General features: G+C 45.6%; 1 protein-coding gene across 1 annotated transcript; it reads right to left on the reverse strand.

The window, feature by feature from the left end:
* Nucleotides 1-41,427: 41,427 nt before the first annotated feature.
* Nucleotides 41,428-118,643, reverse strand: gpc5a (glypican 5a; the record flags this gene model as incomplete). Its single annotated transcript, XM_055913316.1, has 5 exons — nt 118,035-118,643; nt 89,987-90,522; nt 89,687-89,845; nt 43,458-43,591; nt 41,428-41,553 (listed from the first exon to the last, which is right to left on the reverse strand). Coding segments are annotated over exons 1-5 (1,229 nt in total), but the record flags the coding sequence as incomplete, so codon positions are not given.
* Nucleotides 118,644-143,933: the final 25,290 nt, after the last annotated feature.

A 143,933-nucleotide genomic window follows, 5' to 3' on the forward strand; every position in this document is an offset into this window, starting at 1 on the left:
CACTGGGTACGACACTGGGTACAACACTGGGTACGACACTGGGTACAACACTGGGTACAGCACTGAGTACAACACTGGGAACAACACTGAGTACAACACTGAGTACAACACTGGGTACAACACTGGGTACAACACTGGGTACGACACTGGGTACAACACTGGGTACAACACTGGGTACAACACTGAGTACAACACTGGGTACAACACTGGGTACAACACTGGGTACGACACTGGGTACAACACTGGGTACAACACTGAGTACACTGGGAACAACACTGGGTACAACACTGGGTACAACACTGGGTACAACACTGAGTACACTGGGTACAACACTGAGTACAACACTGGGTACAACACTGGGTACACTGGGTACAACACTGGGTACAACACTGGGTACAACACTGGGTACAACACTGGGTACACTGGGTACAACACTGGGTACAACACTGGGTACAACACTGGGTACGACACTGGGTACAACACTGGGTACGACACTGGGTACAACACTGGGTACAACACTGGGTACGACACTGGGTACAACACTGGGAACAACACTGGGTACAACACTGGGAACAACACTGGGTACAACACTGTGTACAACACTGGGTACACTTGGTACAACACTGGGTACAACACTGGGTACACTGGGTACAACACTGGGTACACTGGGTACAACACTGGGTACACTGGGTACAACACTGGGTACGACACTGGGTACAGCACTGGGTACAACACTGGGTACAACACTGGGTACAACACTGGGTACAGCACTGGGTACAACACTGGGTACAACACTGAGTACGACACTGGGTACGACACTGGGTACAACACTGGGTACAACACTGGGTACAACACTGGGTACAACACTGGGTACAACACTGGGTACAACACTGGGTACAGCACTGGGTACAACACTGGGTACAACACTGGGTACACTGGGTACAACACTGGGTACACTGGGTACAACACTGGGTACAACACTGGGTACAACACTGGGTACAACACTGGGTACACTGGGTACAACACTGGGTACAACACTGGGTACGACACTGGGTACACTGGGTACAACACTAGGTACAACACTGGATACAACACTGGGTACAACACTGGGTACAACACTGGGTACAACACTGGGTACAACACTGAGTACAACACTGGGTACAACACTGGGTACAACACTGGGTACAACACTGAGTACAACACTGGGTACAACACTGGGTACAACACTGGGTACAACACTGGGTACAACACTGGGTACAACACTGGGTACAACACTGGGTACAACACTGGGTACAACACTGGGTACAACACTGGGTACAACACTGGGTACAACACTGGGAACAACACTGGGTACAACACTGAGTACAACACTGGGTACAACACTGGGTACAACACTGGGTACAACACTGGGTACAACACTGGGTACAACACTGGGTACAACACTAGGTACAACACTGGATACAACACTGGGTACAACACTGGGTACAACACTGGGTACAACACTGAGTACAACACTGGGTACAACACTGGGTACAACACTGAGTACAACACTGAGTACAACACTGGGTACAACACTGGGTACAACACTGGGTACAACACTGGGTACAACACTGGGTACAACACTGGGTACAACACTGAGTACAACACTGGGTACAACACTGGGTACAACACTGGGTACAACACTGGGTACACTGGGTACAACACTGGGTACAACACTGGGTACAACACTGGGTACAGCACTGGGTACAACACTGGGTAGAACACTGGGTACAACACTGGGTACAACACTGGGTACAGCACTGGGTACAACACTGGGTACAACACTGGGTACAGCACTGGGTACAACACTGGGTACAACACTGGGTACAACACTGGGTACAACACTGGGTACAACACTGGGTAATACACTGGGTACAACACTGGGAACAACACTGGGTAATACACTGGGTAGAACACTGGGAACAACACTGGGTAATACACTGGGTACAACGCTGGGTACAACACTGGGAACAACACTGGGTAATACACTGGGTACAACACTGGGAACAGCACTGGGTACAACACTGGGTACGACACTGGGTACAACACTGGGTACAACACTGGGTACGACACTGGGTACGACACTGGGTACGACACTGGGTACAACACTGGGTACAGCACTGAGTACAACACTGGGAACAACACTGAGTACAACACTGAGTACAACACTGGGTACAACACTGGGTACAACACTGGGTACAACACTGGGTACGACACTGGGTACAACACTGGGTACAACACTGAGTACACTGGGTACAACACTGAGTACAACACTGGGTACAACACTGGGTACAACACTGGGTACGACACTGGGTACAACACTGGGTACAACACTGAGTACACTGGGAACAACACTGGGTACAACACTGGGTACAACACTGGGTACAACACTGAGTACACTGGGTACAACACTGAGTACAACACTGGGTACAACACTGGGTACACTGGGTACAACACTGGGTACAACACTGGGTACAACACTGGGTACAACACTGGGTACACTGGGTACAACACTGGGTACAACACTGGGTACAACACTGGGTACGACACTGGGTACAACACTGGGTACAACACTGGGTACAACACTGGGTACAGCACTGGGTACAACACTGGGTACAACACTGAGTACGACACTGGGTACGACACTGGGTACAGCACTGGGTACAACACTGGGTACAACACTGGGTACAACACTGGGTACAACACTGGGTACAACACTGGGTACAACACTGGGTACAACACTGGGTACAGCACTGGGTACAACACTGGGTACAACACTGGGTACAACACTGGGTACAACACTGGGTACAACACTGGGTACAACACTGGGTACAACACTGGGTACAACACTGGGTACAACACTGGGTACAACACTGGGTACAACACTGGGTACGACACTGGGTACAACACTGGGTACGACACTGGGTACGACACTGGGTACAACACTGGGTACAACACTGGGTACAACACTGGGTACAACACTGGGTACAACACTGGGTACGACACTGGGTACAACACTGGGTACACTGGGAACAACACTGGGTACAACACTGGGTACACTGGGTACAACACTGGGTACAACACTGAGTACAACACTGGGTACAACACTGGGTACAACACTGGGTACGACACTGGGTACAACACTGAGTACAACACTGGGTACAACACTGGGTACAACACTGGGTACAACACTGGGTACAACACTGGGTACGACACTGGGTACGACACTGGGTACAACACTGGGTACAACACTGGGTACAACACTGGGTACGACACTGGGTACAACACTGGGTACACTGGGAACAACACTGGGTACAACACTGGGTACACTGGGTACAACACTGGGTACAACACTGGGTACAACACTGAGTACAACACTGGGTACAACACTGGGTACAACACTGGGTACGACACTGGGTACAACACTGAGTACAACACTGGGTACACAGGGTACAACACTGGGTACAACACTGAGTACACTGGGTACAGCACTGGGTACAACACTGAGTACAACACTGGGTACACTGGGTACAACACTGAGTACAACACTGGTAACAACACTTGGTACAACACTGGGTACACTGGGTACAGCACTGGGTACAACACTGGGTACAACACTGGGTACAACACTGGGTACAACACTGGGTACAACACTGGGTACAACACTGGGTACGACTCTGGGTACAACACTGAGTACAACACTGGGTACACTGGGTACAACACTGGGTACAACACTGGGTACAACACTGGGTACAACACTGAGTACAACACTGGGTACACTGGGTACAACACTGGGTACAACACTGGGTACAACACTGGGTACAACACTGGGTACAACACTGGGTACAACACTGGGTACACTGAGTACAGCACTGGGTACAACACTGAGTACAGCACTGGGTACAACACTGGGAACAACACTGGGAACAACACTGGGTACAACACTGGGAACAACACTGGGAACAACACTGGGTAGAACACTGGGAACAACACTGGGAACAACACTGGGTACAACACTGGGTACAACACTGGGTACAACACTGGGTACAACACTGGGTAGAACACTGGGTACAACACTGGGTACAACACTGGGTACAACACTGAGTACACTGGGTACAACACTGGGTACAAGACTGGGTACAACACTGAGTACACTGGGTACAACACTGGGTACAACACTGGGTACAACACTGGGAACAACACTGGGTACAACACTGGGTACAACACTGGGTACACTGGGTACAACACTGGGTACAACACTGGGTACAACACTGGGAACAACACTGGGTACAACACTGGGTACAACACTGGGTACAGCACTGGGTACAACACTGGGTACAACACTGGGTACAACACTGGGTACACTGGGTACAACACTGGGTACACTGGGTACAACACTGGGTACAACACTGGGTACAACACTGGGAACAACACTGGGTACAACACTGGGTACAACACTGAGTACAACACTGGGTACAACACTGGGTACAACACTGGGTACAACACTGGGTACAACACTGGGTACAACACTGGGAACAACACTGGGTACAACACTGAGTACAACACTGGGTACAACACTGGGAACAACACTGGGTACAACACTGGGTACAACACTGGGTACACTGGGTACAACACTGGGTACAGCACTGGGTAATACACTGGGTACAACACTGAGTACAACACTGAGTACAACACTGGGTACAACACTGGGTACAACACTGGGTACACTGGGTACAACACTGGGTACAGCACTGGGTAATACACTGGGTACAACACTGAGTACAACACTGGGTACAACACTGGGTACAACACTGGGTACAACACTGGGTACAACACTGAGTACAACACTGGGTACAACACTGGGTACAACACTGGGTACGACACTGGGTACGACACTGGGTACGACACTGGGTACGACACTGGGTACAACACTGAGTACAACACTGGGTACAACACTGGGTACAACACTGGGTACAACACTGGGTACGACACTGGGTACGACACTGAGTACAACACTGGGTACAACACTGGGTACGACACTGGGTACGACACTGAGTACAACACTGGGTACAACACTGGGTACAACACTGGGTACAACACTGAGTACGACACTGGGTACGACACTGGGTACGACACTGGGTACGACACTGGGTACAACACTGGGTACAACACTGGGTACGACACTGGGTACAACACTGGGTACAGCACTGGGTACAACACTGGGTAGAACACTGGGTACAACACTGGGTACAACACTGGGTACAGCACTGGGTACAACACTGGGTACAACACTGGGTACAGCACTGGGTACAACACTGGGTACAACACTGGGTACAACACTGGGTACAACACTGGGTACAACACTGGGTAATACACTGGGTACAACACTGGGAACAACACTGGGTAATACACTGGGTAGAACACTGGGAACAACACTGGGTAATACACTGGGTACAACGCTGGGTACAACACTGGGAACAACACTGGGTAATACACTGGGTACAACACTGGGAACAGCACTGGGTACAACACTGGGTACGACACTGGGTACAACACTGGGTACAACACTGGGTACGACACTGGGTACGACACTGGGTACGACACTGGGTACAACACTGGGTACAGCACTGAGTACAACACTGGGAACAACACTGAGTACAACACTGAGTACAACACTGGGTACAACACTGGGTACAACACTGGGTACAACACTGGGTACGACACTGGGTACAACACTGGGTACAACACTGAGTACACTGGGTACAACACTGAGTACAACACTGGGTACAACACTGGGTACAACACTGGGTACGACACTGGGTACAACACTGGGTACAACACTGAGTACACTGGGAACAACACTGGGTACAACACTGGGTACAACACTGGGTACAACACTGAGTACACTGGGTACAACACTGAGTACAACACTGGGTACAACACTGGGTACACTGGGTACAACACTGGGTACAACACTGGGTACAACACTGGGTACAACACTGGGTACAACACTGGGTACACTGGGTACAACACTGGGTACAACACTGGGTACAACACTGGGTACGACACTGGGTACAACACTGGGTACGACACTGGGTACAACACTGGGTACAACACTGGGTACGACACTGGGTACAACACTGGGTACAACACTGGGTACACTGGGTACAACACTGGGTACACTGGGTACAACACTGGGTACACTGGGTACAACACTGGGTACGACACTGGGTACAGCACTGGGTACAACACTGGGTACAACACTGGGTACAACACTGGGTACAACACTGGGTACAGCACTGGGTACAACACTGGGTACAACACTGAGTACGACACTGGGTACGACACTGGGTACAGCACTGGGTACAACACTGGGTACAACACTGGGTACAACACTGGGTACAACACTGGGTACAACACTGGGTACAACACTGGGTACAACACTGGGTACAGCACTGGGTACAACACTGGGTACAACACTGGGTACAACACTGGGTACAACACTGGGTACAACACTGGGTACAACACTGGGTACAACACTGGGTACAACACTGGGTACAACACTGGGTACAACACTGGGTACAACACTGGGTACGACACTGGGTACAACACTGGGTACGACACTGGGTACGACACTGGGTACAACACTGGGTACAACACTGGGTACAACACTGGGTACAACACTGGGTACAACACTGGGTACGACACTGGGTACAACACTGGGTACACTGGGAACAACACTGGGTACAACACTGGGTACACTGGGTACAACACTGGGTACAACACTGAGTACAACACTGGGTACAACACTGGGTACAACACTGGGTACGACACTGGGTACAACACTGAGTACAACACTGGGTACAACACTGGGTACAACACTGGGTACAACACTGGGTACAACACTGGGTACGACACTGGGTACGACACTGGGTACAACACTGGGTACAACACTGGGTACAACACTGGGTACGACACTGGGTACAACACTGGGTACACTGGGAACAACACTGGGTACAACACTGGGTACACTGGGTACAACACTGGGTACAACACTGGGTACAACACTGAGTACAACACTGGGTACAACACTGGGTACAACACTGGGTACGACACTGGGTACAACACTGAGTACAACACTGGGTACACAGGGTACAACACTGGGTACAACACTGAGTACACTGGGTACAGCACTGGGTACAACACTGAGTACAACACTGGGTACACTGGGTACAACACTGAGTACAACACTGGTAACAACACTTGGTACAACACTGGGTACACTGGGTACAGCACTGGGTACAACACTGGGTACAACACTGGGTACAACACTGGGTACAACACTGGGTACAACACTGGGTACAACACTGGGTACGACTCTGGGTACAACACTGAGTACAACACTGGGTACACTGGGTACAACACTGGGTACAACACTGGGTACAACACTGGGTACAACACTGAGTACAACACTGGGTACACTGGGTACAACACTGGGTACAACACTGGGTACAACACTGGGTACAACACTGGGTACAACACTGGGTACAACACTGGGTACACTGAGTACAGCACTGGGTACAACACTGAGTACAGCACTGGGTACAACACTGGGAACAACACTGGGAACAACACTGGGTACAACACTGGGAACAACACTGGGAACAACACTGGGTAGAACACTGGGAACAACACTGGGAACAACACTGGGTACAACACTGGGTACAACACTGGGTACAACACTGGGTACAACACTGGGTAGAACACTGGGTACAACACTGGGTACAACACTGGGTACAACACTGAGTACACTGGGTACAACACTGGGTACAAGACTGGGTACAACACTGAGTACACTGGGTACAACACTGGGTACAACACTGGGTACAACACTGGGAACAACACTGGGTACAACACTGGGTACAACACTGGGTACACTGGGTACAACACTGGGTACAACACTGGGTACAACACTGGGAACAACACTGGGTACAACACTGGGTACAACACTGGGTACAGCACTGGGTACAACACTGGGTACAACACTGGGTACAACACTGGGTACACTGGGTACAACACTGGGTACACTGGGTACAACACTGGGTACAACACTGGGTACAACACTGGGAACAACACTGGGTACAACACTGGGTACAACACTGAGTACAACACTGGGTACAACACTGGGTACAACACTGGGTACAACACTGGGTACAACACTGGGTACAACACTGGGAACAACACTGGGTACAACACTGAGTACAACACTGGGTACAACACTGGGAACAACACTGGGTACAACACTGGGTACAACACTGGGTACACTGGGTACAACACTGGGTACAGCACTGGGTAATACACTGGGTACAACACTGAGTACAACACTGAGTACAACACTGGGTACAACACTGGGTACAACACTGGGTACACTGGGTACAACACTGGGTACAGCACTGGGTAATACACTGGGTACAACACTGAGTACAACACTGGGTACAACACTGGGTACAACACTGGGTACAACACTGGGTACAACACTGAGTACAACACTGGGTACAACACTGGGTACAACACTGGGTACGACACTGGGTACGACACTGGGTACGACACTGGGTACGACACTGGGTACAACACTGAGTACAACACTGGGTACAACACTGGGTACAACACTGGGTACAACACTGGGTACGACACTGGGTACGACACTGAGTACAACACTGGGTACAACACTGGGTACGACACTGGGTACGACACTGAGTACAACACTGGGTACAACACTGGGTACAACACTGGGTACAACACTGAGTACAACACTGGGTACGACACTGGGTACGACACTGGGTACGACACTGGGTACAACACTGGGTACAACACTGGGTACGACACTGGGTACGACACTGGGTACGACACTGGGTACGACACTGGGTACGACACTGAGTACGACACTGGGTACGACACTGAGTACAACACTGGGTACAACACTGGGTACAACACTGGGTACAACACTGGGAACAACACTGGGTACAACACTGGGTACAACACTGGGTACAACACTGGGTACAACACTGGGTATGACACTGGGTACAACACTGGGTACAGCACTGGGTACAACACTGGAAACAACACTGGGTACAACACTGGGTACAACACTGGGTACACTGGGTACACTGGGTACAACACTGGGTACACTGGGTACAACACTGGGTACAACACTGGGTACAACACTGGGAACAACACTGAGTACAACACTGGGTACAACACTGGGTACGACCCTGGGTACGACACTGGGTACGACACTGGGTACGACACTGGGTACAACACTGGGTACAGCACTGGGTACAACACTGGGTACAGCACTGGGTACAACACTGGGTACAGCACTGGGTACAACACTGGGTACAACACTGGGTACAACACTGGGAACAACACTGAGTACAACACTGGGTACAACACTGGGTACAACACTGGGTACGACCCTGGGTACGACACTGGGTACGACACTGGGTACGACACTGGGTACAACACTGGGTACAGCACTGGGTACAACACTGAGTACAACACTGGGTAGAACACTGGGTACAACACTGGGTACAACACTGGGTACAACACTGGGTACAACACTGGGTACAACACTGGGTACAACACTGGGTACAGCACTGGGTACAACACTGGGTACGACACTGGGTACGACACTGGGTACGACACTGGGTACGACACTGGGTACGACACTGGGTACGACACTGGGTACAACACTGGGTACAACACTGAGTACAGCACTGGGTACAACACTGGGTACAGCACTGGGTACAACACTGGGTACAACACTGAGTACAACACTGGGTACAACACTGGGTACAACACTGGGTACAGCACTGGGTACAGCACTGGGTACAACACTGGGTACAACACTGGGTACAGCACTGGGTACAACACTGGGTACGACACTGGGTACGACACTGGGTACGACACTGGGTACGACACTGGGTACGACACTGGGTACAACACTGGGTACGACACTGGGTACGACACTGGGTACAACATTGGGTACAACACTGAGTACAGCACTGGGTACAACACTGGGTACAACACTGGGTACAACACTGGGTACAACACTGGGTACAGCACTGGGTACAACACTGGGTACAACACTGGGTACAACACTGGGTACAACACTGGGTACAACACTGGGTACAACACTGAGTACATTACTGGGTACAACACTGGGTACAACACTGGGTACAACTCATATAAATAAATAAATCTCTGAACTACAGAAGTATGTCCCTGTGAACTATAGAACTACGTCTCCGTGAACTACTGACGTACATCTCTGTGAAGTATAGAAATATATCTCTGTGAAGTATTGAAGTATATCTCTGTGAAGTATTGAAGTATATCTCTGTGAAGTAAAGAAGTACATCTCTGTGAAGTATTGAGTACATCTCTGTGAAGTATTGAGTACATCTCTTTGAAGTATTGAGTACGACTCTGTGAAGTATATCTCTGTGAAGTAGTGAAGTACATCTCTGTGAAGTATTGAGTACATCTCTGTGAAGTATTGAGTACATCTCTGTGATGTATTGACGTATATCTCTGTGAAGTATAGGAGTACATCTCTGTGAAGTATAGAAGTACATCTCTGTGAAGTATTGAGTACATCTCTGTGAAGTAGTGAAGTATATCTCTGTGAAGTAGTGAAGTACATCGCTGTGAAGTATTGAGTACATCTCTTTGAAGTATTGAAGTATATCTCTGTGAAGTATAGAAGTACATCTCTGTGAAGTATAGAAGTAAATCTCTATGAAGTATTGAATACATCTCTGTGAAGTAGTGAAGTACATCGCTGTGAAGTATTGAGTACATCTCTATGAAGTATTGAATACATCTCTGTGAAGTAGTGAAGTACATCGCTGTGAAGTATTGTGTACATCTCTTTGAAGTATTGAAGTACATCTCTGTGAAGTATTGAAGTACATCTCTGTGAAGTATAGAAGTATATCTCTGTGAAGTAAAGAAGTACATATCTTTGAAGTATTGAGTACATCTCTGTGAAGTATTGAGTACGACTCTGTGAAGTATTGAGTACGACTCTGTGAAGTATTGAGTACGACTCTGTGAAGTATTGAGTACGACTCTGTGAAGTATTGAGTACATCTCTGTGAAGTATTGAAGTACATCTTTGAAGTATTGAAGTACGACTCTGTGAAGTATTGAAGTACATCTCTGTGAAGTATTGAGTACATCTCTGTGAAGTAGTGAAGTACATCTCTGTGAAGTATTGAAGTACATCTCTTTGATGTATTGAAGTACATCTCTGTAAAATATTGAACTATATCTCTGCAAAATATTGAAGTACATCTCTGTGAAGTATTGGAGTACATCTCTGTGAAGTATTGAATACATCTCTGTGAAGTATTGAGTACATCTCTGTGAAGTATTGAAGTATATCTCTGTAAAATATTGAAGTACAACTCTCAGAAGTATTGAGTACATCTCTTTGATGTATTGAAGTACATCTCAGGTAGAAGGACTCTCTCTCCTCCCCTCCGACCATCCCTTCTGATAGATATGAGGTCAGGTAGAAGGACTCTCCTCCCCTCCGACCATCCCTTCTGATAGATATGAGGTCAGGTAGAAGGACTCTCCTCTCCTCCGACCATCCCTTCTGATAGATATGAGGTCAGGTAGAAGGACTCTCTCTCCTCCGACCATCCCTTCTGATAGATATGAGGTCAGGTAGAAGGACTCTCCTCCGACCATCCCTTCTGATAGATATGAGGTCAGGTAGAAGGACTCTCCTCCCCTCCGACCATCCCTCCTGATAGACATGAGGTCAGGTAGAAGGACTCTCTCTCCTCCCCTCCGACCATCCCTTCTGATAGATATGAGGTCAGGTAGAAGGACTCTCTCTCCTCCCCTCCGACCATCCCTTCTGATAGATATGAGGTCAGGTAGAAGGACTCTCCTCCCCTCCGACCATCCCTTCTGATAGATATGAGGTCAGGTAGAAGGACTCTCCTCTCCTCCGACCATCCCTTCTGATAGATATGAGGTCAGGTAGAAGGACTCTCTCTCCTCCGACCATCCCTTCTGATAGATATGAGGTCAGGTAGAAGGACTCTCCTCCGACCATCCCTTCTGATAGATATGAGGTCAGGTAGAAGGACTCTCCTCCCCTCCGACCATCCCTCCTGATAGACATGAGGTCAGGTAGAAGGACTCTCTCTCCTCCCCTCCGACCATCCCTTCTGATAGATATGAGGTCAGGTAGAAGGACTCTCTCTCCTCCCCTCCGACCATCCCTTCTGATAGATATGAGGTCAGGTAGAAGGACTCTCCTCCGACCATCCCTTCTGATAGATATGAGGTCAGGTAGAAGGACTCTCCTCCCCTCCGACCATCCCTTCTGATAGATATGAGGTCAGGTAGAAGGACTCTCCTCCCCTCCGACCATCCCTTCTGATAGACATGAGGTCAGGTAGAAGGACTCTCCTCTCCTCCGACCATCCCTTCTAATAGATATGAGGTCAGGTAGAAGGACTCTCATCCCCTCCGACCATCCCTTCTGATAGATATGAGGTCAGGTAGAAGGACTCTCCTCTCCTCCGACCATCCCTTCTGATAGATATGAGGTCAGGTAGAAGGACTCTCCTCTCCTCCGACCATCCCTTCTGATAGATATGAGGTCAGGTAGAAGGACTCTCTCTCCTCCCCTCCGACCATCCCTTCTGATAGATATGAGGTCAGGTAGAAGGACTCTCCTCCCCTCCGACCATCCCTTCTGATAGATATGAGGTCAGGTAGAAGGACTCTCTCTCCTCTCCTCCGACCATCCCTTCTGATAGATATGAGGTCAGGTAGAAGGACTCTCCTCCCCTCCGACCATCCCTTCTGATAGATATGAGGTCAGGTAGAAGGACTCTCCTCCCCTCCGACCATCCCTTCTGATAGATATGAGGTCAGGTAGAAGGACTCTCCTCCCCTCCGACCATCCCTTCTGATAGATATGAGGTCAGGTAGAAGGTCTCTCATCCCCTCCGACCATCCCTTCTGATAGATATGAGGTCAGGTAGAAGGTCTCTCATCCCCTCCGACCATCCCTTCTGATAGATATGAGGTCAGGTAGAAGGACTCTCCTCCCCTCCGACCATCCCTTCTGATAGATATGAGGTCAGGTAGAAGGACTCTCCTCTCCTCCGACCATCCCTTCTGATAGATATGAGGTCAGGTAGAAGGACTCTCCTCCCCTCCGACCATCCCTTCTGATAGATATGAGGTCGGGTAGACAGGACTCTCTCTCCTCCCCATACTGCTCTGCTGCTGACCAGGTCAGTACAGGTGCATCAAAGCTGGTACCGAGAGACTGCAAAACAGCTTCTATCTCAAGGCCATCAGACTGTTAAACAGCCATCACTAACTCAGAGAGGCTGCTGCCTACATACAGACTTGAAATCATTGGCCATTTTAATAAATGGATCACTAGTCACTTTAATAGTGTTTACATATCTTGTATTACTCATCTCATATGTATATACTGTATTCTATACCATCTATTGCATCTTGCCTATCCCACTCTGACATCGATCATCGATATATTTATATGTATATATTCTCATTCCATTCCTTTACTTAGATGTGTGTATTAGGTAGATGTTGTGGAATTGTTTTATTACTTGTTAGATATTACTGTCGAAACTAGAAGCACAAGCATTTCTCTACACTAGCAATATCATCTGCATGTGACCAATAAAACATGATTTGATTTTGACATGGCTGGAGCACACTCTAGAGGACAGTAACAGATATTACAACATGGTACAAACCATCCTGATTCACCATATGGCTGGAGAACACTCTAGAGGACAGTAACAGATATTACAACATGGTAAAAAACCATCCTGATTCACCATATGGCTGGAGAACACTCTAGAGGACAGTAACAGATATTACAACATGGTACAAACCATCCTGATTCACCATATGGCTGGAGAACACTCTAGAGGACAGTAACAGATATTACAACATGGTACAAACCATCCTGATTCACCATATGGCTGGAGAACACTCTAGAGGACAGTAGCAGATATTACAACATGGTACAAACCATCCTGATTCACCATATGGCTGGAGAACACTCTAGAGGACAGTAGCAGATATTACAACATGGTACAAACCATCCTTATTCACCATATGGCTGGAAAACACTCTAGAGGACAGTAGCAGATATTACAACATGGTACAAACCATCCTGATTCACCATATGGCTGGAGAACACTCTAGAGGACAGTAACAGATATTACAACATGGTACAAACCATCCTGATTCACCATATGGCTGGAGAACACTCTAGAGGACAGTAGCAGATATTACAACATGGTACAAACCATCCTGATTCACCATATGGCTGGAGAACACTCTAGAGGACAGTAACAGATATTACATGGTACAAACCATCCTGATTCACCATATGGCTGGAGAACACTCTAGAGGTCAGTAGCAGATATTACAACATGGTACAAACCATCCTGATTCACCATATGGCTGGAAAACACTCTAGAGGCCATTAGCAGATATTACAACATGGTACAAACCATCCTGATTCACCACATGGCTGGAGAACACTCTAGAGGGCAGTAACATATATTACAACATGGTACAAACCCTCCTGATTCACCACATGGCTGGAGAACACTCTAGAGGACAGTAACAGATATTACAACATGGTACAAACCATCCTGATTCACCATATGGCTGGAGAACACTCTAGAGGACAGTAACAGATATTACAACATGGTACAAACCATCCTGATTCACCATATGGCTGGAGAACACTCTAGAGGACAGTAACAGAAATTACAACATGGTACAAACCATCCTGATTCACCATATGGCTGGAGAACACTCTAGAGGACAGTAACAGATATTACAACATGGTACAAACCATCCTGATTCACCATATGGCTGGAGAACACTCTAGAGGACAGTAGCAGATATTACAACATGGTACAAACCATCCTGATTCACCATATGGCTGGAGAACACTCTAGAGGACAGTAGCAGATATTACAACATGGTACAAACCATCCTGATTCACCATATGGCTGGAGAACACTCTAGAGGACAGTAACAGACATTACAACATGGTACAAACCATCCTGATTCACCATATGGCTGGAGAACACTCTAGAGGACAGTAGCAGATATTACAACATGGTACAAACCATCCTGATTCACCATATGGCTGGAAAACACTCTAGAGGCCATTAGCAGATATTACAACATGGTACAAACCATCCTGATTCACCACATGGCTGGAGAACACTCTAGAGGGCAGTAACATATATTACAACATGGTACAAACCCTCCTGATTCACCACATGGCTGGAGAACACCCTAGAGGACAGTAACAGATATTACAACATGGTACAAACCATCCTGATTCACCATATGGCTGGAGAACACTCTAGAGGACAGTAACAGATATTACAACATGGTACAAACCATCCTGATTCACCATATGGCTGGAGAACACTCTAGAGGACAGTAACAGATATTACAACATGGTACAAACCATCCTGATTCACCATATGGCTGGAGAACACTCTAGAGGACAGTAACAGATATTACAACATGGTACAAACCATCCTGATTCACCATATGGCTGGAGAACACTCTAGAGGACAGTAGCAGATATTACAACATGGTACAAACCATCCTGATTCACCATATGGCTGGAGAACACTCTAGAGGACAGTAGCAGATATTACAACATGGTACAAACCATCCTGATTCACCATATGGCTGGAGAACACTCTAGAGGACAGTAGCAGATATTACAACATGGTACAAACCATCCTGATTCGCCATATGGCTGGAGAACACTCTAGAGGACAGTAGCAGATATTACAACATGGTACAAACCATCCTGATTCGCCATATGGCTGGAGAACACTCTAGAGGACAGTAACAGATATTACAACATGGTACAAACCATCCTGATTCACCATATGGCTGGAGAACACTCTAGAGGACAGTAACAGATATTACAACATGGTACAAACCATCCTGATTCACCATATGGCTGGAGAACACTCTAGAGGACAGTAGCAGATATTACAACATGGTACAAACCATCCTGATTCACCATATGGCTGGAGAACACTCTAGAGGACAGTAACATATATTACAACATGGTACAAACCATCCTGATTCACCATATGGCTGGAGAACACTCTAGAGGACAGTAGCAGATATTACAACATGGTACAAACCATCCTGATTCACCATATGGCTGGAGAACACTCTAGAGGCCAGTAGCAGATATTACAACATGGTACAAACCATCCTGATTCACCATATGGCTGGAGAACACTCTAGAGGACAGTAACAGATATTACAACATGGTACAAACCATCCTGATTCACCACATGGCTGGAGAACACTCTAGAGGATAGTAACAGATATTACAACATGGTACAAACCATCCTGATTCACCATATGTCTGGAGAACACTCTAGAGGCCATTAGCAGATATTACAACATGGTACAAACCATCCTGATTCACCACATGGCTGGAGAACACTCTAGAGGGCAGTAACATATATTACAACATGGTACAAACCCTCCTGATTCACCACATGGCTGGAGAACACTCTAGAGGACAGTAACAGATATTACAACATGGTACAAACCATCCTGATTCACCATATGGCTGGAGAACACTCTAGAGGACAGTAACAGATATTACAACATGGTACAAACCATCCTGATTCACCATATGGCTGGAGAACACTCTAGAGGACAGTAACAGATATTACAACATGGTACAAACCATCCTGATTCACCATATGGCTGGAGAACACTCTAGAGGACAGTAACAGATATTACAACATGGTACAAACCATCCTGATTCACCATATGGCTGGAGAACACTCTAGAGGACAGTAGCAGATATTACAACATGGTACAAACCATCCTGATTCACCATATGGCTGGAGAACACTCTAGAGGACAGTAGCAGATATTACAACATGGTACAAACCATCCTGATTCACCATATGGCTGGAGAACACTCTAGAGGACAGTAGCAGATATTACAACATGGTACAAACCATCCTGATTCGCCATATGGCTGGAGAACACTCTAGAGGACAGTAGCAGATATTACAACATGGTACAAACCATCCTGATTCACCATATGGCTGGAGAACACTCTAGAGGACAGTAGCAGATATTACAACATGGTACAAACCATCCTGATTCACCATAAAGCTGGAGAACACTCTAGAGGACAGTAACAGATATTACAACATGGTACAAACCATCCTGATTCACCATATGGCTGGAGAACACTCTAGAGGACAGTAACAGATATTACAACATGGTACAAACCATCCTGATTCACCATATGGCTGGAGAACACTCTAGGGGACAGTAGCAGATATTACAACATGGTACAAACCATCCTGATTCACCATATGGCTGGAGAACACTCTAGAGGACAGTAGCAGATATTACAACATGGTACAAACCATCCTGATTCACCATATGGCTGGAGAACACTCTAGAGGCCAGTAGCAGATATTACAACATGGTACAAACCATCCTGATTCACCATATGGCTGGAGAACACTCTAGAGGACAGTAACAGATATTACAACATGGTACAAACCATCCTGATTCACCACATGGCTGGAGAACACTCTAGAGGATAGTAGCAGATATTACAACATGGTACAAACCATCCTGATTCACCATATGGCTGGAAAACACTCTAGAGGCCATTAGCAGATATTACAACATGGTACAAACCATCCTGATTCACCACATGGCTGGAGAACACTCTAGAGGGCAGTAACATATATTACAACATGGTACAAACCCTCCTGATTCACCACATGGCTGGAGAACACTCTAGAGGACAGTAACAGATATTACAACATGGTACAAACCATCCTGATTCACCATATGGCTGGAGAACACTCTAGAGGACAGTAACAGATATTACAACATGGTACAAACCATCCTGATTCACCATATGGCTGGAGAACACTCTAGAGGACAGTAACAGATATTACAACATGGTACAAACCATCCTGATTCACCATATGGCTGGAAAACACTCTAGAGGACAGTAGCAGATATTACAACATGGTACAAACCATCCTGATTCACCACATGGCTGGAGAACACTCTAGAGGGCAGTAACATATATTACAACATGGTACAAACCCTCCTGATTCACCACATGGCTGGAGAACACTCTAGAGGACAGTAACAGATATTACAACATGGTACAAACCATCCTGATTCACCATATGGCTGGAGAACACTCTAGAGGACAGTAACAGATATTACAACATGGTACAAACCATCCTGATTCACCATATGGCTGGAGAACACTCTAGAGGACAGTAACAGATATTACAACATGGTACAAACCATCCTGATTCACCATATGGCTGGAGAACACTCTAGAGGACAGTAACAGAAATTACAACATGGTACAAACCATCCTGATTCACCATATGGCTGGAGAACACTCTAGAGGACAGTAACAGATATTACAACATGGTACAAACCATCCTGATTCACCATATGGCTGGAGAACACTCTAGAGGACAGTAGCAGATATTACAACATGGTACAAACCATCCTGATTCACCATATGGCTGGAGAACACTCTAGAGGACAGTAGCAGATATTACAACATGGTACAAACCATCCTGATTCACCATATGGCTGGAGAACACTCTAGAGGACAGTAACAGACATTACAACATGGTACAAACCATCCTGATTCACCATATGGCTGGAGAACACTCTAGAGGACAGTAGCAGATATTACAACATGGTACAAACCATCCTGATTCACCATATGGCTGGAAAACACTCTAGAGGCCATTAGCAGATATTACAACATGGTACAAACCATCCTGATTCACCACATGGCTGGAGAACACTCTAGAGGGCAGTAACATATATTACAACATGGTACAAACCCTCCTGATTCACCACATGGCTGGAGAACACCCTAGAGGACAGTAACAGATATTACAACATGGTACAAACCATCCTGATTCACCATATGGCTGGAGAACACTCTAGAGGACAGTAACAGATATTACAACATGGTACAAACCATCCTGATTCACCATATGGCTGGAGAACACTCTAGAGGACAGTAACAGATATTACAACATGGTACAAACCATCCTGATTCACCATATGGCTGGAGAACACTCTAGAGGACAGTAACAGATATTACAACATGGTACAAACCATCCTGATTCACCATATGGCTGGAGAACACTCTAGAGGACAGTAGCAGATATTACAACATGGTACAAACCATCCTGATTCACCATATGGCTGGAGAACACTCTAGAGGACAGTAGCAGATATTACAACATGGTACAAACCATCCTGATTCACCATATGGCTGGAGAACACTCTAGAGGACAGTAGCAGATATTACAACATGGTACAAACCATCCTGATTCGCCATATGGCTGGAGAACACTCTAGAGGACAGTAGCAGATATTACAACATGGTACAAACCATCCTGATTCGCCATATGGCTGGAGAACACTCTAGAGGACAGTAACAGATATTACAACATGGTACAAACCATCCTGATTCACCATATGGCTGGAGAACACTCTAGAGGACAGTAACAGATATTACAACATGGTACAAACCATCCTGATTCACCATATGGCTGGAGAACACTCTAGAGGACAGTAGCAGATATTACAACATGGTACAAACCATCCTGATTCACCATATGGCTGGAGAACACTCTAGAGGACAGTAACAGATATTACAACATGGTACAAACCATCCTGATTCACCATATGGCTGGAGAACACTCTAGAGGACAGTAGCAGATATTACAACATGGTACAAACCATCCTGATTCACCATATGGCTGGAGAACACTCTAGAGGCCAGTAGCAGATATTACAACATGGTACAAACCATCCTGATTCACCATATGGCTGGAGAACACTCTAGAGGACAGTAACAGATATTACAACATGGTACAAACCATCCTGATTCACCACATGGCTGGAGAACACTCTAGAGGATAGTAACAGATATTACAACATGGTACAAACCATCCTGATTCACCATATGTCTGGAGAACACTCTAGAGGCCATTAGCAGATATTACAACATGGTACAAACCATCCTGATTCACCACATGGCTGGAGAACACTCTAGAGGGCAGTAACATATATTACAACATGGTACAAACCCTCCTGATTCACCACATGGCTGGAGAACACTCTAGAGGACAGTAACAGATATTACAACATGGTACAAACCATCCTGATTCACCATATGGCTGGAGAACACTCTAGAGGACAGTAACAGATATTACAACATGGTACAAACCATCCTGATTCACCATATGGCTGGAGAACACTCTAGAGGACAGTAACAGATATTACAACATGGTACAAACCATCCTGATTCACCATATGGCTGGAGAACACTCTAGAGGACAGTAACAGATATTACAACATGGTACAAACCATCCTGATTCACCATATGGCTGGAGAACACTCTAGAGGACAGTAGCAGATATTACAACATGGTACAAACCATCCTGATTCACCATATGGCTGGAGAACACTCTAGAGGACAGTAGCAGATATTACAACATGGTACAAACCATCCTGATTCACCATATGGCTGGAGAACACTCTAGAGGACAGTAGCAGATATTACAACATGGTACAAACCATCCTGATTCGCCATATGGCTGGAGAACACTCTAGAGGACAGTAGCAGATATTACAACATGGTACAAACCATCCTGATTCGCCATATGGCTGGAGAACACTCTAGAGGACAGTAACAGATATTACAACATGGTACAAACCATCCTGATTCACCATATGGCTGGAGAACACTCTAGAGGACAGTAACAGATATTACAACATGGTACAAACCATCCTGATTCACCATATGGCTGGAGAACACTCTAGAGGACAGTAGCAGATATTACAACATGGTACAAACCATCCTGATTCACCATATGGCTGGAGAACACTCTAGAGGACAGTAGCAGATATTACAACATGGTACAAACCATCCTGATTCACCATATGGCTGGAGAACACTCTAGAGGCCAGTAGCAGATATTACAACATGGTACAAACCATCCTGATTCACCATATGGCTGGAGAACACTCTAGAGGACAGTAACAGATATTACAACATGGTACAAACCATCCTGATTCACCACATGGCTGGAGAACACTCTAGAGGATAGTAACAGATATTACAACATGGTACAAACCATCCTGATTCACCATATGGCTGGAGAACACTCTAGAGGACAGTAACAGATATTACAACATGGTACAAACCATCCTGATTCACCATATGGCTGGAGAACACTCTAGAGGACAGTAGCAGATATTACAACATGGTACAAACCATCCTGATTCACCATATGGCTGGAGAACACTCTAGAGGACAGTAGCAGATATTACAACATGGTACAAACCATCCTGATTCACCATATGGCTGGAGAACACTCTAGAGGACAGTAGCAGATATTACAACATGGTACAAACCATCCTGATTCGCCATATGGCTGGAGAACACTCTAGAGGACAGTAGCAGATATTACAACATGGTACAAACCATCCTGATTCGCCATATGGCTGGAGAACACTCTAGAGGACAGTAACAGATATTACAACATGGTACAAACCATCCTGATTCACCATATGGCTGGAGAACACTCTAGAGGACAGTAACAGATATTACAACATGGTACAAACCATCCTGATTCACCATATGGCTGGAGAACACTCTAGAGGACAGTAGCAGATATTACAACATGGTACAAACCATCCTGATTCACCATATGGCTGGAGAACACTCTAGAGGACAGTAACATATATTACAACATGGTACAAACCATCCTGATTCACCATATGGCTGGAGAACACTCTAGAGGACAGTAGCAGATATTACAACATGGTACAAACCATCCTGATTCACCATATGGCTGGAGAACACTCTAGAGGCCAGTAGCAGATATTACAACATGGTACAAACCATCCTGATTCACCATATGGCTGGAGAACACTCTAGAGGACAGTAACAGATATTACAACATGGTACAAACCATCCTGATTCACCACATGGCTGGAGAACACTCTAGAGGATAGTAACAGATATTACAACATGGTACAAACCATCCTGATTCACCATATGGCTGGAGAACACTCTAGAGGACAGTAACAGATATTACAACATGGTACAAACCATCCTGATTCACCATATGGCTGGAGAACACTCTAGAGGACAGTAGCAGATATTACAACATGGTACAAACCATCCTGATTCACCATATGGCTGGAGAACACTCTAGAGGACAGTAGCAGATATTACAACATGGTACAAACCATCCTGATTCACCATATGGCTGGAGAACACTCTAGAGGACAGTAGCAGATATTACAACATGGTACAAACCATCCTGATTCACCATATGGCTGGAGAACACTCTAGAGGCCAGTAGCAGATATTACAACATGGTACAAACCATCCTGATTCACCATATGGCTGGAGAACACTCTAGAGGACAGTAACAGATATTACAACATGGTACAAACCATCCTGATTCACCACATGGCTGGAGAACACTCTAGAGGATAGTAACAGATATTACAACATGGTACAAACCATCCTGATTCACCATATGGCTGGAGAACACTCTAGAGGCCAGTAGCAGATATTACATTATCCTGCTTCCTGGTTAGGGTTAGTCCAGACACTACCAGTCTAATGGCTGGGTTAGTCCAGACACTACCAGTCTAATGGCTGGGTTAGTCCAGACACTACCAGTCTAATGGCTGGGTTAGTCCAGACACTACCAGTCTAATGGCTGGGTTAGTCCAGACACTACCAGTCTAATGGCTGGGTTAAGGTTAGTCCAGACACTACCAGTCTAATGGCTGGGTTAGTCCAGACACTACCAGTCTAATGGCTGGGTTAGTCCAGACACTACCAGTCTAATGGCTGGGTTAGGGTTAGTCCAGACACTACCAGTCTAATGGCTGGGTAAGTCCAGACACTACCAGTCTAATGGCTGGGTTAGTCCAGACACTACCAGTCTAATGGCTGGGTTAGGGTTAGTCCAGACACTACCAGTCTAATGGCTGGGTTAGTCCAGACACTACCAGTCTAATGGCTGGGTTAGTCCAGACACTACCAGTCTAATGGCTGGGTTAAGGTTAGTCCAGACACTACCAGTCTAATGGCTGGGTTAGTCCAGACACTACCAGTCTAATGGCTGGGTTAGTCCAGACACTACCAGTCTAACGGCTGTGAGGTTGTAAGGGCTGTCTGGAAGTCCTGTAACAACGACACCCTCTGTGTCTCCCCCTCTCCCTCTCTCCCTCCCTCTTTCTCTCCCCCTCCATCTCCCTCCCCTACTCTCCCTCCCTCCCTCTTTCTCTCTCCCTCTTTCTCTCTCCCTCCCTCCCTCCCCCCTCCATCTCCCCCCCCTACTCTCCCTCCCACCCTCTTTCTCTCTCCCTCTTTCTCTCTCCCTCCCTGTCCCTCTCCCTCCCTGTCCCTCTCCCTCCCTGTCCCTCTCCCTCCCTGTCCCTCTCCCCCTCTCCCTCTCCCTCCCTCCCTCTCCCTCCCTCTCTCCCCCTCTCCCTCTCCCTCCCCTACTCTCCCTCCCCCTCTCCCCCTCCATCTCCCTCCCCTACTCTTCCTCCCTCCCCCTCTCCCTCTCCCTCCCCCCTCTCCCTCTCTCTCCCTCTCCCTCCCTCCCCCTCTCTCTCCCTCCCCCACGTTCTCTCTCTCTCCCTTCCTCTCCCTCCCTCCCCCTCTCTCCCTCTCCCTCTGTCCCTCCCTCCCCCTCTCTCTCTCTCCCTCTCCCTCCCTCCCCCTCTCTCTCTCTCCCTCTTCCTCTCTCTCTCTCCCCCACGTCCTCTCTCTCCCCCTCCCTCCGACCCCCAGGTTCTTGCATTACATCGTTGTCTCCGTAACAGCTCACAGCTAACGTAAAGCTCGGTTCAAGGAGCTTCCAGCTACGCCCCAGGCTCTCATTACCACCCCATTAAATGTGGATTCAACTAGCCAATCAGGGTCTCTGACTGAGCTGTCTGACCAATCAGGGCCTCTGATCCCCAGGGCACAGTAGCAGGGACCCCGGCCCTGAGGCAACCAGACCCAACCCACCTGTCCCAAACGGCACCCTATTCCCTATGAAGTGCACTACTACAGACCAGGTCCCTATTCCCTATGTAGTGCACTACTACAGATCAGGTCCCTATTCCCTATGTAGTGCACTACTACAGATCAGGTCCCTATTCCCTATGTAGTGCACTACTACAGACCAGGTCCCTATTCCCTATATGGTGCACTACTACAGACCAGGTCACTGTGCACTACTATAGACCAGGGCCCTATTCCCTATCTAGTGCACTACTACAGACCAGAGCCCTATTCCCTATGTAGTGCACTACTACAGACCAGAGCCCTGTGCACTACTACAGACCAGAGCCCTATGCACTACTACAGACCAGAGCCCTATGCACTACTACAGACCAGAGCCCTATTCCCTATGTAGTGCACTACTACAGACCAGAGCCCTATGCACTACTACAGACCAGGGCCCTATTCCCTATCTAGTGCACTACTACAGACCAGAGCCCTATTCCCTATGTAGTGCACTACTACAGACCAGAGCCCTGTGCATTACTACAGACCAGAGCCCTGTGCACTACTACAGACCAGGGCCCTATTCCCTATCTAGTGCACTACTACAGACCAGAGCCCTATTCCCTATGTAGTGCACTACTACAGACCAGAGCCCTGTGCACTACTACAGACCAGAGCCCTATGCACTACTACAGACCAGAGCCCTATGCACTACTACAGACCAGAGCCCTATGCACTACTACAGACCAGAGCCCTGTGCACTACTACAGACCAGAGCCCTATGCACTACTACAGACCAGAGCCCTATGCACTACTACAGACCAGAGCCCTATGCACTACTACAGACCAGAGCCCTGTGCACTACTACAGACCAGAGCCCTGTGCACTACTACAGACCAGAGCCCTATGCACTACTACAGACCAGAGCCCTGTGCACTACTACAGACCAGAGCCCTATGCACTACTACAGACCAGAGCCCTGTGCACTACTACAGACCAGAGCCCTGTGCACTACTACAGACCAGAGCCCTATGCACTACTACAGACCAGAGCCCTGTGCACTACTACAGACCAGAGCCCTATGCACTACTACAGACCAGAGCCCTATGCACTACTACAGACCAGAGCCCTATGCACTACTACAGACCAGAGCCCTATTCCCTATGTAGTGCACTACTACAGACCAGAGCCCTATGCACTACTACAGACCAGAGCCCTGTGCACTACTACAGACCAGAGCCCTATGCACTACTAAAGACCAGAGCCCTATGCACTACTACAGACCAGAGCCCTGTGCACTACTACAGACCAGAGCCCTAATCCCTATGTAGTGCACTACTACAGACCAGAGCCCTATTCCCTATGTAGTGCACTACTACAGACCAGAGCCATATGCACTACTACAGACCAGAGCCCTATTCCCTATGTAGTGCACTACTACAGACCAGAGCCCTATGCACTACTACAGACCAGAGCCCTATGCACTACTACAGACCAGAGCCCTATGCACTACTACAGACCAGAGCCCTATGCACTACTACAGACCAGAGCCCTATACACTACTACAGACCAGAGCCCTGTGCACTACTACAGACCAGAGCCCTGTGCACTACTACAGACCAGAGCCCTGTGCACTACTACAGACCAGAGCCCTGTGCACTACTACAGACCAGAGCCCTGTGCACTACTACAGACCAGAGCCCTGTGCACTACTACAGACCAGAGCCCTGTGCACTACTACAGACCAGAGCCCTATTCCCTATGTAGTGCACTACTACAGACCAGAGCCCTATGCACTACTACAGACCAGAGCCCTATGTACTACTACAGACCAGAGCCCTGTGCACTACTACAGACCAGAGCCCTATGCACTACTACAGACCAGAGCCCTATTCTCTATGTAGTGCACTACTACAGACCAGAGCCCTATGCACTACTACAGACCAGAGCCCTATTCTCTATGTAGTGCACTACTACAGACCAGAGCCCTATGCACTACTACAGACCAGAGCCCTATGCACTACTACAGACCAGAGCCCTATTCCCTATGTAGTGCACTACTACAGACCAGAGCCCTATTCTCTATGTAGTGCACTACTACAGACCAGAGCCCTATGCACTACTACAGACCAGAGCCCTATGCACTACTACAGACCAGAGCCCTATTCCCTATCTAGTGCACTACTACAGACCAGAGCCCTATTCCCTATGTAGTGCACTACTACAGACCAGGTCCCTATTCCCTATCTAGTGCACTACTACAGACCAGAGCCCTATTTCCTATGTAGTGCACTACTACAGACCAGAGCCCTATGCACTACTACAGACCAGAGCCCTATGCACTACTACAGACCAGAGCCCTATGCACTACTACAGACCAGAGCCCTATTCCCTATGTAGTGCACTACTACAGACCAGAGCCCTATGCACTACTACAGACCAGAGCCCTATTCTCTATGTAGTGCACTACTACAGACCAGAGCCCTATTTCCTATGTAGTGCACTACTACAGACCAGAGCCCTATGCACTACTACAGACCAGAGCCCTGAGCACTACTACAGACCAGAGCCCTATTCCCTATGTAGTGCACTACTACAGACCAGAGCCCTATTCCCTATGTAGTGCACTACTACTACAGACCAGAGCCCTATTCCCTATGTAGTGCACAACTACAGACCAGAGCCCTGTGCACTACTACAGACCAGAGCCCTATTCCCTATGTAGTGCACAACTACAGACCAGAGCCCTGTGCACTACTACAGACCAGAGCCCTATTCCCTATGTAGTGCACTACTACAGACCATAGCCCTATGCACTACTACAGACCAGAGCCCTATTCCCTATGTAGTGCACTACTACAGACCATAGCCCTATGCACTACTACAGACCAGAGCCCTATTCCCTATGTAGTGCACTACTACAGACCATAGCCCTATGCACTACTACAGACCAGAGCCCTGTGCACTACTACAGACCAGGTCCCTATTCCCTATCTAGTGCACTACTACAGACCAGAGCCCTATTCCCTATGTAGTGCACTACCACAGACCAGAGCCCTATTCCCTATGTAGTGCACTACTACAGACCAGGTCCCCTAAGGTTCAGGTCTGTAGTAGTTCACTATACAGGGGAAAGGGTTGTTGGTAATGAGTTGCCTGCGTTGACAGATTGGGGTTTATTTGAGGTTTAATCCTGGATACGTATTCCAACAGAAGGCCACTGTACCAGGTTTCCCTGGCGACACGCCTGGCGACGGAACACATTTATATTAGAAGAGTTTGGCAACAGATTGGTGATTATTCAACAGAAACAGCTCAGGTCACGAAGCCTATTACCTGGACATAGGAGAGAAGCTGTTCTATACATTTACAACAACCCAGCTTCACACACACACACACACACACACACACACACACACACACACACACACACACACACACACACAGTCCAACCACCCACATTATAACACACACACACACACACAGACACCACACACACACACACACACACACACACACACACACACAGACACACACACACACACACACACACACACACACACACACACACAGTCCAACCACCCACATTATAACACACACACACACACAAACACACCACACACACACACACACACACACACACACACACACACACACACACACACACACACACACACACACACACACACACACACACAGTCCAACCACCCACATTATAACACACACACACACACACACACACCACACACACACACACACACACACACACACACACACACACACACACACACACACACACACACACACACACACACACACACACACACACACACAGCCTGTTTTCTACTACAGTCCCATACAGACAGATTGCTGAGGATAATGTAGTAGAGGGAAATGTGCAAACTGGGGATTAGAATATAACACTGTTGACTCTGCTGGGGATTAGAATATAACACTGTTGACTCTGCTGGGGATTAGATTATAACACTGGGGATTAGAATATAACACTGGGGATTAGAATATAACACTGGGGATTAGAATATAACACTGTTGACTCTGCTGGGGATTAGAATATAACACTGTTGACTCTGCTGGGGATTAGAATATAACACTGGGGATTAGAATATAACACTGGGGATTAGAATATAACACTGGGGATTAGAATATAACACTGGGGATTAGAATATAACACTGTTGACTCTGCTGGGGATTAGATTATAACACTGTTGACTCTGCTGGGGATTAGAATATAACACTGGGGATTAGAATATAACACTGGGGATTAGAATATAACAGTGTTGACTCTGCTGGGGATTAGAATATAACTGTTGACTCTGCTGGGGATTAGAATATAACACTGTTGACTCTGCTGAGGATTAGAATATAACTGTTGACTCTGCTGGGGATTAGAATATAACACTGTTGACTCTGCTGGGGATTAGAATATAACACTGTTGACTCTGCTGGGGATTAGATTATAACACTGTTGACTCTGCTGGGGATTAGATTATAACACTGTTGACTCTGCTGGGGATTAGATTATAACACTGTTGGGGATTAGAATATAACACTGTTGACTCTGCTGGGGATTAGAATATAACACTGTTGACTCTGCTGGGGATTAGAATATAACACTGTTGACTCTGCTGGGGATTAGAATATAACACTGTTGACTCTGCTGGGGATTAGATTATAACACTGTTGACTCTGCTGGGGATTAGATTATAACACTGTTGGGGATTAGAATATAACACTGTTGACTCTGCTGGGGATTAGAATATAACACTGTTGACTCTGCTGGGGATTAGAATATAACACTGTTGACTCTGCTGGGGATTAGAATATAACACTGTTGACTCTGCTGGGGATTAGAATATAACACTGATGACTCTGCTGGGGATTAGAATATAACACTGTTGACTCTGCTGGGGATTAGAATATAACACTGTTGACTCTGCTGGGGATTAGAATATAACACTGTTGACTCTGCTGGGGATTAGAATATAACACTGTTGACTCTGCTGGGGATTAGAATATAACACTGGGGATTAGAATATAACACTGGGGATTAGAATATAACACTGTTGACTCTGCTGGGGATTTGAATATAACACTGTTGACTCTGCTGGAGATTAGAATATAACACTGTTGACTCTGCTGAGGATTAGAATATAACTGTTGACTCTGCTGGGGATTAGAATATAACACTGTTGACTCTGCTGGGGATTAGAATATAACACTGGGGATTAGAATATAACACTGGGGATTAGAATATAACACTGTTGACTCTGCTGAGGATTAGAATATAACTGTTGACTCTGCTGGGGATTAGAATATAACACTGTTGACTCTGCTGGAGATTAGAATATAACACTGTTGACTCTGCTGGGGATTAGAATATAACACTGCTGGAGATTAGAATATAACACTGTTGACTCTGCTGGGGATTAGATTATAACACTGTTGACTGCTGGGGATTAGATTATAACACTGTTGACTCTGCTGGGGATTAGAATATAACACTGGGGATTAGAATATAACACTGTTGACTCTGCTGGGGATTAGAATATAACACTGTTGACTCTGCTGGGGATTAGAATATAACACTGTTGACTCTGCTGAGGATTAGAATATAACACTGTTGACTCTGCTGGGGATTAGAATATAACACTGTTGACTCTGCTGGGGATTAGAATATAACACTGTTGACTCTGCTGGGGATTAGAATATAACACTGTTGACTCTGCTGGGGATTAGAATATAACACTGTTGACTCTGCTGAGGATTAGAATATAACACTGTTGACTCTGCTGGGGATTAGAATATAACACTGTTGACTCTGCTGGGGATTAGAATATAACACTGTTGACTCTGCTGGGGATTGGAATATAACACTGTTGACTCTGCTGGGGATTAGATTATAACACTGTTGACTCTGCTGGGGATTAGAATATAACACTGTTGACTCTGCTGGGGATTAGAATATAACACTGTTGACTCTGCTGGGGATTAGAATATAACACTGTTGACTCTGCTGGGGATTAGAATATAACACTGTTGACTCTGCTGGGGATTAGAATATAACACTGTTGACTCTGCTGGGGATTAGAATATAACACTGTTGACTCTGATGGGGATTAGAATATAACACTGTTGACTCTGCTGGGGATTAGAATATAACACTGTTGACTCTGCTGGGGATTAGAATATAACACTGTTGACTCTGCTGGGGATTAGATTATAACACTGTTGACTCTGCTGGGGATTAGAATATAACAGTGTTGACTCTGCTGGGGATTAGAATATAACTGTTGACTCTGCTGAGGATTAGAATATAACACTGTTGACTCTGCTGGGGATTAGAATATAACACTGTTGACTCTGCTGAGGATTAGAATATAACACTGTTGACTCTGCTGGGGATTAGAATATAACACTGTTGACTCTGCTGGGGATTAGAATATAACACTGTTGACTCTGCTGAGGATTAGAATATAACACTGGGGATTAGAATATAACACTGATGACTCTGCTGGGGATTAGAATATAACTGTTGACTCTGCTGAGGATTAGAATATAACACTGTTGACTCTGCTGGGGATTAGAATATAACACTGTTGACTCTGCTGGGGATTAGAATATAACACTGGGGATTAGAATATAACACTGTTGACTCTGCTGGGGATTAGAATATAACACTGATGACTCTGCTGGGGATTAGAATATAACACTGTTGACTCTGCTGAGGATTAGAATATAACACTGATGACTCTGCTGGGGATTAGAATATAACACTGGGGATTAGAATATAACACTGTTGACTCTGCTGGGGATTAGAATATAACACTGTTGACTCTGCTGAGGATTAGAATATAACACTGGGGATTAGAATATAACACTGTTGGGGATTAGAATATAACACTGTTGGGGATTAGAATATAACACTGTTGACTCTGCTGGGGATTAGAATATAACACTGTTGACTCTGCTGGGGATTAGAATATAACACTGTTGACTCTGCTGGGGATTAGAATATAACACTGTTGACTCTGCTGAGGATTAGAAAATAACACTGGGGATTAGAATATAACACTGGGGATTAGAATATAACACTGTTGACTCTGCTGGGGATTAGAATATAACACTGGGGATTAGAATATAACACTGTTGACTCTGCTGGGGATTAGAATATAACACTGGGGATTAGAATATAACACTGTTGACTCTGCTGGGGATTAGAATATAACACTGATGACTCTGCTGGGGATTAGAATATAACACTGTTGACTCTGCTGGGGATTAGAATATAACACTGTTGACTCTGCTGGGGATTAGAATATAACACTGTTGACTCTGCTGGGGATTAGAATATAACACTGTTGACTCTGCTGGGGATTAGAATATAACACTGTTGACTCTGCTGGGGATTAGAATATAACACTGTTGACTCTGCTGAGGATTAGAATATAACACTGGGGATTAGAATATAACACTGGGGATTAGAATATAACACTGTTGACTCTGCTGGGGATTAGAATATAACACTGTTGACTCTGCTGGGGATTAGAATATAACACTGTTGACTCTGCTGAGGATTAGAATATAACACTGGGGATTAGAATATAACACTGGGGATTAGAATATAACACTGTTGACTCTGCTGGGGATTAGAATATAACACTGGGGATTAGAATATAACACTGTTGACTCTGCTGGGGATTAGAATATAACACTGGGGATTAGAATATAACACTGTTGACTCTGCTGGGGATTAGAATATAACACTGATGACTCTGCTGGGGATTAGAATATAACACTGTTGACTCTGCTGGGGATTAGAATATAACACTGTTGACTCTGCTGAGGATTAGAATATAACACTGTTGACTCTGCTGGGGATTAGAATATAACACTGTTGACTCTGCTGGGGATTAGAATATAACACTGGGGATTAGAATATAACACTGATGACTCTGCTGGGGATTAGAATATAACAGTGTTGACTCTGCTGGGGATTAGAATATAACTGTTGACTCTGCTGAGGATTAGATTATAACACTGTTGACTCTGCTGGGGATTAGAATATAACACTGTTGACTCTGCTGGGGATTAGAATATAACACTGTTGACTCTGCTGGGGATTAGAATATAACACTGTTGACTCTGCTGGGGATTAGAATATAACACTGTTGACTCTGCTGGGGATTAGAATATAACACTGGGGATTAGAATATAACACTGGGGATTAGAATATAACACTGTTGACTCTGCTGGGGATTTGAATATAACACTGTTGACTCTGCTGGAGATTAGAATATAACACTGTTGACTCTGCTGAGGATTAGAATATAACTGTTGACTCTGCTGGGGATTAGAATATAACACTGTTGACTCTGCTGGGGATTAGAATATAACACTGGGGATTAGAATATAACACTGGGGATTAGAATATAACACTGTTGACTCTGCTGAGGATTAGAATATAACTGTTGACTCTGCTGGGGATTAGAATATAACACTGTTGACTCTGCTGGAGATTAGAATATAACACTGTTGACTCTGCTGGGGATTAGAATATAACACTGCTGGAGATTAGAATATAACACTGTTGACTCTGCTGGGGATTAGATTATAACACTGTTGACTGCTGGGGATTAGATTATAACACTGTTGACTCTGCTGGGGATTAGAATATAACACTGGGGATTAGAATATAACACTGTTGACTCTGCTGGGGATTAGAATATAACACTGTTGACTCTGCTGGGGATTAGAATATAACACTGTTGACTCTGCTGAGGATTAGAATATAACACTGTTGACTCTGCTGGGGATTAGAATATAACACTGTTGACTCTGCTGGGGATTAGAATATAACACTGTTGACTCTGCTGGGGATTAGAATATAACACTGTTGACTCTGCTGGGGATTAGAATATAACACTGTTGACTCTGCTGAGGATTAGAATATAACACTGTTGACTCTGCTGGGGATTAGAATATAACACTGTTGACTCTGCTGGGGATTAGAATATAACACTGTTGACTCTGCTGGGGATTGGAATATAACACTGTTGACTCTGCTGGGGATTAGATTATAACACTGTTGACTCTGCTGGGGATTAGAATATAACACTGTTGACTCTGCTGGGGATTAGAATATAACACTGTTGACTCTGCTGGGGATTAGAATATAACACTGTTGACTCTGCTGGGGATTAGAATATAACACTGTTGACTCTGCTGGGGATTAGAATATAACACTGTTGACTCTGCTGGGGATTAGAATATAACACTGTTGACTCTGATGGGGATTAGAATATAACACTGTTGACTCTGCTGGGGATTAGAATATAACACTGTTGACTCTGCTGGGGATTAGAATATAACACTGTTGACTCTGCTGGGGATTAGATTATAACACTGTTGACTCTGCTGGGGATTATAATATAACAGTGTTGACTCTGCTGGGGATTAGAATATAACTGTTGACTCTGCTGAGGATTAGAATATAACACTGTTGACTCTGCTGGGGATTAGAATATAACACTGTTGACTCTGCTGAGGATGAGAATATAACACTGTTGACTCTGCTGGGGATTAGAATATAACACTGTTGACTCTGCTGGGGATTAGAATATAACACTGTTGACTCTGCTGAGGATTAGAATATAACACTGGGGATTAGAATATAACACTGATGACTCTGCTGGGGATTAGAATATAACTGTTGACTCTGCTGAGGATTAGAATATAACACTGTTGACTCTGCTGGGGATTAGAATATAACACTGTTGACTCTGCTGGGGATTAGAATATAACACTGGGGATTAGAATATAACACTGTTGACTCTGCTGGGGATTAGAATATAACACTGATGACTCTGCTGGGGATTAGAATATAACACTGTTGACTCTGCTGAGGATTAGAATATAACACTGATGACTCTGCTGGGGATTAGAATATAACACTGGGGATTAGAATATAACACTGTTGACTCTGCTGGGGATTAGAATATAACACTGTTGACTCTGCTGAGGATTAGAATATAACACTGGGGATTAGAATATAACACTGTTGGGGATTAGAATATAACACTGTTGGGGATTAGAATATAACACTGTTGACTCTGCTGGGGATTAGAATATAACACTGTTGACTCTGCTGGGGATTAGAATATAACACTGTTGACTCTGCTGGGGATTAGAATATAACACTGTTGACTCTGCTGAGGATTAGAAAATAACACTGGGGATTAGAATATAACACTGGGGATTAGAATATAACACTGTTGACTCTGCTGGGGATTAGAATATAACACTGGGGATTAGAATATAACACTGTTGACTCTGCTGGGGATTAGAATATAACACTGGGGATTAGAATATAACACTGTTGACTCTGCTGGGGATTAGAATATAACACTGATGACTCTGCTGGGGATTAGAATATAACACTGTTGACTCTGCTGGGGATTAGAATATAACACTGTTGACTCTGCTGGGGATTAGAATATAACACTGTTGACTCTGCTGGGGATTAGAATATAACACTGTTGACTCTGCTGGGGATTAGAATATAACACTGTTGACTCTGCTGGGGATTAGAATATAACACTGTTGACTCTGCTGAGGATTAGAATATAACACTGGGGATTAGAATATAACACTGGGGATTAGAATATAACACTGTTGACTCTGCTGGGGATTAGAATATAACACTGTTGACTCTGCTGGGGATTAGAATATAACACTGTTGACTCTGCTGAGGATTAGAATATAACACTGGGGATTAGAATATAACACTGGGGATTAGAATATAACACTGTTGACTCTGCTGGGGATTAGAATATAACACTGGGGATTAGAATATAACACTGTTGACTCTGCTGGGGATTAGAATATAACACTGGGGATTAGAATATAACACTGTTGACTCTGCTGGGGATTAGAATATAACACTGATGACTCTGCTGGGGATTAGAATATAACACTGTTGACTCTGCTGGGGATTAGAATATAACACTGTTGACTCTGCTGAGGATTAGAATATAACACTGTTGACTCTGCTGGGGATTAGAATATAACACTGTTGACTCTGCTGGGGATTAGAATATAACACTGGGGATTAGAATATAACACTGATGACTCTGCTGGGGATTAGAATATAACAGTGTTGACTCTGCTGGGGATTAGAATATAACTGTTGACTCTGCTGAGGATTAGATTATAACACTGTTGACTCTGCTGGGGATTAGAATATAACACTGTTGACTCTGCTGGGGATTAGAATATAACACTGTTGACTCTGCTGAGGATTAGAATATAACACTGTTGACTCTGCTGGGGATTAGAATATAACACTGTTGACTCTGCTGGGGATTAGAATATAACACTGTTGACTCTGCTGAGGATTAGAATATAACACTGGGGATTAGAATATAACACTGATGACTCTGCTGGGGATTAGAATATAACTGTTGACTCTGCTGAGGATTAGAATATAACACTGTTGACTCTGCTGGGGATTAGATTATAACACTGTTGACTCTGCTGGGGATTAGAATATAACACTGTTGACTCTGCTGGGGATTAGAATATAACACTGTTGACTCTGCTGGGGATTAGAATATAACACTGTTGACTCTGCTGGGGATTAGAATATAACACTGTTGACTCTGCTGGGGATTAGAATATAACACTGTTGACTCTGCTGGGGATTAGAATATAACACTGTTGACTCTGCTGGGGATTAGAATATAACAGTGTTGACTCTGCTGGGGATTAGAATATAACTGTTGACTCTGCTGAGGATTAGAATATAACACTGTTGACTCTGCTGGGGATTAGAATATAACACTGTTGACTCTGCTGAGGATTAGAATATAACACTGTTGACTCTGCTGGGGATTAGAATATAACAATGTTGACTCTGCTGGGGATTAGAATATAACACTGTTGACTCTGCTGAGGATTAGAATATAACACTGGGGATTAGAATATAACACTGATGACTCTGCTGGGGATTAGAATATAACTGTTGACTCTGCTGAGGATTAGAATATAACACTGTTGACTCTGCTGGGGATTAGAATATAACACTGTTGACTCTGCTGGGGATTAGAATATAACACTGGGGATTAGAATATAACACTGTTGACTCTGCTGGGGATTAGAATATAACACTGATGACTCTGCTGGGGATTAGAATATAACACTGTTGACTCTGCTGAGGATTAGAATATAACACTGATGACTCTGCTGGGGATTAGAATATAACACTGTTGACTCTGCTGGGGATTAGAATATAACACTGTTGACTCTGCTGGGGATTAGAATATAACACTGGGGATTAGAATATAACACTGGGGATTAGAATATAACACTGGGGATTAGAATATAACACTGGGGATTAGAATATAACACTGTTGACTCTGCTGGGGATTAGAATATAACACTGTTGACTCTGCTGAGGATTAGAATATAACACTGGGGATTAGAATATAACACTGTTGGGGATTAGAATATAACACTGTTGGGGATTAGAATATAACACTGTTGACTCTGCTGGGGATTAGAATATAACACTGTTGACTCTGCTGGGGATTAGAATATAACACTGTTGACTCTGCTGGGGATTAGAATATAACACTGTTGACTCTGCTGAGGATTAGAAAATAACACTGGGGATTAGAATATAACACTGGGGATTAGAATATAACACTGTTGACTCTGCTGGGGATTAGAATATAACACTGGGGATTAGAATATAACACTGTTGACTCTGCTGGGGATTAGAATATAACACTGGGGATTAGAATATAACACTGTTGACTCTGCTGGGGATTAGAATATAACACTGATGACTCTGCTGGGGATTAGAATATAACACTGTTGACTCTGCTGGGGATTAGAATATAACACTGTTGACTCTGCTGGGGATTAGAATATAACACTGTTGACTCTGCTGGGGATTAGAATATAACACTGTTGACTCTGCTGGGGATTAGAATATAACACTGTTGACTCTGCTGGGGATTAGAATATAACACTGTTGACTCTGCTGAGGATTAGAATATAACACTGGGGATTAGAATATAACACTGGGGATTAGAATATAACACTGTTGACTCTGCTGGGGATTAGAATATAACACTGTTGACTCTGCTGGGGATTAGAATATAACACTGTTGACTCTGCTGAGGATTAGAATATAACACTGGGGATTAGAATATAACACTGGGGATAAGAATATAACACTGTTGACTCTGCTGGGGATTAGAATATAACACTGGGGATTAGAATATAACACTGTTGACTCTGCTGGGGATTAGAATATAACACTGGGGATTAGAATATAACACTGTTGACTCTGCTGGGGATTAGAATATAACACTGATGACTCTGCTGGGGATTAGAATATAACACTGTTGACTCTGCTGGGGATTAGAATATAACACTGTTGACTGCTGGGGATTAGAATATAACACTGTTGACTCTGCTGGGGATTAGAATATAACACTGTTGACTCTGCTGGGGATTAGAATATAACACTGTTGACTGCTGGGGATTAGAATATAACACTGTTGACTCTGCTGGGGATTAGAATATAACACTGATGACTCTGCTGGGGATTAGAATATAACACTGTTGACTCTGCTGGGGATTAGAATATAACACTGTTGACTCTGCTGGGGATTAGAATATAACACTGTTGACTCTGCTGGGGATTAGAATATAACACTGTTGACTCTGCTGGGGATTAGAATATAACACTGTTGACTCTGCTGGGGATTAGAATATAACACTGTTGACTCTGCTGGGGATTAGAATATAACACTGTTGACTCTGCTGAGGATTAGAATATAACACTGGGGATTAGAATATAACACTGGGGATTAGAATATAACACTGTTGACTCTGCTGGGGATTAGAATATAACACTGTTGACTCTGCTGGGGATTAGAATATAACACTGTTGACTCTGCTGAGGATTAGAATATAACACTGGGGATTAGAATATAACACTGGGGATTAGAATATAACACTGTTGACTCTGCTGGGGATTAGAATATAACACTGGGGATTAGAATATAACACTGTTGACTCTGCTGGGGATTAGAATATAACACTGGGGATTAGAATATAACACTGTTGACTCTGCTGGGGATTAGAATATAACACTGATGACTCTGCTGGGGATTAGAATATAACACTGTTGACTCTGCTGGGGATTAGAATATAACACTGTTGACTCTGCTGAGGATTAGAATATAACACTGTTGACTCTGCTGGGGATTGGAATATAACACTGTTGACTCTGCTGGGGATTAGAATATAACACTGATGACTCTGCTGGGGATTAGAATATAACACTACTGGAGATTAGAATATAACACTGTTGACTCTGCTGGGGATTAGAATATAACACTGATGACTCTGCTGGGGATTAGAATATAACACTGCTGGAGATTAGAATATAACACTGTTGACTCTGCTGGGGATTAGAATATAACACTGTTGACTCTGCTGGGGATTAGAATATAACACTGTTGACTCTGCTGGGGATTAGAATATAACACTGTTGACTCTGCCATTTGGGACATATCCAGAGTCTCTCTGTTGATATCATCACTGCTGCCTCCAATGAGATCGTCCGTCATTGGTCGAAGAGGCAGGAAGTGGAAAGTAAAAGCGGGCCACCATCAAGATAAAAAGAACAGGACACACATGACGCAGCCCGTCACCGTGGAAACGAGGGTGACCATGTCTCCACGGGCCCAAGCTTTACTCTCAGAGAGAAGACTCTGACACATAACCGTGAGGGGACTGTGTTGTCAGAGACAAACAGAAAGAGATGCCTGATGGGTACATTGAAGGGCTCATCGTTTCTCATTTTAAAACTTCAGAAATCCTCCATGGTGCTGCATTACAGTGGGACAGGTCCCCAGGGGACGGAGAGAGAGGAGAGGACAGATTACCAGTCATTCAGGGGGCACCGTGTGTGTGTGTGTGTGTGTGTGTGTGTGTGTGTGTGTGTGTGTGTGTGTGTGTGTGTGTGTGTGTGTGTGTGTGTGTGTGTGTGTGTGTGTGTGTGTGTGTGTGTGTGTGTGTGTGTGTGTGTGTGTGTGTGTGTGTGTGTGTGTGTGTGTGTGTGTATGAAGGGTAAACAATGTGGGAATCCTCTAACTTTACTACTACTGGGTAGATATCTGATCTGTGGTGGTCTTCCAGGAGGAAACTTTACTACTACTGGGTAGATATCTGGTCTGTGGTGGTCTTCCCAGAGGAAACTTTACTACTACTGGGTAGATATCTGGTCTGTGGTGGTCTTCCCAGAGGAAACTTTACTACTACTGGGTAGATATCTGATCTGTGGTGGTCTTCCAGGAGGAAACTTTACTACTACTGGGTAGATATCTGGTCTGTGGTGGTCTTCCAGAGGAAACTTTACTACTACTGGGTAGATATCTGGTCTGTGGTGGTCTTCCAGAGGAAACTTTACTACTACTGGGTAGATATCTGGTCTGTGGTGGTCTTCCAGAGGAAACTTTACTACTACTGGGTAGATATCTGGTCTGTGGTGGTCTTCCCAGAGGAAACTTTACTACTACTGGGTAGATATCTGGTCTGTGGTGGTCTTCCCAGAGGAAACTTTACTACTACTGGGTAGATATCTGGTCTGTGGTGGTCTTCCAGGAGGAAACTTTACTACTACTGGGTAGATATCTGGTCTGTGGTGGTCTTCCAGGGGAAACTTTACTACTACTGGGTAGATATCTGGTCTGTGGTGGTCTTCCCAGAGGAAACTTTACTACTACTGGGTAGATATCTGGTCTGTGGTGGTCTTCCAGAGGAAACTTTACTACTACTGGGTAGATATCTGGTCTGTGGTGGTCTTCCCAGAGGAAACTTTACTACTACTGGGTAGATATCTGGTCTGTGGTGGTCTTCCCAGAGGAAACTTTACTACTACTGGGTAGATATCTGGTCTGTGGTGGTCTTCCAGGAGGAAACTTTACTACTACTGGGTAGATATCTGGTCTGTGGTGGTCTTCCAGGGGAAACTTTACTACTACTGGGTAGATATCTGGTCTGTGGTGGTCTTCCCAGAGGAAACTTTACTACTACTGGGTAGATATCTGGTCTGTGGTGGTCTTCCAGAGGAAACTTTACTACTACTGGGTAGATATCTGGTCTGTGGTGGTCTTCCCAGAGGAAACTTTACTACTACTGGGTAGATATCTGGTCTGTGGTGGTCTTCCCAGAGGAAACTTTACTACTACTGGGTAGATATCTGGTCTGTGGTGGTCTTCCCAGAGGAAACTTTACTACTACTGGGTAGATATCTGGTCTGTGGTGGTCTTCCCAGAGGAAACTTTACTACTACTGGGTAGATATCTGGTCTGTGGTGGTCTTCCAGGAGGAAACTTTACTACTACTGGGTAGATATCTGGTCTGTGGTGTTCTTCCCAGAGGAAACTTTACTACTACTGGGTAGATATCTGGTCTGTGGTGGTCTTCCCAGAGGAAACTTTACTACTACTGGGTAGATATCTGGTCTGTGGTGGTCTTCCCAGAGGAAACTTTACTACTACTGGGTAGATATCTGGTCTGTGGTGGTCTTCCAGAGGAAACTTTACTACTACTGGGTAGATATCTGGTCTGTGGTGGTCTTCCAGAGGAAACTTTACTACTACTGGGTAGATATCTGGTCTGTGGTGGTCTTCCCAGAGGAAACTTTACTACTACTGGGTAGATATCTGGTCTGTGGTGGTCTTCCAGAGGAAACTTTACTACTACTGGGTAGATATCTGGTCTGTGGTGGTCTTCCCAAAGGAAACTTTACTACTACTGGGTAGATATCTGGTCTGTGGTGGTCTTCCAGAGGAAACTTATCTACTACTGGGTAGATATCTGGTCTGTGGTGGTCTTCCAGAGGAAACTTTACTACTACTGGGTAGATATCTGGTCTGTGGTGGTCTTCCAGAGGAAACTTTACTACTACTGGGTAGATATCTGGTCTGTGGTGGTCTTCCCAGAGGAAACTTTACTACTACTGGGTAGATATCTGGTCTGTGGTGGTCTTCCCAGAAGGAAGGGGGCAGTGAAGAGAGAGAAGTAGCCAGGTCAGTGATAGGTCTGTGTGTGGAGGGGGGTGGGCAGTGGGGGGGGGGGTCATATACCTCTTGACGACGTCAGCGCCGTTCCAGCAGGCCAGTCCATCGGCGGAGGCGAGCTGGCTCACACACAGCTGATCCGCCAGGCCACCGTAGAAGGTACGGTACAAACGTAGACTGTTCAGGAACTCTCTGTTGAGAGAGACACACAGGTGACCAACACTGGCATACATCCCCACCCCCAGTCCTCTCGAGAGCCTCATAACGCTAAAACGATCATCTAAGCAAACCGAAATCAACAACAAAATATGCCCTGAGACATCTCAACCTGTCTGAACGTGTTGAAGACGTGCTGAGTAGAAAATGAGGACTATAAAGTGACTGGTTAGAGGACTATAGAGTGACTGGTTAGAGGACTATAAAGTGACTGGTTAGAGGACTATAGAGTGACTGGTTAGAGGACTATAAAGTGACTGGTTAGAAGACTATAAAGTGACTGGTTAGAGGACTATAAAGTGACTGGTTAGAGGACTATAAAGTGACTGGTTAGAGGACTATAGAGTGACTGGTTAGAGGACTATAAAGTGACTGGTTAGAGGACTATAAAGTGACTGGTTAGAAGACTATAAAGTGACTGGTTAGAGGACTATAAAGTGACTGGTTAGAGGACTATAGAGTGACTGGTTAGAGGACTATAGAGTGACTGGTTAGAGGACTATAAAGTGACTGGTTAGAGGACTATAAAGTGACTGGTTAGAGGACTATAAAGTGACTGGTTAGAGGACTATAAAGTGACTGGTTAGAGGACTATAAAGTGAGTGGTTAGAGGACTATAGAGTGACTGGTTAGAGGACTATAGAGTGACTGGTTAGAGGACTATAAAGTGACTGGTTAGAGGACTATAAAGTGACTGGTTAGAGGAATATAAAGTGACTGGTTAGAGGACTATAAAGTGACTGGTTAGAGGACTATAAAGTGACTGGTTAGAGGAATATAAAGTGACTGGTTAGAGGACTATAAAGTGACTGGTTAGAGGAATATAAAGTGACTGGTTAGAGGACTATAGAGTGACTGGTTAGAGGACTATAAAGTGACTGGTTAGAGGACTATAGAGTGACTGGTTAGAGGACTATAGAGTGACTGGTTAGAGGACTATAAAGTGACTGGTTAGAGGAATATAAAGTGACTGGTTAGAGGACTATAGAGTGACTGGTTAGAGGACTATAAAGTGACTGGTTAGAGGAATATAAAGTGACTGGTTAGAGGACTATAAAGTGACTGGTTAGAGGACTATAAAGTGACTGGTTAGAGGACTATAGAGTGACTGGTTAGAGGACTATAAAGTGACTGGTTAGAGGACTATAAAGTGACTGGTTAGAGGAATATAAAGTGACTGGTTAGAGGACTATAAAGTGACTGGTTAGAGGACTATAAAGTGACTGGTTAGAGGACTATAGAGTGACTGGTTAGAGGACTATAAAGTGACTGGTTAGAGGACTATAAAGTGACTGGTTAGAGGACTATAAAGTGAGTGGTTAGAGGACTATAAAGTGACTGGTTAGAGGACTATAAAGTGACTGGTTAGAGGACTATAAAGTGACTGGTTAGAAGACTATAAAGTGACTGGTTAGAGGACTATAAAGTGACTGGTTAGAGGACTATAAAGTGACTGGTTAGAGGACTATAGAGTGACTGGTTAGAGGACTATAAAGTGACTGGTTAGAGGACTATAAAGTGACTGGTTAGAGGACTATAGAGTGACTGGTTAGAGGACTATAATGTGACTGGTTAGAGGACTATAAAGTGACTGGTTAGAGGACTATAAAGTGACTGGTTAGAGGACTATAAAGTGACTGGTTAGAGGACTATAAAGTGACTGGTTAGAGGACTATAAAGTGACTGGTTAGAGGACTATAAAGTGACTGGTTAGAGGACTATAAAGTGAGTGGTTAGAGGAATATAAAGTGACTGGTTAGAGGACTATAAAGTGACTGGTTAGAGGACTATAAAATGACTGGTTAGAGGAATATAAAGTGAGTGGTTAGAGGAATATAAAGTGAGTGGTTAGCGGTGGTGAACTGAGACAATGTACTCACTTCCTCCTGGTAACCAGGGTGTTTCCTGTTTCTCTGATGGAGGCTTTGAGAGGGATGGACTCTCTAGCACCGTCCTGCTGGCCACTGACTGACTGGGCAGGCTGTCTACTGGGGTGACCACATACTTTATACACCTGGAGCACAACAAACACACAGAACAATCAGCTGATGTACAGCTCCTAGTGATAGAGAGCTCCTAACAGGGTGCAGTGGCATGATGTCTCCACTAGATGGACCCAGAGGACTCTGGACACTAACAGGGTGCAGTGGCAGGATGTCTCCACTAGATGGACCCAGAGGACTCTGGACACTAACAGGGTGCAGTGGCAGGATGTCTCCACTAGATGAACCCAGAGGACTCTGGACTCTAACAGGGTGCAGTGGCAGGATGTCTCCACTAGATGGACCCAGAGGACTCTGGACACTAACAGGGTGCAGTGGCAGGATGTCTCCACTAGATGGACCCAGAGGACTCTGGACTCTAACAGGGTGCAGTGGCATGATGTCTCCACTAGATGGACCCAGAGGACTCTGGACACTAACAGGGTGCAGTGGCAGGATGTCTCCACTAGATGGACCCAGAGGACTCTGGACACTCTCCTAACAGGGTGCAGTGGCAGGATGTCTCCACTAGATGGACCCAGAGGACTCTGGACTCTAACAGGGTGCAGTGGCAGGATGTCTCCACTAGATGGACCCAGAGGACTCTGGACACTAACAGGGTGCAGTGGCAGGATGTCTCCACTAGATGGACCCAGAGGACTCTGGACACTAACAGGGTGCAGTGGCAGGATGTCTCCACTAGATGGACCCAGAGGACTCTGGACACTAACAGGGTGCAGTGGCAGGATGTCTCCACTAGATGGACCCAGAGGACTCTGGACACTAACAGGGTGCAGTGGCAGGATGTCTCCACTAGATGGACCCAGAGGACTGGTCTCTAACAGGGTGCAGTGGTAGGATGTCTCCACTAGATGGACCCAGAGGACTCTGGACACCCTCCTAACAGGGTGCAGTGGCAGGATGTCTCCACTAGATGGACCCAGAGGACTCTGGACACCCTCCTAACAGGGTGCAGTGGTAGGATGTCTCCACTAGATGGACCCAGAGGACTCTGGACACTCTCCTAACAGGGTGCAGTGGCAGGATGTCTCCACTAGATGGACCCAGAGGACTCTGGACACTAACAGGGTGCAGTGGCATGATGTCTCCACTAGATGGACCGAGAGGACTCTGGACTCTAACAGGGTGCAGTGGTAGGATGTCTCCACTAGATGGACCCAGAGGACTCTGGACACTCTCCTAACAGGGTGCAGTGGCAGGATGTCTCCACTAGATGGACCCAGAGGACTCTGGACTCTAACAGGGTGCAGTGGCAGGATGTCTCCACTAGATGGACCCAGAGGACTCTGGACTCTAACAGGGTGCAGTGGCAGGATGACTCCACTAGATGGACCCAGAGGACTCTGGACTCTAACAGGGTGCAGTGGCAGGATGTCTCCACTAGATGGACCCAGAGGACTCTGGACACTAACAGGGTGCAGTGGCAGGATGTCTCCACTAGATGGACCCAGAGGACTCTGGACTCTAACAGGGTGCAGTGGCATGATGTCTCCACTAGATGGACCCAGAGGACTCTGGACACTAACAGGGTGCAGTGGCAGGATGTCTCCACTAGATGGACCCAGAGGACTCTGGACACTCTCCTAACAGGGTGCAGTGGCAGGATGTCTCCACTAGATGGACCCAGAGGACTCTGGACTCTAACAGGGTGCAGTGGCAGGATGTCTCCACTAGATGGACCCAGAGGACTCTGGACACTAACAGGGTGCAGTGGCAGGATGTCTCCACTAGATGGACCCAGAGGACTCTGGACACTAACAGGGTGCAGTGGCAGGATGTCTCCACTAGATGGACCCAGAGGACTCTGGACACTAACAGGGTGCAGTGGCAGGATGTCTCCACTAGATGGACCCAGAGGACTCTGGACACTAACAGGGTGCAGTGGCAGGATGTCTCCACTAGATGGACCCAGAGGACTGGTCTCTAACAGGGTGCAGTGGTAGGATGTCTCCACTAGATGGACCCAGAGGACTCTGGACACCCTCCTAACAGGGTGCAGTGGCAGGATGTCTCCACTAGATGGACCCAGAGGACTCTGGACACCCTCCTAACAGGGTGCAGTGGTAGGATGTCTCCACTAGATGGACCCAGAGGACTCTGGACACTCTCCTAACAGGGTGCAGTGGCAGGATGTCTCCACTAGATGGACCCAGAGGACTCTGGACACTAACAGGGTGCAGTGGCATGATGTCTCCACTAGATGGACCGAGAGGACTCTGGACTCTAACAGGGTGCAGTGGTAGGATGTCTCCACTAGATGGACCCAGAGGACTCTGGACACTCTCCTAACAGGGTGCAGTGGCAGGATGTCTCCACTAGATGGACCCAGAGGACTCTGGACTCTAACAGGGTGCAGTGGCAGGATGTCTCCACTAGATGGACCCAGAGGACTCTGGACTCTAACAGGGTGCAGTGGCAGGATGACTCCACTAGATGGACCCAGAGGACTCTGGACTCTAACAGGGTGCAGTGGCAGGATGTCTCCACTAGATGGACCCAGAGGACTCTGGACACTAACAGGGTGCAGTGGCAGGATGTCTCCACTAGATGGACCCAGAGGACTCTGGACTCTAACAGGGTGCAGTGGCATGATGTCTCCACTAGATGGACCCAGAGGACTCTGGACACTAACAGGGTGCAGTGGCAGGATGTCTCCACTAGATGGACCCAGAGGACTCTGGACACTCTCCTAACAGGGTGCAGTGGCAGGATGTCTCCACTAGATGGACCCAGAGGACTCTGGACTCTAACAGGGTGCAGTGGCAGGATGTCTCCACTAGATGGACCCAGAGGACTCTGGACACTAACAGGGTGCAGTGGCAGGATGTCTCCACTAGATGGACCCAGAGGACTCTGGACACTAACAGGGTGCAGTGGCAGGATGTCTCCACTAGATGGACCCAGAGGACTCTGGACACTAACAGGGTGCAGTGGCAGGATGTCTCCACTAGATGGACCCAGAGGACTCTGGACACTAACAGGGTGCAGTGGCAGGATGTCTCCACTAGATGGACCCAGAGGACTGGTCTCTAACAGGGTGCAGTGGTAGGATGTCTCCACTAGATGGACCCAGAGGACTCTGGACACCCTCCTAACAGGGTGCAGTGGCAGGATGTCTCCACTAGATGGACCCAGAGGACTCTGGACACCCTCCTAACAGGGTGCAGTGGTAGGATGTCTCCACTAGATGGACCCAGAGGACTCTGGACACTCTCCTAACAGGGTGCAGTGGCAGGATGTCTCCACTAGATGGACCCAGAGGACTCTGGACACTAACAGGGTGCAGTGGCATGATGTCTCCACTAGATGGACCCAGAGGACTCTGGACTCTAACAGGGTGCAGTGGTAGGATGTCTCCACTAGATGGACCCAGAGGACTCTGGTCACTAACAGGGTGCAGTGGCAGGATGTCTCCACTAGATGGACCCAGAGGACTCTGGACACTCTCCTAACAGGGTGCAGTGGCAGGATGTCTCCACTAGATGGACCCAGAGGACTCTGGACTCTAACAGGGTGCAGTGGCAGGATGTCTCCACTAGATGGACCCAGAGGACTCTGGTCACTAACAGGGTGCAGTGGTAGGATGTCTCCACTAGATGGACCCAGAGGACTCTGGACACTAACAGGGTGCAGTGGCAGGATGTCTCCACTAGATGGACCCAGAGGACTCTGGACTCTAACAGGGTGCAGTGGCAGGATGTCTCCACTAGATGGACCCAGAGGACTCTGGTCTCTAACAGGGTGCAGTGGCAGGATGTCTCCACTAGATGGACCCAGAGGACTCTGGAAACTAACAGGGTGCAGTGGCAGGATGTCTCCACTAGATGGACCCAGAGGACTCTGGACTCTAACAGGGTGCAGTGGCAGGATGTCTCCACTAGATGGACCCAGAGGACTCTGGACTCTAACAGGGTGCAGTGGCAGGATGTCTCCACTAGATGGACCCAGAGGACTCTGGACTCTAACAGGGTGCAGTGGCAGGATGTCTCCACTAGATGGACCCAGAGGACTCTGGACACTAACAGGGTGCAGTGGCAGGATGTCTCCACTAGATGGACCCAGAGGACTCTGGTCTCTAACAGGGTGCAGTGGTAGGATGTCTCCACTAGATGGACCCAGAGGACTCTGGTCTCTAACAGGGTGCAGTGGTAGGATGTCTCCACTAGATGGACCCAGAGGACTCTGGTCTCTAACAGGGTGCAGTGGTAGGATGTCTCCACTAGATGGACCCAGAGGACTCTGGTCTCTAACAGGGTGCAGTGGTAGGATGTCTCCACTAGATGGACCCAGAGGACTCTGGTCACTAACAGGGTGCAGTGGCAGGATGTCTCCACTATTCGGACCCAGAGGACTCTGGACACTTTCCTAACATGGTGCAGTGGTAGGATGTCTCCACTAGATGGACCCAGAGGACTCTGGCCACCCTCCTAACAGGGTGCAGTGGCAGGATGTCTCCACTAGATGGACCCAGAGGACTCTGGACACTAACAGGGTGCAGTGGCAGGATGTCTCCACTAGATGGACCCAGAGGACTCTGGACACTAACAGGGTGCAGTGGCAGGATGTCTCCACTAGATGGACCCAGAGGACTCTGGACACTAACAGGGTGCAGTGGTAGGATGTCTCCACTAGATGGACCCAGAGGACTCTGGTCTCTAACAGGGTGCCGTGACAGGATGTCTCCACTAGATGGACCCAGAGGACTCTGGTCACTAACAGGGTGCAGTGGCAGGATGTCTCCACTAGATGGACCCAGAGGACTCTGGACACTTTCCTAACATGGTGCAGTGGCAGGATGTCTCCACTAGATGGACCCAGAGGACTCTGGACACCCTCCTAACAGGGTGCAGTGGCAGGATGTCTCCACTAGATGGACCCAGAGGACTCTGGACACTAACAGGGTGCAGTTGCAGGATGTCTCCACTAGATGGACCCAGAGGACTCTGGACACTAACAGGGTGCAGTGGCATGATGTCTCCACTAGATGGACCCAGAGGACTCTGGACTCTAACAGGGTGCAGTGGCAGGATGTCTCCACTAGATGGACCCAGAGGACTCTGGTCACTAACAGGGTGCAGTGGCAGGATGTCTCCACTAGATGGACCCAGAGGACTCTGGACACTCTCCTAACAGGGTGCAGTGGCAGGATGTCTCCACTAGATGGACCCAGAGGACTCTGGACTCTAACAGGGTGCAGTGGCAGGATGACTCCACTAGATGGACCCAGAGGACTCTGGTCTCTAACAGGGTGCAGTGGCATGATGTCTCCACTAGATGGACCCAGAGGACTATGGACACTAACAGGGTGCAGTGGCAGGATGTCTCCACTAGATGGACCCAGAGGACTCTGGACACTCTCCTAACAGGGTGCAGTGGCAGGATGTCTCCACTAGATGGACCCAGAGGACTCTGGACTCTAACAGGGTGCAGTGGCAGGATGACTCCACTAGATGGACCCAGAGGACTCTGGTCTCTAACAGGGTGCAGTGGCATGATGTCTCCACTAGATGGACCCAGAGGACTATGGACACTAACAGGGTGCAGTGGCAGGATGTCTCCACTAGATGGACCCAGAGGACTCTGGACACTAACAGGGTGCAGTGGCAGGATGTCTCCACTAGATGGACCCAGAGGACTCATCTAAAGTAATGTCAGGATCATCAAATAGATTCAGTTATGGGATAGTTTTGTTTTCAGCTGATGGTCTATGTTGAAGTGAGCCAGTCTAGTGTACACTACACTACTCACTGTAGTCTATGTTGAAGTGAGCCAGTCTAGTGTACACTACTCACTGTAGTCTATGTTGAAGTGAGCCAGTCTAGTGTACACTACTCACTGTAGTCTATGTTGAAGTGACCCAGTCTAGTGTACACTACTCACTGTAGTCTATGTTGAAGTGAGCCAGTCTAGTGTACACTACTCACTGTAGTCTATGTTGAAGTCAGCCAGTATAGTGTACACTACTCACTGTAGTCTATGTTGAAGTCAGCCAGTATAGTGTACACTACTCACTGTAGTCTATGTTGAAGTCAGCCAGTATAGTGTACACTACTCACTGTAGTCTATGTTGAAGTCAGCCAGTATAGTGTACACTACTCACTGTAGTCTATGTTGAAGTCAGCCAGTATAGTGTACACTACTCACTGTAGTCTATGTTGAAGTCAGCCAGTATAGTGTACACTACTCACTGTAGTCTACGTTGAAGTGACCCAGTATAGTGTACACTACTCACTGTAGTCTATGTTGAAGTCAGCCAGTATAGTGTACACCACTCACTGTAGTCTATGTTGAAGTGAGCCAGTCTAGTGTACACTACTCACTGTAGTCTATGTTGAAGTCAGCCAGTATAGTGTACACTACTCACTGTAGTCTACGTTGAAGTCAGCCAGTATAGTGTACACTACTCACTGTAGTCTATGTTGAAGTCAGCCAGTATAGTGTACACTACTCACTGTAGTCTATGTTGAAGTGAGCCAGTATAGTGTACACTACTCACTGTAGTCTATGTTGAAGTGAGCCAGTCTAGTGTACACTACTCACTGTAGTCTACGTTGAAGTCAGCCAGTATAGTGTACACTACTCACTGTAGTCTATGTTGAAGTGAGCCAGTATAGTGTACACTACTCACTGTAGTCTACGTTGAAGTGAGCCAGTATAGTGTACACTACTCACTGTAGTCTATGTTGAAGTCAGCCAGTATAGTGTACACTACTCACTGTAGTCTATGTTGAAGTGAGCCAGTATAGTGTACACTACTCACTGTAGTCTATGTTGAAGTCAGCCAGTATAGTGTACACTACTCACTGTAGTCTATGTTGAAGTCAGCCAGTATAGTGTACACTACTCACTGTAGTCTATGTTGAAGTGACCCAGTCTAGTGTACACTACTCACTGTAGTCTATGTTGAAGTGACCCAGTCTAGTGTACACTACTCACTGTAGTCTATGTTGAAGTCAGCCAGTATAGTGTACACTACTCACTGTAGTCTACGTTGAAGTGAGCCAGTCTAGTGTACACTACTCACTGTAGTCTACGTTGAAGTCAGCCAGTATAGTGTACACTACTCACTGTAGTCTATGTTGAAGTGACCCAGTCTAGTGTACACTACTCACTGTAGTCTATGTTGAAGTGACCCTGTCTAGTGTACACTACTCACTGTAGTCTATGTTGAAGTCAGCCAGTATAGTGTACACTACTCACTGTAGTCTATGTTGAAGTGAGCCAGTCTAGTGTACACTACTCACTGTAGTCTATGTTGAAGTGAGCCAGTCTAGTGTACACTACTCACTGTAGTCTATGTTGAAGTCAGCCAGTCTAGTGTACACTACTCACTGTAGTCTATGTTGAAGTCAGCCAGTATAGTGTACACTACTCACTGTAGTCTATGTTGAAGTCAGCCAGTATAGTGTACACTACTCACTGTAGTCTACGTTGAAGTGAGCCAGTATAGTGTACACTACTCACTGTAGTCTATGTTGAAGTCAGCCAGTATAGTGTACACTACTCACTGTAGTCTATGTTGAAGTGAGCCAGTATAGTGTACACTACTCACTGTAGTCTATGTTGAAGTCAGCCAGTATAGTGTGCACTACTCACTGTAGTCTATGTTGAAGTGAGCCAGTATAGTGTACACTACTCACTGTAGTCTATGTTGAAGTCAGCCAGTATAGTGTACACTACTCACTGTAGTCTATGTTGAAGTCAGCCAGTATAGTGTACACTACTCACTGTAGTCTATGTTGAAGTCAGCCAGTCTAGTGTACACTACTCACTGTAGTCTATGTTGAAGTGAGCCAGTATAGTGTACACTACTCACTGTAGTCTACGTTGAAGTGAGCCAGTATAGTGTACACTACTCACTGTAGTCTATGTTGAAGTCAGCCAGTATAGTGTACACTACTCACTGTAGTCTACGTTGAAGTGAGCCAGTATAGTGTACACTACTCACTGTAGTCTACGTTGAAGTCAGCCAGTATAGTGTACACTACTCACTGTAGTCTATGTTGAAGTGAGCTAGTATAGTGTACACTACTCACTGTAGTCTATGTTGAAGTCAGCCAGTATAGTGTACACTACTCACTGTAGTCTATGTTGAAGTCAGCCAGTATAGTGTACACTACTCACTGTAGTCTATGTTGAAGTCAGCCAGTATAGTGTACACTACTCACTGTAGTCTATGTTGAAGTCAGCCAGTATAGTGTACACTACTCACTGTAGTCTATGTTGAAGTCAGCCAGTATAGTGTACACTACTCACTGTAGTCTATGTTGAAGTCAGCCAGTCTAGTGTACACTACTCACTGTAGTCTATGTTGAAGTGAGCCAGTCTAGTGTCCACTACTCACTGTAGTCTATGTTGAAGTCAGCCAGTATAGTGTACACTACTCACTGTAGTCTATGTTGAAGTCAGCCAGTATAGTGTACACTACTCACTGTAGTCTATGTTGAAGTCAGCCAGTATAGTGTACACTACTCACTGTAGTCTATGTTGAAGTGACCCAGTCTAGTGTACACTACTCACTGTAGTCTATGTTGAAGTCAGCCAGTATAGTGTACACTACTCACTGTAGTCTATGTTGAAGTGACCCAGTCTAGTGTACACTACTCACTGTAGTCTATGTTGAAGTCAGCCAGTATAGTGTACACTACTCACTGTAGTCTACGTTGAAGTGAGCCAGTCTAGTGTACACTACTCACTGTAGTCTACGTTGAAGTCAGCCAGTATAGTGTACACTACTCACTGTAGTCTATGTTGAAGTGACCCAGTCTAGTGTACACTACTCACTGTAGTCTATGTTGAAGTGACCCAGTCTAGTGTACACTACTCACTGTAGTCTATGTTGAAGTGACCCAGTATAGTGTACACTACTCACTGTAGTCTATGTTGAAGTGAGCCAGTCTAGTGTACACTACTCACTGTAGTCTATGTTGAAGTCAGCCAGTATAGTGTACACTACTCACTGTAGTCTATGTTGAAGTGAGCCAGTCTAGTGTACACTACTCACTGTAGTCTATGTTGAAGTCAGCCAGTATAGTGTACACTACTCACTGTAGTCTATGTTGAAGTGAGCCAGTATAGTGTACACTACTCACTGTAGTCTATGTTGAAGTCAGCCAGTATAGTGTACACTACTCACTGTAGTCTATGTTGAAGTGAGCCAGTCTAGTGTACACTACTCACTGTAGTCTATGTTGAATTCAGCCAGTATAGTGTACACTACTCACTGTAGTCTATGTTGAATTCAGCCAGTATAGTGTACACTACTCACTGTAGTCTATGTTGAAGTCAGCCAGTATAGTGTACACTACTCACTGTAGTCTATGTTGAAGTGAGCCAGTATAGTGTACACTACTCACTGTAGTCTATGTTGAAGTGAGCCAGTATAGTGTACACTACTCACTGTAGTCTATGTTGAAGTGAGCCAGTATAGTGTACACTACTCACTGTAGTCTATTTTGAAGTCAGCCTGTATAGTGTACACTACTCACTGTAGTCTATGTTGACGTGAGCCAGTATAGTGTACACTACTCACTGTAGTCTATGTTGAAGTCAGCCAGTATAGTGTACACTACTCACTGTAGTCTATGTTGAAGTGAGCCAGTCTAGTGTCCACTACTTACTGTAGTCTATGTTGAAGTGAGCCAGTATAGTGTACACTACTCACTGTAGTCTATGTTGAAGTGAGCCAGTCTAGTGTACACTACTCACTGTAGTCTATTTTGAAGTCAGCCTGTATAGTGTACACTACTCACTGTAGTCTATGTTGACGTGAGCCAGTATAGTGTACACTACTCACTGTAGTCTATGTTGAAGTCAGCCAGTATAGTGTACACTACTCACTGTAGTCTATGTTGAAGTGAGCCAGTCTAGTGTCCACTACTTACTGTAGTCTATGTTGAAGTGAGCCAGTATAGTGTACACTACTCACTGTAGTCTATGTTGAAGTGAGCCAGGATAGTGTACACTACTCACTGTAGTCTATGTTGAAGTCAGCCAGTATAGTGTACACTACTCACTGTAGTCTATGTTGAAGTGACCCAGTATAGTGTACACTACTCACTGTAGTCTATGTTGAAGTCAGCCAGTATAGTGTACACTACTCACTGTAGTCTATGTTGAAGTCAGCCAGTATAGTGTACACTACTCACTGTAGTCTATGTTGAAGTGACCCAGTATAGTGTACACTACTCACTGTAGTCTATGTTGAAGTCAGCCAGTATAGTGTACACTACTCACTGTAGTCTATGTTGAAGTCAGCCAGTATAGTGTACACTACTCACTGTAGTCTATGTTGAAGTCAGCCAGTATAGTGTACACTACTCACTGTAGTCTATGTTGAAGTCAGCCAGTATAGTGTACACTACTCACTGTAGTCTATGTTGAAGTCAGCCAGTATAGTGTACACTACTCACTGTAGTCTATGTTGAAGTCAGCCAGTATAGTGTACACTACTCACTGTAGTCTATGTTGAAGTCAGCCAGTATAGTGTACACTACTCACTGTAGTCTATGTTGAAGTCAGCCAGTATAGTGTACACTACTCACTGTAGTCTATGTTGAAGTCAGCCAGTATAGTGTACACTACTCACTGTAGTCTATGTTGAAGTCAGCCAGTATAGTGTACACTACTCACTGTAGTCTATGTTGAAGTCAGCCAGTATAGTGTACAATACTCACTGTAGTCTATGTTGAAGTCAGCCAGTATAGTGTAAACTACTCACTGTAGTCTATGTTGAAGTCAGCCAGTATAGTGTACACTACTCACTGTAGTCTATGTTGAAGTCAGCCAGTATAGTGTACACTACTCACTGTAGTCTATGTTGAAGTCAGCCAGTATAGTGTACACTACTCACTGTAGTCTATGTTGAAGTCAGCCAGTATAGTGTACACTACTCACTGTAGTCTATGTTGAAGTCAGCCAGTATAGTGTACACTACTCACTGTAGTCTATGTTGAAGTGACCCAGTATAGTGTACACTACTCACTGTAGTCTATGTTGAAGTGACCCAGTATAGTGTACACTACTCACTGTAGTCTATGTTGAAGTGAGCCAGTATAGTGTACACTACTCACTGTAGTCTATGTTGAAGTCAGCCAGTATAGTGTACACTACTCACTGTAGTCTATGTTGAAGTCAGCCAGTATAGTGTACACTACTCACTGTAGTCTATGTTGAAGTCAGCCAGTATAGTGTACACTACTCACTGTAGTCTATGTTGAAGTCAGCCAGTATAGTGTACACTACTCACTGTAGTCTATGTTGAAGTCAGCCAGTATAGTGTACACTACTCACTGTAGTCTATGTTGAAGTCAGCCAGTATAGTGTACACTACTCACTGTAGTCTATGTTGAAGTCAGCCAGTATAGTGTACACTACTCACTGTAGTCTATGTTGAAGTCAGCCAGTATAGTGTACACTACTCACTGTAGTCTATGTTGAAGTCAGCCAGTATAGTGTACACTACTCACTGTAGTCTATGTTGAAGTCAGCCAGTATAGTGTACACTACTCACTGTAGTCTATGTTGAAGTGAGCCAGTATAGTGTACACTACTCACTGTAGTCTATGTTGAAGTGAGCCAGTCTAGTGTACACTACTCTCTGTAGTCTATGTTGAAGTGAGCCAGTATAGTGTACACTACTCACTGTAGTCTATGTTGAAGTCAGCCAGTATAGTGTACACTACTTACTGTAGTCTATGTTGAAGTCAGCCAGTATAGTGTACACTACTTACTGTAGTCTATGTTGAAGTGAGCCAGTATAGTGTACACTACTCACTGTAGTCTATGTTGAAGTCAGCCAGTATAGTGTACACTACTCACTGTAGTCTATGTTGAAGTCAGCCAGTATAGTGTACACTACTCACTGTAGTCTATGTTGAAGTCAGCCAGTATAGTGTACACTACTCACTGTAGTCTATGTTGAAGTCAGCCAGTATAGTGTACACTACTCACTGTAGTCTATGTTGAAGTCAGCCAGTATAGTGTACACTACTCACTGTAGTCTATGTTGAAGTGAGCCAGTATAGTGTACACTACTCACTGTAGTCTATGTTGAAGTCAGCCAGTATAGTGTACACTACTCACTGTAGTCTATGTTGAAGTCAGCCAGTATAGTGTACACTACTCACTGTAGTCTATGTTGAAGTCAGCCAGTATAGTGTACACTACTCACTGTAGTCTATGTTGAAGTCAGCCAGTATAGTGTACACTACTCACTGTAGTCTATGTTGAAGTCAGCCAGTATAGTGTACACTACTCACTGTAGTCTATGTTGAAGTGAGCCAGTCTAGTGTACACTACTCACTGTAGTCTATGTTGAAGTGAGCCAGTATAGTGTACACTACTCACTGTAGTCTATGTTGAAGTCAGCCAGTATAGTGTACACTACTTACTGTAGTCTATGTTGAAGTCAGCCAGTATAGTGTACACTACTCACTGTAGTCTATGTTGAAGTGAGCCAGTATAGTGTACACTACTCACTGTAGTCTATGTTGAAGTCAGACAGTATAGTGTACACTACTCACTGTAGTCTATGTTGAAGTCAGCCAGTATAGTGTACACTACTCACTGTAGTCTATGTTGAAGTCAGCCAGTATAGTGTACACTACTCACTGTAGTCTATGTTGAAGTGAGCCAGTATAGTGTACACTACTCACTGTAGTCTATGTTGAAGTCAGCCAGTATAGTGTACACTACTCACTGTAGTCTATGTTGAAGTGAGCCAGTCTAGTGTACACTACTCACTGTAGTCTATGTTGAATTCAGCCAGTATAGTGTACACTACTCACTGTAGTCTATGTTGAATTCAGCCAGTATAGTGTACACTACTCACTGTAGTCTATGTTGAAGTCAGCCAGTATAGTGTACACTACTCACTGTAGTCTATGTTGAAGTGAGCCAGTATAGTGTACACTACTCACTGTAGTCTATGTTGAAGTGAGCCAGTATAGTGTACACTACTCACTGTAGTCTATGTTGAAGTGAGCCAGTATAGTGTACACTACTCACTGTAGTCTATGTTGAAGTCAGCCAGTATAGTGTACACTACTCACTGTAGTCTATGTTGAAGTGAGCCAGTATAGTGTACACTACTCACTGTAGTCTATGTTGAAGTCAGCCAGTATAGTGTACACTACTCACTGTAGTCTATGTTGAAGTGAGCCAGTATAGTGTACACTACTCACTGTAGTCTATGTTGAAGTGAGCCAGTATAGTGTACACTACTCACTGTAGTCTATGTTGAAGTGAGCCAGTATAGTGTACACTACTCACTGTAGTCTATGTTGAAGTCAGCCAGTATAGTGTACACTACTCACTGTAGTCTATGTTGAAGTGACCCAGTATAGTGTACACTACTCACTGTAGTCTATGTTGAAGTCAGCCAGTATAGTGTACACTACTCACTGTAGTCTATGTTGAAGTCAGCCAGTATAGTGTACACTACTCACTGTAGTCTATGTTGAAGTGACCCAGTATAGTGTACACTACTCACTGTAGTCTATGTTGAAGTCAGCCAGTATAGTGTACACTACTCACTGTAGTCTATGTTGAAGTGACCCAGTATAGTGTACACTACTCACTGTAGTCTATGTTGAAGTCAGCCAGTATAGTGTACACTACTCACTGTAGTCTATGTTGAAGTCAGCCAGTATAGTGTACACTACTCACTGTAGTCTATGTTGAAGTCAGCCAGTATAGTGTACACTACTCACTGTAGTCTATGTTGAAGTCAGCCAGTATAGTGTACACTACTCACTGTAGTCTACGTTGAAGTGAGCCAGTATAGTGTACACTACTCACTGTAGTCTATGTTGAAGTCAGCCAGTATAGTGTACACTACTCACTGTAGTCTATGTTGAAGTGAGCCAGTATAGTGTACACTACTCACTGTAGTCTATGTTGAAGTCAGCCAGTATAGTGTACACTACTCACTGTAGTCTATGTTGAAGTGAGCCAGTATAGTGTACACTACTCACTGTAGTCTATGTTGAAGTCAGCCAGTATAGTGTACACTACTCACTGTAGTCTATGTTGAAGTGAGCCAGTATAGTGTACACTACTCACTGTAGTCTATGTTGAAGTCAGCCAGTATAGTGTACACTACTCACTGTAGTCTATGTTGAAGTCAGCCAGTATAGTGTACACTACTCACTGTAGTCTATGTTGAAGTCAGCCAGTATAGTGTACACTACTCACTGTAGTCTATGTTGAAGTGAGCCAGTATAGTGTACACTACTCACTGTAGTCTATGTTGAAGTGAGCCAGTATAGTGTACACTACTCACTGTAGTCTATGTTGAAGTGAGCCAGTATAGTGTACACTACTCACTGTAGTCTATGTTGAAGTCAGCCAGTATAGTGTACACTACTCACTGTAGTCTATGTTGAAGTGAGCCAGTATAGTGTACACTACTCACTGTAGTCTATGTTGAAGTCAGCCAGTATAGTGTACACTACTCACTGTAGTCTATGTTGAAGTGAGCCAGTATAGTGTACACTACTCACTGTAGTCTATGTTGAAGTGAGCCAGTATAGTGTACACTACTCACTGTAGTCTATGTTGAAGTGAGCCAGTATAGTGTACACTACTCACTGTAGTCTATGTTGAAGTCAGCCAGTATAGTGTACACTACTCACTGTAGTCTATGTTGAAGTGAGCCAGTATAGTGTACACTACTCACTGTAGTCTATGTTGAAGTCAGCCAGTATAGTGTACACTACTCACTGTAGTCTATGTTGAAGTCAGCCAGTATAGTGTACACTACTCACTGTAGTCTATGTTGAAGTGAGCCAGTATAGTGTACACTACTCACTGTAGTCTATGTTGAAGTCAGCCAGTATAGTGTACACTACTCACTGTAGTCTATGTTGAAGTGACCCAGTATAGTGTACACTACTCACTGTAGTCTATGTTGAAGTCAGCCAGTATAGTGTACACTACTCACTGTAGTCTATGTTGAAGTCAGCCAGTATAGTGTACACTACTCACTGTAGTCTATGTTGAAGTCAGCCAGTATAGTGTACACTACTCACTGTAGTCTATGTTGAAGTCAGCCAGTATAGTGTACACTACTCACTGTAGTCTATGTTGAAGTCAGCCAGTATAGTGTACACTACTCACTGTAGTCTATGTTGAAGTCAGCCAGTATAGTGTACACTACTCACTGTAGTCTATGTTGAAGTCAGCCAGTATAGTGTACACTACTCACTGTAGTCTATGTTGAAGTCAGCCAGTATAGTGTACACTACTCACTGTAGTCTATGTTGAAGTCAGCCAGTATAGTGTACACTACTCACTGTAGTCTATGTTGAAGTCAGCCAGTATAGTGTACACTACTCACTGTAGTCTATGTTGAAGTCAGCCAGTATAGTGTACACTACTCACTGTAGTCTATGTTGAAGTCAGCCAGTATAGTGTACACTACTCACTGTAGTCTATGTTGAAGTCAGCCAGTATAGTGTACACTACTCACTGTAGTCTATGTTGAAGTCAGCCAGTATAGTGTACACTACTCACTGTAGTCTATGTTGAAGTCAGCCAGTATAGTGTACACTACTCACTGTAGTCTATGTTGAAGTCAGCCAGTATAGTGTACACTACTCACTGTAGTCTATGTTGAAGTCAGCCAGTATAGTGTACACTACTCACTGTAGTCTATGTTGAAGTCAGCCAGTATAGTGTACACTACTCACTGTAGTCTATGTTGAAGTCAGCCAGTATAGTGTACACTACTCACTGTAGTCTATGTTGAAGTGAGCCAGTCTAGTGTACACTACTCACTGTAGTCTATGTTGAAGTGAGCCAGTATAGTGTACACTACTCACTGTAGTCTATGTTGAAGTCAGCCAGTATAGTGTACACTACTCACTGTAGTCTATGTTGAAGTCAGCCAGTATAGTGTACACTACTCACTGTAGTCTATGTTGAAGTGAGCCAGTATAGTGTACACTACTCACTGTAGTCTATGTTGAAGTCAGCCAGTATAGTGTACACTACTCACTGTAGTCTATGTTGAAGTCAGCCAGTATAGTGTACACTACTCACTGTAGTCTATGTTGAAGTCAGCCAGTATAGTGTACACTACTCACTGTAGTCTATGTTGAAGTCAGCCAGTATAGTGTACACTACTCACTGTAGTCTATGTTGAAGTGAGCCAGTATAGTGTACACTACTCACTGTAGTCTATGTTGAAGTCAGCCAGTATAGTGTACACTACTCACTGTAGTCTATGTTGAAGTCAGCCAGTATAGTGTACACTACTCACTGTAGTCTATGTTGAAGTCAGCCAGTATAGTGTACACTACTCACTGTAGTCTATGTTGAAGTCAGCCAGTATAGTGTACACTACTCACTGTAGTCTATGTTGAAGTCAGCCAGTATAGTGTACACTACTCACTGTAGTCTATGTTGAAGTGAGCCAGTATAGTGTACACTACTCACTGTAGTCTATGTTGAAGTGAGCCAGTATAGTGTACACTACTCACTGTAGTCTATGTTGAAGTCAGCCAGTATAGTGTACACTACTCACTGTAGTCTATGTTGAAGTCAGCCAGTATAGTGTACACTACTCACTGTAGTCTATGTTGAAGTGAGCCAGTATAGTGTACACTACTCACTGTAGTCTATGTTGAAGTCAGCCAGTATAGTGTACACTACTCACTGTAGTCTATGTTGAAGTCAGCCAGTATAGTGTACACTACTCACTGTAGTCTATGTTGAAGTCAGCCAGTATAGTGTACACTACTCACTGTAGTCTATGTTGAAGTGAGCCAGTATAGTGTACACTACTCACTGTAGTCTATGTTGAAGTCAGCCAGTATAGTGTACACTACTCACTGTAGTCTATGTTGAAGTGAGCCAGTATAGTGTACACTACTCACTGTAGTCTATGTTGAAGTCAGCCAGTATAGTGTACACTACTCACTGTAGTCTATGTTGAAGTCAGCCAGTATAGTGTACACTACTCACTGTAGTCTATGTTGAAGTCAGCCAGTATAGTGTACACTACTCACTGTAGTCTATGTTGAAGTGAGCCAGTATAGTGTACACTACTCACTGTAGTCTATGTTGAAGTGAGCCAGTATAGTGTACACTACTCACTGTAGTCTATGTTGAAGTGAGCCAGTATAGTGTACACTACTCACTGTAGTCTATGTTGAAGTCAGCCAGTATAGTGTACACTACTCACTGTAGTCTATGTTGAAGTGAGCCAGTATAGTGTACACTACTCACTGTAGTCTATGTTGAAGTCAGCCAGTATAGTGTACACTACTCACTGTAGTCTATGTTGAAGTGAGCCAGTATAGTGTACACTACTCACTGTAGTCTATGTTGAAGTGAGCCAGTATAGTGTACACTACTCACTGTAGTCTATGTTGAAGTGAGCCAGTATAGTGTACACTACTCACTGTAGTCTATGTTGAAGTCAGCCAGTATAGTGTACACTACTCACTGTAGTCTATGTTGAAGTGAGCCAGTATAGTGTACACTACTCACTGTAGTCTATGTTGAAGTCAGCCAGTATAGTGTACACTACTCACTGTAGTCTATGTTGAAGTCAGCCAGTATAGTGTACACTACTCACTGTAGTCTATGTTGAAGTGAGCCAGTATAGTGTACACTACTCACTGTAGTCTATGTTGAAGTCAGCCAGTATAGTGTACACTACTCACTGTAGTCTATGTTGAAGTGAGCCAGTATAGTGTACACTACTCACTGTAGTCTATGTTGAAGTCAGCCAGTATAGTGTACACTACTCACTGTAGTCTATGTTGAAGTCAGCCAGTATAGTGTACACTACTCACTGTAGTCTATGTTGAAGTCAGCCAGTATAGTGTACACTACTCACTGTAGTCTATGTTGAAGTCAGCCAGTATAGTGTACACTACTCACTGTAGTCTATGTTGAAGTGAGCCAGTATAGTGTACACTACTCACTGTAGTCTATGTTGAAGTCAGCCAGTATAGTGTACACTACTCACTGTAGTCTATGTTGAAGTGAGCCAGTATAGTGTACACTACTCACTGTAGTCTATGTTGAAGTCAGCCAGTATAGTGTACACTACTCACTGTAGTCTATGTTGAAGTGAGCCAGTATAGTGTACACTACTCACTGTAGTCTATGTTGAAGTCAGCCAGTATAGTGTACACTACTCACTGTAGTCTATGTTGAAGTGAGCCAGTATAGTGTACACTACTCACTGTAGTCTATGTTGAAGTCAGCCAGTATAGTGTACACTACTCACTGTAGTCTATGTTGAAGTCAGCCAGTATAGTGTACACTACTCACTGTAGTCTATGTTGAAGTCAGCCAGTATAGTGTACACTACTCACTGTAGTCTATGTTGAAGTGAGCCAGTATAGTGTACACTACTCACTGTAGTCTATGTTGAAGTGAGCCAGTATAGTGTACACTACTCACTGTAGTCTATGTTGAAGTGAGCCAGTATAGTGTACACTACTCACTGTAGTCTATGTTGAAGTCAGCCAGTATAGTGTACACTACTCACTGTAGTCTATGTTGAAGTGAGCCAGTATAGTGTACACTACTCACTGTAGTCTATGTTGAAGTCAGCCAGTATAGTGTACACTACTCACTGTAGTCTATGTTGAAGTGAGCCAGTCTAGTGTACACTACTCACTGTAGTCTATGTTGAAGTGAGCCAGTATAGTGTACACTACTCACTGTAGTCTATGTTGAAGTGAGCCAGTATAGTGTACACTACTCACTGTAGTCTATGTTGAAGTCAGCCAGTATAGTGTACACTACTCACTGTAGTCTATGTTGAAGTGAGCCAGTATAGTGTACACTACTCACTGTAGTCTATGTTGAAGTCAGCCAGTATAGTGTACACTACTCACTGTAGTCTATGTTGAAGTCAGCCAGTATAGTGTACACTACTCACTGTAGTCTATGTTGAAGTGAGCCAGTATAGTGTACACTACTCACTGTAGTCTATGTTGAAGTCAGCCAGTATAGTGTACACTACTCACTGTAGTCTATGTTGAAGTGAGCCAGTATAGTGTACACTACTCACTGTAGTCTATGTTGAAGTCAGCCAGTATAGTGTACACTACTCACTGTAGTCTATGTTGAAGTCAGCCAGTATAGTGTACACTACTCACTGTAGTCTATGTTGAAGTCAGCCAGTATAGTGTACACTACTCACTGTAGTCTATGTTGAAGTCAGCCAGTATAGTGTACACTACTCACTGTAGTCTACGTTGAAGTGAGCCAGTATAGTGTACACTACTCACTGTAGTCTATGTTGAAGTCAGCCAGTCTAGTGTACACTACTCACTGTAGTCTATGTTGAAGTGAGCCAGTATAGTGTACACTACTCACTGTAGTCTATGTTGAAGTGAGCCAGTCTAGTGTACACTACTCACTGTAGTCTATGTTGAAGTCAGCCAGTATAGTGTACACTACTCACTGTAGTCTATGTTGAAGTCAGCCAGTATAGTGTACACTACTCACTGTAGTCTATGTTGAAGTCAGCCAGTATAGTGTACACTACTCACTGTAGTCTATGTTGAAGTGACCCAGTCTAGTGTACACTACTCACTGTAGTCTATGTTGAAGTGAGCCAGTCTAGTGTACACTACTCACTGTAGTCTATGTTGAAGTGAGCCAGTATAGTGTACACTACTCACTGTAGTCTATGTTGAAGTCAGCCAGTATAGTGTACACTACTCACTGTAGTCTATGTTGAAGTCAGCCAGTATAGTGTACACTACTCACTGTAGTCTATGTTGAAGTCAGCCAGTATAGTGTACACTACTCACTGTAGTCTATGTTGAAGTCAGCCAGTATAGTGTACACTACTCACTGTAGTCTATGTTGAAGTCAGCCAGTATAGTGTACACTACTCACTGTAGTCTATGTTGAAGTCAGCCAGTATAGTGTACACTACTCACTGTAGTCTATGTTGAAGTCAGCCAGTATAGTGTACACTACTCACTGTAGTCTATGTTGAAGTCAGCCAGTATAGTGTACACTACTCACTGTAGTCTATGTTGAAGTCAGCCAGTATAGTGTACACTACTCACTGTAGTCTATGTTGAAGTCAGCCAGTATAGTGTACACTACTCACTGTAGTCTATGTTGAAGTCAGCCAGTATAGTGTACACTACTCACTGTAGTCTATGTTGAAGTCAGCCAGTATAGTGTACACTACTCACTGTAGTCTATGTTGAAGTCAGCCAGTATAGTGTACACTACTCACTGTAGTCTATGTTGAAGTCAGCCAGTATAGTGTACACTACTCACTGTAGTCTATGTTGAAGTCAGCCAGTATAGTGTACACTACTCACTGTAGTCTATGTTGAAGTCAGCCAGTATAGTGTACACTACTCACTGTAGTCTATGTTGAAGTCAGCCAGTATAGTGTACACTACTCACTGTAGTCTATGTTGAAGTCAGCCAGTATAGTGTACACTACTCACTGTAGTCTATGTTGAAGTCAGCCAGTATAGTGTACACTACTCACTGTAGTCTATGTTGAAGTCAGCCAGTATAGTGTACACTACTCACTGTAGTCTATGTTGAAGTCAGCCAGTATAGTGTACACTACTCACTGTAGTCTATGTTGAAGTCAGCCAGTATAGTGTACACTACTCACTGTAGTCTATGTTGAAGTCAGCCAGTATAGTGTACACTACTCACTGTAGTCTATGTTGAAGTCAGCCAGTATAGTGTACACTACTCACTGTAGTCTATGTTGAAGTCAGCCAGTATAGTGTACACTACTCACTGTAGTCTATGTTGAAGTCAGCCAGTATAGTGTACACTACTCACTGTAGTCTATGTTGAAGTCAGCCAGTATAGTGTACACTACTCACTGTAGTCTATGTTGAAGTCAGCCAGTATAGTGTACACTACTCACTGTAGTCTATGTTGAAGTCAGCCAGTATAGTGTACACTACTCACTGTAGTCTATGTTGAAGTCAGCCAGTATAGTGTACACTACTCACTGTAGTCTATGTTGAAGTCAGCCAGTATAGTGTACACTACTCACTGTAGTCTATGTTGAAGTCAGCCAGTATAGTGTACACTACTCACTGTAGTCTATGTTGAAGTCAGCCAGTATAGTGTACACTACTCACTGTAGTCTATGTTGAAGTCAGCCAGTATAGTGTACACTACTCACTGTAGTCTATGTTGAAGTCAGCCAGTATAGTGTACACTACTCACTGTAGTCTATGTTGAAGTCAGCCAGTATAGTGTACACTACTCACTGTAGTCTATGTTGAAGTGAGCCAGTATAGTGTACACTACTCACTGTAGTCTATGTTGAAGTGAGCCAGTATAGTGTACACTACTCACTGTAGTCTATGTTGAAGTGAGCCAGTATAGTGTACACTACTCACTGTAGTCTATGTTGAAGTCAGCCAGTATAGTGTACACTACTCACTGTAGTCTATGTTGAAGTCAGCCAGTATAGTGTACACTACTCACTGTAGTCTATGTTGAAGTCAGCCAGTATAGTGTACACTACTCACTGTAGTCTATGTTGAAGTCAGCCAGTATAGTGTACACTACTCACTGTAGTCTATGTTGAAGTCAGCCAGTATAGTGTACACTACTCACTGTAGTCTATGTTGAAGTCAGCCAGTATAGTGTACACTACTCACTGTAGTCTATGTTGAAGTCAGCCAGTATAGTGTACACTACTCACTGTAGTCTATGTTGAAGTCAGCCAGTATAGTGTACACTACTCACTGTAGTCTATGTTGAAGTCAGCCAGTATAGTGTACACTACTCACTGTAGTCTATGTTGAAGTCAGCCAGTATAGTGTACACTACTCACTGTAGTCTATGTTGAAGTGAGCCAGTATAGTGTACACTACTCACTGTAGTCTATGTTGAAGTGAGCCAGTCTAGTGTACACTACTCTCTGTAGTCTATGTTGAAGTGAGCCAGTATAGTGTACACTACTCACTGTAGTCTATGTTGAAGTCAGCCAGTATAGTGTACACTACTTACTGTAGTCTATGTTGAAGTCAGCCAGTATAGTGTACACTACTCACTGTAGTCTATGTTGAAGTGAGCCAGTATAGTGTACACTACTCACTGTAGTCTATGTTGAAGTCAGCCAGTATAGTGTACACTACTCACTGTAGTCTATGTTGAAGTCAGCCAGTATAGTGTACACTACTCACTGTAGTCTATGTTGAAGTCAGCCAGTATAGTGTACACTACTCACTGTAGTCTATGTTGAAGTCAGCCAGTATAGTGTACACTACTCACTGTAGTCTATGTTGAAGTGAGCCAGTATAGTGTACACTACTCACTGTAGTCTATGTTGAAGTCAGCCAGTATAGTGTACACTACTCACTGTAGTCTATGTTGAAGTCAGCCAGTATAGTGTACACTACTCACTGTAGTCTATGTTGAAGTCAGCCAGTATAGTGTACACTACTCACTGTAGTCTATGTTGAAGTCAGCCAGTATAGTGTACACTACTCACTGTAGTCTATGTTGAAGTCAGCCAGTATAGTGTACACTACTCACTGTAGTCTATGTTGAAGTGAGCCAGTCTAGTGTACACTACTCACTGTAGTCTATGTTGAAGTGAGCCAGTATAGTGTACACTACTCACTGTAGTCTATGTTGAAGTCAGCCAGTATAGTGTACACTACTTACTGTAGTCTATGTTGAGGTCAGCCAGTATAGTGTACACTACTCACTGTAGTCTATGTTGAAGTGAGCCAGTATAGTGTACACTACTCACTGTAGTCTATGTTGAAGTCAGCCAGTATAGTGTACACTACTCACTGTAGTCTATGTTGAAGTCAGCCAGTATAGTGTACACTACTCACTGTAGTCTATGTTGAAGTCAGCCAGTATAGTGTACACTACTCACTGTAGTCTATGTTGAAGTCAGCCAGTATAGTGTACACTACTCACTGTAGTCTATGTTGAAGTGAGCCAGTATAGTGTACACTACTCACTGTAGTCTATGTTGAAGTCAGCCAGTATAGTGTACACTACTCACTGTAGTCTATGTTGAAGTCAGCCAGTATAGTGTACACTACTCACTGTAGTCTATGTTGAAGTCAGCCAGTATAGTGTACACTACTCACTGTAGTCTACGTTGAAGTGAGCCAGTCTAGTGTACACTACTCACTGTAGTCTACGTTGAAGTCAGCCAGTATAGTGTACACTACTCACTGTAGTCTATGTTGAAGTCAGCCAGTATAGTGTACACTACTCACTGTAGTCTATGTTGAAGTCAGCCAGTATAGTGTACACTACTCACTGTAGTCTATGTTGAAGTGAGCCAGTATAGTGTACACTACTCACTGTAGTCTATGTTGAAGTCAGCCAGTATAGTGTACACTACTCACTGTAGTCTATGTTGAAGTCAGCCAGTATAGTGTACACTACTCACTGTAGTCTATGTTGAAGTCAGCCAGTATAGTGTACACTACTCACTGTAGTCTATGTTGAAGTCAGCCAGTATAGTGTACACTACTCACTGTAGTCTATGTTGAATTCAGCCAGTATAGTGTACACTACTCACTGTAGTCTATGTTGAAGTCAGCCAGTATAGTGTACACTACTCACTGTAGTCTATGTTGAAGTCAGCCAGTATAGTGTACACTACTCACTGTAGTCTATGTTGAAGTCAGCCAGTATAGTGTACACTACTCACTGTAGTCTATGTTGAAGTCAGCCAGTATAGTGTACACTACTCACTGTAGTCTATGTTGAAGTGAGCCAGTCTAGTGTACACTACTCACTGTAGTCTATGTTGAAGTCAGCCAGTATAGTGTACACTACTCACTGTAGTCTATGTTGAAGTCAGCCAGTATAGTGTACACTACTCACTGTAGTCTATGTTGAAGTCAGCCAGTATAGTGTACACTACTCACTGTAGTCTATGTTGAAGTCAGCCAGTATAGTGTACACTACTCACTGTAGTCTATGTTGAAGTCAGCCAGTATAGTGTACACTACTCACTGTAGTCTATGTTGAAGTCAGCCAGTATAGTGTACACTACTCACTGTAGTCTATGTTGAAGTCAGCCAGTATAGTGTACACTACTCACTGTAGTGTATGTTGAAGTCAGCCAGTATAGTGTACACTACTCACTGTAGTCTATGTTGAAGTCAGCCAGTATAGTGTACACTACTCACTGTAGTCTATGTTGAAGTCAGCCAGTATAGTGTACACTACTCACTGTAGTCTATGTTGAAGTCAGCCAGTATAGTGTACACTACTCACTGTAGTCTATGTTGAAGTCAGCCAGTATAGTGTACACTACTCACTGTAGTCTATGTTGAAGTCAGCCAGTATAGTGTACACTACTCACTGTAGTCTATGTTGAAGTCAGCCAGTATAGTGTACACTACTCACTGTAGTCTATGTTGAAGTCAGCCAGTATAGTGTACACTACTCACTGTAGTCTATGTTGAAGTGACCCAGTCTAGTGTACACTACTCACTGTAGTCTATGTTGAAGTGAGCCAGTATAGTGTACACTACTCACTGTAGTCTATGTTGAAGTCAGCCAGTATAGTGTACACTACTCACTGTAGTCTATGTTGAAGTCAGCCAGTATAGTGTACACTACTCACTGTAGTCTACGTTGAAGTCAGCCAGTATAGTGTACACTACTCACTGTAGTCTATGTTGAAGTCAGCCAGTATAGTGTACACTACTCACTGTAGTCTATGTTGAAGTCAGCCAGTATAGTGTACACTACTCACTGTAGTCTATGTTGAAGTCAGCCAGTATAGTGTACACTACTCACTGTAGTCTATGTTGAAGTCAGCCAGTATAGTGTACACTACTCACTGTAGTCTATGTTGAAGTGAGCCAGTCTAGTGTACACTACTCACTGTAGTCTATGTTGAAGTCAGCCAGTATAGTGTACACTACTCACTGTAGTCTATGTTGAAGTCAGCCAGTATAGTGTACACTACTCACTGTAGTCTATGTTGAAGTCAGCCAGTATAGTGTACACTACTCACTGTAGTCTATGTTGAAGTCAGCCAGTATAGTGTACACTACTCACTGTAGTCTACACTGAGTATACCAAACACTATGAACCCCTTCCTAATACTGAGTTGCACCCCCCCCCCCCCCCCCCCCCCCCCCCACGGCCCCACCCCTCTTGACCTCAGAACAGCCTCATCGGGGCAGGGACTCTACAAGGTGTCGAAAGCGTTCCACAGGGATGCTGGTCCATGTTAAATCAAATGATTCCCACAGTTTGTGCTGTTCTGTGAAGGGAGTATTACACAGCGTTGTACGAGATCTTCAGTTTCTTGGCAATTTCTCGCATGGAATAGCTTTCATTTATCAGAATAACAATAGACTGACGAGTTTCAGAAGAAAGGTCTTTGTTTCTGGCCATTTTGAGCCTGTAATCAAACCCACAAAGGCTGATGCTCCAGATACTCAACTAGTCTAAAGGACAGTTTTATTGCTTCTTTAATCAGAACAACAGTTTTCAGCTGTGCTAACATAATTGCAAAAGGGTTTTCTAATGATCAATTAGCCTTTTAAAATTATAAACTTGGATTAGCTAACACAACGTGCCGTTGGAACACAGGAGTGATGGTTGCTGATAATGGGCCTCTGTACACCTATGTAGATATTCCATTAAAAATCAGCTGTTTCCAGCTACAATAGTCATCTACATCATTAACAATGTCTACACTGTATTTCTGATCAATCTGATGTTATTTTAATGGACAAAAAAGGACATTTCTAAATGACCCCAAACTTTTGAACGGTAGTGTACATATATATACATATACAGACACACACATATATACACACACACACACACACACACACACACACACACACACACACACAAATATACCATTTAATAATATACTATTTATATATACACCATTTAATAATATAGTTGGTGTTTTTCAGTATGTCAAGTATGCATAACAGTGTATGTGTGTGTGTGTGTGTGTGTGTGTGTGTGTGTGTGTGTGTGTGTGTGTGTGTGTGTGTGTGTGTGTGTGTGTGTGTGTAGTCTGCAGTACAGTCCTGGGTGACGGAGTGGTAGCAGATGGAACGGTTGTCTCTCTGGTTGGTTTATAAGGATGTTATTCACTTAGTCTGGTGACTGGTTGGTTTATAAGGATGTTATTCACTTAGTCTGGTGACTGGTTGGTTTTATAAGGATGTTATTCACTTAGTCTGGTTGGTTTATAAGAATGTTATCCACTTAGTCTGGTGACTGGTTGGTTTTATAAGGATGTTATTCACTTAGTCTGGTGACTGGTTGGTTTAATAAGGATGTTATTCACTTAGTCTGGTTGGTTTATAAGGATGTTATTCACTTAGTCTGGTTGGTTTATAAGGATGTTATCCACTTAGTCTGGTGACTGGTTGGTTTTATAAGGATGTTATTCACTTAGTCTGGTTGGTTTTATAAGGATGTTATTCACTTAGTCTGGTGACTGGTTGGTTTTATAAGGACGTTATTCACTTAGTCTGGTTGGTTTTATAAGGATGTTATTCACTTAGTCTGGTTGGTTTTATAAGGATGTTATTCACTTAGTCTGGTGACTGGTTGGTTTTATAAGGATGTTATTCACTTAATCTGGTTGGTTTTATAAGGACGTTATTCACTTAGTCTGGTTGGTTTTATAAGGATGTTATTCACTTAGTCTGGTTGGTTTTATAAGGATGTTATTCACTTAGTCTGGTTGGTTTTATAAGGATGTTATTCACTTAGTCTGGTGACTGGTTGGTTTTATAAGGATGTTATTCACTTAGTCTGGTGACTGGTTGGTTTTATAAGGACGTTATTCACTTAGTCTGGTTGGTTTTATAAGGATGTTATTCACTTAGTCTGGTTGGTTTTATAAGGATGTTATTCACTTAGTCTGGTTGGTTTATAAGGATGTTATTCACTTAGTCTGGTGACTGGTTGGTTTTATAAGGATGTTATTCACTTAGTCTGTTTGGTTTATAAGGATGTTATTCACTTAGTCTGGTGACTGGTTGGTTTTATAAGGATGTTATTCACTTAGTCTGGTTGGTTTTATAAGGATGTTATTCACTTAGTCTGGTTGGTTTATAAGGATGTTATTCACTTAGTCTGGTTGGTTTTATAAGGATGTTATCCACTTAGTCTGGTGACTGGTTGGTTTTATAAGGATGTTATTCACTTAGTCTGGTGACTGGTTGGTTTTATAAGGATGTTATCCACTTAGTCTGGTTGGTTTTATAAGGATGTTATTCACTTAGTCTGGTGACTGGTTGGTTTTATAAGGATGTTATTCACTTAGTCTGGTGACTGGTTGGTTTTATAAGGATGTTATTCACTTAGTCTGGTTGGTTTTATAAGGATGTTATTCACTTAGTCTGGTGACTGGTTGGTTTTATAAGGATGTTATTCACTTAGTCTGGTTGGTTTTATAAGGATGTTATTCACTTAGTCTGGTTGGTTTATAAGGATGTTATTCACTTAGTCTGGTTGGTTTATAAGGATGTTATTCACTTAGTCTGGTTGGTTTATAAGGATGTTATTCACTTAGTCTGGTGACTGGTTGGTTTTATAAGGATGTTATTCACTTAGTCTGGTTGGTTTTATAAGGATGTTATTCACTTAGTCTGGTTGGTTTATAAGGATGTTATTCACTTAGTCTGGTTGGTTTTATAAGGATGTTATCCACTTAGTCTGGTGACTGGTTGGTTTTATAAGGATGTTATTCACTTAGTCTGGTGACTGGTTGGTTTTATAAGGATGTTATCCACTTAGTCTGGTGACTGGTTGGTTTTATAAGGATGTTATTCACTTAGTCTGGTGACTGGTTGGTTTTATAAGGATGTTATTCACTTAGTCTGGTGACTGGTTGGTTTTATAAGGATGTTATCCACTTAGTCTGGTGACTGGTTGGTTTTATAAGGATGTTATTCACTTAGTCTGGTGACTGGTTGGTTTTATAAGGATGTTATCCACTTAGTCTGGTTGGTTTTATAAGGATGTTATCCACTTAGTCTGGTTGGTTTTATAAGGATGTTATTCACTTAGTCTGGTGACTGGTTGGTTTTATAAGGATGTTATTCACTTAGTCTGGTTGGTTTTATAAGGATGTTATTCACTTAGTCTGGTTGGTTTTATAAGGATGTTATTCACTTAGTCTGGTTGGTTTTATAAGGATGTTATTCACTTAGTCTGGTGACTGGTTGGTTTTATAAGGATGTTATTCACTTAGTCTGGTGACTGGTTGGTTTTATAAGGATGTTATTCACTTAGTCTGGTGACTGGTTGGTTTTATAAGGATGTTATTCACTTAGTCTGGTTGGTTTATAAGGATGTTATTCACTTAGTCTGGTTGGTTTATAAGGATGTTATTCACTTAGTCTGGTGACTGGTTGGTTTTATAAGGATGTTATTCACTTAGTCTGGTGACTGGTTGGTTTTATAAGGATGTTATTCACTTAGTCTGGTTGGTTTTATAAGGATGTTATTCACTTAGTCTGGTGACTGGTTGGTTTTATAAGGATGTTATTCACTTAGTCTGGTTGGTTTTATAAGGATGTTATTCACTTAGTCTGGTGACTGGTTGGTTTTATAAGGATGTTATTCACTTAGTCTGGTGACTGGTTGGTTTTATAAGGATGTTATTCACTTAGTCTGGTTGGTTTTATAAGGATGTTATTCACTTAGTCTGGTTGGTTTATAAGGATGTTATTCACTTAGTCTGGTTGGTTTATAAGGATGTTATTCACTTAGTCTGGTTGGTTTATAAGGATGTTATTCACTTAGTCTGGTGACTGGTTGGTTTTATAAGGATGTTATTCACTTAGTCTGGTTGGTTTTATAAGGATGTTATTCACTTAGTCTGGTTGGTTTATAAGGATGTTATTCACTTAGTCTGGTTGGTTTTATAAGGATGTTATCCACTTAGTCTGGTGACTGGTTGGTTTTATAAGGATGTTATTCACTTAGTCTGGTGACTGGTTGGTTTTATAAGGATGTTATCCACTTAGTCTGGTGACTGGTTGGTTTTATAAGGATGTTATTCACTTAGTCTGGTGACTGGTTGGTTTTATAAGGATGTTATTCACTTAGTCTGGTGACTGGTTGGTTTTATAAGGATGTTATCCACTTAGTCTGGTGACTGGTTGGTTTTATAAGGATGTTATTCACTTAGTCTGGTGACTGGTTGGTTTTATAAGGATGTTATCCACTTAGTCTGGTTGGTTTTATAAGGATGTTATCCACTTAGTCTGGTTGGTTTTATAAGGATGTTATTCACTTAGTCTGGTGACTGGTTGGTTTTATAAGGATGTTATTCACTTAGTCTGGTTGGTTTTATAAGGATGTTATTCACTTAGTCTGGTTGGTTTTATAAGGATGTTATTCACTTAGTCTGGTTGGTTTTATAAGGATGTTATTCACTTAGTCTGGTGACTGGTTGGTTTTATAAGGATGTTATTCACTTAGTCTGGTGACTGGTTGGTTTTATAAGGATGTTATTCACTTAGTCTGGTGACTGGTTGGTTTTATAAGGATGTTATCCACTTAGTCTGGTTGGTTTTATAAGGATGTTATCCACTTAGTCTGGTTGGTTTTATAAGGATGTTATCCACTTAGTCTGGTTGGTTTTATAAGGATGTTATTCACTTAGTCTGGTTGGTTTTATAAGGATGTTATCCACTTAGTCTGGTTGGTTTTATAAGGATGTTATTCACTTAGTCTGGTTGGTTTATAAGGATGTTATTCACTTAGTCTGGTTGGTTTTATAAGGATGTTATCCACTTAGTCTGGTGACTGGTTGGTTTTATAAGGATGTTATTCACTTAGTCTGGTTGGTTTATAAGGATGTTATTCACTCAGTCTGGTTGGTTTATAAGGATGTTATCCACTTAGTCTGGTGACTGGTTGGTTTTATAAGGATGTTATTCACTTAGTCTGGTGACTGGTTGGTTTTATAAGGATGTTATTCACTTAGTCTGGTGACTGGTTGGTTTTATAAGGATGTTATTCACTTAGTCTGGTTGGTTTTATAAGGATGTTATTCACTTAGTCTGGTGACTGGTTGGTTTTATAAGGATGTTATTCACTTAGTCTGGTTGGTTTTATAAGGATGTTATTCACTTAGTCTGGTTGGTTTATAAGGATGTTATTCACTTAGTCTGGTTGGTTTATAAGGATGTTATTCACTTAGTCTGGTTGGTTTATAAGGATGTTATTCACTTAGTCTGGTGACTGGTTGGTTTTATAAGGATGTTATTCACTTAGTCTGGTTGGTTTTATAAGGATGTTATTCACTTAGTCTGGTTGGTTTATAAGGATGTTATTCACTTAGTCTGGTTGGTTTTATAAGGATGTTATCCACTTAGTCTGGTGACTGGTTGGTTTTATAAGGATGTTATTCACTTAGTCTGGTGACTGGTTGGTTTTATAAGGATGTTATCCACTTAGTCTGGTGACTGGTTGGTTTTATAAGGATGTTATTCACTTAGTCTGGTGACTGGTTGGTTTTATAAGGATGTTATTCACTTAGTCTGGTGACTGGTTGGTTTTATAAGGATGTTATCCACTTAGTCTGGTGACTGGTTGGTTTTATAAGGATGTTATTCACTTAGTCTGGTGACTGGTTGTTTTATAAGGATGTTATCCACTTAGTCTGGTTGGTTTTATAAGGATGTTATCCACTTAGTCTGGTTGGTTTTATAAGGATGTTATTCACTTAGTCTGGTGACTGGTTGGTTTTATAAGGATGTTATTCACTTAGTCTGGTTGGTTTTATAAGGATGTTATTCACTTAGTCTGGTTGGTTTTATAAGGATGTTATTCACTTAGTCTGGTTGGTTTTATAAGGATGTTATTCACTTAGTCTGGTGACTGGTTGGTTTTATAAGGATGTTATTCACTTAGTCTGGTGACTGGTTGGTTTTATAAGGATGTTATTCACTTAGTCTGGTGACTGGTTGGTTTTATAAGGATGTTATTCACTTAGTCTGGTTGGTTTTATAAGGATGTTATTCACTTAGTCTGGTTGGTTTATAAGGATGTTATTCACTTAGTCTGGTGACTGGTTGGTTTTATAAGGATGTTATTCACTTAGTCTGGTTGGTTTTATAAGGATGTTATTCACTTAGTCTGGTTGGTTTATAAGGATGTTATTCACTTAGTCTGGTTGGTTTTATAAGGATGTTATTCACTTAGTCTGGTGACTGGTTGGTTTTATAAGGATGTTATTCACTTAGTCTGGTGACTGGTTGGTTTTATAAGGATGTTATTCACTTAGTCTGGTTGGTTTTATAAGGATGTTATTCACTTAGTCTGGTGACTGGTTGGTTTTATAAGGATGTTATTCACTTAGTCTGGTGACTGGTTGGTTTTATAAGGATGTTATTCACTTAGTCTGGTTGGTTTTATAAGGATGTTATTCACTTAGTCTGGTGACTGGTTGGTTTTATAAGGATGTTATTCACTTAGTCTGGTTGGTTTTATAAGGATGTTATTCACTTAGTCTGGTGACTGGTTGGTTTTATAAGGATGTTATTCACTTAGTCTGGTGACTGGTTGGTTTTATAAGGATGTTATTCACTTAGTCTGGTTGGTTTTATAAGGATGTTATTCACTTAGTCTGGTTGGTTTATAAGGATGTTATTCACTTAGTCTGGTTGGTTTATAAGGATGTTATTCACTTAGTCTGGTTGGTTTATAAGGATGTTATTCACTTAGTCTGGTGACTGGTTGGTTTTATAAGGATGTTATTCACTTAGTCTGGTTGGTTTTATAAGGATGTTATTCACTTAGTCTGGTTGGTTTATAAGGATGTTATTCACTTAGTCTGGTTGGTTTTATAAGGATGTTATCCACTTAGTCTGGTGACTGGTTGGTTTTATAAGGATGTTATTCACTTAGTCTGGTGACTGGTTGGTTTTATAAGGATGTTATCCACTTAGTCTGGTGACTGGTTGGTTTTATAAGGATGTTATTCACTTAGTCTGGTGACTGGTTGGTTTTATAAGGATGTTATCCACTTAGTCTGGTTGGTTTTATAAGGATGTTATCCACTTAGTCTGGTTGGTTTTATAAGGATGTTATTCACTTAGTCTGGTGACTGGTTGGTTTTATAAGGATGTTATTCACTTAGTCTGGTTGGTTTTATAAGGATGTTATTCACTTAGTCTGGTTGGTTTTATAAGGATGTTATTCACTTAGTCTGGTTGGTTTTATAAGGATGTTATTCACTTAGTCTGGTGACTGGTTGGTTTTATAAGGATGTTATTCACTTAGTCTGGTGACTGGTTGGTTTTATAAGGATGTTATTCACTTAGTCTGGTGACTGGTTGGTTTTATAAGGATGTTATTCACTTAGTCTGGTTGGTTTTATAAGGATGTTATCCACTTAGTCTGGTTGGTTTTATAAGGATGTTATCCACTTAGTCTGGTTGGTTTTATAAGGATGTTATTCACTTAGTCTGGTTGGTTTTATAAGGATGTTATCCACTTAGTCTGGTTGGTTTTATAAGGATGTTATTCACTTAGTCTGGTTGGTTTATAAGGATGTTATTCACTTAGTCTGGTTGGTTTTATAAGGATGTTATCCACTTAGTCTGGTGACTGGTTGGTTTTATAAGGATGTTATTCACTTAGTCTGGTTGGTTTATAAGGATGTTATTCACTCAGTCTGGTTGGTTTATAAGGATGTTATCCACTTAGTCTGGTGACTGGTTGGTTTTATAAGGATGTTATCCACTTAGTCTGGTGTCTGGTTGGTTTATAAGGATGTTATTCACTTAGTCTGGTGACTGGTTGGTTTTATAAGGATGTTATTCACTTAGTCTGGTGACTGGTTGGTTTTATAAGGATGTTATTCACTTAGTCTGTTTGGTTTTATAAGGATGTTATTCACTTAGTCTGGTGACTGGTTGGTTTTATAAGGATGTTATTCACTTAGTCTGGTTGGTTTTATAAGGATGTTATTCACTTAGTCTGGTTGGTTTATAAGGATGTTATTCACTTAGTCTGGTGACTGGTTGGTTTTATAAGGATGTTATTCACTTAGTCTGGTGACTGGTTGGTTTATAAGGATGTTATCCACTTAGTCTGGTTGGTTTATAAGGATGTTATTCACTTAGTCTGGTGACTGGTTGGTTTTATAAGGATGTTATTCACTCAGTCTGGTGACTGGTTGGTTTATAAGGATGTTATTCACTTAGTCTGGTTGGTTTTATAAGGATGTTATTCACTTAGTCTGGTGACTGGTTGGTTTATAAGGATGTTATTCACTTAGTCTGGTTGGTTTTATAAGGATGTTATTCACTTAGTCTGGTTGGTTTATAAGGATGTTATTCACTTAGTCTGGTGACTGGTTGGTTTATAAGGATGTTATTCACTTAGTCTGGTTGGTTTTATAAGGATGTTATTCACTTAGTCTGGTTGGTTTATAAGGATGTTATTCACTTAGTCTGGTTGGTTTATAAGGATGTTATTCACTTAGTCTGGTGACTGGTTGGTTTATAAGGATGTTATTCACTTAGTCTGGTTGGTTTATAAGGATGTTATTCACTTAGTCTGGTGACTGGTTGGTTTTATAAGGATGTTATTCACTTAGTCTGGTTGGTTTTATAAGGATGTTATTCACTCAGTCTGGTGACTGGTTGGTTTATAAGGATGTTATTCACTTAGTCTGGTTGGTTTTATAAGGATGTTATTCACTTAGTCTGGTTGGTTTTATAAGGATGTTATTCACTTAGTCTGGTTGGTTTTATAAGGATGTTATTCACTTAGTCTGGTTGGTTTTATAAGGATGTTATTCACTTAGTCTGGTTGGTTTTATAAGGATGTTATTCACTTAGTCTGGTTGGTTTTATAAGGATGTTATTCACTTAGTCTGGTTGGTTTTATAAGGATGTTATCCACTTAGTCTGGTGACTGGTTGGTTTATAAGGACGTTATTCACTTAGTCTGGTTGGTTTATAAGGATGTTATTCACTTAGTCTGGTTGGTTTTATAAGGATGTTATTCACTTAGTCTGGTGACTGGTTGGTTTTATAAGGATGTTATTCACTTAGTCTGGTTGGTTTTATAAGGATGTTATTCACTTAGTCTGGTTGGTTTTATAAGGATGTTATTCACTTAGTCTGGTTGGTTTTATAAGGATGTTATTCACTTAGTCTGGTGACTGGTTGGTTTATAAGGATGTTATCCACTTAGTCTGGTGACTGGTTGGTTTTATAAGGATGTTATCCACTTAGTCTGGTGTCTGGTTGGTTTATAAGGATGTTATCCACTTAGTCTGGTGACTGGTTGGTTTATAAGGATGTTATCCACTTAGTCTGGTGACTGGTTGGTTTATAAGGATGTTATCCACTTAGTCTGGTGTCTGGTTGGTTTATAAGGATGTTATTCACTTAGTCTGGTTGGTTTTATAAGGATGTTATCCACTTAGTCTGGTGTCTGGTTGGTTTATAAGGATGTTATCCACTTAGTCTGGTGACTGGTTGGTTTTATAAGGATGTTATCCACTTAGTCTGGTGTCTGGTTGGTTTATAAGGATGTTATTCACTTAGTCTGGTTGGTTTTATAAGGATGTTATTCACTTAGTCTGGTTGGTTTTATAAGGATGTTATTCACTTAGTCTGGTGACTGGTTGGTTTTATAAGGATGTTATTCACTTAGTCTGGTGACTGGTTGGTTTATAAGGATGTTATTCACTTAGTCTGGTTGGTTTTATAAGGATGTTATCCACTTAGTCTGGTTGGTTTTATAAGGATGTTATCCACTTAGTCTGGTGACTGGTTGGTTTTATAAGGATGTTATTCACTTAGTCTGGTGACTGGTTGGTTTTATAAGGATGTTATTCACTTAGTCTGGTGACTGGTTGGTTTTATAAGGATGTTATTCACTTAGTCTGGTGACTGGTTGGTTTTATAAGGATGTTATTCACTTAGTCTGGTGACTGGTTGGTTTTATAAGGATGTTATTCACTTAGTCTGGTGACTGGTTGGTTTTATAAGGATGTTATCCACTTAGTCTGGTTGGTTTTATAAGGATGTTATCCACTTAGTCTGGTGACTGGTTGGTTTTATAAGGATGTTATTCACTTAGTCTGGTGACTGTTGGTTTTATAAGGATGTTACCCACTTAGTCTGGTGACTGGTTGGTTTATAAGGATGTTATTCACTTAGTCTGGTGACTGGTTGGTTTATAAGGATGTTATTCACTTAGTCTGGTTGGTTTATAAGGATGTTATTCACTTAGTCTGGTGACTGGTTGGTTTTATAAGGATGTTATTCACTTAGTCTGGTGACTGGTTGGTTTTATAAGGATGTTATTCACTTAGTCTGGTTGGTTTATAAGGATGTTATTCACTTAGTCTGGTTGGTTTTATAAGGATGTTATTCACTTAGTCTGGTGACTGGTTGGTTTTATAAGGATGTTATTCACTTAGTCTGGTTGGTTTATAAGGATGTTATCCACTTAGTCTGGTTGGTTTATAAGGATGTTATTCACTTAGTCTGGTTGGTTTTATAAGGATGTTATTCACTTAGTCTGGTTGGTTTATAAGGATGTTATCCACTTAGTCTGGTTGGTTTTATAAGGATGTTATTCACTTAGTCTGGTTGGTTTATTAGGATGTTATTCACTTAGTCTGGTGACTGGTTGGTTTTATAAGGATGTTATTCACTTAGTCTGGTGACTGGTTGGTTTATAAGGATGTTATTCACTTAGTCTGGTTGGTTTATAAGGATGTTATTCACTTAGTCTGGTTGGTTTTATAAGGATGTTATTCACTTAGTCTGGTTGGTTTTATAAGGATGTTATTCACTTAGTCTGGTTGGTTTTATAAGGATGTTATTCACTTAGTCTGGTTGGTTTTATAAGGATGTTATTCACTTAGTCTGGTTGGTTTTATAAGGATGTTATTCACTTAGTCTGGTTGGTTTTATAAGGATGTTATCCACTTAGTCTGGTGACTGGTTGGTTTATAAGGACGTTATTCACTTAGTCTGGTTGGTTTATAAGGATGTTATTCACTTAGTCTGGTTGGTTTTATAAGGATGTTATTCACTTAGTCTGGTGACTGGTTGGTTTTATAAGGATGTTATTCACTTAGTCTGGTTGGTTTTATAAGGATGTTATTCACTTAGTCTGGTTGGTTTTATAAGGATGTTATTCACTTAGTCTGGTTGGTTTATAAGGATGTTATTCACTTAGTCTGGTGACTGGTTGGTTTATAAGGATGTTATCCACTTAGTCTGGTGACTGGTTGGTTTTATAAGGATGTTATCCACTTAGTCTGGTGTCTGGTTGGTTTATAAGGATGTTATCCACTTAGTCTGGTGACTGGTTGGTTTATAAGGATGTTATCCACTTAGTCTGGTGACTGGTTGGTTTATAAGGATGTTATCCACTTAGTCTGGTGTCTGGTTGGTTTATAAGGATGTTATTCACTTAGTCTGGTTGGTTTTATAAGGATGTTATCCACTTAGTCTGGTGTCTGGTTGGTTTATAAGGATGTTATCCACTTAGTCTGGTGACTGGTTGGTTTTATAAGGATGTTATCCACTTAGTCTGGTGTCTGGTTGGTTTATAAGGATGTTATTCACTTAGTCTGGTTGGTTTTATAAGGATGTTATTCACTTAGTCTGGTTGGTTTTATAAGGATGTTATTCACTTAGTCTGGTGACTGGTTGGTTTTATAAGGATGTTATTCACTTAGTCTGGTGACTGGTTGGTTTATAAGGATGTTATTCACTTAGTCTGGTTGGTTTTATAAGGATGTTATTCACTTAGTCTGGTTGGTTTTATAAGGATGTTATCCACTTAGTCTGGTGACTGGTTGGTTTTATAAGGATGTTATTCACTTAGTCTGGTGACTGGTTGGTTTTATAAGGATGTTATTCACTTAGTCTGGTGACTGGTTGGTTTTATAAGGATGTTATTCACTTAGTCTGGTGACTGGTTGGTTTTATAAGGATGTTATTCACTTAGTCTGGTGACTGGTTGGTTTTATAAGGATGTTATTCACTTAGTCTGGTGACTGGTTGGTTTTATAAGGATGTTATCCACTTAGTCTGGTTGGTTTTATAAGGATGTTATCCACTTAGTCTGGTGACTGGTTGGTTTTATAAGGATGTTATTCACTTAGTCTGGTGACTGATTGGTTTTATAAGGATGTTACCCACTTAGTCTGGTGACTGGTTGGTTTATAAGGATGTTATTCACTTAGTCTGGTGACTGGTTGGTTTATAAGGATGTTATTCACTTAGTCTGGTTGGTTTATAAGGATGTTATTCACTTAGTCTGGTGACTGGTTGGTTTTATAAGGATGTTATTCACTTAGTCTGGTGACTGGTTGGTTTTATAAGGATGTTATTCACTTAGTCTGGTTGGTTTATAAGGATGTTATTCACTTAGTCTGGTTGGTTTTATAAGGATGTTATTCACTTAGTCTGGTGACTGGTTGGTTTTATAAGGATGTTATTCACTTAGTCTGGTTGGTTTATAAGGATGTTATCCACTTAGTCTGGTTGGTTTATTAGGATGTTATTCACTTAGTCTGGTTGGTTTTATAAGGATGTTATTCACTTAGTCTGGTTGGTTTATAAGGATGTTATCCACTTAGTCTGGTTGGTTTTATAAGGATGTTATTCACTTAGTCTGGTTGGTTTATTAGGATGTTATTCACTTAGTCTGGTGACTGGTTGGTTTTATAAGGATGTTATTCACTTAGTCTGGTGCCTGGTTGGTTTTATAAGGATGTTATTCACTTAGTCTGGTTGGTTTTATAAGGATGTTATTCACTTAGTCTGGTTGGTTTTATAAGGATGTTATTCACTTAGTCTGGTGACTGGTTGGTTTTATAAGGATGTTATTTACTTAGTCTGGAGACTGGTTGGTTTATAAGGATGTTATCCACTTAGTCTGGTGACTGGTTGGTTTATAAGGATGTTATTCACTTAGTCTGGTGACTGGTTGGTTTTATAAGGATGTTATTCACTTAGTCTGGTTGGTTTTATAAGGATGTTATCCACTTAGTCTGGTGACTGGTTGGTTTTATAAGGATGTTACCCACTTAGTCTGGTGACTGGTTGGTTTTATAAGGATGTTATTCACTTAGTCTGGTTGGTTTTATAAGGACGTTATTCACTTAGTCTGGTGACTGGTTGGTTTTATAAGGATGTTATTCACTTAGTCTGGTTGGTTTTATAAGGATGTTATTCACTTAGTCTGGTTGGTTTATAAGGATGTTATTCACTTAGTCTGGTGACTGGTTGGTTTTATAAGGATGTTATCCACTTAGTCTGGTGACTGGTTGGTTTATAAGGATGTTATTCACTTAGTCTGGTTGGTTTATAAGGATGTTATCCACTTAGTCTGGTTGGTTTATAAGGATGTTATTCACTTAGTCTGGTTGGTTTTATAAGGACGTTATTCACTTAGTCTGGTTGGTTTTATAAGGATGTTATTCACTTAGTCTGGTTGGTTTTATAAGGATGTTATTCACTTAGTCTGGTGACTGGTTGGTTTTATAAGGATGTTATTCACTTAGTCTGGTTGGTTTTATAAGGATGTTATTCACTTAGTCTGGTTGGTTTATAAGGATGTTATTCACTTAGTCTGGTGACTGGTTGGTTTATAAGGATGTTATTCACTTAGTCTGGTTGGTTTTATAAGGATGTTATTCACTTAGTCTGGTTGGTTTATAAGGATGTTATTCACTTAGTCTGGTTGGTTTATAAGGATGTTATTCACTTAGTCTGGTGACTGGTTGGTTTATAAGGATGTTATTCACTTAGTCTGGTTGGTTTTATAAGGATGTTATTCACTTAGTCTGGTGACTGGTTGGTTTTATAAGGATGTTATTCACTTAGTCTGGTTGGTTTTATAAGGATGTTATTCACTCAGTCTGGTGACTGGTTGGTTTATAAGGATGTTATTCACTTAGTCTGGTTGGTTTTATAAGGATGTTATTCACTTAGTCTGGTTGGTTTTATAAGGATGTTATTCACTTAGTCTGGTTGGTTTTATAAGGATGTTATTCACTTAGTCTGGTTGGTTTTATAAGGATGTTATTCACTTAGTCTGGTTGGTTTTATAAGGATGTTATTCACTTAGTCTGGTTGGTTTTATAAGGATGTTATTCACTTAGTCTGGTTGGTTTTATAAGGATGTTATCCACTTAGTCTGGTGACTGGTTGGTTTATAAGGACGTTATTCACTTAGTCTGGTTGGTTTATAAGGATGTTATTCACTTAGTCTGGTTGGTTTTATAAGGATGTTATTCACTTAGTCTGGTGACTGGTTGGTTTTATAAGGATGTTATTCACTTAGTCTGGTTGGTTTTATAAGGATGTTATTCACTTAGTCTGGTTGGTTTTATAAGGATGTTAATCACTTAGTCTGGTTGGTTTATAAGGATGTTATTCACTTAGTCTGGTGACTGGTTGGTTTATAAGGATGTTATCCACTTAGTCTGGTGACTGGTTGGTTTTATAAGGATGTTATCCACTTAGTCTGGTGTCTGGTTGGTTTATAAGGATGTTATCCACTTAGTCTGGTGACTGGTTGGTTTATAAGGATGTTATCCACTTAGTCTGGTGACTGGTTGGTTTATAAGGATGTTATCCACTTAGTCTGGTGTCTGGTTGGTTTATAAGGATGTTATTCACTTAGTCTGGTTGGTTTTATAAGGATGTTATCCACTTAGTCTGGTGTCTGGTTGGTTTATAAGGATGTTATCCACTTAGTCTGGTGACTGGTTGGTTTTATAAGGATGTTATCCACTTAGTCTGGTGTCTGGTTGGTTTATAAGGATGTTATTCACTTAGTCTGGTTGGTTTTATAAGGATGTTATTCACTTAGTCTGGTTGGTTTTATAAGGATGTTATTCACTTAGTCTGGTGACTGGTTGGTTTTATAAGGACGTTATTCACTTAGTCTGGTGACTGGTTGGTTTATAAGGATGTTATTCACTTAGTCTGGTTGGTTTTATAAGGATGTTATCCACTTAGTCTGGTTGGTTTTATAAGGATGTTATCCACTTAGTCTGGTGACTGGTTGGTTTTATAAGGATGTTATTCACTTAGTCTGGTGACTGGTTGGTTTTATAAGGATGTTATTCACTTAGTCTGGTGACTGGTTGGTTTTATAAGGATGTTATTCACTTAGTCTGGTGACTGGTTGGTTTTATAAGGATGTTATTCACTTAGTCTGGTGACTGGTTGGTTTTATAAGGATGTTATTCACTTAGTCTGGTGACTGGTTGGTTTTATAAGGATGTTATCCACTTAGTCTGGTTGGTTTTATAAGGATGTTATCCACTTAGTCTGGTGACTGGTTGGTTTTATAAGGATGTTATTCACTTAGTCTGGTGACTGATTGGTTTTATAAGGATGTTACCCACTTAGTCTGGTGACTGGTTGGTTTATAAGGATGTTATTCACTTAGTCTGGTGACTGGTTGGTTTATAAGGATGTTATTCACTTAGTCTGGTTGGTTTATAAGGATGTTATTCACTTAGTCTGGTGACTGGTTGGTTTTATAAGGATGTTATTCACTTAGTCTGGTGACTGGTTGGTTTTATAAGGATGTTATTCACTTAGTCTGGTTGGTTTATAAGGATGTTATTCACTTAGTCTGGTTGGTTTTATAAGGATGTTATTCACTTAGTCTGGTGACTGGTTGGTTTTATAAGGATGTTATTCACTTAGTCTGGTTGGTTTATAAGGATGTTATCCACTTAGTCTGGTTGGTTTATTAGGATGTTATTCACTTAGTCTGGTTGGTTTTATAAGGATGTTATTCACTTAGTCTGGTTGGTTTATAAGGATGTTATTCACTTAGTCTGGTTGGTTTTATAAGGATGTTATTCACTTAGTCTGGTGACTGGTTGGTTTTATAAGGATGTTATTCACTTAGTCTGGTTGGTTTATAAGGATGTTATTCACTTAGTCTGGTTGGTTTATAAGGATGTTATTCACTTAGTCTGGTTGGTTTATAAGGATGTTATTCACTTAGTCTGGTTGGTTTTATAAGGATGTTATTCACTTAGTCTGGTTGGTTTTATAAGGATGTTATTCACTTAGTCTGGTGACTGGTTGGTTTTATAAGGATGTTATTCACTTAGTCTGGAGACTGGTTGGTTTATAAGGATGTTATCCACTTAGTCTGGTGACTGGTTGGTTTATAAGGATGTTATTCACTTAGTCTGGTGACTGGTTGGTTTTATAAGGATGTTATTCACTTAGTCTGGTTGGTTTTATAAGGATGTTATCCACTTAGTCTGGTGACTGGTTGGTTTTATAAGGATGTTACCCACTTAGTCTGGTGACTGGTTGGTTTTATAAGGATGTTATTCACTTAGTCTGGTTGGTTTTATAAGGACGTTATTCACTTAGTCTGGTGACTGGTTGGTTTTATAAGGATGTTATTCACTTAGTCTGGTTGGTTTTATAAGGATGTTATTCACTTAGTCTGGTTGGTTTATAAGGATGTTATTCACTTAGTCTGGTGACTGGTTGGTTTTATAAGGATGTTATCCACTTAGTCTGGTGACTGGTTGGTTTATAAGGATGTTATTCACTTAGTCTGGTTGGTTTATAAGGATGTTATCCACTTAGTCTGGTTGGTTTATAAGGATGTTATTCACTTAGTCTGGTTGGTTTTATAAGGACGTTATTCACTTAGTCTGGTTGGTTTTATAAGGATGTTATTCACTTAGTCTGGTTGGTTTTATAAGGATGTTATTCACTTAGTCTGGTGACTGGTTGGTTTTATAAGGATGTTATTCACTTAGTCTGGTTGGTTTTATAAGGATGTTATTCACTTAGTCTGGTTGGTTTATAAGGATGTTATTCACTTAGTCTGGTGACTGGTTGGTTTATAAGGATGTTATTCACTTAGTCTGGTGACTGGTTGGTTTTATAAGGATGTTATCCACTTAGTCTGGTGACTGGTTGGTTTTATAAGGATGTTATTCACTTAGTCTGGTGACTGGTTGGTTTTATAAGGATGTTATCCACTTAGTCTGGTGACTGGTTGGTTTATAAGGATGTTATTCACTTAGTCTGGTGACTGGTTGGTTTTATAAGGATGTTATTCACTTAGTCTGGTGACTGGTTGGTTTATAAGGATGTTATTCACTTAGTCTGGTGACTGGTTGGTTTATAAGGATGTTATTCACTTAGTCTCGTGACTGGTTGGTTTTATAAGGATGTTATTCACTTAGTCTGGTTGGTTTTATAAGGATGGTATCCACTTAGTCTGGTTGGTTTTATAAGGATGTTATTCACTTAGTCTGGTTGGTTTATTAGGATGTTATTCACTTAGTCTGGTTGGTTTATAAGGATGTTATTCACTTAGTCTGGTTGGTTTTATAAGGATGTTATTCACTTAGTCTGGTTGGTTTTATAAGGATGTTATTCACTTAGTCTGGTGACTGGTTGGTTTTATAAGGATGTTATTCACTTAGTCTGGGACTGGTTGGTTTATAAGGATGTTATTCACTTAGTCTGGTGACTGGTTGGTTTATAAGGATGTTATTCACTTAGTCTGGTGACTGGTTGGTTTTATAAGGATGTTATTCACTTAGTCTGGTTGGTTTTATAAGGATGTTATTCACTTAGTCTGGTGACTGGTTGGTTTTATAAGGATGTTATTCACTTAGTCTGGTGACTGGTTGGTTTTATAAGGATGTTATTCACTTAGTCTGGTTGGTTTTATAAGGATGTTATTCACTTAGTCTGGTGACTGGTTGGTTTTATAAGGATGTTATTCACTTAGTCTGGTTGGTTTTATAAGGATGTTATTCACTTAGTCTGGTTGGTTTATAAGGATGTTATTCACTTAGTCTGGTGACTGGTTGGTTTTATAAGGATGTTATTCACTTAGTCTGGTGACTGGTTGGTTTATAAGGATGTTATTCACTTAGTCTGGTTGGTTTATAAGGATGTTATTCACTTAGTCTGGTTGGTTTATAAGGATGTTATTCACTTAGTCTGGTTGGTTTTATAAGGATGTTATTCACTTAGTCTGGTTGGTTTTATAAGGATGTTATTCACTTAGTCTGGTTGGTTTTATAAGGATGTTATTCACTTAGTCTGGTGACTGGTTGGTTTTATAAGGATGTTATTCACTTAGTCTGGTTGGTTTTATAAGGATGTTATTCACTTAGTCTGGTTGGTTTATAAGGATGTTATTCACTTAGTCTGGTGACTGGTTGGTTTATAAGGATGTTATTCACTTAGTCTGGTGACTGGTTGGTTTTATAAGGATGTTATCCACTTAGTCTGGTGACTGGTTGGTTTTATAAGGATGTTATTCACTTAGTCTGGTGACTGGTTGGTTTTATAAGGATGTTATCCACTTAGTCTGGTGACTGGTTGGTTTTATAAGGATGTTATTCACTTAGTCTGGTGACTGGTTGGTTTTATAAGGATGTTATTCACTTAGTCTGGTGACTGGTTGGTTTTATAAGGATGTTATCCACTTAGTCTGGTGACTGGTTGGTTTAATAAGGATGTTATTCACTTAGTCTCGTGACTGGTTGGTTTTATAAGGATGTTATTCACTTAGTCTGGTTGGTTTTATAAGGATGGTATCCACTTAGTCTGGTTGGTTTTATAAGGATGTTATTCACTTAGTCTGGTTGGTTTATAAGGATGTTATTCACTTAGTCTGGTGACTGGTTGGTTTTATAAGGATGTTATCCACTTAGTCTGGTTGGTTTATAAGGATGTTATTCACTTAGTCTGGTGTCTGTTTGGTTTTATAAGGATGTTATTCACTTAGTTTGGTTGGTTTATAAGGATGTTATTCACTTAGTCTGGTGACTGGTTGGTTTAATAAGGATGTTATTCACTTAGTCTGGTTGGTTTATAAGGATGTTATTCACTTAGTCTGGTTGGTTTATAAGGATGTTATCCACTTAGTCTGGTGACTGGTTGGTTTTATAAGGATGTTATTCACTTAGTCTGGTTGGTTTTATAAGGATGTTATTCACTTAGTCTGGTGACTGGTTGGTTTTATAAGGATGTTATTCACTTAGTCTGGTTGGTTTTATAAGGATGTTATCCACTTAGTCTGGTTGGTTTATAAGGATGTTATTCACTTAGTCTGGTTGGTTTATAAGGATGTTATTCACTTAGTCTGGTGACTGGTTGGTTTAATAAGGATGTTATTCACTTAGTCTGGTGACTGGTTGGTTTATAAGGATGTTATCCACTTAGTCTGGTTGGTTTATAAGGATGTTATTCACTTAGTCTGGTTGGTTTTATAAGGATGTTATTCACTTAGTCTGGTGACTGGTTGGTTTAATAAGGATGTTATTCACTTAGTCTGGTTGGTTTATAAGGATGTTATTCACTTAGTCTGGTTGGTTTTATAAGGATGTTATTCACTTAGTCTGGTTGGTTTATAAGGATGTTATCCACTTAGTCTGGTGACTGGTTGGTTTAATAAGGATGTTATTCACTTAGTCTGGTTGGTTTATAAGGATGTTATTCACTTAGTCTGGTTGGTTTATAAGGATGTTATCCACTTAGTCTGGTGACTGGTTGGTTTTATAAGGATGTTATTCACTTAGTCTGGTTGGTTTTATAAGGATGTTATTCACTTAGTCTGGTGACTGGTTGGTTTTATAAGGATGTTATTCACTTAGTCTGGTGACTGGTTGGTTTAATAAGGATGTTATTCACTTAGTCTGGTTGGTTTATAAGGATGTTATTCACTTAGTCTGGTGACTGGTTGGTTTTATAAGGATGTTATTCACTTAGTCTGGTTGGTTTTATAAGGATGTTATTCACTTAGTCTGGTGACTGGTTGGTTTTATAAGGATGTTATTCACTTAGTCTGGTGACTGGTTGGTTTAATAAGGATGTTATTCACTTAGTCTGGTTGGTTTATAAGGATGTTATTCACTTAGTCTGGTGACTGGTTGGTTTTATAAGGATGTTATTCACTTAGTCTGGTTGGTTTTATAAGGATGTTATTCACTTAGTCTGGTTGGTTTATAAGGATGTTATTCACTTAGTCTGGTGACTGGTTGGTTTTATAAGGATGTTATTCACTTAGTCTGGTGACTGGTTGGTTTAATAAGGATGTTATTCACTTAGTCTGGTTGGTTTATAAGGATGTTATTCACTTAGTCTGGTTGGTTTTATAAGGATGTTATCCACTTAGTCTGGTGACTGGTTGGTTTAATAAGGATGTTATTCACTTAGTCTGGTTGGTTTATAAGGATGTTATTCACTTAGTCTGGTTGGTTTTATAAGGATGTTATCCACTTAGTCTGGTGACTGGTTGGTTTTATAAGGATGTTATTCACTTAGTCTGGTGACTGGTTGGTTTTATAAGGATGTTATTCACTTAGTCTGGTGACTGGTTGGTTTATAAGGATGTTATTCACTTAGTCTGGTTGGTTTTATAAGGATGTTATTCACTTAGTCTGGTGACTGGTTGGTTTTATAAGGATGTTATTCACTTAGTCTGGTTGGTTTTATAAGGATGTTATTCACTTAGTCTGGTTGGTTTATAAGGATGTTATTCACTTAGTCTGGTGACTGGTTGGTTTTATAAGGATGTTATTCACTTAGTCTGGTGACTGGTTGGTTTATAAGGATGTTATTCACTTAGTCTGGTTGGTTTATAAGGATGTTATTCACTTAGTCTGGTGACTGGTTGGTTTTATAAGGATGTTATTCACTTAGTCTGGTTGGTTTATAAGGATGTTATTCACTTAGTCTGGTGACTGGTTGGTTTTATAAGGATGTTATTCACTTAGTCTGGTTGGTTTTATAAGGATGTTATTCACTTAGTCTGGTTGGTTTTATAAGGATGTTATTCACTTAGTCTGGTGACTGGTTGGTTTATAAGGATGTTATTCACTTAGTCTGGTTGGTTTTATAAGGATGTTATTCACTTAGTCTGGTTGGTTTTATAAGGATGTTATTCACTTAGTCTGGTGACTGGTTGGTTTAATAAGGATGTTATCCACTTAGTCTGGTGACTGGTTGGTTTTATAAGGATGTTATTCACTTAGTCTGGAGACTGGTTGGTTTATAAGGATGTTATTCTATTCATTTCTAAAATGCACTCTGAACATCCTGACGATGCCAATCCAACGGGGCACGACAACGCGTCACCAAACACCTCACCTGTGCAGAGAGGTGTGGCCCGTTCTTCTGAGCATGTGCGACAGCATCGTGGACGACGTCGTGAACTCCCAGCAGCACTTGCTCCAGGTCCTGAGTTCCGTGCATGCGTGCCGACAGCCCCTCTAACGACCTCACGAATTCTCTCCAATGGGGGTCCACCTCAAATCAAAATGAAACAAGAAGCAATAAAGAGGGATGAATAGATAACAAGCAGAAGAATATATAGAGTAACATAATAGTATAATAGTATAATATATAGTGGTATTATTATCATGTGTAAAACAACAAAGCCAGGGTTACCTCAGCCGCGCTAGCCAGACAGCCGCGCATCACGTTGAGACAGTAGCCCATACAGGGCTGAGACAGGGTGAGTCCGTGGCAGTGGGGGCAGTACTGCATCCTGAGCAGAGCTCTACGACACTCCCTGCTAAACGCCAGGTGATCCGTGATGTTGATCACCTCTATGCCGAGGTGTAGAGCCTGTAACAGCACACGACCCCCGACCCCCGACCTCCCGATCCGATCGGCCAGGACTCCTGGAGCGGCGCCGAACGGGGTCAAATCGCGGCGGGCGGAGCGGACGCACTCGGCGTAACCGGGGGTGACGCGGCTGAGGCTGGGGTTGATGAGGTGGTTGTAGACCAATGGGAAGAGAGCGTCGAAGAAGCGGCTGGTGATGTCATCGACGTTGAGTTCGGAGCCAAGGAGGAAGAGGCCGACGTCAGTGAACAACTCTCTCACCAGACCTGACGCCTCCCCAGCCATGTTACGGTACGACGCCTGGAGGAGCAGGTTGGTGTGGTTCTCTGATGCCTTCATCAGAGACTCAAAGGTTTCTACAGGAGGAGAGAGAGGCAGAGGGGGAGAGGGGGGAGGAGGGAGAGAGAGAGAGAAAGGGGGAGAGGGGGGTGGAGGGAGAGGGGGATGGAGGGAGAGAGAGAGAGAGAGAGAGAGAGAGGCAGAGGGGGAGAGGGGGGTGGAGGGAGAGAGGCAGATGGGGACAGGGGGATGGAGGGAGAGAGGCAGAGGGGGAGAGGGGGTGGAGGGAAAGGGGGATGGAGGAGGTGAGGCAGAGGGGGAGAGGGGGATGGAGGCAGAGGGGGAGGAGAGAGAGAGAGAGAGAGAGAGAGAGAGAGAGCGAGAGAGAGAGAGAGAGAGAGCGAGAGAGAGAGCGAGAGAGAGAGAGAGAGAGAGAGAGAGAGAGAGAGAGAGAGAGAGAGAGAGAGAGAGAGAGAGAGAGAGAGAGAGAGAGAGAGAGAGAGAGGTAGATGTATGACCATATTAGAGACATATATTTCCCTCAGATTACAGATCCACAAAAAATTTGAAAACAAACCCAATCTTGATAAACTCCCATATCTACTGGGAGAAATTCCACAGTGTTCCATCACAGCAGCAATATTTGTGACCTGTTGCCACCAGAAAAGGGCAACCAGTGAAGAACAAACACCATTGTAAATACAACCCATATTTATGTTTATTTAATTTCACATGTGTACTTTAACCATTTGTACATTGTTACAACACTGTATACAGATATAATATGACATTTGTAATGTCTTTATTCTTTTGAAACTTCTGTGAGTGTAATGTTCACTGTTAATTTGTATTGTTTATTTCACTTTTGTATATTATCTACCTCACTTGCTTTAGCAATGTTAACACAAGTTTCCCATGCCAATAAAGCCCCTTGAATTGAATTGAATTGAGAGAGAGAGGCAGAGGGGGATGGAGGGAAGGAGAGAGAGATGCAGAGGGGAATGGAGGGAAGGAGAGAGAGAGAGAGAGGGGGATGGAGTGAGAGAGAGAGAGAGAGGCAGAGGGGGATGGAGGGAGAGAGAGAGAGAAAGAAAGAGGGTTTCTACAGGAGGAGAGGGGGGAGGGATTGAACGGGTTTCTGGGGCGTAGTAGGACAGGAGGTTTAGACCCGAGCTAGGACGTGACCAGAGGGTAGTCTCTCCTTCCTCCAGGCTGGGACGAGCTAGGACGTGACCAGAGGGTAGTCTCTCCTTCCTCCAGGATGGGACGAGCTAGGACGTGACCAGAGGGTAGTCTCTCCTTCCCCCAGGATGGGACGAGCTAGGACGTGACCAGAGGGTAGTCTCTCCTTCCTCCAGGATGGGACGAGCTAGGACGTGACCAGAGGGTGGTCTCTCCTTCCCACAGGCTGGGACGAGCTAGGACGTGACCAGAGGGTAGTCTCTCCTTCCTCCAGGATGGGACGAGCTAGGACGTGACCAGAGGGTAGTCTCTCCTTCCTCCAGGATGGGACGAGCTAGGACGTGACCAGAGGGTAGTCTCTCCTTCCCCCAGGCTGGGACGAGCTAGGACGTGACCAGAGGGTAGTCTCTCCTTCCTCCAGGCTGGGACGAGCTAGGACGTGACCAGAGGGTAGTCTCTCCTTCCCCCAGGATGGGACGAGCTAGGACGTGACCAGAGGGTAGTCTCTCCTTCCCCCAGGGCCCAGGCTGGGACGAGCTAGGACGTGACCAGAGGGTAGTCTCTCCTTCCCCCAGGATGGGACGAGCTAGGACGTGACCAGAGGGTAGTCTCTCCTTCCCCCAGGGCCCAGGATGGGACGAGCTAGGACGTGACCAGAGGGTAGTCTCTCCTTCCCCCAGGGCCCAGGATGGGACGAGCTAGGACGTGACCAGAGGGTAGTCTCTCCTTTCCCCAGAGCCCAGGCTGGGACGAACTAGTATCCCACACCATGTGTCTGTCATGGGGCTGTGGTGCTGTAACTCTGCTGTAGAGGTGAAGCAGAGAGCAGGGTGCTGAGCTGTAGAGCTGAGAGAGAGCCAGTGGTGAGGGTAGGTAGTTTAGAGAGAGGGACTGAGTGGGGTTGGAAGGAGACGTGCCGGAGCCTAGGTACCCTCCGAACCGGCAAACACCCAGCACTGGGGGGGTGATGTGACAGCTCTGGGTGCCAGGTTGAGAGAAAGGGATCTGTCTGATTAAAGGGGATTAACAGCATCTGATCTCTGAGTCTGGTGACCGGGGAGAGGAGAGGAGAGGTTAGGGTTGATGTAGGAGTCTGGTGACTGGGGAGAGGAGAGGAGAGGTTAGGGTTGATGTAGGAGTCTGGTGACTGGGGAGAGGAGAGGAGAGGTTAGGGTTGATGTAGGAGTCTGGTGACTGGGGAGAGGAGAGGTTAGGGTTGATGTAGGAGTCTGGTGACTAGGGAGAGGAGAGGTGAGGTTAGGGTTGATGTAGGAGTCTGGTGACTGGGGAGAGGTGAGGTTAGGGTTGATGTAGGAGTCTGGTGACTAGGGAGAGGAGAGGTTAGGGTTGATGTAGGAGTCTGGTGACTGGGGAGAGGAGAGGGTTGATGTAGGAGTCTGGTGACTGGGGAGAGGAGAGGTTAGGGTTGATGTAGGAGTCTGGTGACTGGGGAGAGGAGAGGTTAGGGTTGATGTAGGAGTCTGGTGACTAGGGAGAGGAGAGGTTAGGGTTGATGTAGGAGTCTGGTGACTGGGGAGAGGAGAGGTTAGGGTTGATGTAGGAGTCTGGTGACTGGGGAGAGGGGAGGTTAGGGTTGATGTAGGAGTCTGGTGACTGGGGAGAGGAGAGGAGAGGTTAGGGTTGATGTAGGAGTCTGGTGACTGGGGAGAGGAGAGGTTAGGGTTGATGTAGGAGTCTGGTGACTGGGGAGAGGAGAGGTGAGGGTTGATGTAGGAGTCTGGTGACTGGGGAGAGGAGAGGGGAGGTTAGGGTTGATGTAGGAGTCTGGTGACTGGGGAGAGGAGAGGTTAGGGTTGATGTAGGAGTCTGGTGACTGGGGAGAGGGGAGGTTAGGGTTGATGTAGGAGTCTGGTGACTGGGGAGAGGAGAGGAGAGGTTAGGGTTGATGTAGGAGTCTGGTGACTGGGGAGAGGAGAGGTTAGGGTTGATGTAGGAGTCTGGTGACTGGGGAGAGGAGAGGTGAGGGTTGATGTAGGAGTCTGGTGACTGGGGAGAGGAGAGGGGAGGTTAGGGTTGATGTAGGAGTCTGGTGACTGGGGAGAGGAGAGGAGAGGTTAGGGTTGATGTAGGAGTCTGGTGACTGGGGAGAGGAGAGGAGAGGTTAGGGTTGATGTAGGAGTCTGGTGACTGGGGAGAGGAGAGGTGAGGTTTGATGTAGGAGTCTGGTGACTGGGGAGAGGAGAGGTGAGGTTAGGGTTGATGTAGGAGTCTGGTGACTAGGGAGGGGAGAGGAGAGGTTAGGGTTGATGTAGGAGTCTGGTGACTGGGGAGAGGAGAGGTGAGGTTAGGGTTGATGTAGGAGTCTGGTGACTGGGGAGAGGTGAGGTTAGGGTTGATGTAGGAGTCTGGTGACTGGGGAGAGGAGAGGTGAGGTTAGGGTTGATGTAGGAGTCTGGTGACTGGGGAGAGGTGAGGTGAGGTTAGAGTTGATGTAGGAGTCTGGTGACTGGGGAGAGGAGAGGTTAGGGTTGATGTAGGAGTCTGGTGACTGGGGAGAGGGGAGGTTAGGGTTGATGTAGGAGTCTGGTGACTGGGGAGAGGAGAGGAGAGGTTAGGGTTGATGTAGGAGTCTGGTGACTGGGGAGAGGAGAGGTTAGGGTTGATGTAGGAGTCTGGTGACTGGGGAGAGGAGAGGTGAGGGTTGATGTAGGAGTCTGGTGACTGGGGAGAGGAGAGGGGAGGTTAGGGTTGATGTAGGAGTCTGGTGACTGGGGAGAGGAGAGGTTAGGGTTGATGTAGGAGTCTGGTGACTGGGGAGAGGGGAGGTTAGGGTTGATGTAGGAGTCTGGTGACTGGGGAGAGGAGAGGAGAGGTTAGGGTTGATGTAGGAGTCTGGTGACTGGGGAGAGGAGAGGTTAGGGTTGATGTAGGAGTCTGGTGACTGGGGAGAGGAGAGGTGAGGGTTGATGTAGGAGTCTGGTGACTGGGGAGAGGAGAGGGGAGGTTAGGGTTGATGTAGGAGTCTGGTGACTGGGGAGAGGAGAGGAGAGGTTAGGGTTGATGTAGGAGTCTGGTGACTGGGGAGAGGAGAGGAGAGGTTAGGGTTGATGTAGGAGTCTGGTGACTGGGGAGAGGAGAGGTGAGGTTTGATGTAGGAGTCTGGTGACTGGGGAGAGGAGAGGTGAGGTTAGGGTTGATGTAGGAGTCTGGTGACTAGGGAGGGGAGAGGAGAGGTTAGGGTTGATGTAGGAGTCTGGTGACTGGGGAGAGGAGAGGTGAGGTTAGGGTTGATGTAGGAGTCTGGTGACTGGGGAGAGGTGAGGTTAGGGTTGATGTAGGAGTCTGGTGACTGGGGAGAGGAGAGGTGAGGTTAGGGTTGATGTAGGAGTCTGGTGACTGGGGAGAGGTGAGGTGAGGTTAGAGTTGATGTAGGAGTCTAGTGACTAGGGAGAGGAGAGGTGAGGTTAGGGTTGATGTAGGAGTCTGGTGACTGGGGAGGGGAGAGGTGAGGTGAGGGTTGATGTAGGAGTCTGGTGACTGGGGAGAGGAGAGGTGAGATTAGGGTTGATGTAGGAGTCTGGTGACTGGGGAGAGGTGAGGTGAGGTTAGGGTTGATGTAGGAGTCTGGTGACTGGGGAGAGGAGAGGTGAGGTTAGGGTTGATGTAGGAGTCTGGTGACTGGGGAGAGGAGAGGAGAGGTTAGGGTTGATGTAGGAGTCTGGTGACTGGGGAGAGGAGAGGTTAGGGTTGATGTAGGAGTCTGGTGACTAGGGAGAGGAGAGGTGAGGTTAGGGTTGATGTAGGAGTCTGGTGACTGGGGAGAGGTGAGGTTAGGGTTGATGTAGGAGTCTGGTGACTAGGGAGAGGAGAGGTTAGGGTTGATGTAGGAGTCTGGTGACTGGGGAGAGGAGAGGTTAGGGTTGATGTAGGAGTCTGGTGACTGGGGAGAGGAGAGGTTAGGGTTGATGTAGGAGTCTGGTGACTGGGGAGAGGAGAGGTTAGGGTTGATGTAGGAGTCTGGTGACTAGGGAGAGGAGAGGTTAGGGTTGATGTAGGAGTCTGGTGACTGGGGAGAGGAGAGGTTAGGGTTGATGTAGGAGTCTGGTGACTGGGGAGAGGGGAGGTTAGGGTTGATGTAGGAGTCTGGTGACTGGGGAGAGGAGAGGAGAGGTTAGGGTTGATGTAGGAGTCTGGTGACTGGGGAGAGGAGAGGTTAGGGTTGATGTAGGAGTCTGGTGACTGGGGAGAGGAGAGGTGAGGGTTGATGTAGGAGTCTGGTGACTGGGGAGAGGAGAGGGGAGGTTAGGGTTGATGTAGGAGTCTGGTGACTGGGGAGAGGAGAGGTTAGGGTTGATGTAGGAGTCTGGTGACTGGGGAGAGGGGAGGTTAGGGTTGATGTAGGAGTCTGGTGACTGGGGAGAGGAGAGGAGAGGTTAGGGTTGATGTAGGAGTCTGGTGACTGGGGAGAGGAGAGGTTAGGGTTGATGTAGGAGTCTGGTGACTGGGGAGAGGAGAGGTGAGGGTTGATGTAGGAGTCTGGTGACTGGGGAGAGGAGAGGGGAGGTTAGGGTTGATGTAGGAGTCTGGTGACTGGGGAGAGGAGAGGAGAGGTTAGGGTTGATGTAGGAGTCTGGTGACTGGGGAGAGGAGAGGAGAGGTTAGGGTTGATGTAGGAGTCTGGTGACTGGGGAGAGGAGAGGTGAGGTTTGATGTAGGAGTCTGGTGACTGGGGAGAGGAGAGGTGAGGTTAGGGTTGATGTAGGAGTCTGGTGACTAGGGAGGGGAGAGGAGAGGTTAGGGTTGATGTAGGAGTCTGGTGACTGGGGAGAGGAGAGGTGAGGTTAGGGTTGATGTAGGAGTCTGGTGACTGGGGAGAGGTGAGGTTAGGGTTGATGTAGGAGTCTGGTGACTGGGGAGAGGAGAGGTGAGGTTAGGGTTGATGTAGGAGTCTGGTGACTGGGGAGAGGTGAGGTGAGGTTAGAGTTGATGTAGGAGTCTAGTGACTAGGGAGAGGAGAGGTGAGGTTAGGGTTGATGTAGGAGTCTGGTGACTGGGGAGGGGAGAGGTGAGGTGAGGGTTGATGTAGGAGTCTGGTGACTGGGGAGAGGAGAGGTGAGATTAGGGTTGATGTAGGAGTCTGGTGACTGGGGAGAGGTGAGGTGAGGTTAGGGTTGATGTAGGAGTCTGGTGACTGGGGAGAGGTGAGGTTAGGGTTGATGTAGGAGTCTAGTGACTGGGGAGAGGAGAGGTGAGGTTAGAGTTGATGTAGGAGTCTAGTGACTAGGGAGAGGAGAGGAGAGGTTAGGGTTGATGTAGGAGTCTGGTGACTGGGGAGAGGTGAGGTGAGGTTAGGGTTGATGTAGGAGTCTGGTGACTGGGGAGAGGTGAGGTGAGGTTAGGGTTGATGTAGGAGTCTGGTGACTGGGGAGAGGAGAGGTGAGGTTAGGGTTGATGTAGGAGTCTGGTGACTGGGGAGAGGTGAGGTGAGGTTAGAGTTGATGTAGGAGTCTAGTGACTAGGGAGAGGAGAGGAGAGGTTAGGGTTGATGTAGGAGTCTGGTGACTGGGGAGAGGTGAGGTGAGGTTAGGGTTGATGTAGGAGTCTGGTGACTGGGGAGAGGTGAGGTGAGGGTTGATGTAGGAGTCTGGTGACTGGGGAGAGGTGAGGTTAGGATTGATGTAGGAGTCTGGTGACTGGGGAGAGGTGAGGTTAGGGTTGATGTAGGAGTCTGGTGACTGGGTAGAGGTGAGGTTAGGGTTGATGTAGGAGTCTGGTGACTGTGAAGGGGAGAGGAGAGGTTAGGGTTGATGTAGGAGTCTGGTGACTGGGGAGAGGAGAGGTGAGGTTAGGGTTGATGTAGGAGTCTAGTGACTGGGGAGAGGTGAGATTAGGGTTGATGTAGGAGTCTGGTGACTGGGGAGGGGAGAGGAGAGGTTAGGGTTGATGTAGGAGTCTGGTGACTGGGGAGAGGTGAGATTAGGGTTGATGTAGGAGTCTGGTGACTGGGGAGAGGTGAGGTTAGGGTTGATGTAGGAGTCTGGTGACTGTGGAGAGGAGAGGTGAGAGTTGATGTGGGAGTCTGGTGACTGGGGAGAGGAGAGGTGAGGGTTGATGTAGGAGTCTGGTGACTGTGGAGAGGAGAGGAGAGGTTAGGATTGATGTAGGAGTCTGGTGACTGGGGAGAGGAGAGGTGAGGTTAGGGTTGATGTAGTAGTCTGGTGACTGGGGAGAGGTGAGGTGAGGTTAGGGTTGATGTAGGAGTCTGGTGACTGGGGAGAGGAGAGGAGAGGAGAGGGTTGATGTAGGAGTCTGGTGACTGGGGAGAGGAGAGGAGAGGTTAGGGTTGATGTAGGAGTCTGGTGACTGGAGAGAGGTGAGGTTAGGGTTGATGTAGGAGTCTGGTGACTGGGGAGAGGAGAGGAGAGGTTAGGGTTGATGTAGGAGTCTGGTGACTGGGGAGAGGAGAGGTGAGGTTAGGGTTGATGTAGGAGTCTGGTGACTGGGGAGAGGAGAGGTTAGGGTTGATGTAGGAGTCTGGTGACTGGGGAGAGGTGAGGTGAGGTTAGGGTTGATGTAGGAGTCTGGTGACTGGGGAGAGGAGAGGAGAGGTTAGGGTTGATGTAGGAGTCTGGTGACTGGGGAGAAGAGAGGTGAGGTTAGGGTTGATGTAGGAGTCTGGTGACTGGGGAGAGGTGAGGTGAGGTTAGGGTTGATGTAGGAGTCTGGTGACTGGGGAGAGGTGAGGTTAGGGTTGATGTAGGAGTCTGGTGACTGGGGAGAGGAGAGGTTAGGGTTGATGTAGGAGTCTGGTGACTGGGGAGGGGAGAGGTGAGGTGAGGGTTGATGTAGGAGTCTGGTGACTGGGGAGAGGTGAGGTTAGGGTTGATGTAGGAGTCTGGTGACTGGGGAGAGGAGAGGTTAGGGTTGATGTAGGAGTCTGGTGACTGGGGAGAGGTGAGGTTAGGGTTGATGTAGGAGTCTGGTGACTGGGGAGAGGAGAGGTGAGGTTAGGGTTGATGTAGGAGTCTGGTGACTGGGGAGAGGAGAGGTGAGGTTAGGGTTGATGTAGGAGTCTGGTGACTGGGGAGAGGTGAGGTGAGGTTAGGGTTGATGTAGGAGTCTGGTGACTGGAGAGAGGTGAGGTTAGGTTAGGGTTGATGTGGGAGTCTGGTGACTGGGGAGAGGAGAGGTGAGGTTAGGGTTGATGTAGGAGTCTGGTGACTGGGGAGAGGTGAGGTTAGGGTTGATGTAGGAGTCTGGTGACTGGAGAGAGGAGAGGGGAGGTTAGGGTTGATGTAGGAGTCTGGTGACTGGGGAGAGGTGAGGTTAGGGTTGATGTAGGAGTCTGGTGACTGGAGAGAGGTGAGGTTAGGGTTGATGTAGGAGTCTGGTGACTGGGGAGAGGAGAGGAGAGGTGAGGTTAGGGTTGATGTAGGAGTCTGGTGACTGGGGAGAGGAGAGGAGAGGTGAGGTTAGGGTTGATGTAGGAGTCTGGTGACTGGGGAGAGGTGAGGTGAGGTTAGGGTTGATGTAGTAGTCTGGTGACTGGGGAGAGGTGAGGTGAGGTTAGGGTTGATGTAGGAGTCTGGTGACTGGGGAGGGGAGAGGGGAGGTTAGGGTTGATGTAGGAGTCTGGTGACTGGAGAGAGGAGAGGGGAGGTTAGGGTTGATGTAGGAGTCTGGTGACTGGGGAGAGGTGAGGTTAGGGTTGATGTAGGAGTCTGGTGACTGGGGAGAGGAGAGGAGAGGTTAGGGTTGATGTAGGAGTCTGGTGACTGGAGAGAGGTGAGGTTAGGGTTGATGTAGGAGTCTGGTGACTGGGGAGAGGAGAGGAGAGGTTAGGGTTGATGTAGGAGTCTGGTGACTGGGGAGAGGAGAGGTGAGGTTAGGGTTGATGTAGGAGTCTGGTGACTGGGGAGAGGAGAGGTTAGGGTTGATGTAGGAGTCTGGTGACTGGGGAGAGGTGAGGTGAGGTTAGGGTTGATGTAGGAGTCTGGTGACTGGGGAGAGGAGAGGAGAGGTTAGGGTTGATGTAGGAGTCTGGTGACTGGGGAGAAGAGAGGTGAGGTTAGGGTTGATGTAGGAGTCTGGTGACTGGGGAGAGGTGAGGTGAGGTTAGGGTTGATGTAGGAGTCTGGTGACTGGGGAGAGGTGAGGTTAGGGTTGATGTAGGAGTCTGGTGACTGGGGAGAGGAGAGGTTAGGGTTGATGTAGGAGTCTGGTGACTGGGGAGGGGAGAGGTGAGGTGAGGGTTGATGTAGGAGTCTGGTGACTGGGGAGAGGTGAGGTTAGGGTTGATGTAGGAGTCTGGTGACTGGGGAGAGGAGAGGTTGGGGTTGATGTAGGAGTCTGGTGACTGGGGAGAGGAGAGGTGAGGTTAGGGTTGATGTAGGAGTCTGGTGACTGGGGAGAGGAGAGGTGAGGTTAGGGTTGATGTAGGAGTCTGGTGACTGGGGAGAGGTGAGGTGAGGTTAGGGTTGATGTAGGAGTCTGGTGACTGGAGAGAGGTGAGGTTAGGTTAGGGTTGATGTGGGAGTCTGGTGACTGGGGAGAGGAGAGGTGAGGTTAGGGTTGATGTAGGAGTCTGGTGACTGGGGAGAGGTGAGGTTAGGGTTGATGTAGGAGTCTGGTGACTGGAGAGAGGAGAGGGGAGGTTAGGGTTGATGTAGGAGTCTGGTGACTGGGGAGAGTTGAGGTTAGGGTTGATGTAGGAGTCTGGTGACTGGAGAGAGGTGAGGTTAGGGTTGATGTAGGAGTCTGGTGACTGGGGAGAGGAGAGGAGAGGTGAGGTTAGGGTTGATGTAGGAGTCTGGTGACTGGGGAGAGGAGAGGAGAGGTGAGGTTAGGGTTGATGTAGGAGTCTGGTGACTGGGGAGAGGAGAGGTGAGGTTAGGGTTGATGTAGGAGTCTGGTGACTGGGGAGAGGTGAGGTTAGGGTTGATGTAGGAGTCTGGTGACTGGGGAGGGGAGAGGAGAGGTTAGGGTTGATGTAGGAGTCTGGTGACTGGGGAGAGGTGAGGTTAGGTTAGGGTTGATGTAGGAGTCTGGTGACTGTGGAGAGGAGAGGTGAGGGTTGATGTGGGAGTCTGGTGACTGGGGAGAGGTGAGGTTAGGATTGATGTAGGAGTCTGGTGACTGGGGAGAGGTGAGGTTAGGGTTGATGTAGGAGTCTGGTGACTGGGTAGAGGTGAGGTGAGGTTAGGGTTGATGTAGGAGTCTGGTGACTGGGGAGAGGTGAGGTTAGGGTTGATGTAGGAGTCTGGTGACTGTGAAGGGGAGAGGAGAGGTTAGGGTTGATGTAGGAGTCTGGTGACTGGGGAGAGGAGAGGTGAGGTTAGGGTTGATGTAGGAGTCTAGTGACTGGGGAGAGGTGAGATTAGGGTTGATGTAGGAGTCTGGTGACTGGGGAGGGGAGAGGAGAGGTTAGGGTTGATGTAGGAGTCTGGTGACTGGGGAGAGGTGAGATTAGGGTTGATGTAGGAGTCTGGTGACTGGGGAGCGGTGAGGTTAGGGTTGATGTAGGAGTCTGGTGACTGTGGAGAGGAGAGGTGAGGGTTGATGTGGGAGTCTGGTGACTGTGGAGAGGAGAGGAGAGGTTAGGATTGATGTAGGAGTCTGGTGACTGGGGAGAGGAGAGGTGAGGTTAGGGTTGATGTAGTAGTCTGGTGACTGGGGAGAGGTGAGGTGAGGTTAGGGTTGATGTAGGAGTCTGGTGACTGGGGAGAGGAGAGGAGAGGAGAGGGTTGATGTAGGAGTCTGGTGACTGGGGAGAGGAGAGGAGAGGTTAGGGTTGATGTAGGAGTCTGGTGACTGGGGAGAGGAGAGGTGAGGTTAGGGTTGATGTAGGAGTCTGGTGACTGGGGAGAGGAGAGGTTAGGGTTGATGTAGGAGTCTGGTGACTGGGGAGAGGTGAGGTGAGGTTAGGGTTGATGTAGGAGTCTGGTGACTGGGAGGAGGAGAGGAGAGGTTAGGGTTGATGTAGGAGTCTGTTGACTGGGGAGAAGAGAGGTGAGGTTAGGGTTGATGTAGGAGTCTGGTGACTGGGGAGAGGTGAGGTGAGGTTAGGGTTGATGTAGGAGTCTGGTGACTGGGGAGAGGTGAGGTTAGGGTTGATGTAGGAGTCTGGTGACTGGGGAGAGAAGAGGTTAGGGTTGATGTAGGAGTCTGGTGACTGGGGAGGGGAGAGGTGAGGTGAGGGTTGATGTAGGAGTCTGGTGACTGGGGAGAGGTGAGGTTAGGGTTGATGTAGGAGTCTGGTGACTGGGGAGAGGAGAGGTGAGGTTAGGGTTGATGTAGGAGTCTGGTGACTGGGGAGAGGAGAGGTGAGGTTAGGGTTGATGTAGGAGTCTGGTGACTGGGGAGAGGTGAGGTGAGGTTAGGGTTGATGTAGGAGTCTGGTGACTGGGGAGAGGAGAGGTGAGGTTAGGGTTGATGTAGGAGTCTGGTGACTGGGGAGAGGAGAGGTGAGGTTAGGGTTGATGTAGGAGTCTGGTGACTGGGGAGAGGTGAGGTGAGGTTAGGGTTGATGTAGGAGTCTGGTGACTGGGGAGGGGAGAGGGGAGGTTAGGGTTGATGTAGGAGTCTGGTGACTGGGGAGAGGAGAGGAGAGGTGAGGTTAGGGTTGATGTAGGAGTCTGGTGACTGGGGAGAGGTGAGGTGAGGTTAGGGTTGATGTAGTAGTCTGGTGACTGGGGAGAGGTGAGGTGAGGTTAGGGTTGATGTAGGAGTCTGGTGACTGGGGAGGGGAGAGGGGAGGTTAGGGTTGATGTAGGAGTCTGGTGACTGGAGAGAGGAGAGGGGAGGTTAGGGTTGATGTAGGAGTCTGGTGACTGGGGAGAGGTGAGGTTAGGGTTGATGTAGGAGTCTGGTGACTGGGGAGAGGAGAGGAGAGGTGAGGTTAGGGTTGATGTAGGAGTCTGGTGACTGGGGAGAGGTGAGGTGAGGTTAGGGTTGATGTAGTAGTCTGGTGACTGGGGAGAGGTGAGGTGAGGTTAGGGTTGATGTAGGAGTCTGGTGACTGGGGAGGGGAGAGGGGAGGTTAGGGTTGATGTAGGAGTCTGGTGACTGGGGAGAGGTGAGGTGAGGTTAGGGTTGATGTAGGAGTCTGGTGACTGGGGAGAGGAGAGGAGAGGTTAGGGTTGATGTAGGAGTCTGGTGACTGGGGAGAGGTGAGGTGAGGTTAGGGTTGATGTAGGAGTCTGATGACTGGAGAGAGGAGAGGAGAGGTTAGGGTTGATGTAGGAGTCTGGTGACTGGGGAGAGGAGAGGTGAGGTTAGGGTTGATGTAGGAGTCTGGTGACTGGGGAGAGGTGAGGTTAGGGTTGATGTAGGAGTCTGGTGACTGGGGAGAGGTGAGGTTAGGGTTGATGTAGGAGTCTGGTGACTGGAGAGAGGAGAGGGGAGGTTAGGGTTGATGTAGGAGTCTGGTGACTAGGGAGGGGAGAGATGAGGTTAGGGTTGATGTAGGAGTCTGGTGACTGGGGAGAGGAGAGGTGAGGTTAGGGTTGATGTAGGAGTCTGGTGACTGGGGAGAGGTGAGGTTAGGGTTGATGTAGGAGTCTGGTGACTGGGGAGAGGAGAGGAGAGGTTAGGGTTGATGTAGGAGTCTGGTGACTGGGGAGAGGTGAGGTGAGGTGAGGGTTGATGTAGGAGTCTGGTGACTGGGGAGAGGAGAGGTGAGGTTAGGGTTGATGTAGGAGTCTGGTGACTGGGGAGAGGTGAGGTGAGGTTAGGGTTGATGTAGGAGTCTGGTGACTGGGGAGAGGTGAGGTTAGGGTTGATGTAGGAGTCTGGTGACTGGGGAGGGGAGAGGTGAGGTTAGGGTTGATGTAGGAGTCTGGTGACTGGGGAGAGGAGAGGAGAGGTTAGGGTTGATGTAGGAGTCTGGTGACTGGGGAGAGGAGAGGGGAGGTTAGGATTGATGTAGGAGTCTGGTGACTGGGGAGAGGTGAGGTGAGGTTAGGGTTGATGTAGGAGTCTGGTGACTGGGGAGAGGTGAGGTTAGGGTTGATGTAGGAGTCTGGTGACTGGGGAGAGGAGAGGGGAGGGTTGATGTAGGAGTCTGGTGACTGGGGAGAGGTGAGGTGAGGTTAGGGTTGATGTAGGAGTCTGGTGACTGGGGAGAGGTGAGGTTAGGGTTGATGTAGGAGTCTGGTGACTGGGGAGAGGAGAGGTGAGGTGAGGTTAGGGTTGATGTAGGAGTCTGGTGACTGGAGAGAGGAGAGGGGAGGTTAGGGTTGATGTAGGAGTCTGGTGACTGGGGAGAGGAGAGGAGAGGTGAGGTTAGGATTGATGTAGGAGTCTGGTGACTGGGGAGGGGAGAGGTGAGGTGAGGGTTGATGTAGGAGTCTGGTGACTGGGGAGAGGAGAGGTGAGATTAGGGTTGATGTAGGAGTCTGGTGACTGGGGAGAGGAGAGGAGAGGAGAGGGTTGATGTAGGAGTCTGGTGACTGGGGAGAGGTGAGGTTAGGGTTGATGTAGGAGTCTGGTGACTGGGGAGGGGAGAGGTGAGGTTAGGGTTGATGTAGGAGTCTGGTGACTGGGGAGGGGAGAGGTGAGGGTTGATGTAGGAGTCTGGTGACTGGGGAGAGGAGAGGTGAGATTAGGGTTGATGTAGGAGTCTGGTGACTGGGGAGAGGAGATGTTAGGGTTGATGTAGGAGTCTGGTGACTGGGGAGGGGAGAGGTGAGGTGAGGGTTGATGTAGGAGTCTGGTGACTGGGGAGAGGAGAGGTGAGGTTAGGGTTGATGTAGGAGTCTGGTGACTGGGGAGAGGAGAGGTTAGGGTTGATGTAGGAGTCTGGTGACTGGGGAGAGGAGAGGTTAGGGTTGATGTAGGAGTCTAGTGACTGGGGAGAGGAGAGGAGAGGTTAGGGTTGATGTAGGAGTCTGGTGACTGGGGAGAGGAGAGGTTAGGGTTGATGTAGGAGTCTGGTGACTGGGGAGAGGAGAGGTTAGGGTTGATGTAGGAGTCTGGTGACTGGGGAGAGGAGAGGAGAGGTAAGGGTTGATGTAGGAGTCTGGTGACTGGGGAGAGGAGAGGAGAGGTAAGGGTTGATGTAGGAGTCTGGTGACTGGGGAGGGGAGAGGGGAGGTTAGGATTGATGTAGGAGTCTGGTGACTGGGGAGAGGAGAGGAGAGGTTAGGGTTGATGTAGGAGTCTGGTGACTGGGGAGAGGTGAGGTGAGGGTTGATGTAGGAGTCTGGTGACTGGGGAGAGGAGAGGTTAGGGTTGATGTAGGGTATACCTTGAGACAGCCATCCTCTCTAATAGGGTATACTATGAGACAGCCATCCTCTCTGATAGGGTATACTATGAGACAGCCATCCTCTCTGATAGGGTATAATATGAAACAGCCATCCTCTCTGATAGGGTATAATATGAGACACAGCCATCCTCTCTGATAGGGTATAATATGAGACACAGCCATCCTCTCTGATAGGGTATAATATGAGACAGCCATCTTCTCTAATAGGGTATAATATGAGACAGCCATCTTCTCTAATAGGGTATAATATGAGACAGCCATCCTCTCTGATAGGGTATAATATGAGACAGCCATCCTCTCTGATAGGGTATAATATGAGCCAGCCATCCTCTCTGATAGGGTATAATATGAGACACAGCCATCCTCTCTGATAGGGTATAATATGAGACAGCCATCTTCTCTAATAGGGTATAATATGAAACAGCCATCCTCTCTGATAGGGTATAATATGAGACACAGCCATCCTCTCTGATAGGGTATAATATGAGACAGCCATCTTCTCTAATAGGGTATAATATGAGACAGCCATCCTCTCTGATAGGGTATAATATGAGCCAGCCATCCTCTCTGATAGGGTATAATATGAGACAGCCATCCTCTCTAATAGGGTATAATATGACACAGCCATCCTCTCTGATAGGGTATAATATGAGACAGCCATCCTCTCTGATAGGGTATAATATGAGACATAGCCATCCTCTCTGATAGGGTATAATATGACACACAGCCATCCTCTCTAATAGGGTATAATATGAGACAGCCATCCTCTCTGATAGGGTATAATATGAGACAGCCATCCTCTCTAATAGGGTATAATATGACACAGCCATCCTCTCTGATAGGGTATAATATGAGACAGCCATCCTCTCTGATAGGGTATAATATGAGACATAGCCATCCTCTCTGATAGGGTATAATATGACACACAGCCATCCTCTCTAATAGGGTATAATATGAGACAGCCATCCTCTCTGATAGGGTATAATACGAGACAGCCATCCTCTCTGATAGGGTATAATATGAGACACAGCCATCCTCTCTAATAGGGTATAATATGAGACACAGCCATCCTCTCTGATAGGGTATAATATGAGACAGCCATCCTCTCTGATACGGTATAATATGACACACAGCCATCCTCTCTAATATGGTATAATATGAGACAGCCATCCTCTCTGATAGGGTATAATATGAGACACAGCCATCCTCTCTAATAGGGTATAATATGAGACAGCCATCCTCTCTGATAGGGTATAATATGAGACAGCCACAACAGCAAAGGACCTTGTGAAGATGCTGGAGGAAACAGGTACAAAAGTATCTATATCCACAGTAAAACGAGTCCTATATCGACATAACCTGAAAGGCCGCTCAGCAAGGAAACCACCTATAAAAAAGCCAGACTACGGTTTGCAACTGCACATGGGGACAAAGATCGTACTTTTTGGAGAAATGTCCTCTGGTCTGATGAAACAAAAATAGAACTGTTTTGCCATAATGACCATCGTTATGTTTGGAGCAAAAAGGGGGACGCTTGCAAGCCGAAGAACACCAACCCAACTGTGAAGCACGGGGGTGGCAGCATCATGTTGTGGGGGTGCTTTGCTGCAGGAGGGACTGGTGCACTTCACAAAATAGATGGAATCATGAGGCAGGAAAACTATGTGGATATATTGAAGCAACATCTCAAGACATCAGTCAGGAAGTTAAAGCTTGGTCACAAATGGGTCTTCCAAATGGACAGTGACCCTAAGCATACTTCCAAAGTTGTGACTAAATGGCTTAAGGACAACAAAGTCATGGTATTGGAGTGGCCATCACAAAGCCCTGACCTCAATCGTATAGAAAATGTGTGGGCAGAACTGATAAAGTGTGTGTGAACAAGGAGGTCTACAAACCTGACTCAGTTACACCAGCTCTGTCAGGAGGAATGGGCCAAAATTCACCCAACTTATTGTGGGAAGCTTGTGGAAGGCTAACCGAAACGTTTGAACCAAGTTAAACAATTTAAAGGCAATGCTACCAAATACTAATTGAGTGTATGTAAACTTCTGACCCACTGGGAATGTGATGAAAGAAATAAAAGCTGAAATAAATCATTCTCTCTACTATTATTCTGACATTTCACATTCTTAAAATAAAGTGGTGATGCTAACTGACCTAAAACAGGGAATTTTTACTAGGATTAAATGTCAGGAATTGTGGAAAACTGAGTTTAAATGTATTTGGCAGGGGAGAGGAGAGGAGAGGAGAGGAGAGGAGAGGAGGATAAGAGAGGAGAGCAGGAGAGAGTAGAGAGGAGAGCAGGGGAGGAGAGGACAGGAGAGGAGAGGACAGGAGAGGAGAGGAGAGGATGAGAGAGGAGAGGAGAGGAGAGGACAGGAGAGCAGAGGAGAGGATGAGAGAGGATGAGAGAGGAGAGCAGAGGAGAGGACAGGAGAGCAGAGGAGAGGACAGGCGAGGACAGGAGAGGAGAGGAGAGGAGAGGATGAGAGAGGAGAGGAGAGGAGAGGACAGGAGAGGAGAGGAGAGGATGAGAGAGGAGAGGAGAGGAGAGGACAGGAGAGCAGAGGAGAGGATGAGAGAGGATGAGAGAGGAGAGCAGGGGAGAGGAGAGGAGAGGAGAGGAGGGGAGAGGAGAGGAGAGCAGGGGAGAGGAGAGGAGAGGAGAGGAGAGCAGGGGAGAGGAGAGGAGAGGAGAGGAGGGGAGAGGAGAGGAGAGCAGGGGAGAGGAGAGGAGAGAGGGGGAGAGGAGAGGAGAGGAGAGGAGAGGAGAGCAGGGGAGAGGAGAGGAGAGAGGGGGAGAGGAGAGGAGAGCAGGGGAGAACACTGTACTACTCTGGTCAGGAAAACATGTGCAGAGAGAGGAGAAACAAAGTGGTCCTACACAAGCCCAGGTACTCTCAGGAAGTTAGTAGGTATACACACACCCCTGATCTGGTCTCACACACACACACACACACACACACACACACACACACACACACACACACACACACACACACACACACACACACACACACACACACACACACACACACACACACACACACACACACACACACACACACACACACACACACACACACACACACCCCTGATCTGGTCTCACACACACACACACACACACACACACACATACACACACACATACACACACACACACATACACACACACACACCCCTGATCTGGTCTCACACACACACACACACACACACACACACACACACACACACACACACACACACACACCCCCCCCCCCCCCCCCCCCTGATCTGGTCTCTCTCTCACACACACACACACCCCTGATCTGGTCTCTCACACACACACACACACACACACACACACACACATACGGTAAGTGTGATTGCCCAACTCCACTGCCGACTGGTAGGAACGTTCAGAAGCAGCAACAACAACTCAACAAGCCTCCTCAGTTTAAGAGCCAGAGTCAAATAAAAACAGACCATAATGACCCTTTCATGACATCTGAAAGCAGCTCTATGTGAGGGAGGGGCTGGGAGGCGAGAGAGGCTGTGTGAGGGAGGAGAGGCTGTGAGGGAGGACCTGGGAGGCCAGAGAGGCTGTGTGAGGGAGGAGAGGCTGTGAGGGAGGAGAGGCTGTGTGAGGGAGGAGAGGCTGTGAGGGAGGACGTGGGAGGCCAGAGAGGCTGTGTGAGTGAGGAGCTGGGAGGCCAGAGAGGCTGTGTGAGGCTAGAGAGGCTGTGTGAGGCTAGAGAGGCTGTGTGAGGGAGGAGCTGTGAGGCTAGAGTCTGTGTGAGGGAGGAGCTGGGAGGCCAGAGGCTGTGTGAGGCTAGAGAGGCTGTGTGAGGGAGGAGCTGGGAGGCCAGAAAAGGCTGTGTGAGGGAGGAGCTGGGAGGCTAGAGAGGCTGTGTGAGGGAGGAGCTGGGAGGCTAGAGAAGCTTTGTGAGGGAGGAGCTGGGAAGCCAGAGAGGCTGTGTGAGGGAGGAGCTGGGAAGCTAGAGAGGCTGTGTGAGGGAGGAGCTGGGAGGCTAGAGTGGCTGTGTGAGGGAGGAGCTGGGAAGCCAGAGAGGCTGTGTGAGGGAGGAGCTGGGAGGCTAGAGTGGCTGTGTGAGGGAGGAGCTGGGAAGCCAGAGAGGCTGGTCTGAGGGTCCACCGGTACAGGATGCCTACAGGCCTCACCAGACTGGTCTGAAGGTCCACCGGTACCAGTTGATAACATTAATAGAAGTATATATGGAGACTGTTTAGTGCCAAAAATAAGGGGTTAAAAACATGTAAAAAGAATTCTGAACAAATTTCCTTTAGACTTGTTGGAGGATGGAATGTTCTCAGTTAATCAATGTGTTTGTATGGGCTAATAACAGTACATTTTTGTTAATATTTTAAAAGGGTCTTTAAAATCAAACACCTAACTGATTATTGGTATGACCTTCTGATTAAAACAATTCTATAACATCAACACCAGACAGCCTATCATATCACTGGGTCATTCCAGGCCTGTACAACCAGGAAGCAGGATGCTCTAACAGCCTATCATATCATTGGGTCATTCCAGGTCTGTACAACCAGGAAGCAGGATGCTCTAACAGCCTATCATATCATTGGGTCATTCCAGGCCTGTACAACCAGGAAGCAGGATGCTCTAACAGCCTATCATATCATTGGGTCATTCCAAGTCTGTACAACCAGGAAGCAGGATGATCTTAGACAGCCAGGAGACATGGTTTCTACATTCAACACTGTCTCAGAGCTTTATTCAGGGAGACATGGTTTCTACATTCAACACTGTCTCAGAGCTTTATTCAGGGAGACATGGTTTCTACATTCAACACTGTCTCAGAGCTTTATTCAGGGAGACATGGTTTCTACATTCAACTCTGACTGTCTCAGACCTCATTTCGGGTGTATACCATCCGGATGTAGAGACCTATTTTATGGAAATAGTAAGTGGGGGAGAAAATGTAGACTATGTTAAAGGAGTAGTCTATATGTAGCCTGGTTTAGTCTATATGAAAGACAAACTGTAACAAATATAAAATGGTTTCTGGTACTGCAAGACAGACACAGTAACAGTACTGGACTCAGCAGAAGGTAGAGACAGAGGGAGACAGAGGGAGACAGAGAGAGACAGAGAGAGACAGAGAGAGACAGAGAGAGACAGAGAGAGACAGAGAGAGACAGAGAGAGACAGAGAGAGACAGAGAGAGACAGAGAGAGACAGAGAGAGACAGAGAGAGACAGAGAGAGACAGAGAGAGACAGAGAGAGACAGAGAGAGACAGAGAGAGAGAGACAGAGAGAGACAGAGAGAGACAGAGAGAGACAGAGAGAGACAGAGAGAGACAGAGAGAGACAGAGAGAGAGAGAGAGAGAGAGAGAGAGAGAGAGAGACAGAGGGAGACAGAGGGAGACAGAGGGAGACAGAGGGAGAGAGAGAGAGAGAGACAGAGAGAGACAGAGAGAGACAGAGGTAACAGTACTGGACTCAGCAGAAGGTAGAGACAGAGAGAGACAGAGAGAGACAGAGAGAGACAGAGGTAACAGTACTGGACTCAGCAGAAGGTAGAGACAGAGGGAGACAGAGAGAGACAGAGGGAGACAGAGAGAGACAGAGAGAGACAGAGAGAGAGACAGAGAGAGAGACAGAGACAGAGACAGAGACAGAGAGAGAGAGAGAGAGAGAGAGAGAGAGAGAGAGAGGGAGAGAGAGAGAGACAGAAGGAGACAGATGGAAAGAGAGAGACAGAGAGAGAGAGAGACGGAGAGAGACAGAGAGAGACAGAGAGAGACAGAGAGACAGAGACAGAGAGAGAGAGAGAGAGAGAGAGAGAGAGAGAGAGAGAGAGAGAGAGAGAGGGAGACAGATGGAGACAGAGAGAGAGACAGAGAGAGAGAGAGAGAGAGAGAGAGAGAGAGAGAGAGAGAGAGAGAGAGAGAGAGAGAGAGAGAGAGAGAGAGAGAGAGAGAGAGAGACAGAGAGAGAGACAGAGAGAGAGACAGAGAGAGACAGAGGTAACAGTACTGGACTCAGCAGAAGGTAGAGACAGAGGGAGACAGAGAGAGACAGAGAGAGAGACAGAGAGAGAGACAGAGAGAGAGACAGAGGGAGAGACAGAGGGAGACAGAGGGAGAGACAGAGGGAGACAGAGGGAGACAGAGGGAGACAGAGGGAGACAGAGAGAGACAGAGAGAGACAGAGAGAGACAGAGACAGAGACAGAGACAGAGACAGAGACAGAGACAGAGAGAGAGAGAGAGAGAGAGAGAGAGAGAGAGAGAGAGAGAGACAGAGAGACAGAGAGACAGAGGGAGACAGAGGGAGACAGAGAGAGACAGAGAGAGACAGAGAGAGACAGAGAGAGACAGAGAGAGAGACAGAGAGAGACAGAGAGAGACAGAGGTAACAGTACTGGACTCAGCAGAAGGTAGAGACAGAGGGAGACAGAGAGAGACAGAGAGAGACAGAGAGAGAGAGAGAGAGAGGAGGGAGACAGAGGGAAACAGAGAGAGACAGAGAGAGACAGAGAGAGACAGAGAGAGACAGAGAGAGACAGAGAGAGACAGAGAGAGACAGAGACAGAGAGAGACAGAGACAGAGAGAGAGAGGGAGACAGAGGGAGACAGAGGGAAACAGAGGGAAACAGGGAGACAGAGAGAGACAGAGAGAGACAGAGAGAGACAGAGGTAACAGTACTGGACTCAGCAGAAGGTAGAGACAGAGGGAGACAGAGAGAGACAGAGAGAGACAGAGAGAGACAGAGAGAGACAGAGAGAGACAGAGAGAGACTGAGGTAACAGTACTGGACTCAGCAGTCCCCAGCATTCTGCAGGGACAGACAACTCATGAGGAGAGGGTCAGGGATGGTGAATTAATGACAGTTGATCGATCCTTTATCCCTCCTGAGCTACGGTCCTTCAGGAGTTTCTCATTCTAATCCCCATGAGGTGGGACTCAGGGAAGAGGCCGTACCATCACAAGTCACCTCAACACAGACGCAGAGACAGGCCTGAGGAAGAGGAGGATACAAGTCACCTCTCAACACAGACGCAGTGACAGGCCTGAGGAAGAGGAGGATACAAGTCACCTCTCAACACAGACGCAGTGACAGGCCTGAGGAAGAGGAGAATACAAGTCAACTCTCAACACAGACGCAGTCACAGGCCTGAGGAAGAGGAGAATACAAGTCACCTCTCAACACAGTCGCAGTGACAGGCCTGAGGAAGAGGAGGATACAAGTCACCTCTCAACACAGACGCAGTGACAGGCCTGAGGAAGAGGAGATATATTGTTACTCCTGCTACCATGGTAACCATCACCGCCCTGCACTCTAATTTAACGCCATTCATTACAACCACAGACAGACAGTCACAGGAAAAACAGTCAAGTTAAAAGGGCAGAGGAGGAAACTAATGGTCCCATTTGTTATGTACGAGAGAAAGACAGAGTGCGAGAGAGAGAGACAGACAGAGAGAGAGAGAGAGAGACAGACAGAGTGTGAGAGAGCCAGAGGGGAGAAAGAAATTGAGACTCCCACATCCGCAATTCTGTCGGCGAGACATCAACAAATAAAACTGACGAGAAAACGTTACTCAGAGCTTTCTTTACATATAAAGGCTTTTACAAAACACTAAATATCAAAAGGACTTGATTGTCAATGTAACTGTCGTCTTTATGGATAAATAACAACTGATTTAGAAAGGCCCTTGTCTTTCTATTGGTGGACTAAAGTTGAACGGACCAATCCTTTTCAACCTCTTGTGTAGTTCACTGGTGTTTCAAAACCTGTTACATCCTCTAGCCTGGCTCACCACCAATCTCTCCCCCTGTCTCTGTCTCCCACCCCGTCTCCCCCTCCGTCTCCCCCTCCGTCTCCCCCAGTCTCCCTCCGTCTCCCTCCGTCTCCCTCCGTCTCCCCCCGTCTCCCCCCGTCTCCCCCCGTCTCCCTCCGTCTCCCTCCGTCTCCCCCAGTCTCCCCCCGTCTCCCCCCGTCTCCCCCCAGTCTCCCCCCGTCTCCCCCCGTCTCCCCCCGTCTCCCCCCGTCTCCCCCCGTCTCCCTCCGTCTCCCCCCGTCTCCCCCCGTCTCCCCCCGTCTCCCCCCGTCTCCCCCCGTCTCCCTCCGTCTCCCCTCCGTCTCCCTCAGTCTCCCTCAGTCTCCCTCAGTCTCCCTCAGTCTCCCTCAGTCTCCCTCAGTCTCCCTCAGTCTCCCTCAGTCTCCCTCAGTCTCCCTCAGTCTCCCCCCGTCTCCCCCCGTCTCCCTCCGTCTCCCCCCGTCTCCCCCCGTCTCCCCCCGTCTCCCCCCGTCTCCCCCCGTCTCCCTCAGTCTCCCTCAGTCTCCCTCAGTCTCCCTCAGTCTCCCTCCGTCTCCCTCCGTCTCCCCCCGTCTCCCTCCGTCTCCCTCCGTCTCCTTGGCCCCAGATCATTTCCATACTCGACTGAGCCTGAACCCGACATTCACTTTGATGTCATTTCCCAGTCAGCAAACATCAGGAAGCAGGAAACCATTTGAAAGAAATGACAAAATTCCACCATATCTTTTGTTGAGACAGCTGGTCTTTATGACCCGTTCTCTCCTACTACAGAATCAGTCTGCCCTGAGAGACAGCTGGTCTTTATGACCCGTTCTCTCCTACTACAGAATCAGTCTCCCCTGAGAGACAGCCGGTCTTTATGAACCGTTCTCTCCTACTACAGAATCAGTCTGCCCTGAGAGACAGCTGGTCTTCATGAACCGTTCTCTCCTACTACAGAATCAGTCTCCCCTGAGAGACAGCCGGTCTTTATGAACCGTTCTCTTCTACTACAGAATCAGTCTCCCCTGAGAGACAGCTGGTCTTTATGAACCGTTCTCTCCTACTACAGAATCAGTCTCCCCTGAGAGACAGCTGGTCTTTATGAACCGTTCTCTCCTACTACAGAATCAGTCTCCCCTGAGAGACAGCTGGTCTTTATGAACCGTTCTCTCCTACTACAGAATCAGTCTCCCCTGAGAGACAGCTGGTCTTTATGAACCGTTCTCTCCTACTACAGAATCAGTCTCCCCTGAGAGACAGCTGGTCTTTATGAACCGTTCTCTCCTACTACAGAATCAGTCTCCCCTGAGAGACAGCTGGTCTTTATGAACCGTTCTCTCCTACTACAGAATCAGTCTCCCCTGAGAGACAGCTGGTCTTTATGAACCGTTCTCTCCTACTACAGAATCAGTCTCCCCTGAGAGACAGCTGGTCTTTATGAACCGTTCTCTCCTATTACAGAATCAGTCTCCCCTGAGAGACAGCTGGTCTTTATGAACCGTTCTCTCCTACTACAGAATCAGTCTCCCCTGAGAGACAGCTGGTCTTTATGAACCGTTCTCTCCTACTACGGAATCAGTCTCCCCTGAGAGACAGCTGGTCTTTATGAACCGTTCTATCCTACTACGGAATCAGTCTCCCCTGAGAGACAGCTGGTCTTTATGAACCGTTCTCTCCTACTACGGAATCAGTCTCCCCTGAGAGACAGCTGGTCTTTATGAACCGTTCTCTCCTACTACGGAATCAGTCTCCCCTGAGAGACAGCTGGTCTTTATGAACCATTCTCTCCTACTACGGAATCAGTCTCCCCTGAGAGACAGCTGGTCTTTATGAACCGTTCTCTCCTACTACGGAATCAGTCTCCCCTGAGAGACAGCTGGTCTTTATGAACCGCTCTCTCCTACTACGGAATCAGTCTCCCCTGAGAGACAGCTGGTCTTTATGAACCGTTCTCTCCTACTACGGAATCAGTCTCCCCTGAGAGACAGCTGGTCTTTATGAACCGTTCTCTCCTACTACGGAATCAGTCTCCCCTGAGAGACAGCTGGTCTTTATGAACCGTTCTCTCCTACTACGGAATCAGTCTCCCCTGAGAGACAGCTGGTCTTTATGAACCGTTCTCTCCTACTACGGAATCAGTCTACCCTGAGAGACAGCTGGTCTTTATGAACCGTTCTCTCCTACTACGGAATCAGTCTCCCCTGAGAGACAGCTGGTCTTTATGAACCGTTCTCTCCTACTACGGAATCAGTCTCCCCTGAGAGACAGCTGGTCTTTATGAACCGTTCTCTCCTACTACGGAATCAGTCTCCCCTGAGAGACAGCTGGTCTTTATGAACCGTTCTCTCCTACTACGGAATCAGTCTCCCCTGAGAGACAGCTGGTCTTCATGAACCGTTCTCTCCTACTACGGAATCAGTCTCCCCTGAGAGACAGCTGGTCTTTATGAACCGTTCTCTCCTACTACGGAATCAGTCTCCCCTGAGAGACAGCTGGTCTTTATGAACCGTTCTCTCCTACTACGGAATCAGTCTCCCCTGAGAGACAGCTGGTCTTTATGAACCGTTCTCTCCTACTACAGAATCAGTCTCCCCTGAGAGACAGCTGGTCTTTATGAACCGTTCTCTTCTACTACAGAATCAGTCTCCCCTGAGAGACAGCTGGTCTTTATGAACCGTTCTCTCCTACTACAGAATCAGTCTCCCCTGAGAGACAGCTGGTCTTTATGACCCGTTCTCTCCTACTACAGAATCAGTCTCCCCTGAGAGACAGCTGGTCTTTATGAACCGTTCTCTTCTACTACAGAATCAGTCTCCCCTGAGAGACAGCTGGTCTTTATGAACCGTTCTCTCCTACTACAGAATCAGTCTCCCCTGAGAGACAGCTGGTCTTTATGAACCGTTCTCTCCTACTACAGAATCAGTCTCCCCTGAGAGACAGCTGGTCTTTATGAACCGTTCTCTCCTATTACAGAATCAGTCTCCCCTGAGAGACAGCTGGTCTTTATGAACCGTTCTCTCCTACTATAGAATCAGTCTCCCCTGAGAGACAGCTGGTCTTTATGAACCGTTCTCTCCTACTACAGAATCAGTCTCCCCTGAGAGACAGCTGGTCTTTATGAACCATTCTCTCCTACTACGGAATCAGTCTCCCCTGAGAGACAAGTTGTGTTTCATCTCCAGGTCATAAAGTCCCTCCACGTCTCCAGGACAATACCCAGGCTGCCCCGGGACAATGCCCAGGCCGGTGCTGAGGAGCTCTATTCTTCTCTCCCAGGTTTGTCCTGGGTCCATGGCAACTAACAGGTGCTTTCCCAGGGTCCCGCTGGGCTGGCGACTGAACACTGACAAGGAGCTGCTATTAAATCAGTGGGTAGAGGTGGGGGGGACGATGAGACATGAGGTATCCCGGGAACAGAGACAGGAGAACAGACTGGACCAATTACCTTAAAGAGGTGACTGTCTGTCTCCCTGCCCACCATTTCTTTGGTAGAACAAAGTGCCCGCCCCAGGGCCTAGAGGCCGCACCAGTGCCCGCCCCAGGGCCTAGAGTCCGCCCCGGTGCCCGCCCCAGGGCCTAGAGTCCGCCCCAGGGCCTAGAGTCCGCCCCAGTGCCCGCCCCAGGGCCTAGAGGCCGCCCCAGGGCCAAGTGCCCGCCCCAGGGCCTAGAGGCCGCCCCAGGGCCCGCCCCAGGGCCTAGAGCCCGCCCCAGTGCCAGCCCCAGGGCCTAGAGGCCGCCCCAGGGCCTAGAGAACGCCCCAGTGCCCGCCCCAGTGCCCGCCCCAGGGCCTAGAGACCGCCCCAGGCAAAAATGTGGACACCTACTCATTCAAGGGTTTTTCTTGATTTTGTAGAATAATAGTGAAGACATCAGAACTATGAAACTACACATATGGAATCATGTAGTAACCAAAAAAGTGTTAAACAAATCAAACCATATTTTATATTCTTCAAAGTAGCCACCCTTTGCCTTGACAGCTCTGCACACTCTGGGCATAATAAATGAAGAAAAACCCTTGAATGAGAAGGTCTGACTGGTACTGTATATACATCCCTAGTTACAGAGTTACAGAGTCACTGAACCACAGAGTCACTGAACCCCTGAACCCCAGAGTCACTGAACCCCTGAACCCCAGAGTCACTGAACCACTGAACCACAGAGTCACTGAACCACAGAGTCACTGAACCACAGAGTCACAGATTCACTGAACCACAGAGTCACTGAACCACAGAGTCACTGAACCACAGAGTCAGAGTCACTGAACCACAGAGTCACTGAACCACAGAGTCACTGAACCACTGAGTCACTGAGCCAGACTAGTCACTCAACCACAGAGTCACAGAGTCACTCAACCACAGAGTCACAGAGTCACAGAACCACAGAGTCACTGAACCACAGAGTCACTGAACCACAGAGTCACTGAACCACAGAGTCACTGAACCACAGAGTCACTGAACCACAGAGTCACTGAACCACAGTCACTGAACCACAGTCACTGAACCACTGAACCACAGAGTCACTGAACCACAGAGTCACTGAACCACAGAGTCACAGAGTCACTGAACCACAGAGTCACAGAGTCACTGAACCACAGAGTCACTGAACCACAGAGTCACTGAACCCCTGAACCCCAGAGTCACTGAACCACTGAACCACAGAGTCACTGAACCACAGAGTCACTGAACCACAGAGTCACTGAACCACAGAGTCACTGAACCACAGTCACTGAACCACAGAGTCACTGAACCACAGAGTCACTGAACCACAGAGTCACAGAGTCACTGAACCACAGAGTCACTGAACCACAGAGTCACTGAACCACAGTCACTGAACCACTGAACCACAGAGTCACTGAACCACAGAGTCACAGAGTCACTGAACCACAGAGTCACAGAGTCACTGAACCACAGAGTCACAGAGTCACTGAACCACAGAGTCACTGAACCACAGAGTCACTGAGTCACTGAGCCAGACTAGTCACTCAACCACAGAGTCACAGAGTCACTGAACCACAGAGTTACAGAGTCACTGAACCACAGAGTCACTGAACCACAGAGTCACTGAACCACAGAGTCACTGAGTCACTGAACCACAGAGTTACAGAGTCACTGAACCACAGTCACTGAGTCACAGAGTCACCGAACCACTGAGTCACACAGTAACAACCACAGAGTCACTGAACCAGAGTCACTGAACCACAGAGTCACTGAACCACTGAGTCACTGAACCAGACTAGTCACTGAACCACTGGGCCTAATCTCCAGATCAGAGTGAGAGGGGGAGGACAGACCAGGCTCTGTTTGCTGTGGGCCCCGGCAGACAAAGTCCCTCACTCCACACATGGCCCGCATGCTTTGCTGCACCCCTCCCACCCCCGTCTCCCTCCCATCCCTCCCTCCACTCACCTTGGAAGGCTGCTATGTTCCTAGAGATGAGGAACTTGAGGCTGGCGGAGGAGGTCTGGAGGAGGTTCTGAACATCCCGCCGGGCCGCCACCTGGTACCTCTCCTCCATCTTCTTAGTACAGCATGTCAAGTTCCTGGACTGGCACACCTGGAGGTCCGAACCTGGAGGGGAATAAATGACTGTTACTCCGTTGTCATGCCACATTACATCAACAGGTCTTCCATTGTAGAGAGAGAGAGGGTTCTGGAACATTATGTCTTCCATTGTGTTCATAGAGAGAGAGAGGGTTCTGGAACATTATGTCTTCCATTGTGTTCATAGAGAGAGAGAGGGTTCTGGAACATTATGTCTTCCATTGTGATCATAGAGAGGGAGGGTTCTGGAACATTAGGTCTTCCATTGTGTTCATAGAGAGAGAGGGTTCTGGAACATTAGGTCTTCCATTGTGATCATAGAGAGAGAGAGGGTTCTGGAACATCAGGTCTTCCATTGTGATCATAGAGAGAGAGGGTTCTGGAACATTAGGTCTTCCATTGTGATCATAGAGAGAGAGGGTTCTGGAACATTATGTCTTCCATTGTGATCACAGAGAGAGAGGGTTCTGGAACATTATGTCTTCCATTGTGTTCATAGAGAGAGAGAGGGTTCTGGAACATCAGGTCTTCCATTGTGATCATAGAGAGAGAGGGTTCTGGAACATTATGTCTTCCATTGTGATCATAGAGAGAGAGAGGGTTCTGGAACATTATGTCTTCCATTGTGTTCATAGAGAGAGAGGGTTCTGGAACATTATGTCTTCCATTGTGATCATATAGAGAGAGGGTTCTGGAACATTATGTCTTCCATTGTGTTCATAGAGAGAGATGGTTCTGGAACATTATGTCTTCCATTGTGTTCATAGAGAGAGAGGGTTCTGGAACATTAGGTCTTCCATTGTGTTCATAGAGAGAGAGAGGGTTCTGGAACATTAGGTCTTCCATTGTGATCACAGAGAGGGAGAGTTCTGGAACATTATCCATACTCCTCCATTCAGAATGGATGTAAACAAAGTGCCGTTGCTCAGCCAGACAGTACTTTAATGAGAGATGCTGTTTCATCATCAGGTCTTCCTACTACATACGTAGGAGAGGAGCCAGACAGTACTTTAATGAGAGATGCTGTTTCATCATCAGGTCATCAGGTGGCTGCCGCGTGGCAGTAAAACCTGCCAGATAGCTGCTGCGTGGCAGTAAAACCTGCCAGATAGCTGCCGCGTTGCAGTAAAACCTGCCAGATAGCTGCCGCGTGGCAGTAAAACCTGCCAGATAGCTGCCGCGTGGCAGTAAAACCTGCCAGATAGCTGCTGCGTGGCAGTAAAACCTGCCAGATAGCTGCCGCGTTGCAGTAAAACCTGCCAGATAGCTGCCGCGTGGCAGTAAAACCTGCCAGATAGCTGCCGCGTGGCAGTAAAACCTGCCAGATAGCTGCCGCGTTGCAGTAAAACCTGCCAGATAGCTGCCGCGTGGCAGTAAAACCTGCCAGATAGCTGCCGCGTGGCAGTAAAACCTGCCAGATAGCTGCCACGTGGCAGTAAAACCTGCCAGATAGCTGCTACGTGGCAGTAAAACCTGCCAGATAGCTGCCACGTGGCAGTAAAACCTGCCAGGTAGCTGCCACGTGGCAGTAAAAAAAAACTACAGTAGAGCCCTACAGACGTCACATAAGAGATAAATCACATGAATCATTGATCTCAGTCAAGACACAGAGCCCTACAGACGTCACATAAGAGATTAATCACATGAATCATTGATCTCAGTCAAGACACAGAGCCCTACAGACGTCACATAAGAGATTAATCACATGAATCATTGATCTCAGTCAAGACAGACAGCATCACTTAGCGGTCAATAGCATCACTTAGCGGTCAATAACATCACTTAGCGGTCAGTAGCATCACTTAGCGGTCAGTAGCATCACTTAGCGGTCAGTAGCATCACTTAGCGGTCAGTAGCATCACTTAGCGGTCAGTAGCATCACTTAGCGGTCAGTAGCATCACTTAGCGGTCAGTAGCATCACTTAGCGGTCAGTAGCATCACTTAGCGGTCAGTAGCATCACTTAGCGGTCAGTAGCATCACTTAGCGGTCAGTAGCATCACTTAGCGGTCAGTAGCATCACTGTCTGAGGCTCATAGTCGCCTCTTCTATCGAGCCACCTGCACGATACTGGACGACATCCTCACCACGTCAACACAGACTGTCTACGTGTTGGAACGCAGACTGTCTACTTGTTGGAACAGACTGTCTACGTGTTGAAACACAGACTGTCTACGTGTTGGAACACAGACTGTCTACGTGTTGGAACACAGACTGTTGGAACACAGACTGTCTACGTGTTGGAACACAGACTGTCTACGTGTTGGAACACAGACTGTCTACGTGTTGGAACACAGACTGTCTACGTGTTGGAACACAGACTGTTGGAACGCAGACTGTCTACGTGTTGGAACACAGACTGTCTACGTGTTGGAACACAGACTGGACCACAGACTGTCTACGTGTTGGAACACAGACTGTCTACGTGTTGAAACACAGACTGTTTACGTGTTGGAACACAGACTGTCTACGTGTTGGAACACAGACTGTCTACGTGTTGAAACACAGACTGTCTACGTGTTGAAACACAGACTGTTTACGTGTTGGAACACAGACTGTCTACGTGTTGGACCACAGACTGTCTACGTGTTGGAACAGACTGTCTACGTGTTGGAACACAGACTGTTGGAACACAGACTGTCTACGTGTTGGAACACAGACTGTTGGAACACAGACTGTCTACGTGTTGGAACACAGACTGTCTACGTGTTGGAACACAGACTGTCTACGTGTTGGAACACAGACTGTCTACGTGTTGGAACACAGACTGTTGGAACACAGACTGTCTACGTGTTGGAACACAGACTGTTGGAACACAGACTGTCTACGTGTTGGAACACAGACTGTCTACGTGTTGGAACACAGACTGTCCACGTGTAGGAACACAGACTGTCTACGTGTTGAAACACAGACTGTTGGAACACAGACTGTCTACGTGTTGAAACACAGACTGTCTACGTGTTGGAACACAGACTGTCTACGTGTTGGAACACAGACTGTCTACGTGTTGGAACACAGACTGTCTACGTGTTGGAACACAGACTGTCTACGTGTTGGAACACAGACTGTCTACGTGTTGGAACACAGACTGTTGGAACACAGACTGTCCACGTGTTGGAACACAGACTGTTGGAACACAGACTGTCTACGTGTTGGAACACAGACTGTCCACGTGTTGGAACACAGACTGTCTACGTGTTGGAACAGAGACTGTTGGAACACAAACTGTCTAAGTGTTGGAACACAGACTGTTCACGTGTTGGAACACAGACTGTCTACGTGTTGGAACACAGACTGTCTACGTGTTGGAACACAGACTGTTGGAACACAGACTGTCTACGTGTTGGAACACAGACTGTCTACGTGTTGGAACACAGACTGTCCACGTGTTGGAACACAGACTGTCTACGTGTTGGAACACAGACTGTCGACGTGTTGGAACACAGACTGTCTACGTGTTGGAACACAGACTATTGGAACACAGACTGTCTACGTGTTGGAACACAGACTGTCTACGTGTTGGAACACAGACTGTTGGAACACAGACTGTCTACGTGTTGGAACACAGACTGTCTACGTGTTGGAACACAGACTGTTGGAACACAGACTGTCTACGTGTTGGAACACAGACTGTCTACGTGTTGGAACACAGACTGTCTACGTGTTGGAACACAGACTGTTGGAACACAGACTGTCTACGTGTTGGAACACAGACTGTCTACGTGTTGGAACACAGACTGTCTACGTGTTGGAACACAGACTGTTGGAACGCAGACTGTCTACGTGTTGGAACACAGACTGTCTACGTGTTGGAACACAGACTGGACCACAGACTGTCTACGTGTTGGAACACAGACTGTCTACGTGTTGAAACACAGACTGTTTACGTGTTGGAACACAGACTGTCTACGTGTTGGAACACAGACTGTCTACGTGTTGAAACACAGACTGTCTACGTGTTGAAACACAGACTGTTTACGTGTTGGAACACAGACTGTCTACGTGTTGGACCACAGACTGTCTACGTGTTGGAACAGACTGTCTACGTGTTGGAACACAGACTGTTGGAACACAGACTGTCTACGTGTTGGAACACAGACTGTTGGAACACAGACTGTCTACGTGTTGGAACACAGACTGTCTACGTGTTGGAACACAGACTGTTGGAACACAGACTGTCTACGTGTTGGAACACAGACTGTTGGAACACAGACTGTCTACGTGTTGGAACACAGACTGTCTACGTGTTGGAACACAGACTGTCCACGTGTAGGAACACAGACTGTCTACGTGTTGAAACACAGACTGTTGGAACACAGACTGTCTACGTGTTGAAACACAGACTGTTGGAACACAGACTGTCTACGTGTTGGAACACAGACTGTCTACGTGTTGGAACACAGACTGTCTACGTGTTGGAACACAGACTGTCTACGTGTTGGAACACAGACTGTCTACGTGTTGGAACACAGACTGTTGGAACACAGACTGTCCACGTGTTGGAACACAGACTGTTGGAACACAGACTGTCTACGTGTTGGAACACAGACTGTCCACGTGTTGGAACACAGACTGTCTACGTGTTGGAACAGAGACTGTTGGAACACAAACTGTCTAAGTGTTGGAACACAGACTGTTCACGTGTTGGAACACAGACTGTCTACGTGTTGGAACACAGACTGTCTACGTGTTGGAACACAGACTGTTGGAACACAGACTGTCTACGTGTTGGAACACAGACTGTCTACGTGTTGGAACACAGACTGTCCACGTGTTGGAACACAGACTGTCTACGTGTTGGAACACAGACTGTCGACGTGTTGGAACACAGACTGTCTACGTGTTGGAACACAGACTATTGGAACACAGACTGTCTACGTGTTGGAACACAGACTGTCTACGTGTTGGAACACAGACTGTTGGAACACAGACTGTCTACGTGTTGGAACACAGACTGTCTACGTGTTGGAACACAGACTGTTGGAACACAGACTGTCTACGTGTTGGAACACAGACTGTCTACGTGTTGGAACACAGACTGTCTACGTGTTGGAACACAGACTGTTGGAACACAGACTGTCTACGTGTTGGAACACAGACTGTCTACGTGTTGGAACACAGACTGTTGGAACACAGACTGTCTACGTGTTGGAACACAGACTGTCTACGTGTTGGAACACAGACTGTTGGAACACAGACTGTCTACGTGTTGGAACACAGACTGTCTCCCTATTGGAACACAGACTGTTGGAACACAGACTGTCTACGTGTTGGAACACAGACTGTCTACGTGTTGGAACACAGACTGTCTACGTGTTGGAACACAGACTGTCTACGTGTTGGAACACAGACTGTCTACGTGTTGGAACACAGACTGTCTACGTGTTGGAACACAGACTGTCTACGTGTTGGAACACAGACTGTCTACGTGTTGGAACACAGACTGTCTAGGTGTTGGAACACAGACTGTCTACGTGTTGGAACACAGACTGTCTACGTGTCTGAACACAGACTGTCTACGTGTTGGAACACAGACTGTTGGAACACAGACTGTCCACGTGTTGGAACACAGACTGTCCACGTGTTGGAACACAGACTGTCCACGTGTTGGAACACAGACTGTCTACGTGTTGGAACACAGACTGTCTACGTGTTGGAACACAGACTGTCCACGTGTTGGAACACAGACTGTCTACGTGTTGGAACACAGACTGTCTACGTGTTGGAACACAGACTGTCCACGTGTTGGAACACAGACTGTCTACGTGTTGGGACACAGACTGTCTACGTGTTAGAACACAGACTGTCTACGTGTCAGAACACAGACTGTTTACGTGTTGGAACACAGACTGTCCACGTGTTGGAACACAGACTGTCCACGTGTTGGAACACAGACTGGAACACAGACTGGAACACAGACTGTCTACGTGTTGGAACACAGACTGTCTACGTGTCAGAACACAGACTGTTGGAACACAGACTGTCTACGTGTCGGAACACAGACTGTCTACGTGTTGGAACACAGACTGTCTACGTGTTGGAACACAGACTGTCTACGTGTTGGAACACAGACTGTCTCCGTTTTGGAACACAGACTGTCTCCGTGTTGGAACACAGACTGTTGGTAAACAGACTGTCTACGTGTTGGAACACAGACTGTCTACGTGTTGGAACACAGACTGTTGGAACACAGACTGTCTACGTGTTGGAACACAGACTGTCTACGTGTTGGAACACAGACTGTTGGAACACAGACTGTCTACGTGTTGAAACACAGACTGTCTACGTGTTGGATCACAGACTGTCTACGTGTTGGAACACAGACTGTCTACGTGTTGGAACACAGACTGTCTACGTGTTGGAACACAGACTGTCTACGTGTTGGAACACAGACTGTCTACGTGTTGGAACACAGACTGTCTACGTGTTGGAACACAGACTGTCTACGTGTTGAAACACAGACTGTCTACGTGTTGGAACACAGACTGGAACACAGACTGTCTACGTGTTGGAACACAGACTGTCTACGTGTCGGAACACAGACTGTCTACGTGTCGGAACACAGACTGTCTACGTGTTGGAACACAGACTGTCTACGTGTTGGAACACAGACTGTCTACGTGTTGGAACACAGACTGTCTACGTGTTGGAACACAGACTGTCGGAACACAGACTGTCGGAACACAGACTGTCTACGTGTTGGAACACAGACTGTCTACGTGTTGGAACACAGACTGTCTACGTGTTGGAACACAGACTGTCTACGTGTTGGAACACAGACTGTTGGAACACAGACTGTCTACGTGTTGGAACACAGACTGTCTACGTGTTGGAACACAGACTGTTGGAACGCAGACTGTCTACATGTCGGAACACAGACTGTCTACGTGTCAGAACACAGACTGTCTACGTGTTGGAACACAGACTGTCTACGTGTCGGAACACAGACTGTCTACGTGTTGGAACACAGACTGTCTACGTGTTGGAATACAGACTGTTGGAACGCAGACTGTCTACGTGTTGGAACACAGACTGTCTATGTGTTGGAACACAGACTGTTGGAACGCAGACTGTCTACGTGTTGGAACACAGACTGTCTATGTGTTGGAACACAGACTGTTGGAACGCAGACTGTCTACGTGTTGGAACACAGACTGTCTACGTGTTGGAACACAGACTGTCTACGTGTTGGAACACAGACTGTCTACGTGTTGGAACACAGACTGTCTACGTGTTGGTACACAGACTGTTGGAACGCAGACTGTCTACGTGTTGGAACACAGACTGTCTACGTGTTGGAACACAGACTGTCTACGTGTTGGAACACAGACTGTCTACGTGTTGGAACACAGACTGTCTACGTGTTGGAACACAGACTGTCTACGTGTTGGAACACAGACTGTCTACGTGTTGGAACACAGACTGTCTACGTGTTGAAACACAGACTGTCTACGTGTTGAAACACAGACTGTCTACGTGTTAAAACACAGACTGTCTACGTGTTGGAACACAGACTGTCTACGTGTTGGAACACAGACTGTCGACGTGTTGGAACACAGACTGTCTACGTGTTGGAACACAGACTGTCTACGTGTTGAAACACAGACTGTCTACGTGTTGGAACACAGACTGGAACACAGACTGTCTACGTGTTGGAACACAGACTGTCTACATGTCGGAACACAGACTGTCTACGTGTTGGAACACAGACTGTCTACGTGTTGGAACACAGACTGTCTACGTGTTGGAACACAGACTGTCGGAACACAGACTGTCGGAACACAGACTGTCTACGTGTTGGAACACAGACTGTCTACGTGTTGGAACACAGACTGTCTACGTGTTGGAACACAGACTGTCTACGTGTTGGAACACAGACTGTCTACGTGTTGGAACACAGACTGTTGGAACACAGACTGTCTACGTGTTGGAACACAGACTGTCGGAACACAGACTGTCGGAACACAGACTGTCTACGTGTTGGAACACAGACTGTCTACGTGTTGGAACACAGACTGTCTACGTGTTGGAACACAGACTGTCTACGTGTTGGAACACAGACTGTCTACGTGTTGGAACACAGACTGTTGGAACACAGACTGTCTACGTGTTGGAACACAGACTGTCTACATGTCGGAACACAGACTGTCTACGTGTCAGAACACAGACTGTCTACGTGTTGGAACACAGACTGTCTACGTGTCGGAACACAGACTGTCTACGTGTTGGAACACAGACTGTCTACGTGTTGGAACACAGACTGTCTACGTGTTGGAACACAGACTGTCTACGTGTTGAAACACAGACTGTTGGAACGCAGACTGTCTACGTGTTGGAACACAGACTGTCTACGTGTTGGAACACAGACTGTTGGAACACAGACTGTCTACGTGTTGGAACACAGACTGTCTACGTGTTGGAACACAGACTGTCTACGTGTTGGAACACAGACTGTCCACGTGTCGGAACACAGACTGTTGGAACACAGACTGTCTACGTGTTGGAACACAGACTGTCTACGTGTTGGAACACAGACTGTCTACGTGTTGGAACACAGACTGTCTACGTGTTGGAACACGGACTGTCTACGTGTTGGAACACAGACTGTCTACGTGTTGAAACACAGACTGTCTACGTGTTAAAACACAGACTGTCTACGTGTTGGAACACAGACTGTCTACGTGTTGGAACACAGACTGTCTACGTGTTGGAACACAGACTGTCTACGTGTTGGAACACAGACTGTCTACGTGTTGGAACACAGACTGTTGGAACACAGACTGTCTACGTGTTGGAACACAGACTGTCTACGTGTTGGAACACAGACTGTCTACGTGTTGGAACACAGACTGTCTACGTGTTGGAACACAGACTGTCTACGTGTTGGAACACAGACTGTCTACGTGTTGGAACACAGACTGTTGGAACACAGACTGTCTACGTGTTGGAACACAGACTGTCGGAACACAGACTGTCGGAACACAGACTGTCTACGTGTTGGAACACAGACTGTCTACGTGTTGGAACACAGACTGTCTACGTGTTGGCACACAGACTGTCTACGTGTTGGAACACAGACTGTCTACGTGTTGGAACACAGACTGTTGGAACACAGACTGTCTACGTGTTGGAACACAGACTGTCTACATGTCGGAACACAGACTGTCTACGTGTCAGAACACAGACTGTCTACGTGTCGGAACACAGACTGTCTACGTGTCGGAACACAGACTGTCTACGTGTTGGAACACAGACTGTCTACGTGTTGGAACACAGACTGTCTACGTATTGGAACACAGACTGTCTACGTGTTGAAACACAGACTGTTGGAACGCAGACTGTCTACGTGTTGGAACACAGACTGTCTACGTGTTGGAACACAGACTGTTGGAACACAGACTGTCTACGTGTTGGAACACAGACTGTCTACGTGTTGGAACACAGACTGTCTACGTGTTGGAACACAGACTGTCTACGTGTTGGAACACAGACTGTCCACGTGTCGGAACACAGACTGTTGGAACACAGACTGTCTACGTGTTGGAACACAGACTGTCTACGTGTTGGAACACAGACTGTCTACGTGTTGGAACACAGACTGTCTACGTGTTGAAACACAGACTGTCTACGTGTTGGAACACAGACTGTCTACGTGTTGAAACACAGACTGTCTACGTGTTAAAACACAGACTGTCTACGTGTTGGAACACAGACTGTCTACGTGTTGGAACACAGACTGTCTACGTGTTGGAACACAGACTGTCTACGTGTTGGAACACAGACTGTTGGAACACAGACTGTCTACGTGTTGGAACACAGACTGTCTACGTGTTGGAACACAGACTGTCTACGTGTTGGAACACAGACTGTTGGAACACAGACTGTCTCCGTGTTGGAACACAGACTGTCTCCGTGTTGGAACACAGACTGTCTCCGTGTTGGAACACAGACTGTCTCCGTGTTGGAACACAGACTGTCTCCGTGTTGGAACACAGACTGTCTACGTGTTGGAACACAGACTGTTGGAACACAGACTGTCTACGTGTTGGAACACAGACTGTCTACGTGTTGGAACACAGACTGTTGGAACACAGACAGTCTACGTGTTGGAACACAGACTGTCTACGTGTTGGAACACAGACTGTCTACGTGTTGGAACACAGACTGTCTACGTGTTGGAACACAGACTGTCTACGTGTTGGAACACAGACTGTTGGAACACAGACTGTCTACGTGTTGGAACACAGACTGTTGAAACACAGACTGTCTACGTGTTGGAACACAGACTGTCTACGTGTTGGAACACAGACTGTCTCCGTGTTGGAACACAGACTGTCTCCGTGTTGGAACACAGACTGTCTCCGTGTTGGAGCACAGACTGTCTACGTGTTGGAACACAGACTGTCTCCGTGTTGGAACACAGACTGTCTCCGTGTTGGAACACAGACTGTCTACGTGTTGGAACACAGACTGTCTACGTGTTGGAACACAGACTGTCTACGTGTTGGAACACAGACTGTCTACGTGTTGGAACACAGACTGTCTACGTGTTGGAACACAGACTGGAACACAGACTGTCTACGTGTTGGAACACAGACTGTCTACGTGTTGGAACACAGACTGTCTACGTGTTGGAACACAGACTGTTGGAACACAGACTGTCTACGTGTTGGAACACAGACTGTCTACGTGTTGGAACACAGACTGTCTACGTGTTGAAACACAGACTGTCTACGTGTTGGAACACAGACTGGAACACAGACTGTCTACGTGTTGGAACACAGACTGTCTACGTGTCGGAACACAGACTGTCTACGTGTCGGAACACAGACTGTCTACGTGTCGGAACACAGACTGTCTACGTGTTGGAACACAGACTGTCTACGTGTTGGAACACAGACTGTCTACGTGTTGGAACACAGACTGTCGGAACACAGACTGTCGGAACACAGACTGTCTACGTGTTGGAACACAGACTGTCTACGTGTTGGAACACAGACTGTCTACGTGTCGGAACACAGACTGTCTACGTGTCGGAACACAGACTGTCTACGTGTCGGAACACAGACTGTCTACGTGTTGGAACACAGACTGTCTACGTGTTGGAACACAGACTGTCGGAACACAGACTGTCGGAACACAGACTGTCTACGTGTTGGAACACAGACTGTCTACGTGTTGGAACACAGACTGGAACACAGACTGTCTACGTGTTGGAACACAGACTGTCTACGTGTTGGAACACAGACTGTCTACGTGTTGGAACACAGACTGTCTACGTGTTGAAACACAGACTGTCTACGTGTTGAAACACAGACTGTCTACGTGTTGAAACACAGACTGTCTACGTGTTGGAACACAGACTGGAACACAGACTGTCTACGTGTTGGAACACAGACTGTCTACGTGTCGGAACACAGACTGTCTACGTGTCGGAACACAGACTGTCTACGTGTCGGAACACAGACTGTCTACGTGTTGGAACACAGACTGTCTACGTGTTGGAACACAGACTGTCTACGTGTTGGAACACAGACTGTCGGAACACAGACTGTCGGAACACAGACTGTCTACGTGTTGGAACACAGACTGTCTACGTGTTGGAACACAGACTGTCTACGTGTTGGAACACAGACTGTCTACGTGTTGGAACACAGACTGTCTACGTGTTGGAACACAGACTGTTGGAACACAGACTGTCTACGTGTTGGAACACAGACTGTCTACATGTCGGAACACAGACTGTCTACGTGTCAGAACACAGACTGTCTACGTGTTGGAACACAGACTGTCTACGTGTCGGAACACAGACTGTCTACGTGTTGGAACACAGACTGTCTACGTGTTGGAACACAGACTGTCTACGTGTTGAAACACAGACTGTTGGAACACAGACTGTCTACGTGTTGGAACACAGACTGTCTACATGTCGGAACACAGACTGTCTACGTGTCAGAACACAGACTGTCTACGTGTTGGAACACAGACTGTCTACGTGTCGGAACACAGACTGTCTACGTGTTGGAACACAGACTGTCTACGTGTTGGAACACAGACTGTCTACGTGTTGAAACACAGACTGTTGGAACGCAGACTGTCTACGTGTTGGAACACAGACTGTCTACGTGTTGGAACACAGACTGTCTACGTGTTGGAACACAGACTGTCTACGTGTTGGAACACAGGCTGTCCACGTGTCGGAACACAGACTGTTGGAACACAGACTGTCTACGTGTTGGAACACAGACTGTCTACGTGTTGGAACACAGACTGTCTACGTGTTGGAACACAGAATGTCTACGTGTTGGAACACAGACTGTCTAGGTGTTGGAACACGGACTGTCTACGTGTTGGAACACAGACTGTCTACGTGTTGAAACACAGACTGTCTACGTGTTAAAACACAGACTGTCTACGTGTTGGAACACAGACTGTCTACGTGTTGGAACACAGACTGTCTACGTGTTGGAACACAGACTGTCTACGTGTTGGAACACAGACTGTCTACGTGTTGGAACACAGACTGTTGGAACACAGACTGTCTACGTGTTGGAACACAGACTGTCTACGTGTTGGAACACAGACTGTCTACGTGTTGGAACACAGACTGTTGGAACACAGACTGTCTCCGTGTTGGAACACAGACTGTCTCCGTGTTGGAACACAGACTGTCTCCGTGTTGGAACACAGACTGTTGGAACACAGACTGTATACGTGTTGGAACACAGACTGTCTACGTGTTGGAACACAGACTGTCTACGTGTTGGAACACAGACTGTTGGAACACAGACTGTCTACGTGTTGGAACACAGACTGTCTACGTGTTGGAACACAGACTGTTGGAACACAGACAGTCTACGTGTTGGAACACAGACTGTCTACGTGTTGGAACACAGACTGTCTACGTGTTGGAACACAGACTGTCTACGTGTTGGAACACAGACTGTCTACGTGTTGGAACACAGACTGTTGGAACACAGACTGTCTACGTGTTGGAACACAGACTGTTGAAACACAGACTGTCTACGTGTTGGAACACAGACTGTCTACGTGTTGGAACACAGACTGTCTACGTGTTGGAACACAGACTGTCTACGTGTTGGAACACAGACTGTCTACGTGTTGGAACACAGACTGTCTCCGTGTTGGAACACAGACTGTCTACGTGTTGGAACACAGACTGTCTCCGTGTTGGAACACAGACTGTCTCCGTGTTGGAACACAGACTGTCTACGTGTTGGAACACAGACTGTCTACGTGTTGGAACACAGACTGTCTACGTGTTGGAACACAGACTGTCTACGTGTTGGAACACAGACTGGAACACAGACTGTCTACGTGTTGGAACACAGACTGTCTACGTGTTGGAACACAGACTGTCTACGTGTTGGAACACAGACTGGAACACAGACTGTCTACGTGTTGGAACACAGACTGTCTACGTGTTGGAACACAGACTGTCTACGTGTTGGAACACAGACTGTCTACGTGTTGAAACACAGACTGTCTACGTGTTGGAACACAGACTGGAACACAGACTGTCTACGTGTTGGAACACAGACTGTCTACGTGTTGGAACACAGACTGTCTACGTGTTGGAACACAGACTGTCTACGTGTTGGAACACAGACTGTCGGAACACAGACTGTCGGAACACAGACTGTCTACGTGTTGGAACACAGACTGTCTACGTGTTGGAACACAGACTGTCTACGTGTTGGAACACAGACTGTCTACGTGTTGGAACACAGACTGTTGGAACACAGACTGTCTACGTGTTGGAACACAGACTGTCTACATGTCGGAACACAGACTGTCTACGTGTCAGAACACAGACTGTCTACGTGTTGGAACACAGACTGTCTACGTGTCGGAACACAGACTGTCTACGTGTTGGAACACAGACTGTCTACGTGTTGGAACACAGACTGTCTACGTGTTGAAACACAGACTGTTGGAACGCAGACTGTCTACGTGTTGGAACACAGACTGTTGGAACACAGACTGTCTACGTGTTGGAACACAGACTGTCTACGTGTTGGAACACAGACTGTCTACGTGTTGGAACACAGACTGTCTACGTGTTGGAACACAGACTGTTGGAACGCAGACTGTCTACGTGTTGGAACACAGACTGTCCACGTGTCGGAACACAGACTGTTGGAACACAGACTGTCTACGTGTTGGAACACAGACTGTCTACGTGTTGGAACACAGACTGTCTACGTGTTGGAACACAGACTGTCTACGTGTTGGAACACAGACTGTCTACGTGTTGGAACACAGACTGTCTACGTGTTGGAACACAGACTGTCTACGTGTTGGAACACAGACTGTCTACGTGTTGGAACACAGACTGTCTACGTGTTGAAACACAGACTGTCTACGTGTTAAAACACAGACTGTCTACGTGTTGGAACACAGACTGTCTACGTGTTGGAACACAGACTGTCTACGTGTTGGAACACAGACTGTCTACGTGTTGAAACACAGACTGTTGGAACGCAGACTGTCTACGTGTTGGAAAACAGACTGTTGGAACACAGACTGTCTACGTGTTGGAACACAGACTGTCTACGTGTTGGAACACAGACTGTCTACGTGTTGGAACACAGACTGTTGGAACGCAGACTGTCCACGTGTCGGAACACAGACTGTTGGAACACAGACTGTCTACGTGTTGGAACACAGACTGTCTACGTGTTGGAACACAGACTGTCTACGTGTTGGAACACAGACTGTCTACGTGTTGGAACACAGACTGTCTACGTGTTGGAACACAGACTGTCTACGTGTTGGAACACAGACTGTCTACGTGTTGGAACACAGACTGTCTACGTGTTGAAACACAGACTGTCTACGTGTTAAAACACAGACTGTCTACGTGTTGGAACACAGACTGTCTACGTGTTGGAACACAGACTGTCTACGTGTTGGAACACAGACTGTCTACGTGTTGGAACACAGACTGTCTACGTGTTGGAACACAGACTGTCTACGTGTTGGAACACAGACTGTTGGAACACAGACTGTCTACGTGTTGGAACACAGACTGTCTACGTGTTGGAACACAGACTGTCTACGTGTTGGAACAAAGACTGTCTACGTGTTGGAACACAGACTGTTGGAACACAGACTGTCTCCGTGTTGGAACACAGACTGTCTCCGTGTTGGAACACAGACTGTCTCCGTGTTGGAACACAGACAGTTGGAACACAGACTGTCTACGTGTTGGAACACAGACTGTCTCCGTGTTGGAACACAGACTGTCTACGTGTTGGAACACAGACTGTTGGAACACAGACTGTCTACGTGTTGGAACACAGACTGTCTACGTGTTGGAACACAGACTGTTGGAACACAGACTGTCTACGTGTTGGAACACAGACTGTCTACGTGTTGGAACACAGACTGTCTACGTGTTGGAACACAGACTGTCTACGTGTTGGAACACAGACTGTCTACGTGTCGGAACACAGACTGTTGGAACACAGACTGTCTACGTGTTGGAACACAGACTGTTGAAACACAGACTGTCTACGTGTTGGAACACAGACTGTCTACGTGTTGGAACACAGACTGTCTACGTGTTGGAACACAGACTGTCTCCGTGTTGGAACACAGACTGTCTACGTGTTGGAACACAGACTGTCTCCGTGTTGGAACACAGACTGTCTCCGTGTTGGAACACAGACTGTCTACGTGTTGGAACACAGACTGTCTACGTGTTGGAACACAGACTGTCTACGTGTTGGAACACAGACTGTCTACGTGTTGGAACACAGACTGGAACACAGACTGTCTACGTGTTGGAACACAGACTGTCTACGTGTTGGAACACAGACTGTCTACGTGTTGGAACACAGACTGTCTACGTGTTGGAACACAGACTGTCTACGTGTTGGAACACAGACTGTCTACGTGTTGGAACACAGACTGTCTACGTGTTGAAACACAGACTGTCTACGTGTTGGAACACAGACTGTCTACGTGTTGGAACACAGACTGTCTACGTGTTGGAACACAGACTGTTGGAACACAGACTGTTGGAACACAGACTGTCTACGTGTTGGAACACAGACTGTCTACGTGTTGGAACACAGACTGTCTACGTGTTGGAACACAGACTGTCTACGTGTTGGAACACAGACTGTCTACGTGTCGGAACACAGACTGTCTACGTGTTGGAACACAGACTGTCTACGTGTTGAAACACAGACTGTTGGAACGCAGACTGTCTACGTGTTGGAACACAGACTGTTGGAACACAGACTGTCTACGTGTTGGAACACAGACTGTCTACGTGTTGGAACACAGACTGTTGGAACGCAGACTGTCTACGTGTTGGAACACAGACTGTCCACGTGTCGGAACACAGACTGTTGGAACACAGACTGTCTACGTGTTGGAACACAGACTGTCTACGTGTTGGAACACAGACTGTCTACGTGTTGGAACACAGACTGTCTACGTGTTGGAACACAGACTGTCTACGTGTTGGAACACAGACTGTTGGAACGCAGACTGTCTACGTGTTGGAACACAGACTGTCCACGTGTCGGAACACAGACTGTTGGAACACAGACTGTCTACGTGTTGGAACACAGACTGTCTACGTGTTGGAACACAGACTGTCTACGTGTTGGAACACAGACTGTCTACGTGTTGGAACACAGACTGTCTACGTGTTGGAACACAGACTGTCTACGTGTTGGAACACAGACTGTCTACGTGTTGGAACACAGACTGTCTACGTGTTGGAACACAGACTGTCTACGTGTTGGAACACAGACTGTCTACGTGTTGAAACACAGACTGTCTACGTGTTAAAACACAGACTGTCTACGTGTTGGAACACAGACTGTCTACGTGTTGGAACACAGACTGTCTACGTGTTGGAACACAGACTGTCTACGTGTTGAAACACAGACTGTTGGAACGCAGACTGTCTACGTGTTGGAAAACAGACTGTTGGAACACAGACTGTCTACGTGTTGGAACACAGACTGTCTACGTGTTGGAACACAGACTGTCTACGTGTTGGAACACAGACTGTTGGAACGCAGACTGTCTACGTGTTGGAACACAGACTGTCCACGTGTCGGAACACAGACTGTTGGAACACAGACTGTCTACGTGTTGGAACACAGACTGTCTACGTGTTGGAACACAGACTGTCTACGTGTTGGAACACAGACTGTCTACGTGTTGGAACACAGACTGTCTACGTGTTGGAACACAGACTGTCTACGTGTTGGAACACAGACTGTCTACGTGTTGGAACACAGACTGTCTACGTGTTGGAACACAGACTGTCTACGTGTTGGAACACAGACTGTCTACGTGTTGAAACACAGACTGTCTACGTGTTAAAACACAGACTGTCTACGTGTTGGAACACAGACTGTCTACGTGTTGGAACACAGACTGTCTACGTGTTGGAACACAGACTGTCTACGTGTTGGAACACAGACTGTCTACGTGTTGGAACACAGACTGTTGGAACACAGACTGTCTACGTGTTGGAACACAGACTGTCTACGTGTTGGAACACAGACTGTCTACGTGTTGGAACACAGACTGTCTACGTGTTGGAACACAGACTGTTGGAACACAGACTGTCTCCGTGTTGGAACACAGACTGTCTCCGTGTTGGAACACAGACTGTCTCCGTGTTGGAACACAGACAGTTGGAACACAGACTGTCTACGTGTTGGAACACAGACTGTCTCCGTGTTGGAACACAGACTGTCTACGTGTTGGAACACAGACTGTTGGAACACAGACTGTCTACGTGTTGGAACACAGACTGTCTACGTGTTGGAACACAGACTGTTGGAACACAGACTGTCTACGTGTTGGAACACAGACTGTCTACGTGTTGGAACACAGACTGTCTACGTGTTGGAACACAGACTGTCTACGTGTTGGAACACAGACTGTCTACGTGTCGGAACACAGACTGTTGGAACACAGACTGTCTACGTGTTGGAACACAGACTGTTGAAACACAGACTGTCTACGTGTTGGAACACAGACTGTCTACGTGTTGGAACACAGACTGTCTACGTGTTGGAACACAGACTGTCTCCGTGTTGGAACACAGACTGTCTACGTGTTGGAACACAGACTGTCTCCGTGTTGGAACACAGACTGTCTCCGTGTTGGAACACAGACTGTCTACGTGTTGGAACACAGACTGTCTACGTGTTGGAACACAGACTGTCTACGTGTTGGAACACAGACTGTCTACGTGTTGGAACACAGACTGGAACACAGACTGTCTACGTGTTGGAACACAGACTGTCTACGTGTTGGAACACAGACTGTCTACGTGTTGGAACACAGACTGTCTACGTGTTGGAACACAGACTGTCTACGTGTTGGAACACAGACTGTCTACGTGTTGAAACACAGACTGTCTACGTGTTAAAACACAGATTGTCTACGTGTTGGAACACAGACTGTCTACGTGTTGGAACACAGACTGTCTACGTGTTGGAACACAGACTGTCTACGTGTTGGAACACAGACTGTCTACGTGTTGGAACACAGACTGTTGGAACACAGACTGTCTACGTGTTGGAACACAGACTGTCTACGTGTTGGAACACAGACTGTCTACGTGTTGGAACACAGACTGTCTACGTGTCGGAACACAGACTGTCTACGTGTTGGAACACAGACTGTCTACGTGTTGAAACACAGACTGTTGGAACGCAGACTGTCTACGTGTTGGAACACAGACTGTTGGAACACAGACTGTCTACGTGTTGGAACACAGACTGTCTACGTGTTGGAACACAGACTGTTGGAACGCAGACTGTCTACGTGTTGGAACACAGACTGTCCACGTGTCGGAACACAGACTGTTGGAACACAGACTGTCTACGTGTTGGAACACAGACTGTCTACGTGTTGGAACACAGACTGTCTACGTGTTGGAACACAGACTGTCTACGTGTTGGAACACAGACTGTCTACGTGTTGGAACACAGACTGTCTACGTGTTGGAACACAGACTGTCTACGTGTTGGAACACAGACTGTCTACGTGTTGAAACACAGACTGTCTACGTGTTAAAACACAGACTGTCTACGTGTTGGAACACAGACTGTCTACGTGTTGGAACACAGACTGTCTACGTGTTGGAACACAGACTGTCTACGTGTTGGAACACAGACTGTCTACGTGTTGGAACACAGACTGTTGGAACACAGACTGTCTACGTGTTGGAACACAGACTGTCTACGTGTTGGAACACAGACTGTCTACGTGTTGGAACACAGACTGTCTACGTGTTGGAACACAGACTGTTGGAACACAGACTGTCTCCGTGTTGGAACACAGACTGTCTCCGTGTTGGAACACAGACTGTCTCCGTGTTGGAACACAGACTGTCTACGTGTTGGAACACAGACTGTCTACGTGTTGGAACACAGACTGTCTACGTGTTGGAACACAGACTGTCTACGTGTTGGAACACAGACTGTTGGAACACAGACTGTCTACGTGTTGGAACACAGACTGTCTACGTGTTGGAACACAGACTGTCTACGTGTTGGAACACAGACTGTCTACGTGTTGGAACACAGACTGTTGGAACACAGACTGTCTCCGTGTTGGAACACAGACTGTCTCCGTGTTGGAACACAGACTGTCTCCGTGTTGGAACACAGACAGTTGGAACACAGACTGTCTACGTGTTGGAACACAGACTGTCTCCGTGTTGGAACACAGACTGTCTACGTGTTGGAACACAGACTGTTGGAACACAGACTGTCTACGTGTTGGAACACAGACTGTCTACGTGTTGGAACACAGACTGTTGGAACACAGACTGTCTACGTGTTGGAACACAGACTGTCTACGTGTTGGAACACAGACTGTCTACGTGTTGGAACACAGACTGTCTACGTGTTGGAACACAGACTGTCTACGTGTCGGAACACAGACTGTTGGAACACAGACTGTCTACGTGTTGGAACACAGACTGTTGAAACACAGACTGTCTACGTGTTGGAACACAGACTGTCTACGTGTTGGAACACAGACTGTCTACGTGTTGGAACACAGACTGTCTCCGTGTTGGAACACAGACTGTCTACGTGTTGGAACACAGACTGTCTCCGTGTTGGAACACAGACTGTCTCCGTGTTGGAACACAGACTGTCTACGTGTTGGAACACAGACTGTCTACGTGTTGGAACACAGACTGTCTACGTGTTGGAACACAGACTGTCTACGTGTTGGAACACAGACTGGAACACAGACTGTCTACGTGTTGGAACACAGACTGTCTACGTGTTGGAACACAGACTGTCTACGTGTTGGAACACAGACTGTCTACGTGTTGGAACACAGACTGTCTACGTGTTGGAACACAGACTGTCTACGTGTTGAAACACAGACTGTCTACGTGTTAAAACACAGATTGTCTACGTGTTGGAACACAGACTGTCTACGTGTTGGAACACAGACTGTCTACGTGTTGGAACACAGACTGTCTACGTGTTGGAACACAGACTGTCTACGTGTTGGAACACAGACTGTTGGAACACAGACTGTCTACGTGTTGGAACACAGACTGTCTACGTGTTGGAACACAGACTGTCTACGTGTTGGAACACAGACTGTCTACGTGTCGGAACACAGACTGTCTACGTGTTGGAACACAGACTGTCTACGTGTTGAAACACAGACTGTTGGAACGCAGACTGTCTACGTGTTGGAACACAGACTGTTGGAACACAGACTGTCTACGTGTTGGAACACAGACTGTCTACGTGTTGGAACACAGACTGTTGGAACGCAGACTGTCTACGTGTTGGAACACAGACTGTCCACGTGTCGGAACACAGACTGTTGGAACACAGACTGTCTACGTGTTGGAACACAGACTGTCTACGTGTTGGAACACAGACTGTCTACGTGTTGGAACACAGACTGTCTACGTGTTGGAACACAGACTGTCTACGTGTTGGAACACAGACTGTCTACGTGTTGGAACACAGACTGTCTACGTGTTGGAACACAGACTCTCTACGTGTTGAAACACAGACTGTCTACGTGTTAAAACACAGACTGTCTACGTGTTGGAACACAGACTGTCTACGTGTTGGAACACAGACTGTCTACGTGTTGGAACACAGACTGTCTACGTGTTGGAACACAGACTGTCTACGTGTTGGAACACAGACTGTTGGAACACAGACTGTCTACGTGTTGGAACACAGACTGTCTACGTGTTGGAACACAGACTGTCTACGTGTTGGAACACAGACTGTCTACGTGTTGGAACACAGACTGTTGGAACACAGACTGTCTCCGTGTTGGAACACAGACTGTCTCCGTGTTGGAACACAGACTGTCTCCGTGTTGGAACACAGACTGTCTACGTGTTGGAACACAGACTGTCTACGTGTTGAAACACAGACTGTCTACGTGTTAAAACACAGACTGTCTACGTGTTGGAACACAGACTGTCTACGTGTTGGAACACAGACTGTCTACGTGTTGGAACACAGACTGTCTACGTGTTGGAACACAGACTGTCTACGTGTTGGAACACAGACTGTTGGAACACAGACTGTCTACGTGTTGGAACACAGACTGTCTACGTGTTGGAACACAGACTGTCTACGTGTTGGAACACAGACTGTCTACGTGTTGGAACACAGACTGTTGGAACACAGACTGTCTCCGTGTTGGAACACAGACTGTCTCCGTGTTGGAACACAGACTGTTGGAACACAGACTGTCTACGTGTTGGAACACAGACTGTCTCCGTGTTGGAACACAGACTGTCTACGTGTTGGAACACAGACTGTTGGAACACAGACTGTCTACGTGTTGGAACACAGACTGTCTACGTGTTGGAACACAGACTGTTGGAACACAGACTGTCTACGTGTTGGAACACAGACTGTCTACGTGTTGGAACACAGACTGTCTACGTGTTGGAACACAGACTGTCTACGTGTTGGAACACAGACTGTCTACGTGTCGGAACACAGACTGTTGGAACACAGACTGTCTACGTGTTGGAACACAGACTGTTGAAACACAGACTGTCTACGTGTTGGAACACAGACTGTCTACGTGTTGGAACACACACTGTCTACGTGTTGGAACACAGACTGTCTACGTGTTGGAACACAGACTGTCTACGTGTTGGAACACAGACTGTCTACGTGTTGGAACACAGACTGTCTACGTGTTGGAACACAGACTGGAACACAGACTGTCTACGTGTTGGAACACAGACTGTCTACGTGTTGGAACACAGACTGTCTACGTGTTGGAACACAGACTGGAACACAGACTGTCTACGTGTTGGAACACAGACTGTCTACGTGTTGAAACACAGACTGTCTACGTGTTGGAACAAGCTCTGGGGGCAGAAGGGGAACGCAGAAAGACGGATTTTACCGTTATCACCTCCACAAGTGATGTCCAACGTTTGCCACTAAGTGTGTAAAGCTACCGGCTCGCGTAGGAAACACACACACACACACACACACACACACACACACACACACACACACACACACACACACACACACACACACACACACACACACACACACACACACACACACACACACACACACACACACACACACACACACACAAAAGGGACAAACAAAACAATGTTTCTCTCCTATCAGACAACCTGTCCGGTGTGTTGTTAGAGGGGGGCTGGTCACACGGAACAGGAGATGGCGTTAACACATTCCTCCTCATCTAGATAAGACTACATGAAAAGATCCTCAGAGGCCTGATTATAACTTTCCCCTTAAAGACCACAGAAACCGGGCTCGGTCCAACACGCAGGTTCTGGTTGGATATATAGTCTATATACACATGTAGTTAAGGTGAAAGGCTCTGGTTGGATCTATAGTCTATATATACGTGTAGTTAAGGTTGGATATATAGTCTATATATACGTGTAGTTAAGGTGAAAGGTTCTGGTTGGATCTATAGTCTATATACACGTGTAGTTAAGGTGAAAGGCTCTGGTTGGATATATAGTCTATACACGTGTAGTTAAGGTGAAAGGCTCTGGTTGGATATATAGTCTATACACGTGTAGTTAAGGTGAAAGGCTCTGGTTGGATCTATAGTCTATATACACGTGTAGTTAAGGTGAAAGGCTCTGGTTGGATCTATAGTCTATATACACGTGTAGTTAAGGTGAAAGGCTCTGGTTGGATATATAGTCTATACACGTGTAGTTAAGGTGAAAGGCTCTGGTTGGATCTATAGTCTATATATACGTGTAGTTAAGGTGAAAGGCTCTGGTTGGATCTATAGTCTATATACACGTGTAGTTAAGGTGAAAGGCTCTGGTTGGATATATAGTCTATACACGTGTAGTTAAGGTGAAAGGCTCTGGTTGGATCTATAGTCTATATACACGTGTAGTTAAGGTGAAAGGCTCTGGTTGGATATATAGTCTATACACGTGTAGTTAAGGTGAAAGGCTCCGGTTGGATATATAGTCTATACACGTGTAGTTAAGGTGAAAGGCTCTGGTTGGATCTATAGTCTATATACACGTGTAGTTAAGGTGAAAGGCTCTGGTTGGATATATAGTCTATACACGTGTAGTTAAGGTGAAAGGCTCTGGTTGGATATATAGTCTATACACGTGTAGTTAAGGTGAAAGGCTCTGGTTGGATCTATAGTCTATATACACGTGTAGTTAAGGTGAAAGGCTCTGGTTGGATATATAGTCTATATACACGTGTAGTTAAGGTGAAAGGCTCTGGTTGGATATATAGTCTATATATACGTGTAGTTAAGGTGAAAGGCCCTGGTTAGATCTATAGTCTATTTACACGTGTAGTTAAGGTTTGATCTATAGTCTACCTACACGTGTAGTTAAGGTGAAAGGCTCTGGTTGGATCTATAGTCTATTAACACGTGTAGTTAAGGTGAAAGGCTCTGGTTGGATCTATAGTCTATTAACACGTGTAGTTAAGGTTTGATCTATAGTCTACCTACACGTGTAGTTAAGGTGAAAGGCTCTGGTTGGATCTATAGTCTATATATACGTGTAGTTAAGGTGAAAGGCTCTGGTTGGATATATAGTCTATATATACGTGTAGTTAAGGTGAAAGGCTCTGGTTGGATATATAGTCTATATATACGTGTAGTTAAGGTGAAAGGCTCTGGTTGGATATATAGTCTATATATACGTGTAGTTAAGGTGAAAGGTTCTGGTTGGATCTATAGTCTATATACACGTGTAGTTAAGGTGAAAGGCTCTGGTTGGATATATAGTCTATATATACGTGTAGTTCAGGTTTGATCAAAACATCGATACAGTCCCATATCTGTTAGGTGAAATACCGCAGTGAGCCGTCACAGCAGCAAGATGTGTGGCCTGTTGCCACAAGAGGCAATCAGTGGAGTACAAACATTGTAAATACATATTTATCTGTTTATTTTCCCTTTCCTACTTCAACTACTTGCACATTGTTACAACACTGTACATAGACAATAACTTGTCTATTCTTTTAAAAACGTCTGTGAGTGGCCATGTTTACTCATGTTTCCCTTGTTCATTTCCATTTTGTTTGTCTACTTCATTTGCTTTGGCAGTGTAAACATGTTTCCCCCATGCCAATAAAGCCCTTTGAATTGAACTGAAGAGAGGCAGAGAGGTGGCAGAGAGATGGCAGAGAGGCAGAGAGGCAGAGAGGTGGGAGAGAGGCAGAGAGGTGGCAGAGAGATGGCAGAGAGATGGCAGAGAGATGGGAGAGAGGCAGAGAGGTGGCAGAGAGGTGGGAGAGAGGCAGAGAGGTGGCAGAGAGATGGCAGAGAGATGGCAGAGAGGCAGAGAGGTGGGAGAGAGGCAGAGAGGTGGCAGAGAGATGGCAGAGAGGCAGAGAGGCAGAGAGGTGGGAGAGAGGCAGAGAGGCAGAGAGGCAGAGAGGTGGGAGAGAGGTGGCAGAGAGGCAGAGAGGCAGGAGAGAGGCAGAGAGGCAGAGAGGCAGGAGAGAGGCAGAGAGGTGGGAGAGAGGTGGGAGAGAGGTAGAGAGGTGGGAGAGAGGTGGGAGAGAGGTGGGAGAGAGGCAGAGAGGCAGAGAGGTGGGAGAGAGGTGGGAGAGAGGTGGGAGAGAGGCAGAGAGGCAGAGAGGTGGGAGAGAGGTGGGAGAGAGGTGGGAGAGAGGCAGAGAGGCAGAGAGGTGGGAGAGAGATAGAGAGGTGGGAGAGGGGTAGAGAGGTGGGAGAGGGGTGGGAGAGAGGTAGAGAGGTGGGAGAGAGGTGGGAGAGAGGTGGGAGAGAGGCAAAGAGGCAGAGAGGTGGGAGAGAGGTGGGAGAGAGGTAGAGAGGTGGGAGAGAGGTAGAGAGGTGGGAGAGGGGTAGAGAGGTGGGAGAGGGGTAGAGAGGTGGGAGAGAGGTGGGAGAGAGGCAGAGAGGTGGGAGAGAGGTGGGAGAGAGGCAGAGAGGCAGAGAGGTGGGAGAGAGGTGGGAGAGAGGTGGTAGAGAGGCAGAGAGGCAGAGAGGTGGGAGAGAGGTAGAGAGGTGGGAGAGGGGTAGAGAGGTGGGAGAGGGGTAGAGAGGTGGGAGAGGGGTGGGAGAGAGGTAGAGAGGTGGGAGAGAGGCAAAGAGGCAGAGAGGTGGGAGAGAGGTAGAGAGGTGGGAGAGGGGTAGAGAGGTGGGAGAGGGGTAGAGAGGTGGGAGAGGGGTGGGAGAGAGGTAGAGAGGTGGGAGAGAGGTGGCAGAGAGGCAGAGAGGCAGAGAGGTGGGAGAG

This window comes from Salvelinus fontinalis, unplaced genomic scaffold (assembly GCF_029448725.1).
Source record: "Salvelinus fontinalis isolate EN_2023a unplaced genomic scaffold, ASM2944872v1 scaffold_0297, whole genome shotgun sequence".
Taxonomy (NCBI): domain Eukaryota; kingdom Metazoa; phylum Chordata; class Actinopteri; order Salmoniformes; family Salmonidae; genus Salvelinus; species Salvelinus fontinalis.